The sequence below is a fragment of the Acomys minous genome (genome assembly GCF_964271855.1).
Source record: "Acomys minous genome assembly, chromosome: 13".
In the NCBI taxonomy this organism is placed as follows: domain Eukaryota; kingdom Metazoa; phylum Chordata; class Mammalia; order Rodentia; family Muridae; genus Acomys; species Acomys minous.
Genome location: NC_140495.1, coordinates 1,753,955 through 1,897,710, shown reverse-complemented (window position 1 = coordinate 1,897,710; position 143,756 = coordinate 1,753,955). Strand labels below are relative to the sequence as shown.

The 143,756-nt window shown below is 50.4% G+C and overlaps 1 long non-coding RNA gene across 5 annotated transcripts; it reads left to right on the top strand.

Moving 5' to 3' along the window:
* Window positions 1-33,898: 33,898 nt before the first annotated feature.
* LOC311582073 lies at window positions 33,899-133,663 on the top strand. 5 transcript variants are annotated; one of them, XR_014773998.1, is made up of 6 exons: window positions 33,899-34,140; window positions 124,117-124,172; window positions 124,792-124,860; window positions 128,856-128,913; window positions 132,391-132,504; window positions 132,931-133,663. It is a non-coding gene; the product is annotated as an uncharacterized lncRNA (long non-coding RNA). The 5 variants fall into 5 exon arrangements; XR_014774000.1 differs by adding an exon at window positions 38,388-38,437 and having other exon boundaries at window positions 132,391-133,663; XR_014773999.1 differs by having other exon boundaries at window positions 132,391-133,663.
* The last annotated feature ends 10,093 nt before the right edge of the window (window positions 133,664-143,756 follow it).

Sequence of the window (143,756 nt, the reverse complement as noted above, 5' to 3'; positions counted from 1 at the left end):
GGCTCTTATGTTTATTGCCTGGAAACTTCAAAAAGTGAAAGTTGTGAGAGAGCGAGAGAGCCAGGGGGAGGAGGGGTGCTCCTGTAGGAAATGGAGCACCATCAACCACCAGGATGCTAATATTCCTGAGGGCTCCATCAAAGACTTGTAGCAGGAAGTAGGCGAAGCACAGGAAGAGCGGTAGCTGGTGCCTCATCCAACCTGCTCTCAGTGTCTGTCACACAGTCCCAGTCTGAAGAGAGTTCCCACTCCTCAATGTGCAGCCTCTAAGCCAGATCAGAAAGCCAGAGGAGGGCTGGACACCAGCCTGGGACAGAAGGGAGGACGGAAGAGGGAAATTGCAGGTCACAAAAAGCTGTAAGATTAGCAAAGCCTCCCACACACAGGGCAAGAATTAAGCAATTACAGGGGTGGGGGTTGGGCTGGAGCCTCAGGTTCATGTCTTCAATCTGCGCTCAGCATCCTAGCTGGGGTGAAGAGACGGGCAGCCATTTGTCTGCCCCACAATGAGAACACAGGCGCATATTTTAGAAGAAAGTACTTTGTCAACGAATAGCAGTCTTGAAATTGTTGACCTGGTTTCTGAATCAAGTCCTTCCCCATAAAGCGTGAGTAGAGTAGATTAAATCATAATAAAGATTCTGCCTACCGAAGATAATAACCAGGAATGTTTGTTAATGAGTGAGTGGGCCCTGTATTGCTTCCTGCCCTAACGATTCTGAGAAAGGCTGTCTGATTTGGTTTGTTTGTTTATTTGTTTCTACTGGAACAGACTTGTGCTCAGAGGGCAAAAGCCCCACTAATAACGTAAGAAACTTCATAAAATATAAGAAAACACCAGGGCAGAGAGAGACATTGTTGGGAACTTCCAAGGTTATCTTCGGCCTCAGGGTCACCCAGCAGCTGACTTTTGGCCAAGAGCTGTCATCCAGGTGCTGTCAAGGAAACCACAGAAAAGCATGAGCCAGCAATGCAGAACTCGACAGAGGTGGGTGGGAACGGAATGGCAGACAAGCAGGTGAGAGTGCAGCCTGCCTCTCCCTGCCTCTCCCTGCCTCTCCCTGCCTCTCCCTGCCTCTCCCTGCCTCTCCCTGCCTCTCCTTGCCCCTGCTAAACTAGCTCTCCCACCTTGCACCCCTCACCCTGACCTGACTGCTCCCTTCATGTTTGATGCCTTCAAGCTGAACAGCAGCAAGCTTTCAATAAGCGTGGTGACTGACAGTATCAACTGCTCCCAATCTTTTTTTTTTCTTGAGTGTTTTGGGGATAATTGCCTTACTGTTGGTATCTGTTCAACTTTTGGTAACAGCCCCCATTCGACAGATGCAAACACAGGGCCTCAGCAAGCTCAGGTAACTTGACTGAGGCAGCAGACTTAGCAATCCCAGCTGACCCACACGGGAGACCATCTGATGTCCCACTTCCTCCTGGCTGGAGTCACAGGTCACCTGCTGCCACACCAGAACCTGTGCGTAGTAGCCCTGACTTGAGCACGGGGCATTCCATGCCTACTCCCTTACTGTCTGCGCCACTTGCATGAAGCCACGCTGAAACTGTCTGCTGAGGTGCAACGGTTCTGACAACCTGGCCGACTGATCAGGCTGGAGCTGGATGAGGTAAGAATGAGGCCTCCCCCCCTTACCCCCCCCCGCCCTCTCCCCCATCCTCCCCACTCCGCTTGTCCGCTTGCTCTTTGCCTCGTCCTGCTACTTGCTGTTCCCTGGGTACACTGAGCAAGGTGGGGGAGGGGACTAAGATTCAAATTTGCCAGATTCTCCCTCATGCAGGCAGCTGGCATGCTTCTCAAGTGGGGAGAGACAACAGTCCCAGCTCGGAGCACCCCCTGAACAGTGAACTGGAGATGAGGAAACTAAGAAAGAAAGAAAGAAAGAAAGAAAGAAAGAAAGAAAGAAAGAAAGAAAGAAAGAGAAAAGAAAAAAAGAAAGAGAGAGAAAGGGGGAAGAGTTGCACAGTGATCTGGAATTCACTTCTTCTGGTGACTGGATCCTTGCACTTTATCCACAGCAATGGGGTGATTAAGTGCTGCTGGTACCAGAGGCTTTCGGAATGAGTCTGGCTGGAGATGGAAGCAGGAAAGTGGTGCATCTTAGCAAGCCGGAGTGATGGAGACTGGGCCTACTGAGCAGAGCTGCCAGCGCCAGGTCCAGAAGGCTGACTTCCGACTTCCGCCTCTGAGTTCCAAAGACATCTAAGCGCATCTCTGAGCTCTCTGCTGCATCTGTCATGAATCTTCTGGCTCCCACATCCTTTTTAAGGGGGGCGGGCAGGCGGGTGGGAGTAGAAAATGCCACATCTTGACTGCTCCTTAATAACGTGGACAGCTCTGTGAGTGTGTGTGAATAGGAAGGGCCTGCAGAGAGGGCTGGAGCCAGGGTTTTCCTAATGCTATTAGAAGGCCCGTGGACAGAGGGCTGTCTGCTGGCTGAGCCCAGAAGGCGGACACTGCGGCTAATGAGCAGGTGATGAATAGGAGCCCTTGGGAGTCAGTGGAGTTGCAGCTCCTGAGGTACCCATGGCTGAGGAGGCACTTGTCCTTCAGGAGCTTCCTGGACCACAAGGCAAGGCTGCCCAAATAAAGGGACCTTTATTTCCCTATAGCAAAACTAAGGGTGGCGTGTCTCAGAGTGATACACAGGCCTTATATGTCCAGGGCCCAGTGTACAAGCACCTTGTCAAGGCTCTGTTTGTGGCACATCGGTGAGCATCTCATCGATTGCGCGTTCTAGGAGTGGAGAAATGCAGGGTGCCTCTCTCTTGATGAGAAGGGGTGGGGCTTGGGAAGCAGCTTATTCAGTTAAAATGTCTGCCTGGCTAGCTGAAGAGTGTGTGTTTGGTACCCGGTAACCTACACGCAAAGCCAGGCACCGTGGTGTGTGCTTGTAATCCAGTGTTGGCAAGATGGCATGGGACGGAATGCCAGATCATGCTGACAAGCACGCCTAGCTTACTGGTGAAGTTCCAGGCCAACGAAAGAGATTTTATCTCTCCAACAAAAGATGGAAGGTACATCTAAGCAACCCAGAGTGATGGGAGGGGGGCGGGGCAGGCAGGCAGGTGAGGACCAATATCCAAAGTTGCCCTCTGACCTCCATAGTCACACACACGCGCGTGCGCGCGCACACACACACACACGAGCACACACACACACACACACACACACACACACGAGCACACAGAGGAAGTGGAAAGGGGTGCAGTGAGGGGAAGGGAAGAATTCTTTGAGCCATTTTGCAAACAGCATGCGGTATACCGGCTCTCGCCCGCCCACTCAACTTTGAAGAACTCCAAGTTTATTTTTATCTCACTTTAGCTCATGGGCTTTGGTTCAGATTTGTATTTTAAAAGGTCACGAGGTCACGCTAACAGAAATGAATGGCAGGATGCTGTAGGGCCGGCCAATTGAGAGATTTTACTCTCTGCATCTGTGTTGGCCGCACCCTCAGTGCAGACAGCAACGCTCTGAAGTGTCCAGGGAGGAGCTTGCGTCTGTAGATGTACAGGTGTTTTCCTTGTTCCCTCCCAATACAGGACGACTGTGTGTGATATTAGCCGGTTGCGATCTTAGATTTTTAAAAAATATTTTATTAATTTATTCATATTAACATCTCAATTGTTATCCCATCCCTTGTATCCTCCCATTCTTCCCTTTCTCCTGCTTTCCCCGTACTCCCTTCCCCTATGACTGTGATTGAGGAGGACCTCTTCCTCCTGTATATGCTCACAGGGTATCAAGTCTCTTCTTGGTAGCCTGTTATCCTTCCTCTGAGTGCCAACAGGCCTCTCCATCCAGGAGACGTGGTCAAAACATGAGGCACCAGAGTTTGTGTGAGAGTCAGTCCCCCTCTGTAGAGAAGAGCTAAAGCTTGGGGGAGGATGCACGCTGCATATGCAAATTTGTAGGAGGGACTTGACCAACCTTGGGATTTGGCATCCAGGGGTGGGACCAACCCCAGAAGAATCCAAATAATGGTGTAATCTTGCTCCCACACTGCCCCCTTCCTGGAGTGGCACAGCACTGTTTTAAAGCCATCTTGGACTCACTGTGAACACATATTGTAAAGGGCAGAGAGGTGGCTCAGCGAGTGAAGGTAACTTCCACCAAGCCTGAGGACCTAAGTGCTGTCCCAGGATATGGTAGAAGCAAAGAACCAACTTCTGCCAAGTTGTCCTCTGACTGCCACACTCCTGACAAGGTGTACATGCACAAAACACATGCATGCTCTCATATGCAAGTGAATAAATGTAATACTTTATTACAATAAAAAATAAGTATAATTACCATGCCAAGAGCTGAGACGGAATCACATAAAGTACCTAGGAGGAGCAGGCATGGTATCCACCCAGCAGCCCTCTGCAACTTGGCCTGCAGACCTTCAACAATATGCAGCCTTCTCTATCCTAGCATTGTCTACCATATGGTAAAGACCTGGCTTCCCTGAACTGAGAGATTCCTGAGGGGAGGAGGAAAACTTTAGTCCTGTGTACATTCTAGGCTGTCTCTCCCCAGCTTAGTACAGTAGCTAAGAAATAGTAAGTGTCATCACTGGATGGATGGATGGATGGATGGACAGAAAGACAAGTGGATGGATGGATAGATGGATGGATGGATGGATGGATGGATGGATGGATGGGTGTTGTTTTACTTGGATCCCCTCAAATATAACCAATATAAAGACTTGGGTGCAGGACATTTTTCTGGGAAATGATCTCAGGAAGAAATTTAAGTGGGGAGAGAGAAGGAAGAAAAACAAGAAGGGCATGTGGATTTCCTTAAGGAAATGAACGGGTTCGATCCCTCTGCCTGAGAAGAAATGGTGTTGAACATGCCTCTGAGGGGTCTCAGCACAAATGAAGGTGCTGGGACAGTTGTGTACCTCACCGCATCTCTCTCTTGTTGGTATAACTGCCTACTTTCCTCCATGCCCAGGCTCTTCCTGCTTCTAGCCCAGCAACTTCCTTTGTGTGGGAGAAAGCCTCGGGCCTGGTGTCAACAGCATCTGCTACCAGTGTGCATGTGCCGGGCGCCTGGGCATCAGAAACGGTTTGCTTAGGAGTGAACAGCTCCTCCAGCTCATCCCAACCCGGATTGGTGCTTTCTTTGCAGATGGTCTGTTGGCTTACTTTTTGAAACCTATTTTATTGGGGCATAAGAAATTATGCCTCTACCTCCCTTCTCCACCCCAACCCCTTCCAACACTCCAACGCCAAGAGGGAAGGAAAGGAGGTTAGCAGGGAGAGGGGACATGGTTTTCCTTAGCTACTTCCTGCTGTTCAGGGCAGTTGGGTTCCTAGGGGCAAGTCCAACCTTTGTTTCAGGATATCTCCAACTTCTTGTCAAACGACATCAACAGCAACGGGGCCCCGCCCCCCGACCCTGGCTCTGGCATTTATTCCCTCTCGGAGTCCCCTGAATTTAACTATGTGCAGCTGGCAAAGATCACACCCCTCTGCCTGATGCTGTGGGGTGAGACAAATTGCCTGCTGCTGTGGACAGTTTGAAACAGCCTCATATCCCACACCTGGGATTAACACTAAAGCATGTTTACATATCATAACTGAGTTTTAAAACAAACAAACAAAAAACCAAATGCCCATCATTCAATTATTTGCTTTCTAAAGTGACATATGTTGCCCATGTAACAGTCTAACAGGTGAGTCACTTCCCTGTCCCCAGAGACAAGCCTAAGCTGCTATCATCCATGCTCATGTGTTTATTTACTTTTACTTTTGCTTGTTTTTTGTTTGTTTGGCTGGTTGGTTTTTTGTTGTTGTTGTTGTTGTTCTATTGCTCAGGCAGAATGCAGGATTTGCACAGGCAAGCGCCCTACCCTTGAGCTACATTCCCCCTGAGTTAGTCCAGGGCTCTGGAGTACTGGGCATCAAGGGCCTCCTTGCCGAGGTGAACCACCTAGGAACAGCCTGGGTTACTGCTGTTCTATCCAACAAGGAGCAGAGAGCTGGAGCCTGGAGGCGGCAGAAGGATGCGCCGCCCCATTTTAACAAAGCTCTGTGGGTTTGCTGATGCGTCTCCAAGCTTCCATGGCCTTTCCAGCTGTGAGCAACACACTTGAGGAGAGAAAGAACAATTCTCAATTCTCGGTTCGGAGCAGGCAGAGAGGAAGTGCTGTCCACAGCTGATGATAGGATGGCTGGGCTGAATGTTTTTCATCGCTCTGCTTTTTCTCTGCATTATAGGAAACAATAGAGGGAGCTGGGATTCTTGCCGGAGAGCAAATTCTTTTCCGCTGTGAAAAGTGATCGGTGTCTTCCAACTTTCTGAAGATCTCCTCAGGAGCGAGACACCTGTACTCACCTGCGGGTGTCTGAGCTGCAAAGGTGGCCTGGAAGGGGCTCGTAGGCACCAGTCTCAGGGAACAGGGCCAGCAGAGCTAAGTCACACACACACCCCTGATCACTGGGCCCAGATACTAGGATAAGAGCCCCGCAGAGCGCGTTTGGACCAAACCTGAGTCCTTTGGAAGGTAGTGGCACATTCAGGTCAACCCAGGAGAAAGAAATGTCTGAGATGGATAGATGGGTTGCACCAGAAGCCCGTGGGAACTAGTAAGAGTGGGCATGGACTGGGGACCATTCTCAGCCCATCCCCGAAAACTCAGGAATTACACCAGATGCTTGTCCTGCAGTCTGATACAGTTCAATCCTTGGCTGGGGGGGTGGGGGTACGGTCGGGGGGATTTATGAGGGTGGGGGGGGCAGCGAGGCCAGTGTGAGCCCAGCAGCCAACACTCCTGACAGTGTCAGACACATCCACTTTTCCACAAACCCCGTTCTACAGAACCACCATCATTCACGCTGCCGCCTGTATCAGTGAACACCCGTCTCACGCAGTTTGCCGCGGAAGATCGGTCCCCAGCGGCTTGTTGAAGCTCCTGTGAGCAAATCAAAGTTCCTCTGGTCACTTCTTCTCCTCTCTTAACTTCTGGTGTGTCGATTGGCTTGGGGAGTGACCATGCTGTGTGGCTTCAGTGAACCTTGTCGTGTCGAAATGTGAGTGACTTTTGCTTCTCTGGCCTGGTAGAGGAGCAAATCGGGCGCAATGCGAGTTTGTTCATTCAAATGGGGTTATCTGGACTGGAAGCCATCTCTACTCTTGAAACTACAGAGCAAAGAGAAGACTGAGCCTACACATAACTCTCAGAAATGAGAGCGGTGTTTGGTGCCGTTTCATTTGCTTTGCGACTCTCACGGGACATTTGTTTCGGGGAAGCAGATGACTGTGTCCCGCGGACTTGCTCCTCTGCGGTCTCTCTCAGAGTCTTCCCGGTAGTCTTCCCGGTTTGCCCTTGGCGCTGCCCTTGGCGCTGACCCAGGGAGGGAGCAGAGGCCACCCCAGAACAGGTGGGAGGTGAAGAAAGGACAAGGAGGTCAGCAGGAGGAAAAGAGGCTCGCTCTGCAGCAAGCTCGCCTGGTCGCCAGCAGCTTATTATGTCCCTTCCTGCCTTTCTGTCTTTGTACAAAATGCGCCTGGCTTTGCTGTGCATGTGTAAAGTGTTTGTTTATGTGTGTTTGTGCACCTGTATGCATATGTGTGTACATGTATAGTGTGCTTGTGTATGTGTGTTAGTACACTTACATAGATACGTGAGCATGCATGCATGCACATGTGTAGGCTTGTGTATATGTGCGTATATATGTATACATGTGTGTTTATGCATGTGTGTATATCTGTATGTAGAAATGTGTATGTGTATATTTATATGCATGCATATATGTATATGTGTGGAGGTATGTTTATTGTTTGTGTGTGTATATGTGTGTATGCATATGTACATACACGTGTGTGTGCTTGCACAAACATGCAGCAGTCAAAGGTTGATGTTGGGAGTCTTGCTCAATCTCTCTCCACGGTATTTTTGCCACAGTCTCTCACTAACCCTGTAGTTCACGGATTGGTGGGGATCTGTTTGTCTCTAGATGCCAGAGCTGTGATTACAGGTGCAGGTCTCCATGCCTGGGCTGCGGGATCTTAGCTCAGGACCTCGTGCCTGCGCAGCGAACACTTTCCTGACTCAGCCATCTCCCCAAACCCCGATTCCTACTTTCTCACCACCGCTCTTTCTTTTGCTCCTGTGAGCCAATCACACTGAAGGCAGCTTTGGCACTGGCAGCCTGTTACGCTCCAGGTGTAGGCTCTCGAGACGGCAGAGGAAGCCTCTGTGCTGGGCCTGGTGCAGCTTCAGCGTCCTGTGCCTGCTCCCAGGCAGCAGACAGGGACACTGGGTCCCACCCCAGGCTGCACCAAGACTGAGCTGGCAATCGGTGTCTGCCGGGCTAGGAAGGGCCACGGAGCCTGCTGCTCACTTGGGGTTCTGGCAGCATCCCATTGATTATTTCATAGAGAAGAGCTCCCCCCTCTTTCTCTTTGAATATTTGCTTACATACACATTCTCACTTTTCTTTCCATCTTCCCACCCTTCCCACGTACACACACTAAAATAACTCTGTTCTGCAGCACAGTCGGGGAGGGGCTGCAGGAGCCTGCGGTCGCTTCCTGTAGCTGGCAAGCTGCCAAGGAAGGAGGGGGGGGTTCTGGCCCCAAACCAAGGACACAATTATCAACACGCTTAGCACCCAATGTCTCCTCTCCTTCAAGGGCCCTGCTAATGAGATAATCTGCCTGCCGGTCTTTGCCATGTCCATTTGGGGGTGAGGGGAGGAGCTCGTCTCAGGACTCCCTTAGAGCATTGGAAAATGTGGACTCCCCTACACAGCCTGATGTTTGCTTTCATTAAAAAGCAAACAAGCAAGCAGACAAAAAGACACTTCAGGGTGTTATATACCACTGAGCCATCTTGCTTGCCCCAGCCTGATGCTTCTGAGTCTATTTCTGAATCCAGACTGGCTGAAGTGCCTGCACACAGAGCACATGTCAGTCAGTGTCACCAAAACACTCTCTGTGTTCAAAGGAGATGAAGTGCTCCTACTCTGAAGTTAATCCATCAGTTGGCTCTAAAGCTCTAGACAGAAACCTGCGCTCAGTGACGAGGCCTGTGATAAATGACATCTGAGGTCATGCCTTCCTCAGCCTTCTAGGCAACTTCTTTCTGGTTGTGCTGTGAAGAGCAAGGCTCATGCACATGTGGCATGCCTGGCAGTGTGGTAGGCATGCACATGCGACATGCCTGGCCGTGTGGTAGGCATGCACTGGGCACACCCACTGTGTCTACTGCAGCAGCAGGAACAGAGCCAGCACACACGCCCATGCTCAGAAGACCCAGGCTGCAGCAGTGCCACCGGCAGGGACAAGGAGCAGAGTGGATGGACAGGTGGAGCCAGGCAAGGTACGTACCTGCTAAGCCCTGTGGGTAAGCTGAATTGCACATGGTCACGTGGCTAGGGGCTGCTGACAGCTGACACGCTTCTCCCAGAAAAGCCAAGTACCCAAAATATGGCATGAAACCTATGGTTTTCAATTTGTGTTTAAACATTTGTGAGTGGCACACAGGCGCCAACATTGACCGGTCCTGAGCTGGGTCTTCCCTGTGGCCCTGGAGACGGTTGTCAAGCATGAGTCCAAGCTTCCTGGGGGAGTGCGCTGGTATCTGCAGAGACCTTCCTGCCCACATGTTTAGGGGAGAGGCTGGAGAGTGGACCCACATTCTCCAACAATAGCTCTTGACTCACGGCGGCTGAGAAACCTGCAGTGGGAGACTGACTCTGTGCCAGCCTGCAATGACACAGCAGCCAGGCACAGCCGAGCCAAAGATGCTTGCTCACTCAGACCCACGGGAAGGCAGCCCCCACAATGTAGGTTACCCCCAGGAATTTGGGCCATGGAATCTCAGTCAGTGGATACTGGATAGAAGCCCAGTATCAGGAAGATAAATGCTAGGCTGTTCCGGCCCAGGCATTACAGGTGGGCAATACCTGTAATCCTAGCCCTCAGGAGGGCCAGGCAGAAAGACTGCAAACCCAAGGCCACCTACATAGTAAGACCCTGTCTCAAAAAACAAAATGACTTTCTCCATTGAGGGGGGGGAGACAGAGAGACAGAGAGACAGAGAGAGAGAGACAGAGAGACAGAGAGACAGAGAGACAGAGAGCACATGAAGAGAAGTACCAACATATTCCTCTGCTCGCCGAGCCCACCCCGGATCCCGACACCATCACCGGTAGGTAGAGGGCTGTGCTATGCAGACTCTGCCCACAGCCTTCCCTGCCTGTCTTGGTGCCTTTTCGAGGCCAGCTTTCCCCTTTGCTCCTCAGGGCAGCTCCTATGTACTTGCCTTAACCAGTTGGTGCACATTTTAGGAGTCCACTGAAGACAGTGGCATGCTCATAGTGTGCAGCATGCACCTCCCTCAGCCCTCCAGGTAACCCCTCCTGGTACCGTGAGCAGAAAAATTAATCCACGGCCACAAGGCGTGCATGTGGCATGGCAGGCATTGCCGTGTCTGTGTCCCCCTCCGAGCCTTGCCTGCTCTCTGCAGCTCCTCATTTGAAGTCCACACTCAGAGCTGTTTCATGGTCCCCACGGACTGGCCCAGGACCCCAAGTCAAAACTCCCTGCACTTGACACCCATGTCCTGCTGTCTGTGCTGAATTTCTCAGTTAACTTTAGATAGGGAGCTCCCTTCTTTCTTTGAATTGGATCCTGTCAGTTCTGCAGTTGGCACTTGACGTCTTTCCTAAATCCACACCGTGCTCTGGGGGAAAGCGGCTGAGAACACCCACATCTCCCTGGGTCCCAGCTCCTTCCCTCATAGACTCAGTCTCACAGCAGAATTGCCTGGCTAGTTCTCACTACAGTAGAGAGCGACACGGCCAGGCACAGAGCAGGAGTGGACATTCCCTAGTCCTCTGACCCCTGAGGGTAGGACAGAAAGGAGCTAGGATGGGGAAGGCATGGATGGGTACCTGGACCACATGCAAGGTCTCCTCTCCCCTCAGAGACTCCCTATTCATAATAAAATGTTATTTACTGAAAACACATCACACACCAGGCACTTTTTGCTCTCTGAAGCTTGTCCTGACAGCATGTAACGCCTCCATTTTATAAAGGGGAAACTGAGTCTGATAGTCAAAGGTGCTGGCCATGTGTCACCTCTGCCCGTGGCCATGCTAAAGTCCTCCATGGCCACAACCTGGACTCGAATGCCCTGCCTTGGGCTGGACCTTCAGCCTGTGAGGTAGACACTGCTACAGCCCCTGGGACTGCATCAGAGTGAGACTCGGGGCCAGACTCTGCTGTGGCTCTGGGTCCTGATGTCAGAGCTTGATGCTTTACAGTCTATTGTGTTGGCAAAAGAAGGTGAACGCGGAGAGAGGACGGAGGCTGTGTTAACAGAAGGGACGCCTACATTTGTATTCCGAGAGGCGAACCAGCAGCGCCCAGCAGCGACGGGAGCAGAGGCAGAGAGTGGCATATTAAATTACCCCCGTCTCGGGCTGTCAGTTTAAAACACCTTCCCTGCATTCTTTTCCTTGACCAAGTCCATGTGCATTTCACACACAGTGTAAAGGCAGCACATGCTAACCCGAAACATCGGTCCCTCCCCCAGGAGCAAAGGGTTCTGACTTCAACAGAAGAACTGCTTGTATCAGGAGCATTTGTGTGTGTGTGTGTGTGTGTGTGTGTGTGTGTGTGGATATAGGTCACTATGAAAGTGTGTGTGTGTGTGTGTGTGTATGTGTGTGTGTGTATAGGTCACTATGAAAGTGTGTGTGTGTGTGTGTGTGTATAGGTCACTATGAAAGTGTGTGTGTGTGTGTGTGTGTGTGTGTGTGGATATAGGTCACTATGAAAGTGTGTGTGTGTGTGTGTGTGTGTGTGTGTGTGTATAGGTCACTATGAAAGTGTGTGTGTGTGTGTGTGTGTGTGGATATAGGTCACTACGAAAGTGTGTGTGTGTGTGTGTGTGTGTGTGTGTGGATATAGGTCACTATGAAAGTGTGTGTGTGTGTGTGTAGGTCACTACAAAAGTGTATGTGTGTGTGTGTGTATATAGGTCACTACGAAAGTGTGTGTTTGTGTGTGTGTGTGTGTGTGGATATAGGTCACTATGAAAATGTGTGTGTGTGTGTGTGTGTGTGTGTGTAGGTCACTACGAAAGTGTGTGTGTGTGTGTGTGTGTGTATATATAGGTCACTACGAAAGTGTGTGTGTGTGTGTGTGTGTGTGTGTGTGTGTGTGTGGATATAGGTCACTACGAAAGTGTGTGTGTGTGTGTGTGCGCGCGCGCGTGTGCGTGTGTAATTTAGTTACAATTAAAAAAATAAAGACTGCAGTGGCTTGAATCATAATGATTTGCAACTAAAAATCCATTAGCCCTGTCTATGGGAGACACTAAATATACCCAGTGTCAGGATGTGGTGAACTGGAAGGCGGCCTTAAAATAGTTCCTTTGAAAATAGCCCCTCTGCATAGCTTTTCTCCACAGATCCATCTCCTTGACATACATTCCTGGGGAAATAAAGCAAAGGAACCGGGTGCAGGGCGATTGCTACAGCAGGAATGACGAACTAGCCTGTTCCCTGGCACAGAAGCCAGGAATGGCAGGCCAGGCGTCCCTCACTGGTCAGGTATCGCTTGCCCCCCATCTCCCGGACTCGGACATCTGGACTGAGGTGACGCTTGGCTTGCCTCATTGTCAGCTCTGTTAGCACAGAGCTTGACATGCGGGCCCCGGTCAGGGGAGAATACACAGGTCTCTGAGGGGCAATTGTCTGAGGGGCCCTCTGGCAAGGAGCTGCTTGCGTTGACTGTGAAATGGGGCCTAACTCCCAAAAGGCTGTTTCTCCTGCTGTCACCTGGATGCCTGTGCAGTGGGCCTCAAGGGTCGGGGAATTCACTACCCGAGGATCAGCCCCAACACAACTAAGTAGCTGCATCAACATCTCAGCTCTCCTGCCTCCGTGTGAACAGACTTTGCTACTCCATGGTTAAAGGAGTGGGCCTGATCTCCCAGAGGCAGCTGCTTTCCTCCAAGCTTTCGTTGGCCACTTCCCCGTTCCAGTCTCGGTTCACCCCACACCCCTCACAGTGTTTCCTGGGGATCCCCATCCAACGTACTGCACACGCCTGAGTCCTTCTCATGAGCGGCTTCCAGAAAGGCCCAAACTAGAACCAGCCTGTGACTTCCATGGCTGCCGTTCAGAGCCCTTCCCTGTTTTTCCAGGATGCAGATGAACGCTGTGGAAGTGCGCCAACCTGAATTCTTAATGTGCTGTAATTGTGTGAGCGGACCAACCGGTGGAGGCAGGAATCAAGATTGATGGGAAGCAAGGAACTCTGGGGTCACGCAGAACGGCGCCTGCCTCTGAGCAGTTCGGGCATGCTTCCTGTGGGTCTTTAGAGTCACCTTGGGTACGTGTGTAAGTCAAACCAGGACACCTGAGATCCTTCCAGAAGATATTCTTCTGCCAGCATTTGGGAGAATGAAGAAGATCGTATTGCTTGATGGAGAACCTAAGCTGTGCTTTGGAAGGGCTGGGGCTAGCTCATGGCAGCTCCTTCCTCAGAGTAGGGCTAGAGTTGCACACTCGCTACTAACTAGGGGCCCTTTGCTACCTGAGTCCTGAGGCATCAGCATCACCTAGGGACACATTAACAAGGTTGGGCTGACCCCACCCATGAACCCTTCTAGAGACAGACCCAGGGGCTGGCCCCATCCATGAACCCTTCTAGAGACTGAGGGGCTGACAGCATCCATGAACCCTTCCAGAGACAGACCCAGGGGCTGGCTCCATCTGTGAACCCTTCCAGAGACAGACCGAGGGGCTGGCCCCATCCATGAACACTTTCAGTCAACCCTGGGGACCACTCCAGCGCACCTGGCATTCACAAGTTGTTACCTCTGGCAAGGGTTACAGTGGGAGCTAAGTGCATAAATGCACAACTTTGATTTTAAAATATGACTATTACAACCAAGAAAGAAAACAGATGCCTTTAATGTTATTTAGAATTATAGATATAAAATCTTAAAGATACATAATTTCTGTAAGGGCAGATGGGTAAAATTCCTTAGCCAATTGCCGTGTTTTGTAGAAAGGAGCCCAAATATATGTGTATTGGCTAATTATCACTGTCAACTGGCCTGGGTTTGAGACTCCTAAGAGACATGCCTCGGGATGTGCCTGTAAGCATGTCCCCGAGGAGGCTTACTAAGACGAGAAAACCCACTCTGAATGTGAGCTGGGTCAGCAGGCTGCATAAAAGGAGGGAACGGGACAGAAAAGACAGTGAGGCAACAGTGTTCATCTGTCTCTGCACACAACGTGACCGGCGACCTCGAGTTCTGCCTCCGTGCCTTCCCCACGATGGGGCACTGTGGCATCAAATTGTGAGCCACAGCAAACTTTTCCCTCCCTAAGGTGCTTTTGTTGGGTAATTTGTCACAAGCAAAAGAAAAACAACTAACATAATGAGGTAAGGAACAGAGAAACCATCAGTGTATTCAGGAGCCAAATCCTCTTCAAGGTCCTAGCTCCAGGAAGCAGCAACAGCGGAGAAGTCGTGGGCAGGGGGGCAAAAATCGCTTTCATCTTTATTCTTTGTTTTAATTTTTGGCTGACGCAAACACACAGGAGTGCATTCATTCCTTTTATTCATGAAGTTGACTTTTGACAAAGAAAGAACATGCCTGGAATAAGATGAACAGACTAAAGGCCAAGGAATTGTTAGAACACATAAGACTTGCTCCATCTATAAACAAAGAAAATAATGGGAAACAGAAATAAAGACAAAGAAAAGAAGCGGTAACTAAATCCTGGTCCTTCACCATAGCTTTTGGGCCTTTGCTCAGTTTTCCAAGAACCCTGACAGGGTGAGAGAAGTCTGTACTTTCAGAGTCTCAAAACCAACAACACGGTTTGTCTCTTAAAATCCTCTCCTCCCCTTAAAGCGACGTCACCCCACCCTGTCCTCAAAGGTTGCCACTGTTACCATTTGGGCATGTTTCTTTTGTATAAGTTAGCTAATGCCGCATAACAAAAAACCCAGTGCCACACAATAAGCACTTACTTACCTGCCTGTCGAGGCCAGCACCGCAGCATTGGGTGCCAATTATAATGGGACTTTCTTGGACTGCCAGCTCCACTGAATTAACAACCTTATGAAAGAAATTACTAATTAAATATTAGTAATAACTTTACAAGCACCAGCACAGCACAGCAGTCCCGTTCATTTTCACTTGGTTTGACAGCCACTCTGAGCTGGCCTTGACCAAGACAACTGAAGAGAGCTTCACTGTCCTCCAGTAGCCAGCCACGGCACCGTCAGGAGCAGCAGCAGAGGCACTAACCTAGCCAAGCCCTGTTGCAATTTGTGCCTTCCGTACCAAATCGACTCAAATCACACAGGACAGCAAAGGCTACACAGAGAAACCCTAGCCAATGATGTGGCTAGTCCCAGAGTTCGTAAGAGAAGGCAAAACAAAAGTCTGTAGCAATGGACACAGAGACAAGAAGGCATGGAGAATCAGGGCAGCTGTCAATCATATTGCTTGACAGGAGCATGGCAAGCACAGACCACAAGTGACAACAGCCACTCGATGGCTTCATGAATCAAGTTTTATTGGAACACAGCCACATTCTGCGTTGTTTACAGCTTTGTTCACACCACAATATCAGAAACCTGCAAAACCTAGGATGTTTACTACCAGACTCTGAACAGAAAAACGGGCAGGGGCCTGGAGAGCTGGCCCAGTGGTTTAGTGCACTGACTGCTCTTGCAAAGGACCAGAATTCAGTCCCCAGCACCCATGTCAGGTGGCTCACAACTAGTGCGACTCCAGCTCTTGGTGATCTGACGCCCTCTTCTGGCTTCTACAAGTACCTGCTTTCAGGTATGCATACCAACACACAGATGCACACTTACATGCATAGTTAAAAATAAATCTCAAAAATTATTTCTAATTGTTTGTTCCTGATGTGTAAAAAATACAGTTTATTTTGTTGTATTGGCCTAGAATCTTTTGACATTATTAAATTTATTTCTCAGTTCAATAGATAATTTATGGATTCTGTGAAGTGTCCTAGGGAAGATTATGTAATTTACAAATATAAACAAACAGCCTTACCATTTTTCTTTCTGATATTTATACCCCTTATTTCTTCTTTTGCTTTACAGAAATGGCTGACATACCTAGTACAAAGCCGAGCAAATGTCCGGCTACTCTGGCTTCTCTCTTCAAATAATGAACCTTTACCCTAATTAACTTATACAGTTCTTTGCTCGTTTTTATTATATTAATTTCTTTTCTAGTTTTGAAACACACTGCCAGACAGACTCCATGGAAAGCTGCCAGGCAGCTCTCCCCGTCAACAGAACATGACTGTACGGTGCCATCTCTCTGTCTTCCGCTCCTGTGGCATTTCATCAAAAAGCCCGGGGACCTGTTTCCCCATCAAGGCTTTCGATGCAGGCTCCGGAGGGGGGGGGGTCAGACCCAGGTCCTCATGTTGTATGGGGGCACTTTACTGGCTGAGCCATGATTTTCATATTCTTAACCACTACTGGCATCAGAGATTACGCTACATGCTTGTTGGCCATTGGTCTGTGAACTATCTATTCATAATTCTCTCACTTACTGTTTCTTTCTTAATTTGGAGACAGAGTTTCATGGTGTTGTCCAAGATGGCCTATAACTAGTGCCCGGTACTATAGGTGTGTGCCATCAGGCCCAGTTTTCCCTAATTTTAAACAGACTATGTTAGTTTTTTTTTATTGGGCTGGTAGATTTTTGTTGTTGTTGTTGTTTTAGTTTGGTTTGGGTTTTGTGGTTTTTTGTTGTTGTTTTGTTTTGTTTTGTTTTTGTTTTTGGGGTTTTTTTTGTTTGTTTGGTTTGGTTTGGTTTTTTGAGACAGGGTTTCTCTGTGTAGCCTTTGCTGTCCTGGACTCACTTTGTAGACCCAGGCTGGCCTCGAACTCACAGCGATCTGCCTGCCTCTGCCTCCCGAGTGCTGGGAGTAAAGTTGTGCACCACCACGCCCGGCTGGACTGGCAGATTTTTATATTGTCTACCATGTCTTTGTGTGCCGCAGACATTTCGGGACACAGCACACACAGTATTTTTTCTATCATGCTGTAGGTTTTTAACTGCACACAGCTTTCCAGTGTTTTACAGTTTTGCATCTTCATGATTCTAAACCTACTCTCAGCACTGCAAGTGTTCGCGTCCACAGCTTCTTCATTTATCTCATGCCTTCTCCTCTGTCCCGGAACAAATTATTTATGACAAGAGATAAAAGTCTAAGGGGAATTATCCTAACCAGCTCTCTCCTTGAGATGAAGGTCCTGTCTTTCTCTCCCACAAGGTGGGAGCGCACAGCTGGTCAGCTTTCTGTTAACCCCTTTATTCCTGGGCCCAATGCCATACTCCGTCTCTGTAACTTTTGCTGTGGTTTGGGCATAGTTTGTCCCTCCAAATACTGTGGTGAAAGCTGTTCCCGAGCCTAAGCGTCAGCAGGTGCTGGGACCCTGGAGAGGTGTTTGAGTCAGCTCTTTCCTCATTCGCTCACTTAGGTGTGCACCGGTTATCGTGAGGACTGGTTGCTAACGATACGCCACCCCGCATGTTCCACTGTGGCTCCTACACACTCCAGCCCTTCCTCACTGCTGCCACCACGTCACAGTGCAGGCCAGGGCACAGCATATGATGGGGGTCCTGTTACCAGAACCAGTAGCCAAAATAAATCGCTTTCTCTGTAAATTACCCACTGTCAGGTGCTCTAACAGCGCACCTAAAAACAACTAAGGCCTCAGCGTGCTCTGCAGTCAGAAGAGCTTGGCTGTTTTTCTCTTTTAAACACATGACTTTGCTGTTCTCATTACTTCTCCACTGGGGTAATTTTAGCAAATCCTCCTGGAGCTTGGCCAGTGGTCACTCGGTCTCCTAATTATCGTTAATTATCGCAGCTTTGGCCGGGGACGGAAGACAGCTTGTGCCTTGTGCAGTCTTGAGTTTGCCACCATCTTGCTGTTTGCTGATGCTGTAGGTTGTGCTCATCCCTTCGCTCTCCACCTCACCAGGTCATTTTGATCCTAGGTGTGCTTCTTATGAACAGCGCGCAGGTGATTTAAGCCACTCACACTCGCTTTATTGCTAATGCGCTCAAGTTTGTTTTGCCTAACTTTATGTTTTCTCTTTGCTGTGCGTCCTCTTCTTCTTTTTGCTTGTTTCTTGTTAACTTTTATTTCTGTACTCACTTCCTGTTTGTCACAACCTTTTCCCCCCTAGTTGTCTAATAAAAACATGAACTCAATCTTTGTAGCTAATATCCTTAAATTATACAAGGGCACATATTTAAATTTGTCTACTCACCTTACGGTGCACAACTCGCCTTAAGGACACAACAGCTTCCCTGCCTGTACTTACTCTCACGCCTTGACATTGATTTATCTGGACCCACATTATAGTGCTAGCACTCCCACTGTTAATGGTGATGCTACTTTCACGACTTAAGCCAGAAACATAATTCTCTGTTTCTTTTTTTATACTGATTCTTCTTCTTAGATATTTTTTGTTTGTTTGATTCATCATTCAATGGCACCATTTTCAGTATTTCACAGGGTACAGGAGGCTGGTCAGCTTGAGAACTTAGGAATCTGTACTTAGACCCCTGCACGCCACGCTGCCTCACGCTGGCCATCTGAAGTAGCTACCTTTATTGGGCACGAATCTTCCCAGTTACGGATGCTGGAGAGAGTGGCTGGTCTTGTCACTGTGCTGTCGCTCCGGCCTCCACATGGCCACTGGTCCTTGTGATAGCCACTGAGGAAGTTCAGGTGGAACACAGTGCGGCGAGGAGGACGGCGACTCGTCACAAGCAAAGTGGGGCTCGTTGAAGGGGTTATGGTGGACACTGACCCAAAAGGAGAATGCTGCTCTGATTTACAATTTAGGAAGGTTTTATACTGTTTTTAAGTCTCTAGAGCAGTCAGTTTCCTAAGGAGCACTTTTCTGCGTGATTGACAGTCCTGTTTGGATGGGCTCTTACAGAGTGGCCATGGCATGCTGCTGTTCTCTGTCACAATGCCTCCTGTTGACCAGATAATTCTGGTGCCTGAAACTGCAGGTTTTTCTTCTAGAAGAGACTGACTATAAAGGCGGGGTCCATCCTTGATGTCCTTCGATACCTAACTGCTGATAGCTGACTAGACAGCTAAGAGTATCGGTGCTGGTCCTTTGAGGACTCTGCCCTGTTGCTCTCCTTTGCTTGAGGACACACTTGTTGTTTAACTAGGCAACGTGTGTGTGAGGAGCCTTGCAGAGAACGCCGACCCCCTCCCCCCTCTCCCTGCCGTCCCTTCCACCTGCACGTGCTCAGGGTTCAAGAGCAAGAAGGGAAGCCGCAGGCTCCTGTTCGCGCAGCCGGTGAAGCCAGCTTTGGCTTCAGTTTTCAAATCAAGCAAGTTATAAGTTATTTCTTCTACAAAAGAAGCCGATACAGATTTCCTTTTTAATGTCCAATTCTCTGAGAGTGCCTCAGCTATGACCTTATTTGCAGTCATCAGCTGATTCCCCCCTCCCCACCCCCCACCCCCGTTTTAAATGAGCACATCAGTTGTGTAAAGGCTGTGGAAGATACCCAACTAACGCCATTTTGGGGAGGGGAATTAATCTTGGCTCATGCTTGAGGGTATATTTAGTGCATCATGGATGGGGGGCTCGGTAGCAGGAGAACGGGGTGCCTGGTCTTATTGTGTCTGCTTCTCTTAGGAAGCAGAGAGGGCAAGGCCTGGGCTCACGTCATTCCCTTTTTACAGGGACCCCACCCTATGGTGGCACCACCCACATTTGGGGGAATCTTCCATCCTCAGTTAAACCTCCCTAGAAACACACTCAAGGATGGACGTGCTCAGAGAGGTGGCTCCTGGGTGGTTCCGAATCCAGGCACGCGCACGTGAGGGTGAACCATCACGGCCTGTAGAACACATTTGTCAGGGAGTCTCACTCATCAACTTTATGTACATGAAGCCCAAGAGTGAGATTGCATGATTCACACAAGATTTTGGAGGACTTGGCTATGATTTCTGGGGTATGGACACTGTCACCACGTTATTGAGATGGAAGAAGAAGAAGAAATAAGAAAGAAGAAGGAGGAGGTGGAGGAGGAGGAGGAGAAAGAGGAGGAGGAGAAGAAGAAGAAGAAAAGAAAAGAAACGAAACTCAAAAGCTCCCTTGAGTTTACATTTACTGTGGATTTTGGAAACATTTTTTAAACAGATTATGGCCACTAAAGTTTTGCAGAGCCACAACTAGTGATCCATTTAGAGCCTTCTTCCTAAAGGCTCTTATGTTACCAGTACTCTTTTTGCCATCTACCAACCCGGAGAAGCAAGGTCTCAGACTGACAGACGGTCCGGAGTGACAGCCATCCAGCCAGGGCGGAACACTCAGTCCCGAGCCTGGCACTCAGCTGGGGCTTGGTGAACATTTGTCATATGAAGACTCTGAATCCAATTCCATCTGCTTTTCTCAACGACATCGTGCTTCCTTGTGCAACTCTCCGGGTCACTGGGGACTGCTCATTAGCGCACTGTTCCCCAGAGACACCAGCGACATGGCAGATTGGAAGGTCAGCCTCTCGTTTGTGGTATTTGTGCATAAAATACCGTTACAGATAACTGTTCAACACGTGTGAGTCATCACTCCACTGACTGGTTTTCCCAGGTGTGACATTAAAAGTGACCTTACATAGAGTGACAGATAAGGCCTCCTTGAGCGTGGCCAGGACAACAGTACTCAAAGGAGCTCAGCACTTAACGTTCTGCCTCCTTCATTTAAAAATTCTGTTTTCCTTTTTTTGTTCTTGAGACAGGGTCTGACTATGTAGCCCTTGCTGCCCTGGAATTTGGAATATAGATCAGACTGGCTTGTAATGCACAGAGATCTGCCTGCCTCTGCCTCTGCCTCTTGAGTATTCGGATCAAAGGTGGGCGCCACCACACCTGCCTTAAAATAGTCTTAATAAATTTTAAACAAGAAACTCTTAATTTCATTGGGGACATGTAAGTGAGGTTGTTGGCCCTATGGGCACAGAACAATCTCAGAAAATAAAAACTGATATACCGTTATTGGTATATACAGTGGTTTGGAGGAGGTGTCTGAGTATTCTGGTATTTGAATACTTGGTCACCAGCTGGTGGGCTGTTTAAGTCGGATAAGGAGATGGCGCCTTGCCAGAAGAAGTCTGAAGCTTCAGGTGCTGCAAAGTCATTCCCAGTTTGCTGTCTCTGTTTGCAGTTAAGATGTGAGCTGCCAGCTGTCCTGGATGGCGTCCCTGCCTCCTGCCACACCTCCCAGCCATGATGGTGAGAGACTATTCTAACCTCACTGGAACCATAAGCTCCAAACTCACCCTTCCCTGTCGGAGTCACCTCGGTCGTGGTGTTACGTCACAGCAGCAGCAAATATGAATAACCGAGTAAGTGTGGTTCCCAAACGTCATGTAGCAGATGTGGTCGGTGGGCTCTGCGACACGGGCTGGGTTGAGGAACTTTACCTGGAGTGCCCAGGACTTACATGTCTCAGACGTCTGGTTTTGGAATATTTTTCCCTCTACACGGGGAGATGATTTGGAGGCTACAACATGAAATCCATTTTTTTATGCACATGTCATTTGCCTAGCCTGATAGCAACAGGGCTTTGGTGCACCCGTCATGTGACTGGGGGTCTTCACAGGCCACTCATGGAGTTTCCCACTCACCATCAAAGCACTTGAGGTTTTGGATTTGGGTGTTATTGATGCTCAGCCTGTGTGTCCTTGGTGGCAGGTGACCTCACACTCGCTTAGCAAAGCAGTGGCAGCATGGCAGTTTGAGTGGGAAGTGGCCCCGTAGGCTGATGTGTCTGAACACTCGGTCCTGGTTGATGCTTGCTGTTTGGGAAGGCTGTGGAACCTCTAAGGGGTGGAGCTTTGAGAGTTTATAACCTGGCCTTACTTTCCGCTCACTCTCCACTCGGTTTTCTGGTTGAGGATATGATCCCTCAGCCTCCTGCCCCAGCCACCTGCTGCCATGCCTCCTCCGACACTTGCAGACTCTCCTTCTGGAACCCCAAGCCCAAATAAACGCTTTCTTCTAGGAGTTGCTTCTGGTGGTGGGTGCTTTCTCACAGCAGCAGAAACAATAACTGACATAGGTAGCTTCCCCGACTGGGGCCCTGAGACCTCCCCAGAGACCTCCCCAGACACAGCTCTCCGCCCTGCTAACAGTACCAGTTTGCCGTCTGTGGGGCAGGCTTTAGACCCAACTGGGGAGGAATCGGTTGCACCTATGCCGGTCGTGGTGCTATTACAGTGAGCACACGGTGTTGGATGTGGGTCTTGCAGTTTGCAGGGTCCATAGCTGGACAGCACCCTGGAAACAGTTCTCCCGCACCAGCCTGGTAGCACCTTATGGTGCTAGGACAATCACTCTGCTGGGAACCAACGTGTGGCAGTGTCCTCAGCAACGGAGACTTACAGTCTAGCTTTGGCATACAGCTAATAGCAATAGCAACAGCCTTTATGACTTGTGGGGTATTAGGGCTCTTCCCGGCCAACAACTCACGGGGAAGCTCCACACCCTGCAAACTGGAACTTGTGCCAGTAACCCTGTAATGCCGAGAGATGCCCTTCCTCTCCACAGAGGCTGTCTTCTGCATATTTTTTTTTTTTACATTTCGTATTGTATGTTTTACATATATCATCTGTGTTTGTGCACGTGGGTGCACACATGCCATGGCTCGCACGCAGAGGTCAGAGGAAAAACTTTGAGGTTTTTGATTCTCTCTGATTCTCCACTAGGTGGGTCCTGCTCATGGTATGGGGTCACGCTCACGGTACGGCTTATCAGCAGGCACCTTCCCCGCCACTGACCCGTCTTGCTGGCTCTTCCCTTATAAAGAAGACCCACTTCTTCACCTGCGCTTCGCTGTCATCCACTCCTCTTTCACACCTCTGGTGAGCTGCTGCTCGGGCTTTAGAGACTTCTAGAAGCCCACTCACACAATGTCTGGCTTCCTGTCAGCTTTTTCCCTAAGAATTTCATCTGAAAACAAACCTCGCCACTATTGCTTTCGAGGGACCCGACAGGCTCCCTCGCTCCCTCCTGTCCTCCCCTCTTTGATCTGCCCTAATTTGCTTTACGAACCTGGCTCACATGCCAGCTTCAATCACTCAGACACACCAGAGCCTCTCACTTGTTGTAAAGATCATGTGCCACCGTGGGGCTCAGCAAAGCCACTAAATCCCAGCAACAACCCAGAAGCCTCTGACAAATTCTTTCTTCTCCGTGGAGCACAGGCATGCCAGGCCTGGAGAACCGAACGTCAGACAGGGCTTCTCTCATGCCCAGATCACGCAGTAACACGCATCCTTGCTCTGTTGTCTTCTGGTCCCTAAGATGTGAGAGTTGTGTGTCCTAGTGGCTCGTGTGAGCCCAGAGGAGACGGCCTTCACTTCTCTTGCCTCTGGTTGTACAGCTTGTGGTCCAAGGGAGGATGAGCAGTCACATCCTTGCTTTCTCTGTTTCCATGTCACTCAGAAATCCCATCCATCCCACGCCCCATAGTCTGTGAGGGCTGCTTGATTTCTTGTTTGAAAATCTTTCCTAATCCAAGAAGGTCAGAGGCAGGACGCTGTCTCACGGGTTTCCGTGTCAATGCACTTGTCTGTGGATTCAGTCTGGGCTTTCCTTTCCTCAGTGACAAAGGTTGTTCCGGCAGGGCATTTTCTTTCCTCTGCCTCTCTCTTCCCTTCCTCTTTGTCCAATCCGTCCCAATCGTTCGATGTTTTTGGACCCTGGGAAGGGCTCTTGAGTCCAGGTAGAACTTTCCTCCAATGAAAGCACGTTCTGAGCAGACAGCTGAACCGCAGTTATAGGTCTTTTCACCTACAGCAAAGGGCGTGCAACTGCTGCTGCGGCAGCTCATGACCCCGCCGCACGCATTCTGCTTTCAGCAACCATACTGCTTTCCCTAGTTATCAGCCGCTGGCGGGGGTGAGGGGGTATGGGGGGTGGGGCACTCACCTGACAGATCTCACTCATGTAGGAGGCATGCCACCCCATACCAAGTAGAAAATGGCTATTTTTGGGACTGCCCTTAAGCACATTTGCCCCTTGGGCAGCTAAGTCTTGGGAACACATCTTCCCACCCGTAGGAGGGAATGAATAGTTCCCACTGCACCAAGGAGGCACACGCTCCCAACCGCACAGGGAAGGCAGCCATATCGGAATTGCCCTCAGATCAGATCCAGCTCCGAGATTATCACCCAAGTCAGGGTCGCTCTGCTCCTCCTCCCAGACTCCTCCTCTATTCTGTTGGCTCCTGTGTGACAGCAGCTTGTATGACTCGTGAACACATGTCTGTTCCCCTGCATAGGGCACTGACAACAGGCTCAGGAAATGATTCTACCCAGGCCTGGCTTGGCGAGCCAGGTGAGCTGAGGTTGTTCGCTGGAGCTGAGCGAGGGGCTATTTACAGTCACCTGAAATGTCATGCAGGGAAGGCGCACCTGGCAGAGTGCCAGAAAGAGTCTTGCCTTCCCAGCAACCTTTTACTGTGTGTATAACCTTGATGGTGGACACACACACACACACACACACACACACACACACACACACACACACACACCACACCACACACACACATACCACACACACCACACACACCACACCACACCACACACACAACACACACAACACACACACACAACACACAACACATAACACATACAATACAATACAACACACACCTGTGAATCTTTTAACTTTCTTTTGAACACCCAGGAACACTCTTCACTCAACAACAGTGATGTGTGTCTGTGTGTATTTCCCTCCAGAGCCAAAGGAACCTATCTTGCCTTATAGGAAAAACCTCTAGAAACTTAAAATAATTGAATTTTATCTGTATTCTCTGACTATAATAGAATCAAACTAGAAATCAATAGCAAAGGTGACAGGAAAAAAATCTTCAAATACTTGGAACTTAAACAACACGTTAATAAATAAGTTGTAGGTCAAAGAGGAATTCTGAGAAGGATGTTTAAATGAATGTGAGGTGAACAGTAATGAAATACCTATCAAAAATATGAAGATACAGTCAAAGCCGTGCCAGAAGGGAAATTTACAGCCCCGGAAGATCGTGGCAGGAGGGGAGTGTGCAAGCCAGTGATGCAGGCTCCTCCCTCAGAATGCTAGAAAAGCACGGCCAGGTGCGCCCAAAGCAACACACGGAGGAAATAATACAAGCTAAAATGAGAGGCTGGCGGAACACCTCAGTCAGCAAAGAAAGCATTTGCTTTCAAGCTTGAGAACCCTGAAAATGCAACCGTGACAACACACACCACACTCCCAGCCCTGGGGAGGCGGAGACCCCAGCACGCTGGAGATGGCTGGCTGGACAGCCTGCGTGGTGAGCTGCAGGCCTGGGAAGGACCCTGTCCGGAAGATGACATGGGGCATTGTTCTCTTACCTCCACATGCACAAACACACATGTGCACGTGCATCCACACACAAGTGCACAAACATGCATTTAAAAAAAAAGAAAACTAGATTGAAAATGAGAACACAACACAAAAACATGAAGCGAAAAGCTGGTTCCTTAATGAAATCACTAAAACTGATACATCTGTAGCAAAACTAGCAAAAGCTAAGAGTAGAAAACAAAACCACCAGTGTCCGAAATGAAACTCATGACATCATCACAGTCCCGCCGTCATTGACCGGCAGGAAATGTTACTCTGATCTCTGTGCCTTGTTCATTTAAAAAAGCAGGGGTTTTTTTGAAGAATTTGTTTTTATTATTTCAAATTGTATGTGTGTGTTTGGGTGTGTCCAGGTGCCCAAGGAGGCCAGAGGCATTGGACCCCCTAGCACTGGAGTTTCAGAGAGTTCTGAGCCTCCATGTGGGTGCAGTGCTGGAAACTGAACGCTGGGCCTCTGGAAGAGCAGCAAGTGCTTGTAACTACTGAGCAATCTATCCAGGCCCAGATGAAACTTCAAAACTTAGAAAGTAACCTAACCGTCCTCAAAATAAAAACTAACCAAATTCAACCAACATTAAATATGTAACCACTCCTATAAACACCTAAAAAAATTTAAATTTACAACCTAAAAGTTTATTTTTAAAACTTAACCACTGCCAAATGATTTTAGAAGGTAATTCTACCAGCATTTAAAGACTTAGCAATAAGTTTGCATAATGTGGTCCATCAAACAGAAAAGGATAAATAACTTCCCAGTCAGCTTCCTCAGGCTCTAACCATAGAACTAGATTGTAAACAAAGAAATAAGGAGATGTAACACTCCTGTCAATGTCCTTCATGAACTTAGGTGTGAAAATCCACACCAGAACTGAACGTAAATATGTTTAAAATTATTATTAATATACATTTGGCCAATTGGGGACTACACAGATAAATTGGTTTGATTCCATATTTGAGAATCAACCAATAATGACAACATGCCCGCTGTAAAATCATGGAAAAGATGAAAAACACCTACAGACCCTGTAGCTGAAATTCTTCGTGGGGAGAGAGTTTCCAAAGACCGGGAGTGAGGTGAGTCCTTTATGTCAGCATTCCTGGCCAGCTACAAGCTGGAAGTTGCAGCCACTGAAATAAGACAGGGGAGAGGGGTGGGGGGCGTGCAGATAGACAGGGGAGAGGGGTGGGGGCGTGCATATAGACAGGGGAGAGGGGTGGGGGGCGTGCAGATAGACAGGGGAGAGGGGTGGGGGGCGTGCATATAGACAGGGGAGAGGGGTGGGGGGCGTGCAGACAGACAGGGGAGAGGGGTGGGGGCGTGCAGATAGACAGGGGAGAGGGGTGGGGGGCGTGCAGATAGACAGGGGAGAGGGGTGGGGGGCGTGCAGACAGACAGGGGAGAGGGGTGGGGGGCGTGCAGATAGACAGGGGAGAGGGGTGGGGGCGTGCATATAGACAGGGGAGAGGGGTGGGGGGCGTGCAGATAGACAGGGGAGAGGGGTGGGGGGCGTGCAGATAGACAGGGGAGAGGAGTGGGGGGTGTGCAGATAGACAGGGGAGAGGGGTGGGGGGGCGTGCAGATAGACAGGGGAGAGGGGTGGGGGGCGTGCAGATAGACAGGGGAGAGGGGTGGGGGCGTGCAGACAGACAGGGGAGAGGGGTGGGGGGCGTGCAGATAGACAGGGGAGAGGGGTGGGGGGGCGTGCAGATAGACAGGGGAGAGGGGTGGGGGGCGTGCAGATAGACAGGGGAGAGGGGTGGGGGGTGTGCAGATAGACAGGGGAGAGGGGTGGGGGGCGTGCAGAGAGACAGGGGAGAGGGTGGGGGCGTGCAGACAGACAGGGGAGAGGGGTGGGGGGGCGTGCAGATAGACAGGGGAGAGGGGTGGGGGCGTGCAGATAGACAGGGGAGAGGGGTGGGGGGGCGTGCAGACAGACAGGGGAGAGGGGTGGGGGGCGTGCAGATAGACAGGGGAGAGGGGTGGGGGCGTGCAGATAGACAGGGGAGAGGGGTGGGGGGCGTGCAGATAGACAGGGGAGAGGGGTGGGGGGCGTGCAGACAGACAGGGGAGAGGGGTGGGGGGCGTGCAGATAGACAGGGGAGAGGGGTGGGGGGCGTGCAGACAGACAGGGGAGAGGGGTGGGGGCGTGCAGATAGACAGGGGAGAGGGGTGGGGGGCGTGCAGACAGACAGGGGAGAGGGGTGGGGGGCGTGCAGATAGACAGGGGAGAGGGGTGGGGGGCGTGCAGACAGACAGGGGAGAGGGGTGGGGGCGTGCAGATAGACAGGGGAGAGGGGTGGGGGGCGTGCAGATAGACAGGGGAGAGGGGTGGGGGGCGTGCAGACAGACAGGGGAGAGGGGTGGGGGCGTGCAGATAGAAAGGAAGAAATTAAAGGCTCCTCGTCTCCTAGGTGTGACAAGGTCTGAATGGTCACAAGGCTTAAGGGAAACTTGTAATTTTCATAGGATATATTTCAAAATTGTGTCTGTGTGGGGATCTGTGCACCTGTGCATGGCACCAACAAGAGCCGGAGAGCATGCCAGATCCCTTGAAGCTAGGGTCACAGGCACTTCCAAGCTACCAGGCTTAGGTTTTGGGGACTGAACCCCACTCCTCCAGAAGAGAAAGAGTGCTTTTAACAACTGAGCCATTTCTCTGGCCCAAACATGTACGTTTTAATTGTGTTTCCATACATCTAAAAATGATCATATGGAAGCCAACATTTTTAATGAGATAACATTTACAGCTATTTCAAAAAAGAAAGAGAAAGGAAATCCTTACGTACAAATCTAAGCCAATTCTAAAATAACAATTAAAAGTAAATGAAGGCATAAATAACTTAAAAGTCATGTACATCATCCAAAGAGAAGCAATGTAAAAAAAAAAAAGTTTTCCCAAAATTGATCTATAGATGATTCAAATTCTAACAAAATCCTAACAAGTTTGTAGGTAGATAGATAGATAGATAGATAGATAGATAGATAGATAGATAGATAATAGATAGATTTAGAAAAAAACCTATTCTATACTGTATGGGATGGCTAAAGCAATTCTTAGGAGAAGGAGAATTAAGTGAGAATAACTCACCTGGTTTAAAAGCTCACAGCTGAGCTGTGAGACAGCACTGCACTGTGACGTGTGGGCAGGGTGCAGAGACGGATGCAGAGACGGATGCAGGACACAGAAACAGAGCCATGCAGTATTCCACCTGGGTTTTTATCATTGTTACTGTAACCAATGTACACACATACACATACTAAATAAATAAACAACCAAATTTACTCTTAAACTTAGGGGAAATTGTCAATATTTAGGATTGGACAAGAGTTCTCAAGCTTGATAAAAAAAAAAATGAAAGATTGGTAAACCGCATATATCTTATCTAGTTTGGAATTTTTTTGTCCTGCAAGTGCCCCCAAAAAGAGGATCAACAGACAAGCCTGAGACTCAGAAAAAACACGTGCAAACATCTCACAAAGGACCCGTTCTAAAATACACTCTTCAGAGGGTGCTTGCCTGGCATGCGTGAGGCACTGGCTTCAACCCTAAGAGCTGAAACAAAACACAGGAACAGATAAACCGGACACCATGCACGTGCGATGCTGGCGAAAGACTTGAACAGACATTTTGTTTTTTTCAAGGTGTACAGAAAACAATTAAATCAATATTTTTTTAAAAAAAGATGTTTACTATCATTAGACCTCAGGGAAGTGTACGTTTTCTTGAGATATTACTACACCTGGCAGAATGGCTAAAGTACAAAATCCGACAGTACTAAGTGCTGGTAAGAGTGAGGAAACCTGAGTCGACACAAGCTGCTGCTGTGCCTGTGGAGTGGTGTGGGTGTTCCCGAAGACATTCCTCCACAGCGTCGTGTAAACATATGCTTGTGCTAGCACACGCCCCAGCAATCCCTCTGGTGAGCATGTATCCCCAAGAAATTCTCACATAAACTTGCACACTGATGGGCCCCGGGGGCTATAGCTCTGTTAATAGAGTTCTTGCCTAGCTCCCAGGAAGCCCTGGCTTCGATCCCCAGCGCCATGTAAACAGGAGTGATAGTGCAAGCCTGTAATCCTTGCTCTCTGATGCAGGCAGGAGGGTCAGAAGTTCAAGGACATCCTAGAGGACCTGTTAAATTGGAGGCCAACTTGGGCGACATGAGACCCCGGCTCAAAAAATGTAACAGCACCAAAAAAGCCTGCGTTCTTTCTTCCACACGTCTCTCAAAGCACCCTGGTCTCTGATTTTGTAACTATGTGAATGCTACCGGACTGTATATATTCCTAACCACGCTGCACGCCTTAAAACATGCAAAGACAAGAGACAGGTGACTATTTCCTAAATTTGGGGACACTACCTCGCTCTTAAGTGCCACCCTCTCACGTTGCTGTCAGCGACTGCGGGAGTGTTGGCTCTGAGAGTGGGCGAGGAGAATTCAGGGCCTGGCCTCGCTGTGATCAGGTGTGTGTAGAGGTGGGCGTTGATGTGAGCGAGAGGCAAAGCCCAGAAAGAATGCGCCAGGGCTAAGCACCCCTTCCTGTCAAAGAAGGTGACAGGCAAAGAAGGTATCAAGCAGAATGCCAGTTGGCAAAGGGTCTCAGGAGGGTGCTGGAGCCTTGGGAACGCCCTCCTCTGCACCTTTCTGAGACAGTGGGCGGCGAACGAACCTCCCGGGAGCAGTAATAGAACCTCCGCCGCGCATAGAAGCAGGTGAGCACGGGGCCCGGCGCCGCCGCAGACGCGAGGCCTCCCAGCAACCGCCCGCAAGCAAGCGTGCGGGGCAGTGCAGTTCGCAGAGGCGGCGCCGGGTCTCAGAAGCTGCGGTGGAGACGCCAAGAAGGCTGAGAGCGCGGGGGGTGGGGGGTGGAGGGGGGGAGTGTTGCGGAGATCCAGCCGGCGCCAGCAGAGCAGCAGCAGCGGCTGGCTGAAGGCGCGCTCACCCAGGCACGTGGGTGTGGAGTCACCGGCGCCGCCCGGCTTGCGCTCTGCAGTACCGCGGCGCGGGTGCAGGCGCGGGAGCCACGGCGCTGGGCAGGGCCAGGACGCAGCCCGCACCGCATTCTGGCCAGACGCCTGGAGGCGCTCTCCACTCGCGTCCCTTTTCTGTTGCCCGGACCTCCTTGAGTCTTCGGTGTGGGAAGCCGGAAAGCTTTGTCCAGGGATGGTTGGGAACACAGGATGTGCCAAACCTTTCGCTCACATCCCTGACTAGGGGTGGCTAGGCTAAGACAGATGGACATCGAACTGCCTGTGGAGCACCTTGGGGTTTCCGCGGGAACTCTACCCCGCAACTGACCCCGGGGACCCTGGCGGTGCCGGCAGGTTTCAAATGGGTGGACCCCAGCTTGAGCAGTCACGGATCACCGCCATAGGTGTTCCGCAACCGCTGCCCCCAGCCCTAAGCAGGTTGGGGTGCAGCCAGAGTGCGCTGGGGAAAGAAGGCGGTGGGCGGGCGGGGCGAGAGGTGAGCAGCCAACAAGAAGGGGGCCGGAAGGCACTTGAAGGCAGCGGTTGGACTGTCGCAGTAACCCTGCGGAGGGCGCGGGGCGGGGTGGGTGGGTGGGGGAGAGACAGAGTCCGTAGGGCGCCTGCAAGGCGCACAGGCCTTGATCTGCTTCTAGTGGGAGACTCATACTGGTATGTGCAGGGATTTGGCCATAGGGACTCGGAGGAGGGGAGGGGAGGGGGACAGCGTCTGCGCTATAGAAGGGTGTGGTGGCATTTAGCGCAGCTCTCGAGGGTATGCACACAGACAGGGACCACACACCTGACATTTGTCCCATTCCACCACGCCCTCTTCGTAGCTTTCCAAGACAAACCTATCGACACTACCAGTCCCTTTTAGATTAAAAACCAGGACAAATTTTGTACTTTATTAACCTGCCCCACCCCTGTTACCATAAATCAGCTTCTCACAGCCCTAAGGTGTGGTCACTCCAAAAGCACAGTTCCGCAGACCTCTGACAGCGCAGCAGGAGGGCGCTGAAGGCAAACGCCATGCAGCGCCCTGGCCTGTTCAAAGTCACCCCCTTCGACCCAGCTGTTTTGCTCTTTCTCAACAGGGCTTGACCCTGTAGACAGACCAGCTGGGACTAAGTCAGGGACCTGCTCGCACCCAGTCAGTGTCACGAACATCCCTACCCTTCGCTACAAGGCGTGTCCGTCCCCACCTCCCCTCGTCAGCCTCACCTGGCGGGTCCCGCTCCCAATAATAGGCAAAGGCAGGACGCCTGAAGGTCCAGAGTCAGACACCACGCACCTCCAACCGGGCGGGACCCAGCGTGGTGCATTTAACTGCACACTCATTCCCAGGCGTGCAAGGTAAAGCACTAAAAGAGAGGGTGCCGGGGGCGGGGGGCTGGGGGGGACACGGTCTACCGGTCAAGTTCAAAAGCACAACCTTGGGGCTTCCCTCCAGCCTAGACTTCGGGATATCGCGTCTTTGAATACACGCAAGACCCTCGGAAGCTACAGGTGACCAGTATTCTTCCAGCTTCCCGGATCCCAAGTCCTTGTGGAAGTAGGCGACAGAGAGGGTTAGGAGAGGAAGTTTGTGCATTATGACTTGTGTCTCCTGGTTTTCCGATCATAACCAACTTTCTGTTATAAAATGGTGGTTAATATCAAAATTAACACCTGGGAAAACAAAACTGGCCCAGCTTCCTTACTCAAAGTGTGTGTGTGTGTGTGTGTGTGAAATGGATTATTCCCCTCCCTGTATATATAGTGTAATTTGGAGAAGGAGATTCTCCTTGCTTTGACAGGCCTGTTTCTTTTTACATTGCCCCCTCTCCCACTTTTCAGCGTCCTCCAAAGTTCTGTCTAACGTTGGTGCCCAATGCTTTTTAGTTAAACTTCCTTGCTAAACAAAACCGGGGGACCTTTGCCCTGTGTCCAGCGAAGATAGACACGCATGTCTCTTGAAAGAGTTGGGAAAAGGCCTTCAGGGTCTAGGGAGGTGTCGCTTCGCCAGGGGAGGCTGGGAGTGAAGTCGGAACGCAATGGGACCAGGCCCAGAGTCCCGCCTTCTGCCCCATCTGTGTTTTGAACTATGCGGTGGCCACCATGGCCAGAAACCGCATCGACGTCCAAATCCAGTACAAAGCTCCCTTCGACAGAAGTTAGAAAGAAGCTGGTGGAGAGAGAGAGAGAGAGAGAGAGAGAGAGAGAGAGAGAGAGAGAGAATTTGCTTCTAATAATCGCATAAAAGTATACACACAGTATGGCCCAAGTGGCGAGCAGACCGGATTCACGGTCCGCCTTGTGCTGCTGGGGTTGGCGCAGACGCGTCCGCCGGCATCGCGGCGGACGTGACACCGCATTTTCTCCGAATTCCTGCCATCCTGGATGGTGCAACCAAAGGAGGGGGGTCATAGGGAGGCGGAGTGCGAGGCTGCGGAATCAGGTCTCGCTGCAGAGAGCCGGAGCTTGGAACAGCGTGAAACTCCGAAGGCGTTCACATTCAAGAGAAAAGCAACGCCCGGTGGTGGGTGGTTAATAGCCGGCTTCCCACAGCCATGAGGCATGTCCCTGGCGGCGCCACTACCTTATGTTTTAATGTGACCTTTATCGGGTCTTTGCTCGCCTAGGCTGCGGACTGGACTTGCACTCAGATGACCACTGCCCTCTCTGGGGAGGGTAGACCTTCAACTGCGGCTCCCTTCTCCCAAGGGAGTTACTAACCTCCTAGACCTGCGAGTTATCAGGCATCCCCGGGCGTGGTCCAGTGGTGGGTGGGGGGCTTTCTAGCCTTGGAGCTGGGCGGCGTCTGCAAAGCATCGCCTTAAGCTGCTCTTGGGCACTCTACACTGGTGCTCAGAAGAGGAGAGAGAGAGAGGGGAGGGGTCACTCTCGACCGTGAAGTGACAGTGGTCTACGCAGAGTGTCAGTGCCTGAGAGTGTGTGAGTGTGTAAGTGTGTGTGTGTGTAAGTGTGTGTGTGTGTGTGTGTGTGTGTGTGTGTGTGTGTGTGTGGTGTTGCAACCGAGGAGGGAGGGGTCTACTGCCAAGGGCAGGGCGGAGGACAGTGAAGGCCGGCTAGTAGTCTGAGAGCCCTTCTTCCCAGGTTCAGCTGCGGTGATCACCCGGCACTGCAGCTAAAGGCGCTGGTTGCACCTTGCGTGCTTCCCCCCGCCTTCTCTGTGTTCCCCGGCTTTTCCAAGAGCGAAGATGGGGTGCCCAAAGCGGGTGGGGCGCGCCGGGCTGCCCAGTCCAGCGGTCACGTGTCCCCCTCCCCCTCCTACTGCTGCGGGATTTCCAATCAGAGCGCGCCAGGGGGCTCCTCCCGGGCAGGAACCACCCGGCTCGGCGGCGCGGGGTGGGCCGCCGTCACCTGACCGACCGCCCCCGCCCCCCGCGAGTAAGGGGCGGTGGTAGCGTCTGCTCGGTTACAAATGGCCCCTCCCGCCCCGCTCGCCCGCTCGCTCGAGCTCGGCGCGGACCCGCCCGGGAGCGCTCCTTGCAGCGGCAGCCTGGGTTCCACCGCCCTACCCGGCGCCGGCGATCAGGCCACCTCCGAGGGCACGCTCAGACACCCAGAAGTCCCGCCACCTCTGTGGGCACACCGGGCACCCTGTGATCCGGCCACCCGGCGAGGCGCGCTGCCTACCCGGGTGGGCGTGCTGGGCTTCTCTGCGGCGGAAGTCTGGACCACAGAATGTGACTTCTCCTCCAGCAGTAGGTGAGTGCCCAGCTGGAGCGCGAGCACAGGATGCTCTCCTACTGTGTGGGACCCCGGGGTCCTCGGGAGGACTGGTCTAATGACTGACTAAGTCATGCTTGCAGAACAAGTCTGAAGCCCCTAGCCATCTGGGCCTCCTTATCGAGTTTTCCCATTCCCTGGTTTGGAAAAGAGCGTTGATTTGAGAAATTCTTGTCTTGAGATACTTGACAAAGGTTGAAAAGACACTCAGATAGGAGCCGGTGGCTGCAGCTAGCTGGCGCAGGTTGGGTACAGCCCGAGAGTCTGAATGTGGGGGGTGGGGGGCCCACTTAGGGCTAGGGCTGAAACCTCTGCAGCCCGTCACTCTGTCCCCAAAAGCCACTTGAAATGCCTAGGAGAGAAAGGAACAGAACGGGTAGAGTTGTTTCAGGGCTAACCAGCCCAGTCACCTTTTCTGCCAAGAGGTCCGGGACTTGAAGGCACCTAGGAAATATCGGTTTTACTTTATGACGTTTTTTTGGGGGGGGGGCAGAAAATATGCGTCAAAGTGTTGAGTTATGAGGAAAGATGTGAAAAATAATTTAGTCCGTGTTTTTTTGTAGTTTTTGTTTTAAATGCAAGGTAGTACTGGTGTGGGTATATTTTGCAACTATAGATTTGTCTTTAGAGGGTTGCTTTTCTTCATAGAGAGTTGCACCCATATATTTCTTATAACCCTCTCCCCTTCAAACAAAACCCTAGAAAATAGATACCAAGGTGAGAGAGAGTGGGGGGAGGGGGCGGGAGAAAAGCCGTTCTGGGAAATAGAAGGAAGCCTCCTTTGATGAATACAGTGATGGCCAATTTAATTTGTCATATGCCAGTGAAGGGATTGTCAGGCCAATAGCATTCAGACTGGAGAGAAAATGATGTAAGAGTTGCTGGTGGAGGAAGAAACACACCCCAGTCCAATTGCACCAAGGAAAGAACTGAAAGCTAGCCCTCCCACATTGAAGCCCAAGCTAGCCCTCCCACATTGAAGCCCATGCTAGCCCTTCCACACTGGAGCCGAGTCTTTCTTGGTGGAAGTGTAAGGGTGCAGTTTGGGTGCAGGTTTTGAGTTCAGACACCAAGCAGCATAACGCTGATATTGAGAGAGAGAGAGAGAGAGAGAGAGAGAGAGAGAGAGAGAGAGAAGAAGAAGAAGAAGAAGAAGAAGAAGAAGAAGAAGAAGAGGAGGAGGAGGAGGAGGAGGAGGAGGAGGAGGAGGAGGAAGAGGAGGAGGAGGAGGAGAGGATAAGAGAAGAGAGAGGGAGGGAGGGAGGGAGGGAGAGAGAGAGAGAGAGAGAGAGAGAGAGAGAGAGAGAGAGAGAACTGGGGAAATGGGTGTGTCCCAAGACAGCTCTTGCTCATTTACTCTGGCTGCACTGGCTGAAGAAGTCTGCTGACTCATAAGGAATCCAGCAGGGCTTAGCACACTTAGGTTTTACTTTGTAATATACATTAAGCCTTCTCAGAGAACTCCTCACATCTCTTCTCTGGAAGATTTCTTCCTGGGCTTTTTGGTTCACCCCTTCATTTTGATACCCACCATCCATGCTGGTGCACACATCTGATTTGGCTTGACACAAAGGTTTCCGTCTCTTTTGTAACGTTTAAGGACAGTGACAGCTGTAAGCGCAGAATTGTGTTTAAGGGATTTAGTGGAGAGTTTTTGGAAAGCTGGAATGTACACAGTTCAGTCTTCTGAACAGCAGAGGTTCTCTTTGCCACTGCGTTGCAAGGCCAGGGAGCCCCACCCTTCTTCTGCGCGTCTGCGTGAAGCCGGTAAGAACGGCCCTGCATTTGCAACAGTGCAGGGCAAGGCAGCGCCTGCACTTACATCCACTAATATCCTGGGGGGGATGTAGACGTCAACCCATGTGCCGACTCCAAAGCCTCATATTATACTCCATTTCTCCTGTCAGCTTTGCAAAGCATTATTTGTAATAACTCTGAGGTTCTGGTTTCGGTAGAAAGGATACCAAGTGAGAAAGAGCTGCCCCCAAACTTTAAGGTCTGGGAGGCTGAAAGACACGATGAGAACAAAGCAAAAGCTCTGGGTCAAAATAACAACAACAACAACAACAATAATAAATAACAACAACAACAACAATAATAATAATAATAATAAAGAGTTTGGGCATGTTAGTGTTTTGTTTTCTTTGGTGAGGTTCTCAGATCACATGTGGAATAAACCAGCTTGTGTGATGGCCAAGCATCTTCATGAGAGCAGGAAGAAGAAATAAGTGGATGAATTAATCTTTTATTGCAAGGTCCATCAATTGAGCAGAGTCAAGGCATGACACCTGCTGTTAGAGGAAGGCCACCTCTGCAAGACAGAATTTCCATCTGTAGGGAAGAAAGGGTTATGAGCCCTTTGAAGAAAGAGGCATTGTGGATTCATAATTCCCAACTCTCATTCATGGCCTCTCTTCTTTCTGCACATCGCCTCCTGCAGACGGCAGGGCTGACCAAGAGGAAGAGAAGTCTAAAGCTTTTTCTCTTAAAAAAAAAAAACACTTTTTTTTAAAAGAAAGATGCCTACTTGGTTACCCTCCATCCGTTCTAAAGGTAAATAAATTATTTTAAGAGAAGAAAAAGATACTTCTCCCCGATTGCTAGAATGATCTAGCACGTTTCCAGATCTGGCTGGGCCTGTTTGCACTTATCTCAGCCGTCGCCCTGAGCGATAATTGCATGTGTCTTTTTTAAAGTGATAATTCAAGTTCAAACCAATGAAGCGCCTTCTGTTCCCCCCAACACACACCTTTGCCCCCTTACATTCTCCCCCCCACCTCTTAAATCCACAAAACATACCTACAAATCCCAGCACCTTGAAGGCTTTGGGGCACCGGAACAATTGAGTAAATTGCCTGTGATTGCAGGTCATTCTAAAATCAAAATGGATTTCAGTAGCTTTGAGACTCAGATTGGCAGGGTGGCTCTAGCGCTCTGCTTGGATGCTAGTGCCTGTGCAGCCCTGCCTCACAGGGTCTGTTCCTAAGACACCCAGTGATTATCTGAGGAAGCTGGCACTGCCTACTTGCGTGCTGTTGATTGCAGCGTGAGAAGGTTCCAGAATATTACTGCCTTGAGTTCCCACGGTGAATACACATACTGCGTTGTGTGAGGAACATTCCAGAACATCCCAATGTAGCTAGTGATCTGGCTGAATTTACACCTGCACTGCTAAAGCACACCAAAAAATCTCATTGTTTTGCCCCAAGAGAGATGTTATTAATGAGCACAGCCTTTTCAGGACACTGGAGAGGCTTAAAGGGAAAAGGGTGCGGGGTCTGATGTCTGACCTGCAGTCGGCCTCTGAGAATCTCTTCTTCATTGGAGCATTCACGTCGTACCTGAGATTTATAAGTAATTTGATGAAAACCCAGTTTGAAAATTGACTTATTTCAGGGGATTTTAGATTTGTAATATTATTAGTTTTTCTGTGTTTGAAAAGTGGTACTTTTTATTCTCTGTCTCTGTCTCTGTCTCTGTCTCTGTCTCTGTCTCTCTCTCTCTCTCTCTCTCTCTGTGTGTGTGTGTGTGTGTGTGTGTGTGTGTGTGTGTGACAGTTAAAAAGCTGGAAACTGGGTGTGGTGCTAGGCGCCTGTGGCTCCAGCACTCTTCGAAGCTTCAAAGGCGGAGGAATGAGGATCCATGTTCAAGGCCAGACCTTGTCTCAAAACAAGCAAGCAAGCAAACAAACAAACAAAACACTGAAGCCCCGAGCTGCCCTCCCCACCCGGACATTTTGAATTGCAGCCCCTTTCATTTTAAGTGGCATTAAACACTTACACAGACATTTCTGCAGGATTCCAGAATGCACTTTGTGTGCACATTCTGCGGCATGCACGTGCATCCTACACAGACTGAATTTGCTGCTCATGATGATTTGACTTTCATTAGGAGGAGACTGTGGGTGTTGCCGGGGGCATTTGTATTTGTGCCTTTCCCATGCATATAAGGTTCTGATTCTATTCAGCTGGGCTATCTCTGGACCATCAAGACAAGCAATGAATGAATATTGCTATTTCTATAAGCAAGGAGGGTGCTCTTCTTCCCAATTTTTTTTTCAGTGTCTCAATATGACATTTTTTTTAGGTTGCTAATTTAAAAGCAATCCAGTTCTAGGTGCTTGGAGTCCAAACACTGAGTAGCTTTGCAGCTCAGAATACATCTGCCTTGGACTCTTCTTTGCTGACTTGCTGACTGCTGATGCTCTGGCTGTTTTGGTCTTGCAGGTGTTGGCATCTGGCTGCCGCCGCCCTTCTGCCTGAGAGTAGTTCAAACTGTAAGTTCAGCAAACCAAATAATTAAATATCGATAGTTTTAGAGATCTATACTGATTTTCCAGTCTGTCTACTCAAGATTCCGGCTTCCTAGGAGGGGAGATGGGGTGGAGACCATCGCCCAGGGGGATCTGCCACACAGGGACATTTATTTACCGCCCAGTAATGTGACTTTCTATGAAGAGTTAGGCCATGGCAGCCTCTGTCTCGCTGGCTTCCTTCTGCGCTTTTCTTTGCTACATCGTAGCTGGATGCGAAGCTCTGGCAGCTGGGTAAAGCTGTGTTGACACTGCCCAGATGTCTGTGTTCTCTCTGGGTGGCCCTGTGTGTTCTAATGTCTCAGATAGATGGCTCCTAAGCCTTCGATGCCTCCACGTTCAGGAGCTGAATTCTTTGGGGTCAGATGAAGTTCCGTGGTTAACAGTTTAACACTAACCAAAACCAGAGCTCCCAGCTGGAGGAGGCTGTGCCTTTAGGGTACCATACTAGTAAGCTGTAAAATGGGATTCATTAAAGTACCCAACCAAGAGGCTGCTCTCTGCAAGAATTCACAGATTTCCCGGGGCTGGATCTGCCTTCTCCACCTTATGGGCATCAAGTCCTTCCATATGTGACTCTAAGCAACGAGGACTGTCTGCAGTCTGAAGGGGTCGGTGCTGGGAAACACACTCTCCTGCTTCATAGACCTCGACATGTAATTTAAGATATTTTAATTTTTTCAGGCACTTAATGTATTCTATCAGTGGATGGCCTCTGAAAAGCTAGTTTTTTTTTAAATAGAAAAAGACATTTATCTTATCTTTTCACTTGTTTTTCTGCCATCCTGTGTCTGCCTTCTTGTCTAAAACACAAATTTTTATATCGCTCAGTTCACTTAATACCACTCCATTTTTATTTCTCTGCAGCTTATTGCTAGGGCTGCTAATAGGCCTTCAACACAAACGATGTATTGATCACCGAAATCTCTTTCGAGCTTGACTGAATATACATAATGGGGTGTCAATCGGAGAAAAATCTCATAATAAATGGCAGGCGACTTATATTCATGAGAAATATCACGTCTACTGTAGCGTGACAGGCGAACCTCAGCGGTCTCCCGGTCTCTGCTGCGTTCATGGCGGCCGTTTTCTAGCAGAGGCGGGGTTAGAATGCCAAGCTCCCGAGCCTTTCCTGTCTTTGTTTGTGTGAGACGCATTTTGTACACTCCACAGAGTATAAACATCTTCTAGAAGCACCGCCAGCTAGAGAGATCTTTTATACCTGAGGAATTCGTAAATTGCAAACAAATCTGTTTTAGTTGATGTATATTTAAAATCAGCTACTGATTTATGCAGTCCATATTTTTAAATTTTTTTTTTACCATGTGTGTACCAGGGCACACACACACTGTATGCAAATATTTTCGATGCATGTATGGGAACACACAGTATATTTCAAGAGAAGCCTGCTTTACATAAATTATTTTTAAGAGCAACCAAACAGAGGAATGGCCATGCATTAGGAAAGCCACGTCTCGGTTCCTCCCACCCCCTTTACGCCTGCTGTTGGGTGATATGTGGAGAAATCGCATTTTTATAATTTTATACGAAACTCTTTAAACTTACTTTTCCTGCCAGAAGTCTTGGATTATTTCTGCAAACCCAATCCTGGAGAGGCTGAGGCAGGAGGATATCTGTGAGTTCAAGACCAGCCTGGGCTACAGTGTGAGGCCCCCCCATGTCTAAACAGTTGAGCTGCCAGGCTTGGTGGACCTCACCTTTATCCCCAGCATGGGGGAAGCAGAAGCAGGCAGGTCTTGGTGAGTTCCCGGCCAACCAGACCTGGTGAAACTGAATCTCAGACAAAACAAATCAAAATGATCAATCAATCAATAAAAAAGATATAGCTGGCTGGATTCCTGGAGCTTGCTATCCAGCACAAGCCAAGGAAAAACCAGTCTCAAAAACAAGGTCAATAGTGCCTGAGGAACAACATCCGGAGTTGACCTCCACACTCACATGCACACACACCCCACACACACACACACATACACATCATACACATGCGTATGCACCCACACACATGCACACTAGTAATAATAGGTATCTCTTTTCCTGACACAGCAGTTGTAGTGATGCTAAATGTTCCCTGTGAGAAGGGACAATCAGGGTGGTACAGCCCAGATGATGGTACAGCCTGGGGTGGGGGGTGGGGGGTGGTACAGCCTGGGGTGGTGGTACAGCCCAGCGGGTGGTACAGCCCGGGGGTGGGGGTACACCCCGGGTGATGGTAGGCATTTCTGGCTCAGCTCCTTTATACATGTCTTGGCAGCAGACTCTGTTGCTACTCTTTGTCCCTTGGCTGAGGAATCATGGGATGTCATGGCATAGGCTGACACATTGCTTCATCCCATGGCAGTCTGGAGTGTGGCGTTTCCCCCAGGCCATTGGGCGAGGTACAGCCCATCTGCCGTCAGGTACGCCACCGCCATTGCCAAAAATCAAATTTTGGTGGAGATGCCATAGTGTGCCATGGAAGTCAGAGGACAAGTTGTGGGAGTCAGCTTCCCCTTCCGCCAGATGCGTTCCAGGAGTGAAACTCGTGCCTGTGGCAGTGAGCTCTGGTGTGCTGTGTATGAGGTCGGGTGGGGCACTTGATGCGTAACCACCAGGTCCTGAATTCAGGTTCTGACACCAGATAAAAAAGCTAGATGCGGCCGTGCGTGCTCTTGTACGTTCAGCACTCTGTGTGGACAGAGACAGGAGACTCACTGAGGCTCACGGGCTGCCAGTCTATCTCCAGGTTCCATGAGAGATCCTCAAGAGATCAGGACACCTGGCATCCTTCTGCGCTCGCCTCCTTGTACACACACACTCACACACACACACACACACACACACACACACACACACACACACCACAGTATCATCACCTGGTGGACAAATGTCTCTTCCTGCTCCCTGCAGCATTCGAGATGGGTTAAAGTGTGGTGATGTGTTCATGGTTTCCACCTCAGGAGACAGTCCTGCTGCTCCGTGTGCCAGTCAGGGAAGTGAGATGCTGAGAGAGAGGAAGATTTGACACTGAGCGCCAACCTTCCCTTTCCATAGCAGGAACTTGCACCTTTTCCCCCCTCTGCTATGGTAATGAAATGTTTTTTAGTTTTTTTAAAAAGAAGTTTGTGGTTAGCAAATGGACAGGGCACAAAGTTTATTGAGAAAATGGATTAGCAGAAAGCTGGAATTGAGAGGTCCAGGGATGTGTTTCGAGGGCAGGCTGCCATTACCAGTGAATGACAGCTACAGCACATGCCTGATAAATAATCTATACAACTGCACCATATGCCTGATAAATAATCTATACACATTCTTATGTGTGTCGACAGCTTGGTTCCAATTAAAAACTATATAGGGTGTATGTGGCTTTTCAGAGTCAGTCAGCTACGAACCTTATGCTTGGAGACTGTGCTGGTGAGGTTTTAACGAAAGGTAAGTTTAAATTCATCTGTAGGAACAAGCCTCATGAATTTTAACCTACAGCACATATGCAAAAGTTGGAAGAAAACTGGGACTTCTTGGCTGTCAGTGATGAAAGAGAAAAATTAAATCCTAGAGAAAAGAAACTTGGAAAGAAAAAAATATTCCTAAAGAATTTGAGTAGGAGACCTTACTTGTCTTGAGTGTTGGGTGGTGCGCTGGTAGATCTCACTAAACATTTGAGACTCTTTAGTGATGAGAAAAGACTTATATGCTTTTGCCTTGAGCCTGTTGGCACGGACTCTACTGCTGGACCCCTGTGGCACATTTCTCACATGACCCATTTTCTCACTGAAAGAGCATTAAAGTGTCTCTTGGCTACATACTACCCAGTTTGATAATATAAATAAATACGCTGCCTAAATAGATGGCTTTCTTGCCAGTTTTTAACCTATACTTAGAATGAGACTACTTAAAGATAAACAGAGCAAATCTGGTAAAAATTAAAAACAGCTTCAATATATACACCAAATTTTTGGTAAAACTTTCACCTCACTTAATATATTCTAGGACCAGGGAGATAGCTCAGTCAATAAACTTAAATATAACATTTAAGTTATAAAAAGAAAAACTTGGGAATGAGGTGGGGACAGGTGTGACAACATACACTTGTAACCCCAGCATGAAGGCGCAGAGAGTGAAACGTCATGGCTGCTTACTGGCCAGTCAGCCCAGCTGAAGAGGGGAGCTCCAGGCCAGTGAGAGAGAGCCTGTCTCAAAAACTGAGGTGGACAGTGACTGAGCAACACACCCAGGTTGTGTTCTGGCCTCACACGTATGTGTATGAGCTTAGGATCATCATGCACGCACACACGCACACGCTCACACACACGCGCGCGTGTGCACACACACACACACACACACATACAAACACACACAGCATTCAACATCAGTGCTAAAAGGCAGCCAGAGGTATAGCTGTTTCACAAGCATGGTGTCGCCACCTTAGAGTTTGCTGCAGCGCAGTTAAGTGAGATCTAGAAAAGTGTATGTTTTTATTTCGTCCTAGCTGTGTTTTCAGCAGCCTAAGTGCAGCTCGCGCAGGGTTACAGCCGCCAACTGGAAGGGCAGAAGCTCTCACGGTCATGCAAATGAGACCAAGGAAAGTGAGGTAGAGGAAGACGGTAACTTGCTTTGTAAAAACTTGTGAGCTTGGTTTTTATTCCACTTTTAAGAAAACACATTTGGATAAAGAAAATTTTCAGTGAATATAGTAATGCAGTTATCATCAGGGTAGTTGGGTATAAGCGACTTTTCATAATTCAGCTTTCCATTTAATAAGAAAGTCTTTTCTGTTAATATATTTACAGTTCATCAAAAGATATGGAAAACCCAAATAAATTACTTTTGAAAGCAGTTTATTTTTTAAAAAGTTTGTTTTTAGGTTTAATTGCTTACTAGGGGGAATTGAGAGGGATTTGCTTGGAGTGTAGAAATGAGTGTCGTGCAAGTTGGTTTTACAGAGGAAATATTGTAACGGAATCTTCTTCATGTTTCTCTCAGACTTGTAGGTCATCATGAAAGCAGTGACAATGTCAGCAGGAGTGCATAACATTCTGATTAATATATGTACATTGTATAAGTAGAGAGCATACTGTAATTGGTCATTAAGTGAGCTGATGCTTAAATAAAGTACACGACATTTCAAATGAGCCAAAACCTGTTTAACCGAAAGCCTGACACTTAGACGTGCCTAGATGTTGTATAAAATTAAAGACGGGCTTGTTGGTTTCCGCCACTTAGTTTTGTGTGAGGCACATTCTATATTACGCTATTTTCTTGGGGACTGGGGAATGGCTCAGTGGGGAGAGCACTTTCAGAGCAAGTGTGACAGTTAGAGGTCTGGTCCCCAGCACCCGTGTCAAGACGGATGCAATAGCGCACATCTGTCATTGCAGTGCCACACATCTGTCATTGCAGTGCCACACATCTGTCATTGCAGTGCCACACATCTGTCATTGCAGTGCCGCACATCTGTCATTAAAGTGCCACACATCTGTCATTGCAGTGCTGTACATCCGTCATTGCAGTGCTGCACATCTGTCATTGCAGTCCCGCACATCCGTCATTGCAGTCCCGCACATCCGTCATTGCAATGCTGCACATCTGTCATTGCAGTGCCGCACGTCTGTCATTAAAGTGCCACATATCTGTCATTGCAATGCCGCACATCCATCATTGTAGTGCTGTACATCTGTCATTGCAGTCCCACACATCCATCATTGCAGTGCTGCACATATGTCATTGCAGTCCCACACATCCATCATTGCAGTGCTGCACATCTGTCATTGCAGTGCCGCACATCCATCATTGCAGTGCCGCACATCTGTCATTGCAGTGCCGCACATCCATCATTGTAGTGCCGCACATCCGTCATTGCAGTCCCACACATTTGTCATTGCAATGCTGCACATCTGTCATTAGAGCACTGCACATCTGTCATTGCAGTGCTGCACATCTGTCATTGCAGTGCTGCACATCTGTCATTGCAGCACTGCACATCCTGCTACACATCCGGCATTGCAGTGCCGCACATCTGTCATTGCAGTACTGCACATCCATCATCACAGTGCAGCACATCCATCATTGCAGTGCTCTCATTGTGAGATGGGACGTGGAGATGGGAGAATCCCCAGACACTGGCATACCTGTGTGCAATGAAGCCCTGCCTCACACAAGGTGCATGAGCACCGAGGTTGTCCTTAGACCTCACCTGTACACCATGGCCTGTGTGAGCCTATGGCCGCACACACCCAAAGAATTTGGTTTTTAAGTTTCTTTCTTGTGACTAGGCACTGAATGGCTATTTGCTTGTTTGCTTGTTTGATGGAGGCAAGCAAACTTAAAGGAGCAAGATTCTTTTCTTTTTTAAAAAATCAAAAATCTGTGAAACCAACAAATCCTACTTTGAGCTTTGGTTTCCTCTCATTTTGCTGTGGCTCTGGTCCCTTCAGACAGTGTTCTGGCCACAACGGTTGACAGTTAGACATGCGAACCCAGTGAGGGAGGAACTGGATTGTGACTTGTCCGAGTAGAGGGTTGCCTTGCCAGTGAATTCTGTCCCCAGGGATCTGAACATCTTGTGTCAGAGCAAGTGTGATCCTCACACAAGGCAGCTGCTCACTCTTTACGCCCTTTGTCTTGTCGGTGGATTTCCCCACTGGTGCTTGGGGTGAGGCCCAAGCCCTGTTCATGCTACCGTTGAGATCTGATAAGATTTTAAAATGTGAGGCCTGCATAGACCCACATGATCAGGTTCTTGCATTCAAATACAATCCTTGGGCATCATTTTGGGGAGAGGACAAAAATGTAATCCTCCATGAGGCTCTACCTGCATCACGAAGTGCTAGCTTCTGCGGATGCTCTCAGCAGATACTCCTCAGCCTGCTGTGTACAGAGCTAGGATGTCTTAAAGCAGGCAAGCAGGCAAGCAGACAACCTCTAAGGCTAGGATTTAAATTGACAGATAAATAAAAAACAAAACAATGCATGGTAAAGATTTATAGCGGTGACTGCCAGTGCTTCTGGGGAGAGGTTACTAAATGCAAGGAAACCAGACAAATGCCAGCATTTTCTTCTTTTCCTTTGTAGTACCCAACAGATACACAAACAGTGGCTGGGTGGCTGAGCTCTCAGTTTCACTAGCTCTGAACACGAGCTTCTTTGGTTCTGTAGAGAGCCAGCCTCTTCACTGTCCAATGCCGCAGAACTCTGCAGAGTTGGACACGCTCTCTGTAAGTACAGCTGCTTGGTGCTTTAAAAAGTGTCCAGTGTGGCTAAGAAACTGGATGTGCCACCTTACTTAAAATGTTTTAAATGTCACATGTGGCTACATACTGGCTCATCCAGCTTTGGCAACTGATGGGCAAGTGGTGGCCTGTGCTTAAGTCCTTACTGCTCTGGAAGTTGGAGGCTGGTGGTGCCAACCATGGTGTGCCCTAAGCATGGTGGCGGCACAACACAGCCTGGAGGCTCAGGCCTGGTCTAGGAGGATCAAGTGATGCCGGTGCTGCTCCAAGGCTGTGCGCAGCTGCATGTCCTGGGCTAGCTCCTGACCTCTGTAGGTCTAGGCTGATCTGCCTGGCTTTAGTGAGAACTTCTGAAATGTTCACATAGAGTTCTGGATTTGAGAAGAGAGCTTTGCCCTTCCAAACTTTCCCCCACCCTCTTGGTCTCATTATTCGACTTACACTCAGCCCCTAGCACATGAAAGAATATTTCTTGAATCACCTTAGTTCAGGCAAGACCAAGCAAGGGTCTGAGATAGTTGATTTGCACATACACACACCCCTAAGCAGAACCACGGACTCCTTTCCTTGCCCATGAGTGTCATGACTTTCAGTTGACCGTGAAGGGTCCAGAGCCTACAGAGATACAAGCACCTTCAGGCAAGTGGGCTTTTTTTTTTTCTGGTGGATCCTGGTTTTGTCTGCAGACTGACCTGAGGGAGGGACAGTGGATAGAGGAGTCATATGGCTGTCCTGCCCAGATGACGCTGTGCAACCCAGAATATACAGAGTACTTAGGTCTGTGCAAGTGCAGAGAATAGAACTGCATTAGGCAGGCCACTGTCCTTAGAAATGTCACACCCAAACCAACACACACACACACACACACACACACACACACACACACCACACACACACACACCACCACCACCACCACCACCACCACCACCACCACCACCATCACCACCATCATCATCATTGTCCAGGAAGACATTTAGAAAAAATAATTGCTCCTAAGCAAATTCCCATCCCCATGTCTTGTTTGTAGAAATAGAGCCTCGCTGCCAGTTCTGTCTTCAGAGAAGCTATCAGCTGCAGACAGAATCAGAATCTTAGGAAGGAAGGGGGATGCTAGCTGATCAGAAGTCCCTTCCCCTACGTCGTCTGTGCAGCCCGAGTTTTAGGGTGCTCTGTAGCTAGATGTATCACTTGTCAACATTTCTTAGGAACCTGTGTCACCCTGACACTGTGTGAGCGTCCCTGGCCGGGTCCTCACTCATATCCCATTTAGTGTCCGCTCAGCCCACTGGGCAGTTCCCCTGGGCGTGTGTCTCCCCAAACAAACCAGTGTATTCAGTACAGCACACAGGCACCAGCCCCGTCCCATGCCAACCCCGGGCATCTGGACACAGGCCTCTGGTGATCCTCGGAAGCTGTCGCCGTGTGCTTCTCTGCCTCGGGCTGGCACTGCTGTTTGTACTGTTCCAGCTTGCAGCCTCCTTATGGCCTCATGTCTCAGGCTGGCCTTCCCCAGCCGCTACAGTACCCCTCCAAAAGACCAAAGGGGGCTTCTTACTGAGTAAAGGGTGTCTGTCCAACCTTCACTGTGGCCTGCCACACCGTGCCTGGCAGCCACTAACCCACCCTCCCTTATCTACCCACTGAGCTCACTGTCAGGCCTGGCTAGCAGGTCACCCCAGAAACTTCCTTAGATGGCTCTGCCCTGAGGCCCCGCACCTTCTTCCTGGGGCCTTTTGCTCAGTTATCTTGTGGAAGCCTAGAGCTCTGGGACCATCCCAGCCAGCTCCCAACTGCACCTCTCCATCCCCCAGGACAGGATACGCTTAGTGTCTGCAGACACACGCTTGCCCTCACACTCTGCTACCAACGCGAATGGGGTGTGACTTTTATGTACTCTTGACTAGGTATTCTTGGCAGTTGGGGGAGGCCTTTGGCTTTCCCTTGGGTGTGAGTGTGCATCTGCAACTCCTTGTGGGTGCTCTCTCTTTTGGGTGTGAGTGTGCATTTGAAACTCCTTGTGGGTGCTCTCTCTCTCTCTCCCTCTCCCTCCCCCCATCACCTCCTGTTCTGCCACTGTCACCTCCTCCCTTTGTTGCCCTAGCTGCTCACTGTCCCTGCATCTGCAAAGTGTTATCCTATGCCATGATAGCACTTTTAGAAAACAGTCTTCTGTCACAAAATAAGACCCTTAAGACATTTCTGGCAAGGGCAGCCATAAAGAACCAAGGTCAGGCGATCTCCCCACTTTCCTGACTCCAGAATGGCCAGATTGGAGCTAGCCCAGTGGCTGCCTCTTCATCCTTCCTGGCCGAGCCTGAACGGCTCCTATTTCAAGAATTCCTGGTCCTTTGAAGGTGGCCTTGGATGTCTGAGCCATGCGTTCCAAGTCACCCGCCTCCATCCCAGGGAGGCCCTTGGGGAATCTTTTCTGGACAGGGGCATGGAGATGCAAACACTGACCCTGCTTTTGAGTTCTCTTAGGTGAAGAGAGTGGGAGCTGTGGTGCTGAGGACTTCATCCTGCCAGTCAGGTGGGAGTCAGTCCTGGAGGAGGAGAAGGAGGCAGAGGGGGCGACTGAGGCGTTAGCAGCTGAGATGTGCCTATCAGTGGAATCTGAGGGAGGTGGAAGGCAGGGCTCACCAAACACTGCAAGTATGCCAAGTGTAGGGTAGAGATTGCGGGAGACAGCCAGCTTAGCCAGGAGTGTCTGTCTCCAGGGCACCACAGCCCTGATGGACCTCCAGCTGCCTCAGCCTCCCCCCACCCCCACTGAAGACCCCTAGAGCCAGGCATACCATGGACTGCGGCCCTGCCACCTTCCTACTACCCTCCTAGCCCATGTCCCGCAGCAGCAGCCCCACAAGCTGAAGCTTGAGGAGAAGGCAGACAGCTCCGGGAGGCCCCCACGCACAGGCCTCCTCACCAACAAGGCCTGAGCCTTCAGGGAAAATGCCCCTCTCCTCTTTGCTGTCAGGCTCAGGGCTCACAATTAAGCCACTGAAAAAAAGAACAATTCACAACAGGCCCACACAGAGAAGTCTTTTCATGCCACAAATGGCCGAACTGTCCCCATTGGCGCCATTTATGTCTTGTGTATAGGAGGGACTGTACTTGAAAACGGTCAAGAAGCCTTACTCAGAAAAGGGGGTGTTTGGCCATTCTATGGAAAGCATCCTGAGAGAGTTCATTGTTTCCAGCTGTGAGGTGGCCCTGGACCAAGAGCCTTGAGTTTGCTCAGTGGGGGATGGTAGGGGGGGTGTTGACATAGTGACCGGCACTGTGGCTGGCAAAGCCTTGGTCATTGAGACTGTGAGGTGGGGAGGCCGCTTCATGGTTGCAGTCGGGTGGCAGGCCCTGCCCAGCCCCAGAATTGTCCAAGATAGGACACAGTGGCCAGTGCGTGTGCAAGACCTTGGAATCCAATGTTGGCTTGGGCTTAGTGGTGACTTGATGGCATGGAAAAGCCAATGTTTGCTGGCCTGGAGTGTTCTATCCACTCACAGAGACAGCTCGTAGACACCCTGTGAACTTCCTACACGGACATGCTGATCTGAAGCTGTCTTCAAGGGACATGGTGTGATTTTTAAGGACGCTCGGCTCATGTGCTCCCCACCCGGATGGTCACACCAGGTCGCGTCTCCCTTGCAGCTCTGTCCTGCCCTAATCGACTGGTGGAGAAGCAGGGCTGTCTGGACTGTGGTCCCTATGCAGGTTAGGGCCATACCTAGCCACTGGGCCAGAGTCAGGACATCAATATGAACAGGGAATGTCCAGGGCTGTGCTCTGTGTCCCTTGGCCAGGTGGCCCTCTGCTCCTTGAGCAGCAGCATTATTATAACTGCGGTGTTAACTCTGCAACATTGTCTGGGCTTGGAGCCTGACTGGCTGTTAGCTCCATAACCACCCATCCGGCCCACAGCGGGCCGGCTGGTGGCTCAGGGTGACATGCCCACAGCGGGCCGGCTGGTGGCTCAGGGTGACATGCCCACAGCGGGCCGGCCGGTGGCTCAGGGTGACATGCCCACAGCGGGCCGGCCGGTGGCTCAGGGTGACATGCCCACAGTGGGCCGGCTGGTGGCTCAGGGTGACATGCCCACAGCGGGCCGGCTGGTGGCTCAGGGTGACATGCCCACAGCGGGCCGGCCGGTGGCTCAGGGTGACATGCCCACAGCGGGCCGGCTGGTGGCTCAGGGTGAGATGCCTCTTTGCCATCCTGCTTTCTGAGGCCTCCACACGGTCTCAGCCCAGGCCCTCCACACCACCCACTCCAGGTGCTTCTGAGTCATGAGCTGTGAAGAAGAAAAGGAAAGATGGAACCAGAGGCTTGGTGTAGTCAAAACCCTCATTCCACATAGCTGCCTCCTCCCAGCTGGGCTCCCAGGTCTCTGTAACCATCCACGCAGCCTCCGGGCCCCACTCAACTCTGTCTGACGTGTAATGACTCATTTCCTCAACTTTTCCTTTTTCCTTACTTATTAGAATGAACATCCTGAAAAGACATATATATCTGCCTCAATTAAATGTCCCAGAGACTATCAGAATTAATTTTTTTTCATATTATTAGAACCTTGCGTCAGCAAAATCCATAGCCATGTGCTCTGAGCCCTAGGGATGGGATTTGGGGTGAGGGGTGGGTGGGTAGTCGCTCTCAGATGCTGTGTCTTAGGACAGTGTTAGCCAAAAGAGGTCAGAGAGAACCGTGTCCTATTTCTTGTTTCCAAATATCCTACAGAGGCAGCGTGAAGGTTGCTCTGGCCTGTGAGGGTTGCTCTGGCCTGTGAGGCCGCTGCTCGCAATGTCTGTCTGACACATTGACGGACCCTGGCTCAGCACACGTCCTCGTAACGCAGTCTGGGAGCCCAGCCCTTGGAGTGGCACTGTCAGCATCTATGTGGGTCTTCCCATGTCAGTTAACCTAGCCTAGATAATTACTCGCAGACATGTCCAGGGGCCGTCAGTGACTCCAGGCCCAGACAAGCCGACAATCGATATTAGCCACTGCAGTTGAAGAGCAGGCCAGTGCTTTGGGGTACACAGTGTCTGTCATCCCTGGTGCCTCATAGCCATGTGAACAGAAGGAGAATGCAAGGCAGATGGGCACAAGTTTGGGGGTGTGAAGGGCACTGACTAAAGCCTCCATGCAGGGCTTAGCAAGTCATGAGCGCAAAGGAGCTGATGCCTGGATTCAGATGCCTGGGGGAGACATCCTGGCTCTACCAACCGCCTCACTGTCCTGAGCCTCTCAAAGACTCAGATCTTGACTCTGTGAAAGAGTTTCGTCACCCTGAGCAGCGCATCTAGCTTCTAGGAAGGGCTGTTCAGAGCACATGACTAGGAGAGCTTTCCACCCAAGTCTCAGCAGCAATCCCTATGTTATGTAGACAGCGGCAGCCAGCCACGTCTCAGGATTCTGGGAGAATACGTGTCTTAAGGTTTAGTTCATCTCTTTCATCCGTGTTGAGGTCCACAGAGAGTCTGCTCTGTCTTCTGCTTGGTTTTTTCCTCAGCTGTTTTTTGATAAATGAGCCTAAGGCATCGGTTCAGCTCAGGAGCCTGGAGTGTTTGCACACCTTTGACTGGACTTTCCTCCTTTGATTACCTGTACCTGCACCTAGTATCCTTTTGATAGACACCTGTCCCTTTTCAGGAAGATCCTCTTAGACGCAGGCTATGCTACACCCAGGGGTCCATCCTGTGCTGCAGCTGGGCTGGTTCTGGTCTGTCACAGCCTCTATGCCATATCTAATGTCCATAAAGCAGGCGTCAGATGGCACAGGGCCTTGAGCTGCCTGTACTAAGCAAGGAGTGTCACTGAGGAACTCGACCAGCCCTCTCACCCCTCTGCTCCCTAGTGGGACATTCCTAGGCTCGTGCTGTAGGCAGGATGTGAGCATGCTTGGCAGGGGCGGGGGTGCGGACACCAGGACAAGAAGTACCCCCCTGTAGTTGCCAGGCACCAAGAACACGGCCAGCCAACTGTGTAAGCTGCTGTCGTCCTGGCATCTTCATCTCCCTCACACCCACACGCTCCATCCAGAGTCGCCGAAGCCCAAGCCCTTCCTGCTTCTGTGAACCCAGGCTTCCCAGATCCCTATGTGTCAGGGTCTCTTCCAGCCTTGCTTCTGCCCCCCACCCACCCCCTGCCCCCGCTCCAGCCGCTCAGTATCCATGGGCATCTTGCCCACAAGAATGGGTGTTGCTTCCTTCCTCTTCTCCTCGACTGGGCAGCTTCTCCATGTCTTGCAGTTTTAGCTGGGTGCTTGGGAACCACTTTGCTTCTGGCCTCCACTAGGTGTAAGGTTCACCAAGGCTGCGCTGTGTCTGTTATTCTCTGTGCCTCATCCCTAAGCTGCCCTGACCGTCATGGCTCAGAAAGAGAGAAACAAACCCAAGAAGACATACAGACTAAGAAATGTCTGTGGGGGGGGGGGGGCACATGTGCTCAGATGAGAGGGGCCCGTTGGAGGGAACTGGAAGGGTGCAAGCCCACCAGCCTGTCTTGCTTCTGAGAACTCCCAGGAAGCACTCAGGCTAGGCAGCACAAGTCCTTCTGGGAGCATGAAGGGACGAGGCCTTTCCTTTACCCTGAAGGGTGTTGAACTCGCACTGTGCTGGGTAGGTCACAAGAGCCCAACATGGCTCCTTAAGGACTTTCATCATGGGTACAGCACATCTTCAGTTCACCCTCACTCACGCCTGCGGAGCTGGTTGTCCTTGGTGACCTCTCACCTGAGGAGAAAATGGAGGCTGAGAGAAGCTGATTCAGCCTCCCCCCTCCCTGCTCTCCCCTCCCCTCCCCTTCCCTAGCCTCAAGGACCTGCACTGAGCAGTCCTCCCCAGGAGGAAGCAAGGGCTCTCTAGCCTCACCGTGATCCACATAGCCATCTCCAGGTTATGGATAAGATGGGGACTGACTCACACGAGGACAATTCAGAGATGGTGACGGTTTGTAAGGCAGTGTGGAGCTTCTAGCCGCAAATGCCCCACCGAGGGGGTCGCATGTGTAAACTCAACCAAGCAGGCTGGAGGTCTCCCCCACCCCGGGACTGAACGTTGCCGATACCTGAGTGAAGTAGGGGAGAGATGGATGGCAACACAGTGGGGACCAGAAGCAGGCTCCAGCCTCCCCTCTGGGTGTGGCCCCATTTGCATCTATATTAGCATCTGAGGGCTGTGAGATAGGGCAGACACATAGCAAGAAGAGCTTTCAGGAAGGTGCGGCTATGGCAGGCGGGATCGTGAAATGGGAGTGGGAAGTGAGACTCTTAAGAGGAAAATGACCCAAGACTAGAACTCAGACGGTGGCCACTAGAACTCAGGTGGCGCCGGGCGTGGCCATGAGCACTCATGGGAGCCTGAGGATGGAGAGGTCAAGGATGGCCTCGGTTTCGCAGAGACCTGAAGCTGGAGCTCCGTGAAGCTCAGCCTGAAAAATAACCAGAAAAATACTGGATGCGAGACTGTGCGTACTGGTGTCTGTTGCCGGGATTTCCGCCATGACTGACCCTGTGCCTGGGAGAGCCTGCACAGCGGGAGTGGGGCCCTGAGAGTGCACTGGCTGCTGGCTGTGTTCTTTCAAAGGCCCAACTATTAGCGGTCTGCTTCAGTCTGCCCACTTGTGATGTCATTGCTTACCTGCCATGGGGGAGTGACCCTGCCCAGGGCCATATAAAAGGGCAGACCCTCCACATGGTCTCTCTCCCTCTCTCTCTCTCTCTCTCTCTCTCTCTCTCTCTCTCTCTCTCTCTCTCTCTCTCTCTCCCTTTCCCCTTCCCCCCCCTCTCTCTCCCTCTCTCCCTCTCCCCCCCTCTTACTTTCTCTTCCTCTCTCTTCTTCCCTCTCCCTGGGGTACCCCTCCCCCCTTTCCTTTCTCCCCCATATGCTCATTTAATAAACTCCATATGACATAATATCTGGTACCTTGCCTCTCTCATTACCTAATTATTAAATATAAAACCAACCACCTCCTGCAGCCTGTCCCAGCACCCTTGCCCATGTGTCTCTGGCCTGGGAAGCTCAGTACAATCCCCAGGCGGTGCTGGCAGGGCTCGCCAAGGTGCATGGAAGAGTACACGGGTCAGGGTCAGTGTTTCTCCAGCCCAGCCCTCCTCCTATCTCTTCTTCCGCTCTGCTGTCTCCCACCTCACCTCCCTGATTGTTCTCTGCCAGGCTCTCAAGGCCGTGACGTCCTTCCTTCCCAGCAGAGCCCTGCAGAAGGAGCACTGTTTGTCCCACACCTCCTGAGGACAGTCAGGAAGGCAACCCGCTGCCCCCCCCCCCTGCATCAGTCCTGACTTCTTCAGACCACAGCCCTTCATCACGGTCTCCCCGCAGTCAGCAGCGTTGGGTTCCTACTCTAGGAGGCACATTGGCTGGGAAGATGGAGAGAAACCACTTAAACCCAGCACAGGCAACACAGTAAGGCCAAGTCTCTGAAGGAAAATGGACAGACTGGTGGGGAGGAGGGAGGGAAGGATGAGATTGCGTCTCTGGTCCCTCGTGCCAAACCCCCCGAGCTATAGGAGCATGGGGCAGGAAGCTGCCTCTTCCTTCCAGTCGATCGATGGAGGTTACTGCTCTTGCTTCTGAGAAGGCTCAACAGTGGCACCTACGGTGTAGGACAGGCGGGGAGGGGTCTGCACAGCCAGGCTCGCTTTAATCCACTCTTGGGGTGATGGGGTAATGCCGCCTCCTGCGTACAGCCCAAGCGCACGTAGGGAGCAGTGATGGCTGAGACGATGCTGGTCTGGGTCCAAAGACCCCTCACGGTCTCCAGCTTTGCTTTCCTGTGGAATAGCAGACAACCCATCCTGGTCTGGACTGGGGTGTTCCAAGACTCCAGCATCCTGAAACCAGTGGACGCAATAATCCTGGGGACCCCAGCCGTGGAGCTACCGCCAGCCTTGCTGTCTTTTTTTTTCCCCTCTTCTCCAAGGCAGAACTGTCACTACCAAAGCGTGCTGTGGTGTTCAAAGTGTCAAATCTGTATAAATACAGCCACATTTGGGTCTGCTGTGTTTTCCCTTTCAAACACTGATTCTTTAATGGCCTCAACCACTCCAACCCTATCACTACGTGGGATGGCATCAGTTTTGTAATCATGTTGTTGCCTCCCTTCGTGAACTACTCAGACGGCACTCTCAGGCCATGTGCTGCTGTCTTGTCAGCGTGACGACTGACGCCGCAGCTAGGCAGGGGCCTCTCAGGGAAGAAAGGAGCAGAAGGCCAAAGCACTGAGCAGGCAGACAAGACCCATGAGGTCTCTCTACCCCAGGACACTCCCAGTCAGCAGTCGGAAATCCTGAGCTGATTCGCCTTGCTGACTGGAATGCCTCAACCAAATTAGTGACAAAGAAGGCCCCCAGCCTCTTTCCACCCTTGTCTGTGTGCTAGGGCTGCGGCTCAGGCTCTAGGGACTGTGCATCTTGCACTGTTGTGGAAAATAAGGCTTGCAAGCCCAGCCTAGAGCTTGTAGACAGGCCACATGACAGGAAATGGAACTTGGCCGGCACTGAGGGGAACAGGACAGGAGTTTGGGTCTGCGCAAAGGCAGGTGTGGTTGAGACAAAAAGATGGAACTGTTTGAGCAGCTGCAAGTCCTCCACAGCGGAAATGCCCTCAATGCCACAAGATGTCCGCTGTAATTGCCACAATAAACATTTTCCTATAGCGGATGCAAATTCTAAATTTGAGCAAGGTTATCATCTTCAGTGCTGTGGGGATGGTAGAGGTTTTGTCTTACCTTAAAAATAAGTAATTTCTCACACCCTACTTAAATCACCAATGGAAAAAGTTTATAATTAATATTTGTTCTCCCAATGAATTTAGTGTCATACAGAGCGCTCCAATTCCCCCTATCAAATGCTTGAACGGGAGACATTGCGAAGGTTTGCGTTTGTTCTTCTAGGATGAGCTTTATCTCTAATGGGGTCACAGACAACTGGGTGGTGGCTTTAATAACTGAAGGAGAGATGGCCCCGCAGCCCCACACAGTTGAATATACACCCCTTTCAAAATGCAAAATTCTGTTGATTCTTTCTTATGTTAACACCGCGTTTCATGAAAAACGTGATGCCGCTTCTCTGGCGTCTGACAAACATCTGGGCAGAGTTTTCCAGAAGCCCCACACTACTTACATCTTTATCCAGTCTCTTCCTTAGCGCCATAATTCTGAGGCCAGTGCTTCATGAGAGAAACTGGGCAACAAGTACAAACCTCGGCGGTGCTGAAAGATGTTCAGTTAGACACTGGACACAGGAGTTCCACGCCAGCCTTGAATTAGAATGTCAATTGTCACAGAAGGGTTTTTTTTAAAAAAGGAAGTGTGTGTGTGTGTGTGTGTGTGTGCATGTGTGTACATGTGCATTTGTGCCTGTGTATGTGTGCGTGATACTTAATTAGCAAGCTAATTATCTACCACAGATTTGGAGAGTCCCAGCCCTTCCTGGGAAGTGGGACATGTTCATGTGTGCTATTAAGAAGTGTCTGTATATTCAGAGAATACAGATTGGTTTTAATGTTAGAATAAGCACAACCTAGTTGGAAATAACAACCAGTGTGTGGTGTGTGGTGTGTGTGTGTGTGTGTGTGTGTGTGTGTGTGTGTGTGTGTGTGTGTCTCCCCAAGCCTGTGGGTGGCCCTCGTCGTTGTACAGTGGTGACATTGGTGCCTCACGGGGTACCCTCCTCACATCCCTGCAGGCTGCCATGTCTGCCTCGTTCCTCAGGAAGCAGTGAAAAAGATAGAAATCCGAAGGTGGCTTTTCCTACCTTGGACCTGAGAAATTACAATTTTGCATATGTGCGACAGTAGCTTTTCAGTCCTAGAAGGCAGAAAGCCTGTAGACAAAATGCCCCTTCTACTGAGGTCCTCCAAAATAGACGGATACAAATGATATTGATCTCCATTGATTTTTTTTTTCCTAGGGTTTTTATTCTGTGGAGTCAGAGGAGTAAGTGAGCTGACAGGGCTGCTGGCTTTCTGTTTTTATAAGAACTCCATCAAATTCTAACATAAATGTTTCCTGAACATTCCATTTTTTTTTTCAGGAAACCTGCATGAGAGAACAGCACCCATCCGTGGGAACAATGAAGCGTTCTGCTTTGTCTGCCCATAGGAACTGTGAGCTGTGCTCCAGCTATGAAATGCCAGCCACCTCAGCACACGCTCTTTCTGCATTTCACAACATTAATTTTAAGAACAGTGGCTTCTTTTCCTGGGGGGGGGGGCAGGGGGCGGGGCTAGGCTCTGTATGTCCTCTGTACCTTAGCTATTCTCTTCCTAGGTTTTCTCAGATGGGCGGGTGTTTGCCGAAGGATGAATGAGGAAAATGGTGTGGTCCTGGTATTTATTTCATGACACTGCCCACAGGGGCTCACTGGCCTGCAGGCGAGATGCCAGCTACCAGCCCGCGATTTCTCTGTGAAAAGAACCTTTCAGCTCTGTCACCTCCTGCAGAGAGCTGATTTTTCCAGCAGTCAGGCTTGATCGGGGTAAATAATTAGAGAGCTGGAGAGCGAGCGAAGACATCACCCTAGTGTTGTGTGTGATGCCGCTAATGTAGCCACAGCCTCGGTGACTCCAGGCTGATACAGTCTCACAGCATCTTTCTCCAGAGCTGGGAGGGGGAAAAGGGGGGGAGGGGGAGGCAGCAGCAAAGCCTTGCTTTGCATTGCCTTGAAAAACCAAAGAAAACAGGTCCTTATTTGGAGTAGGGTGAACCTCAGTCAGCCTGCACTCTCCAGAGGCTTCTATTCTGGCATCATCCTGCCCAGGGCCGTTACCTGGGTCTACTGACTTATTGGGCTGTTGGAATGGGCCGGACTCTGGGTGGTGTGGGCCCGCCACCTTCTTACCCAGCCGACCCTGAGGGGATAATAGCTAGCCGCGGGAACTTTTACAGGTATTCGTTCTTTTTTAAAGTACATTAGCCATGCGTATGTATAGCCCTAGAAATATCTGCCATTCTGAAACTTGCTGGGTTTTATCCCTTCCTGTGTGGTTTTCATGAAAACTTTCCAAGGCAGTGGTTCTCAGCCTTCCCAACGCTGCGACCCTTTAGTAAAGTTCCTCATGCTGTGGTGAACCCCCCAATCATAAAATTATTTTTGTTGCTACATCATAACTGTAAATTTGCTACCATTGTGAACTGTAATGTAAACATCTTTGTTTTCTAGTAGTCTTAGGCAACCCCTATGAAAGAGTCATTTGACCCACCAAAGCCCCCTGGTTGAGAACCACTGGCCAAAGGCTTAGTGAAAGGCTCAGATTTTTCTCTGCGCATGCTTTTACTGACGAGGAGTGGTGTTAAGCAGGCCAAACCAATTGCTGAGAAAAAGTAGTGGGACTGATGGTATCTTGCTACTTACGAGAAAGATACAGTTACTCATGAAATAGAATATAACATAAATAATTAAAATTCATAATCACTACGTGGCTGTATATACAAAGTCTCCTTAATAAACAGGACCAGAGATGGATGGTGTGTGAAAGATAGGCCATAGCTTTGGGGGCCTGCCTAAGCTGAATGGAAGACACACACACACCTGCCCCCAGCATCGAGACAGGTAGCAGCCAGCTGGTCCCCTACCAAGGCTAGGCTCTGACTTACTCACCTCAGTCACTGCCGTCTTCCATGAGGCTGCATCAGTAGGTCACCAACTCAGCAGGCCCTGCTGGGACCTGGGTTTGTGACAAACCCACCTAGAGAGCATAGTCACAGGCCAGTGTCTTTTCATGCTAAAGTGTATTCAGACCACAGCACCTACTCCCTGCCTCTCTCTCTCCCTCCCTCCCTCTCTCTCTCTCTCTCTCTCTCTCTCTCTCTCTCTCTCTCTCTCATGTCCACTAATTCACTAAGAAGGCAGTTTGTCTTGGAACTAAGAGGATCAATACTTAGTTGGTGTTAACCACTTACCTCACAAGCCTAGAACCTTCCTCCCCTCCCCTTCCTCCTTTACTCCTCCATCCATCTGTCCTTCCATTCTCCCCCCTACCCCCGCGCGCTCTCTCCTTCGTCCCCCTTTCCCTCCTTCCTCCCTTCCTCTCTTCCCTCCTTCCTTTCTTCCTCCCTCCCTTGCTCTCTCCTTCATCCCCCTTTCCTCCTTCGTCCCCCTACCCTCCCTTCCTTCCCCCTCCCTTCCTCCCTTCCTTCCTCTCTTCTCCCTTCCTTTCTTCCTCTTCCCTCTTACTTCCTTCCTTCTCTTCCTTCTTCCCTCCCCAAACCCTAGGGCCTTTGACGGCTGCTCTGAGGCTGAGGAGGTGTCAGAGGACTGGTCAGAGTGGCTCCTGGCAGGAAGGTACGCACACAGGACAGGGCGTGGAATGTGGGAGAGACCACGACACTCTGTGCTTGGGTAGGGTAGAGGACAGTCGTCTGGAGAAGCCAGGAATGCTTGTCTCACTGTTCTGGGACAGCGTCCAGACTCTGTCCTGGTGTCACCAGAGAAACCTCTGAGGGAAGCAGTATGCAGGGACCCTTGCCCCCTGTGCGCCAGCAGGTCGGACCCCAGCGGCGGGCAACGTCTTTGTCTGCCTGCGCCCCCGTGCTGCGTTATCCGTTGATTTTTTTTTTTTTTTTTTTTTTTGTTGTTGTTGTTGTTGCGCCGCTGAGTTGAGGGCCTGGCGAGCACGGGTTCCCATGAAGTGAGCCTGCCGCAGCTGCGAGGTCCCTCTAACTTCGAATTTCCTTATCACACGCACACTGAAAGAGGTTCCTCCGGCTCGGTGGAGCGAGCCCTTCCATCTGCTAGTGACGCGGGACCGGTAAGTAGGAGCCGGTGCTCCAGTGGTGGGGCTTGGGGCGGTGCACTTCAGTCACCGCAGGGGACTCAGCAGGTGCAGGTGCTCCTCCACTTTGCGAGGTGAGCTCCCTTCTCCTGCGACCTCTGGGGCGTTTCTTCCTGGGGTAAACTATGAGTTCCTGCTCCCCAAGCATCGCAGGCACCTCCTCGGAGCTACCCTGGTGCCCAGCCCTAGGCAGAAGCTGGGCTGGGACGCTGTAGCGCTGCCTGCCCATCTCACCCAGAGTCTGTTGCTGGCTAGACATGGCAGGCTGAGTTACTGATTGACAGACACAACGCGTTTTATTTTAGGTATTAGGCAGTCTGAATGCACGGGAGTCCTCTGCACTTTGCAGGCATGTTCATGACTAGAAAAGAAGGACAAAGGTGCCACCCAGCTTTCCATGGCTAGCCTGGTGACCAGACGTCTGTTGCTCTATGAAGAGCTAATTAGAAACACACACACAGAGTGTGAGTGTATGTATCTGTGTGTGTACGTATGTATATATTTTTATATGTTGTGCATATGTATGTTGTATACATTTAGATATCCTCTGAGATTCCCTGGATTTTTGTATATCTAAAATGCCTGCATCTCAGCTACCCCGCCCCCGCCCTCCCTGCAACATTTGACAAGTAACCGCTTCTGTCCTGGAATGTAACGATTGCACAGGGCACTGCGTGGTTTCCATTTGGGGGTGAGTCTGAGGTTGGGGTGGGCATTCTGCATAGTTTAATAAGGTAGGCAAATAAATATTGGGCTTCTTTGCAAAAGATGCTCCCCACAGTGACAGGAAGATGGAGCTTGAATTGTTTGCTCCCCCCTTATTGTAGCTTTAACTTGGTTTTCATCTTGCCTTGCCTTCAGCCTTCTGCTCCTCTATCCAGAACTATATCATTTAAAGAAAAAGGATTTCAGCCTCTTTTGTCATTCCCAAGAGCTCTGCTCTGTGTGTAAACTTGGCCTGGATTCTGGAACTCATTTTTGTGGTATCTTCGCAGGAAATCGCAGCCTGGGTCAATATGCACACATGCCATGCCCCCACCCCAGCCAAATCATCTGAATTGTTTTAAGAGATTATTTTTAGACCAGCGAACACTTAGCAGAAAATATCTTTACAAGATTCTGATATATCTATTTTTGGCTTCAGCACTATAAGAGCTTGCTCAAAGCAGCCAGTCCCAATTGATCTTTCTAACTAAATATATTTATATTGTTAACGATTAAAGCATTGTACATGCTCTATATAGAATAGCCCATCCGATAAAATAGACATTTCACTGTGTAAACTACCTGTCCGATTTTAAACACTCTGAGTGCATTTGTCATATTTGGGGAGGAGGTTCTGTGGGAGACTGAATCAGGCTCCGGCACCGTTTGTTCTGGCTTTGCATTCTCTGTAAACTCACTCTGTATCCTATACAACCTGTGCCTGTCACTTCTTACAATGATCTGCTGACGCGTGTTCGGTTTACATTGTTTTAAGATAAATGATGCCTATGTACATGTGTGATTTACTCTGTGGGTAGAGATGACAGTTATCCAGGTGGCCATAAGGAAGTGGCCACCTTTATGAGAAGGAGTGTCACCCTGGAGCCATAGTTTGAGTCAGCAGCGTGATGCGGCACCAAAGGGTCTCCTTTGCGGTAGCTCTCCCGCCGGCTCTCCTGGTGGCTGTCGATTCACCGTGGAGCCCAGAGGCAAAGACACAAAAGCAGAACATTTACTGAGCAATAATCTGCTGTTTTCCTTTTGCTTACTTAACTACGAAATGGTCGCAATGCCCTGGCGGCAAGCAAGAAGCTCCCCCTTGGTTAACCTGTGATGGAGTGTGAGAATGGCTTCTGAGTTGGGGCTGACTGCTGTGCTTGTGAGGAAGCCGGGCACAGGCGACACCGAGCGAGTGTGGCGCCTTTGTGCCTCATGTGTGGAAAGCCCGTTACCTGTGTTGCACCACCATGCTGGTGTACTGTACATGGAAGAAATGTATAGAGTTCACACAGCAGTAATGTGGGTTTTTTGTTTGTTTGGTTGGTTTTTTGGTTTGGTTTGGTTGGGTTTTTTTGTGGTGAGCCGTGCAAACGTCTTTCTGAGATCTTGAGAACAGAACCTTAGAGCAGACTCCAGGACAGACAGAGGGAAGGGAAGAGTGATGGAGGGGAGTTAAAGTGGGGCCAAGATGACTCCCTCCTGTGCAGCAATGCTGTGACCTAAGTGTGGATGTGCGCTCCACAGGAGCAGTGGTGCGCTCTCTCTGTGGCCTTTGTTTACTGTGGTGCAGTTGGCACTCAGTCCCTGGGGAGGCTTATATGGTCTATAAAAATCTCTTACTGATCGCCTGAGTTCTATTGTGTTCTACAAAATGCATACACTCAAACACACATTCACTGAACAATACCCTGGACACTAAACCTTCATATAGCCCTCTCTACATTGAAAGGGGAAAAAAAGAAAACATTCAGTCCTAACCATTCAAATGAAGTGTCTCTCAGTCTCAGAAATATTTGCGGCAAATATTCCGGCCTTGCCTGATGTTAACCCGCCGTTTCAGATATTCACTGGAAGTAAAAAGCGCTCCCTCGTTTTGATGAATAATTAAAAGGGACGGGTTAATATGGAAGCCTGCGTGTTGTTCCGTTGTCGCCGCCTTGGAGGCCCGGGGAATCGATCCCACTCTGAAAATCCTGTGTATCTCTCATTTATTAGGTGTGGTGTAGGGTTGGGGCAGGACCTCTGGACCGTTAGAAATTATTCCGTAGATATTTTACGGTGTGTTTTTACGATGTGTATGACACATGTGCTTTTGACATTAGCTGAAAGTAAGATAGAATACTTTGGGGGAGGTTGGTGCTGTCCTCATACCTGCCAGGGGCCTGTGTGGCAGGAAGATCAGAGCTCAAACCATAGAACCCAAGTGAAGAATCCGGAGCTGGTGACACACCTGTGATCCCAGCACCGGGGGTCCAGCCTGCGGGCTGAGTCCCAGGCCCAAGCCAAGGTGGATGGTGTTTCTGAGGATGACACACAAGGTTGGCTTCTGGTCTCCCCCCACAACCCTCTCCCACACAGAGAGTGAGAGAAAGGGGAGGGAGAGAGAGAGAGAGAGAGAGAGAGAGAGAGAGAGAGAGGGAGAGAGAGGGATTGAACAAGGTTTGAGTATAGTTTTGTAGAATTCAGCTCTCAAAAACAGTGAGATGCCTTAGTGGTCCCTTTGCCATATAAATTGTGGGTCAGTGGCTTATCTGTCGACTTGAGATGGTTGACTAATCTTAACAGTTTAACCTGTCTTGGGAAAATACAAACTAGGAAGCACTTCCCAGAAACCCCAAAGGCCCTGAGCAACTAGTTCTTAGTGGACTCGCAATGGCCAGTTGTTAGGTTCTTTGACTTTTCTCCCTTTGACCACTGGGTGATTGATCAGTGATCATGGCTTGTCTGGGATCTGGTGTGGGATGAAGTTTCCTGTCTTTCCTCAGATTTCTGTACCAGTCTCTTGGTCAGACATGCTGTCCCTATGCTCCAAGGATAACCACAAGGTCAAAGTGCGCAGTGTGGTCAAAGAGCACAACCTCACTGAGACATCTTTGAGTGGTCAGACAGTGGAAGATTCTAGAAATTGAGTGTAGCAATAGTCCCCTGGTATCTAAGAAAGCTTGCCAAACATAGCACCCTAGACGAGGTTCCACAGCCTGAAGAGAAACTTGTGACATATTCTTACACTTATTTAAAGCATAACCTTCACACCAATGCAGAGCTACCAGCGACAGCTAAGCAAAGTGTGGCAAGGAGGGAGAGAGCCATGAGCAGAGCTGGTCTGAGTACTGAGGTAGGCGCGGAACCAACCAGGGGGAGTCTCAACGAACCCCCCCAAGTCCTTAAAGGCAGGAGCCAACCACACCCCCGCCAGTGGGAGCTCGTAAACAGACCTCTGAATTTTCTGTCTCCCAAGAGAGAGGAACAGAAATAGGGCGAGAGAGGAAAGTGACCCTGCCAAGCCCCTTTCCCCTACTGTGTGCTATCAGCGGCAAAGCCGGTGATCTGTGTCTCCATGGTATGGAGGGGCGGCAGGAGCAGGGTGTTGGCAGAGCGGGGGACTCCGACAAACAGTGGAAGGGAGGCTGGTAGACAGGCGTTGCCATGTGCTTCTGGGTGGCAGGGCATGGCAGGGGCCTCACCACAGCACCCCCACCACCAGCTCTTTCAAGGTTAACTCCTCCCTGAAGACAGTCCCCACAACAGCCTTCGTGCTGAGCTGCGCCTGCCCAGGTCCAACCTATAAAAGCAACACATCCTGTTTCTTGTTTCTAATCCCGGCCCGTTTCTTCACAAAGCAACCAGACCGTGTAATAATCCCTTTGCCCCAGTGTGTTCTGCTGGCTTCTCCATTCACTCTCGGAACAAACTCCGGGATCTCCTCTGATGCCTTCTCCTTCTAAGAGCTGGCCCTGCCTCTCGTGGTTCTCTCGGGATCTCCTTCTTCCTCCTAACTGGTCCCTGCACCTCACCAGCCATTTCGTGCCTCAAGGCCTTTGCACTGGCCCCTGTATTCCACGGCTGGCTCCTTTGTGTAATTCAGGCCTCAACTCAAATTTCACCTCTTCAGAGAGGCCGGTCCTTACATCTAGGTGATGTAAGGATGTGTAGCCTTGTCACCTCGTTTTATCGTCTTCACACTACTTTAGCCTGGCATAAGACTTTTATTTGCCTGTTTCCCAATTGTAATTTCCTTCACGGCCATGGAGAAAGGTGGCCGTGTTGTGTGCTGTGCCTCCCCACTCAGAACCAAGCAGGGAGTTAGTATTTGCTAGTGGATTACATGACGGGCTTTGTGCTCACTGTGAGCCCTCACAGCCTGCAGTCTTGCAGAGCCTAGCGATGGCATCCGGCAGCTTCCTGCAGGTGCACACAAGAATGTTCTGCCTCTCACTTACTGGCCCCGTGGTAGCCAGGCACTTTAGTCAGACCCCTTCAACTGGGGGCGGAAGGCCCTCTGGAGAGCTGCTCCATCTTCTCACTGTGCACGGCCCTTGTAAGACTCAGCCCTGTCACTCACAGCGCACAGATCCTATGCTTTCTTGACCTATTTTCCTGTCCCCACTCGAGTTGAGTCGTTAGCTGGAGAGCCCTGGTTCCGGACACTGTCCGCTCGCAGAACTCTGGCTAACGAGTGAGATGACCTCTTAAAGTGGCATAGGAGGCCGGGACCTGGTGCTGGCCGTTCCTTCTGCCCTGTTAACTCCAAATGTGCAGGGATGGTTAGGAGCCCATGCCGTGCTGACCCCAGCATTTTCGCCAGCTGGACGGCTGTTTCATCAGAATGCCCGGCACATGGTGGGGAGGGGGGAGCTCCCTATTGCAGGGAGGGCTTGGATGTGGGGGTGATGGGACAGACTTTGCTGACCAGCACTATCACCTCCTCCCCAGATGTCGCAGATTGTGGCCTCAGCGGCCACACTGGGAACTAAGTGAGGGGTGACATGGGCCAGCTAGTCTCCATTCTTTCTGCTTTTAAGCTGGAATGGATGCTGCCAGTGTCTTTATTTCCCTGGATGCCTGAACCCTCACTGCCCTGCCGCCTGCCTGGATGGAGTTGATCATGTGTGTAAGTGCGTCCGTCATTCCTTGTTTGCAGGGGGTGACATGTTGTCTGCACACATGTTGATCACATGATGATTTGGTACCGGAGTTCTGAGTGGAGCTTCGTGGGAACATTTGTTAAGTTGTCCGTCCGTTTGCTTGCTCACTGGGTGTTTTGAGACAGAGTCCTCGTCGCCCGGACTAGCCTCAGGCTTACTGTGTAGCTGAGATGACTTTGGGCTCCTCATCCTCCTACACGCTGGAGTGACCAGCATGGACCGCCACGTTTGGGGATACTTTGCACACAGATGTATACCAGAAGCTAGAGGGTGTGTCTGAGCTTCCAGAAGGACCAAGTGACCAGTGTGTTCAGAGACTGTCACGTCAAGGACTTCTCATTTCAGCATTCGTTTCTGGGCACTGCCGGTTCCCTTTACTGCACAGGACTCTTGACATGACAGATAATAATTTATCCATCCAGACGCGGGGCTCCACTGCATCATACAGCTTTAAATTACATGCCATTCCCTTTACAAAACCACGGAGTAACCAACCAGCAAAATGACTGATGTGGAAAATAAAGTATCTTTCCTTTGGAAAAGATAGGGCTGAAGAGAGAGAGAGATGGCTCAGCAGGTAAAAATGCTCGCTGCTCTGCCAGGGGCCCGAGTTTAGTCTCCACATCCAGGCAGCTCACCATTGCTTGTAACTCCAGATTCAGGGTGTCTGAAGCCATTTTATGGCCTTTTTAGGCTCCTACGCACATGTAGCACACATCACACACACGCGCGCGCGCGCGCGCGCACACACACACACACACACACACACACACACGCTAAAAAAAAGGAAAAAGAAAGAAAACGTAGAGCTTTGCGGAGGCAGCAGGTAAAGTGTCTTGGGGTCTCTTTAAGCTTTTATTCACACATATTAATTGCCGAAGTAATGAGCTTCGTGGTGGTCCTCTCACGCGTAAGCATGGCCGCCGCTGAGCATTTCATTCGTATGCGCCGGCATCTCCTCCCCGTCTCCTCCTCTCCCCGTTTCCTCTTCCCTAATAGTCCCCTTCCAATCTATGGGAGTAGGAGAAAGCATAAGATCGCCATTCCTCCTCCTCTTCCCCCTCCTCCTCCTTCTCCTCTCCCTCCTCCTCCTTCTCCTCTCCCTCCTCCTCCTCTTCCTCCTCCTTCTCCTCTTCCTCCTCCTCTTCCTCCTCCTTCTCTTCTCCCTCCTCCTCCTCTTCCTCCTCCTTCTCTTCCTCCTCCTCTTCCTCTTCCTCCTTCTCTTCTTCCTCCTCCTCCTTCTCCTCTCCCTCCTCCTCCTCTTCTTCTTCTTCCTCCTCCTCCTCATTTCACTTAACACGATCATCTTCAGTCCTGTTTTCGTACTTACAATGAGATGGCGTGTCTTAGTTGTATTTCTATTGTAAAACAAAGTCACACTTTGAGAAACTTACTCTCCAAATTTGTTCCACGGCTCTCATGGAAGTCTCCCAGGCTCCATGGGACATATGTAGACGTACCAGGCATGTCTCTTCCTTTGGCCTTTTACCATCATGCACAGAAGACATTGCCCTAAAACACGCTGGAGCCATTGAAATCCCACAGCTAAGAGACTCCTTGCCCAGTGTGATGCTTAACTCATGGACAAGAGGCCCCACCCACCACCCACTGTGCCTGGCGCCGTTCCCTACGCTGGGGTCCTCTAGGAAAAGGAGAAGGTGAGCTGAGTGCATCCGTCACGCTCTCCCCACCTCCCCTGAAGCCCTTGCGGCCTTGACTCCCCACATCATGAGCTGTACACTCTTCCTCTCTTACACTGCTTTTGTCATAGTATTTTATCACAGCAACATCAAAAGTGGGCAAGGCACCTCATATTGCTTTCTCGAGCTTGCTTTTAGAACACTGTCTGGAAGCCTCCCTCATGCCTCCATGTTCCCCTGACTCGTCAGCACCCTGAGTCAGTCCTTTAGAAGCAAAGCTGCGCTCTCTCTCTCTCTCTCTCTCTCTCTCTCTCTCTCTCTCTCTCTCTCTCTCTCTCTCTCTCTCTTCCTGCTGCAGGATGCCTTTGTCACTGCGTCTCTTCCCACAGACAGTGGGCAAAGCCACCAACATCTTCTGAGCAAAACCCCGCATGGACTTTCAAGTTGCTGTAGCCCAGGCCAACTCCTTATCTTCTCTAGACCTCATGGTTGTGACTTATTTCACCCTCTGTCTTATTTTAAGAAGTGTGTCCGTGTTTTCGAGTGCTGTAGGAGAACTAGGTCAAGTGCTTTAAGTTTGTTTTTTGTTTTAATTCAACCAGTTTTTTCGTGTTTTTAAAAACCTCAAAATGAAACCATTGGCGGGTCGTCAGGACACAAACTCACCACTAGCTGAACGTGCAAGAGCAGCTGTCCATCATGAGCTATTCACGTGCTCCCCATCGCTCTTCCCACTCACTCACAGGAGAAGCTCCCGTGCAGTCGAGGGGCATCTTGTGTGCACAAACTGCCTTGCCCCGCCTGCATTTGATTATTTGTTTGTGCACAGGACCATTTAAAGGCTCCTCTTGGTTGTCATTTTAAAGTCTTATCGCTATCAACATAACATGAGTGAAATGCTTCCCAAAGCTGCGTTGTGACCAGAAGAAACAAGGTGGGGTTGGCTCCAGTAAAGCCCTCACCTACTGAGCGAGAGCCCTCGGTGGCTCTGTTCCCAGGCTGGTGGCTAAATCTGGCCCTGCTGGAGCTCCCAAATGAGAGACATCCACAATCAACCGAGATGGTAGGGTTGCTGCAGAGATGTGGATGAGCAGCTCCCAGCACCGGGATAACCCAGGGACCCGGGGCTCCCTTGGTGGAGATGCATTTGAAACTACCCAGGGGTGAAAAATGTAAATTGGAACTCCAGCCCACTGTTCCCCAAATCTGAGTTCCTGATTCATCTGAAGGCAGGGTTCGCGGAGCCTGCGTTTTAAGCCTTCTGATGCCTGTGACTGACAGTCTCGCTTGGTTTCTTAGCTTCAGTTCTCACATCCCTAAAAAGAGGGTAATAGCTTCTATTTCACAGGGTTGTTGGCAGGAACTGAGAGAACGTGTGGGCAAGGGCCATGGGAACGGTGAAGTGAGGCAGGGGAAGGCTTGCTGCCTTCGTGGGTGTGGCTCTCGGCTGCCTTCTGGAGTTCCTGCCCTCCACCCCCGGCTGAGGTCAGCCTGCCTTGGGTAGACAGATGATGGGGATTATTTTATTCCAAGATAAGATTCCCAGGACTCCGTCCTCCATCTTCATGCCCTCCCGTCAGAGTGCTGGGCCCCAGCTTCTCCCTGTGTGCCTCCCCTTCCGCCCTCTTTTCTTCTCCCCTCCCCCCCCAGCTCCCATAGTTCTAAGTGTTTGAGAAACAATGGAAACTGTTTTCTCTGTCATTTGTTTCTGACCCAGATAGGGAAAGCACCTTGGTTTAGTTGGGAGAAAGGGATGTCAGTCAGATTGCAACCATTCTCTGCATAGCCCTCAAGATAACTTTGGCCACACAGATCTTCAGTTTGTCCTGGCTGCACCCTAAAGCCAAGGAGAGTATTGCCTCTCCGAAGCTCTTGACTGTCCAGCCTTCCAGAACTCTCCAGAACCATCCAGCGACCTTTTAGTCAGCAGGTCACAAAGGCATGCTCTCCCTGGTCACGCCTCACTGTTCCTGCCTATTCTGGCTTCTGTGTGGTCCCAGCCTGAAGCTAGATTCTTACTGTTGACCTCCCACAAGCACATGCAGAATTGAGACACCCTCACAAATGGCTCTACTGGGGTTCCAGAAGCCCGATTACCAGTTGGCACCCTGAATTATCGTGACTTAGTAGACATCTGGACCGTGTTGTGATGACAAGACCATGAATTAAAGGCAGGCTTTTGTGACAGAAGGTGGACATGACACTCTATCTCAAATGGTGTGGGACATCTTTCTGCCAGTACTGATGGATGGTAACTCTCTGGAAAGAGACTCAGTGCACAGTCAGGCTGCTTCTGTGAGAGACCACAGGCACAAGGGTCAGTGCACACAGTCAGGCTGCTTCTGTGAGAGACCACAGGCATAGGGGTCAGTGCACAGTCAGGCTGCTTCTGTGAGAGACCTCAGGCACAGGGGTCAGTGCACAGTCAGGCTGCTTCTGTGAGAGACCACAGGCATAGGGAAAGTCCTGGAAGTAAGCAAGGAGGGGACCGAGACCCAGAAGTTAAAAGGCTTGCCCAGGGTCATCCAGTGAGTTAGCAGCACTGCACATCCCACAGCAGATGTTCCAGCTCAAGCATTTGTCAGCCGCTGGTTCTCTCTGCCTCCCCTAGCACAGATGGTGGTGTGTCCTTAGTATGCTCAGCCTCAGGCCCCTGAATGAGGGAGCTAACTAAAACAACAGCCTGACTCAGGCTGTAGTATCTGGCTTTTCCAAAGGATGAAGGTGGGAACCATCTCTCAAGGGAGAGCGGGGGAACCACTGGCTAAGGCTCTCATCCCCTGTGAAGGGAAGATGCGCCTCCTTCTGCTGCCCCCTGGACTGAGCCCCACTGCCAGTCGCTCTCAGGACACTGTAGTCTTTCACTCCCTCAGATGATCCACATCGCCCCTCGACATAAGGTTCTTGCCTTGAAATCCAATCCTTTTCTCTATTTGTGGTCTTCAGATCCCAGCTCAAAAGATGATTCTTCAAAAGTGCTTCCTTTATGCTATTTAAAGAGAGAGAGCATGCCCTGAGGTCCAGAGATTGGTCCTCTGCTCCTCCAAGGCCTGACCCGTGGCCCTTCACACACAAGTATGTGCTGTGTACTGCATATTGGAAGGACAGGAGAGAGCTCTAAAAGGGGCTGGAGTTTTGTGATTTGTCAGTCGTCCCAGGTAATGGACACAGGAGTCTGGCTGGCCTTTCCCCCATGTGATTCCCACCAAAGCATTTGCTGTCCTAGTGTTGAACTTCCTCTTCTCCCTGGTCCACTCCTTCATGTCTCAGGACCGCTCAGCCAGGCACCAGGCTGCCTAAGCCTCATCCATAACATCATCCCCTCCCTCAGGATTTGCCTTTTACTCTTTCTCCAACGTCTCCCCTCAAAGGCCGCTCCCACAGCTTTATCCAAGGTCAGCCCTGGCTGCCGCATTCCGGATCTCAGCTTCCTGCTTGCAACAGGTCAGACAACCCCTACCTCAAGAGTCCTAATACAGTTATCACGGGTAGACTTTGTAAAGGGGCCAGGTTGTTTAATTTTGTATTACGGTTCTCTTTGTTTACTTTGCATACAGGCACATGGCGCACGTGTGTGATATGAACATGCCATGGCGTGTGGACGGAGATCCGAGAAGGTCTCTCCGAAGCCAATCCTCTCTTTCCACTGCTGGCCCTAGGTATTCAACTCAGGTCATCTGGCTTGGTGGCAGGCACCTTTTCCCACTGAGACATCCTGCCCATCTAGAAGCAAAATTCTTAGCATTGTTGTTTTTCATTCAGAGCTTAGGGGGAGGAGAAGCAGATCTCAGCTGGAAGCTTGTGCAACACACACACACACACACACACACACACACACACACACACCATCAGCTGGATGCTTGTGCAACACACACACCCCATCAGCTGGATGCTTGTGCAACACACACACCCCATCAGCTGGAGGCTTGTGCAACACACACACACACATACACACACACACACACACACACACACACACACACACACACACACGCACGCACGCACGCACGCACGCACCACAAGGCACAACCCTGCTTAGGCCTTTGTTACCCATAGGAGGTATGAATTAAAACAGCCACGCCATACTGTGTGAACAGCGTTCCCTTGTCCCACTGCTTGCCCTTTTAAGAAGGAAGGGGAACACTGCACAACCTCTACAGGATCCCAGCAGACCTCAACTGCACCCTTAGGGGTACGTCCCACTGCCCACCGTTGTCTCCCTTACTCAACTCTGACCTCAAGTCTAAGAAATAGTAAATCCTGCTGTACGCTTTTAGCACCCAGTACAGTGAGTGGTAACTAAAGATGGATGGATGGATGGGTGGATGGATGGATGGATGATGGATGGATGGATGGATGGATGATGGATGGATGATGGATAGATGGGTGGATGGATGGATGGATGGATGGGTAGATGGATGGATGGATGGATGGATGGATGGATGGATGATGGATGGATGATGGATAGATGGGTGGATGGGTGATGGATGGATGGATGGATGGATGGGTAGATGGATGGATGGATGGGTGGATGGATGGATGGATGGATAGATGGGTGGATGGATAGATGGGTGGATGGATGGATGATGGATGGATGGGTGGATGGATGATGGATAGATGGGTGGATGGATGGATGGGTGGATGGATGGGTGGATGGATGGGTGGATGGATGGGTGGATGGATGGGTGGATGGATGGGTGGATGGATGGGTGATGGATGGATGGATAAATAGATACAGATAGATGGATGGTTGGGCGAGTGACTGGATATATGGATAAATGGATGAAGGGACAGATGGGTGGATGGTGGATGATGCATGACTAAACAGAGGAAGGGACAGATGGGTGGATAGGTGAATGAGTGAGGGATGGATGGGTGGGTGGGTGGGAGGCTTCCTGGCTTAATCAGCATAAGATGAAAAATGAAACCATTTGCCGTCCTCATGGAAGGCAGGCCAGGAATGGCCATCCTGAAGAACTCCTTATAAATGATGCTGTCACTACCAGTCTTCCTAACTGGGACAAGATCGCCAGCCTTTGGCAGAAACCCGCGTGTCGCACCATTCTTGTCTGCAGGGAGTCGGCACCTAGATCTGCCTGTGGACGGCAGCTTCTCTCGCGCGCTCTCCCTGGAGTTTCAGGGTGGCCCATTTGCCTCATTACTACTCTCCATAGTGACTTCATAGGACTTTGAACCCACAGTGCCTCTCGGGTCCTGCCGGCACTCAGTTTACCCTGCTGTGGAAGCAAGGACTAGCCAGCACAGGGCCCACCGTGGTGGAGAAACAGAGCAGACACAGGTGGATTAAGGACGCTGTGGAGCATGGCAGCCCCCTCCCTGGCAGAAGTCCACGTACTGCACCTCTCCCCAGGGCCTTGGTGAAGTTGCTGGGATGGGAGAATCCACTTTTTTGGGGGTCTTCTTTAACGTCGTCCCTGAAGACATTTTGATAGGAAAACTAAAAATCAAAGATGAAACTCTACTTCAGATCCTTTTGAAAAGCAGAAGGTTATAAATGGAAAAAATTCCACCCAGTGTTAAGTGCACATTGCTAGAGGGATTTTATACTCTTTCCATTTGGGATTAAACTGCATTTCCTATCATTTAAGTTGAAACAGCTAAAGCCATCTTATTTCAGAAAAGGTTAATTTACTGTTTGTGTATGTACGTGTGTGTGTGTGTGTGAGAGAGAGAGAGAGAGAGAGAGAGAGAGAGAGAGAGAGACAGACAGACAGACAGACAGACAGACAGACAGACAGACAACATGCCCTCAGAAGCCAGAAGGGGGTCTTGGATCTGGAGTTACAGTCAGGTAGGTGCTAGAAACCAGCGGGTCTCCTGGACGAGCCCTGGTCACTTGTAACTCCTGCCCGTCCCTCGCAGCCCCACCCGGCTCTAACATGGATTCTGGGCTTGAACTCGGGTCCCCAGGCTTTTACCAGGCAAACATTTTGCTAACTGAGCTGTCCCCTAGCCCATGGTCTCCAAATAATATTCATTACGACAATAATAACAAGGCAATCCCTGAATAGTCTCTCTGTCACATAAAACAACTGTTTCGTTGAGAGGTGACCTTGCGACCTTTTCTGCCCTCCTGGTTTCCCACTTCCCAGTTAGACGGCTCAGAGAAGGCCAGGCCGTGTGTCTGTGAGTCCGTTGCTCTCAGGAGCCCATTTCCCAGTTTCTCCATCTTGGGGCTGGAGGCCCGAGCCTCTGTTTTCTGTGGTGATGAGCAGTGAGCAGGTTTTCTATCTCGCACCCACCCACACCCACGCCCTTTTAGGAGTACAGTACCGCGGAGTGTGCCTCATTTCCATAATAGCTCCCAAGTGTTGTATGGCACACACATTTATTTTTTACTATTCATTTTTTCTCTCTCTCTGATTCTAAAAGTAAGATGTGTTCATTTTAGACAATTTGGAAAGTACAGCAGAGCACATGGGGGGAAAAATAAATACCACCCACGGCGATATCCTAGGACAACAAGAGGCCACCTCCGATCCAGCCCCATTGCTTTGGTCTCTGCTAACACCGGGTCGGAGCTCTTCCTGCTCTGCGTCCTCTGTTGAATGTGCTAACGTCATCGCTCAAGAGTGGGTATCAGCTGTATGTGTTTAGTTGTTCCTGACTAACACATGTTTCCTTTACGATTTTTTTTTTTGAGAACAGCCACTGTTCACTGTTAGTCAACCTACAGGCCTGTCTCCAGCCCTGCACTCTAAAAAAAGGGGTCTGCTGTCTGTACAGTGTGGCACACAGGGCGTCGACTTGCGCTCTGCACATGAGTTCACCACAGCAGCTCAACGTTTAAGGCTCCGTTTTTTCGTTTCTCTAGGAATCAAATTTGTGCTCAGTCATTTGCTACCGACTCCCAGGGACTTTCCACATATATATAATTCTGCCCAACGCTCAAGGAAAAACACCCTGCGATGGGGATACTGACCATCCAGGTTTGAAGCTGAGAAAATTGAGTTCAAGTCCCCTGGAACAGCGAGGCTGAGATCATGGCGCAAGGATCAGTAAAGTTAGAACCAGACCCCCTTTCACCTGCACCCAGAGCTTTAGTGCCTCATGATGCCGTCTCTGAGAAAATGAGCAACGAAAGTACTAGTGCCCCTGGTAGGACAGGAAAGCACTGGGTTTCATTTTGCGTGGGTCCCCACCAACATAGTAAAAGTACCCTTTAAAGGGGGCTTTCTGGGGAGATAGTTCAATTGGTAAAGTACTTTCTAGGCAAGCAAGACGAACCATGTTCAACTCCGGAATCTACATTTAAAAAACAACAAAAACAGGTTGCACCTTTGTAATCCCAGCCCTGGCCAGCCAGCCTAGCTCCAGGTCCCAGCGAAATAACCTGTCTGAAAATAAAGGAGGTGTGTCTTCTGGCCTCTGTGTGTGTGTGTGTGTGTGTGTGTGTGTGTGTGTGTGTGTGTGTGTGTGTCGCGCGCTATCTGTGGACTTGCACGTGAGCAGCACTGACAGAGGCCAGGAGGTGCCCAGCATGGCCGTCCTGGCCTGGTGGAGGGCCGACCCTGCCGCTTCAGGTCTGGGTGATGTTCTGTGGTTTGGGGTGGTGCTTTGCACATTGTGCTCAGGGCTGGGAGGCACTGTAGACTGCAGCCCTGCCTCACCCACACGCAGCCCTCCCACACGCAGGCTTTCCCAGTTCTGTCACAGAACCTGGTGACAACCAGTTAACAAGTTGTCTTGGGCTTGGTTGCCAAGGCACCAGGGAAGAGCCGGTCTCCGTTCAGGTGCAATGTAGACTGTGGCCGGGTGCGGGACTCTGGGGTTGTCTTATGGAGCCTGTGCAGGTCACACGACGCTGTCTGCCTGGGGAGGACACTGGACAGGAAGTCATCTGCCTGGGGCATCTCACCAGGCCTGCGGATGCTGGCCTTGAGAAAAGGAAAAGCCTACCAGCCTACCTCACGGCTTCCTGAGGAGACAGCTGGATGAAGGGCAGCCATATTAGTGTCCCTCATGGACCCCCGACTGCTGGGACACTTCTCAACATGGGAAAATTGACCAGAACACCTCTGTGTGTGTCACGGGGAAGAATTCTAAAATAATCATTTGGGATGAAATGGGGTGAAGACACCCCCACAACTCCTCAAAGAACAGGCTAGGTTAACGGTAAGCTCTCTGTGAGCAGCTGTCCACGGTACACGAGGATGGCTGCCCTGGCTTTGCAGCGTGAGACGGTCCAGACCCAGCAAATTTACTCAGATGCCAGCCTCAAATTCTGCCTGTACATCCATGGGAGGTGTCCTTCCTGTAGGTCACCCAAGGCCATTCCCTTAGGGTGCCTCTGGGGTGGCTACCCTTTCTGAGAGGTTAGTGGGGACGATGACAGTGCCACTCAGGAAGGGAGCAAGAATCAAATTAATTCATAGATGCCTAGTATTTATGATGGTGCCACAGTCATGGCGATTACCAAGTGCTGGGTTTATCTCCCATTAGCAGCAGACCAGTAGGCCACAGCTCTGTGAAATTCACATGGCATTACTTTATTTCAGAATCAGTCTCCTCCATCTTGGTGGGTGTGTGTGTGTGTGTGTGTGTGTGTGTGTGAGAGAGAGAGAGAGAGAGAGAGAGAGAGAGAGAGAGAGAGAGAGAGAGAGAGAGAGAGAGAGACTCTGTATTCTCTCTTCTGAGGCTAGAAACCTTGGTTGAAATGGTGGGATGTCTCAGGAGGAAGGAGCTGCTGGATTCTAGGCTCGGCGGTGACACTGCACAGAGCGAGGTCACAGGGTCTATGGCTGTCCGTGGTGATATGCCAAGACTCTTTCCCCACCATCAGCACCACATCCCTGACTCCAGAGGCCACTAGCTTCTCTTCCCAGATTCTTTTACTTACGATGCCCTTTCTGTAGGTTGAGTGACTTCTCTCTGCTGCTCTCTCTGTGTCTCCTATGTCCCTTTGGTGTCCAGGCAAGGAGTGGAAGGTGCCAGGAGCAAGCCATGCATGTGCATGGACGATGTCTGTCTTTTATTTCCTGGCTGGGGCTTGGAGGAGGCAAGAAACCAGTGGGGGATTTTGTTTCTCTGTGATCTGTGTGGCTCCTCTGAGGAGTAGATAGACAAACTTCTTATCTATCAATAAAGTATAAGATAAGGGACCAGGAGGCTATGAGCCCCGGGTGAGCCTGGCCCTCCTGAGCTCCCACAAGCTCAAACCAGGTCACCTGTTGGCCCTGCCAGGGTGAGCAGGCCACCTGGGAAGTGACTTCGCTTCACCAGCCTGCACTGGATTTCAGCATTCATTGATGGGAGGTTCTAAGACATAACGGAACCTTCAAACAAAATCAAATAGCTACACGATGCCAGGTTATCTTTGTAAAACACTGCCATGAAAATAACTCTTAAACTTTTTGTCTTGTAACTAAAAAACTTCTGAAAATGCTTGGCTCCGTTTGCATGCGCTACACACACACACACACACACACACACACACACACACACACACACCTGCTCTAAGACAGAAGTGACAGTAGAGTTCTAAACTGCCCACAAGTCAGCTGGATGCAGAAACCTTTAGTAAGGCCCATGGATGCCCAGGAAACACGTGTGCACACTAAAACCTAGTGTAAACCGTTTGACCTCAGTCACACGCTAAGGTATTCAAGTGTTTCAGTGAATGAATAAAACAGCCTTTTGACAAAAATTTACATTCATTCTCAGTTTAAAAAAATTACCAACCAACATGAATAGAACCAAAAGTTAGAGTAAACACCTTGACCGGTGAGTAGTGTGTTACACACAAGAAATGCAGTGAGGGCACAGACGCCTGGATCCCCGAGGGCTAGGGCTGTAGCTTAATGAAGAAATAGATGGAAGAGAGTGGAAAAGGAGAGAAATTTGGGGCTTTTTGGAACCCATATGACAGTCTACCTAGAAAACCCCAGCTAATCTATATAATTAGAAGCGTTCCGTGCATCTGGGAATTTTGACGGAAGCATCCTTGCGCGCTCTCGACTTCTAAGTAGAAAATGAAGTTTGAAGGACTCCATTAGCTGGAAAGTGAGAAACAGAAATAAATCTAATCTAAAGGGAATGAGAGTGCAGGGCGCTGTTAAGTTTTCATCGAAAGAAAGAACATTTAAATAAAAACAAGCTAATACTGTAAAGGGAGGCAGCAATTTCCCCCAAATTAGCTTATTATTTCAATACAGTTTCAATAAGGGTGTTCACAAACTTGACCCAGAAGTGCATGTCCTGTGCTGAAAGGCAAAGACAGAATATCAAAGTCAAGCAGGGCATGGTGGCACAGGCTTTGCAGAGAGAGGCTGAGCCTGGACTACACAGCAAGACCCTGTCTTGCAAGAACAAAAGTCACCCAAACAAACAAATGCCAACCAAAGGAACAGGGAGAGTAAAGGGCAGTGGCTCAGGTGTACAGTGCTTGCCTAGCCTGCAGCGAGCCTAGGTCAGCATAAATGGTGTGGTGTGCCCACCTGTAGCCTCAGCATGGACAAGGTGGAGGCAGGGGGATCACCAGGAGCTCAAATGGCTATTTAAGACCCGGCCAAAAGCCGGGCATGGTGGCACGCTCCTTTAATCCCAGCACTCGGGAGGTAGAGGCAGGTGGATTGCTGTGAGTTCAAGGCCAGCCTGGTGTACAAAGTGAGTCTAGGACAGCCAAGGCTACACAGAGAAACCCTGTCTCGAAAAAACAAAAAAAAAAAAAAAGAAAGAAAAGAAAAGAAAAAGAAAGAAAGAAGAAAAGACAAAAAACCCCAAGTCACATAGCATTTGCAGAGAGGAAGCTGTGAGATGCTTGGGTTCTGTCCCTGAAGCCTGCGGGGTGTTCCGGTTCATCTTCAGGGGTGGCACTGTTAGTCAGTAAGAGAAGGGAGCCAGCTCGAAATGCCCTACTGGGATGTTGCCTTTCTTTCTTTCTTTCTTTCTTTCTTTCTTTCTTTTTTCTTTCTTTCTTTTTCCCTTCCTTCCTTTTCATATAGGAAACTATAAATTTAGATAGCTTTCTCAAATGTGACATAAAAATAAATTTTCCAGATGGATCGAAGACTGAAATGTAAGACAAGGGTTTAAAATGCTTAGGAGGGAAACGCACGTGTCTTTGTGACCTCGGGGAAGGAGGGGTGTCTGCCGTAACAGAGGACCCGAAAAGCACGGGGATCTAAGGAAAAGTCTGATGGGTGCAGTGGGAACTAAGGGGGGTGGGAGAAGGTGCCCCCATCATGCGGCAAAGAACTGATTGAGAACCTCCTAAGGGATCCTAAAAGTCATCTCGCTGAGAGGCTGAGACATCAACCCTGGGCGGCTGTTCCACTAAAACCTTAGACGTGCCAGCCAACACCTTAGCTCTGAGACCCAGCCCACCGCAGGCTGGAGCAGCACTGTATGCCTTCCTGGCCAGGGCAGCCGTAGCCCACCTCCTTCCCAGCCTCTCACTCTGGGCTCTTCTCTTATCCATTAGCTGAGAGTGAGCAAAGCTCTGCCCATCTATCTCCGCCTTTCTTCTGTGTCCCATCTGCTCCGTGGGAGTTCAGCTGGGACAGTGCGGCCCTACAGGTAGACTGTCACGTCTCTTTAAAGCATTTGTACAAAGCTTAGCTCGCAGGAGTTTCTGACATCTGGGCGGCAAGTTAAGATCATGGTGAGAGGACAGGAGTGGTGCATCTGGAGGGGCGGCGAGCCGGCCGCAGGTGCCGTGGGAACGTGTGAGGACAGGGTGGGCCTGCCTCCCGAGCTCCCAGAAGGGGGCAGTGCAGAGCAGAGCAGAGCAGGCCCGAGGCTGTGTGCCCAGCACAGCAAGTGGCCAGTAGCCTGCTTCACCACTTTCCACTTCCTTTTCTTCCTTCTTCCTCTTCCTCCTCTTATCTCCTTTCTTCCTTTCTTCCTTTCTTTCTTTCTTTCTTTCTTTCTTTCTTTCTTTCTTTCTTTCTTTTTCGAGATTGGGAGCCCAGGTTGGTCTCGAATTCAAGTTTCTCCCTTTTCAACCTTCCGAGCCCTTGGATTACAGGCATGCACCTCCACATCTCTTGTCTCCCCAGGATCCTGGCACACTACCCTCCCCTTGGTAAAGTGACCTCTAACCGGAGCCCTTCCTTAGCACAGAAACCTCATTTCTCAACATTCCTGTCACCTTCCTGTTGACTGTGCCGGGAGCACCCAGTCTGTGACCTTCACCTGCGCTGCAGCCAGCACAGGAAATTCCTTTGCTAACTTCAGAGTTCCATCCTGAACGGCAGTCTGCGGTTCATCCCAGCGTGGCTGCAGTCTGCACGCTAGTTGTCCTCAGGGCAACTTGCTGGTTTACTTGGTGTCCTGATGTGCGTGTTCCTGTTTCTCTCCAGGATAGCACAGGACGTTTCCAAAGCGCCCTTCTTAAGGAGCCTAAGCGTGCTTTGAGTACAGCCTTCCATGAGGACTCTCCCGCACACATTTCTGAGCAGCCTGGCTTGCTTTCTCCAGGTGAATTTCAGTCATGACATCTGTAAGACTTGGGGCATCTGGTCACTGTAACAGCCGCCCACAGGACATCGCCAGCACCCAGACATCTGTGCTCAGCACTGGGAGATCAATGAACTCGCCCTGGCACATTGCTAATGACTTAGAATTTGAGGCCTTAATACAGAAGAACAGAAGTAATATTTACCCAGGCATGGTGGCTCACGCCTGTAATCCCAGCACAAGGTTGAGGTTGGGGCAGGGGGACTTCCGTAAACTTAAGGGTGACTTGCCCTACGTAGGGAGTTCCAGGCCAGCCAGGGCTGTAATAGCAGGAGCTTGTCTCAAAACAACAACAACGACAAAGCGACATTTTAGCCTATCTTAGTAGGTAAACTATTTGGATATCTCAACTTCTAACACTGAGCTAGTTATTTTATTTTATTTCATTTTATTTTTGCTTCCAAGCCCAGTCATATTTTCAAAAAGTACAGAAGGAGAGGTCTGTGTCCTACTTAAAGGCAACTTTTGTTAACTCGCTGTCTGCTGGGTAGCCCAGGAGGCACATCCCCCGAGAGCCGGCCTTCTGCAGGACTTATCAGTGTGCAGGTCTCGCTCGCGCTCTGTCCACCCCACATGCACAGGCTGACCTGCTGGTCACCCAGCACAGCCCGACTCCCCGTGGAGCCTCTGCGGCTTTCAGGCCTGCGGGGAACAGCCTGAAGGGACATCCTTGATGGTGCTGTGAGGTCAGGGGTGACAACGACCCCTGACATCAGTGGTGGCCACTCACTCCTTCATCCTGCGATGCGTGTTAGATCTGAGCCAGGGACCTCAGACATTTTTTAGAGCCCCCACGTGATGCACATGGAAATAAACCTAGGGAGCATTTTTGTAAGACTTTGTGTCGGGCTTGCATTAATTTGAGGTTAACTTTATATTAATTTTTGAAAGATTTTATTTTATTTTTTAATGTATACAGTGCTCTGCCTGCATGAACACCTGCAGGCCAGAAGAGGGCATCAGATCACATTATAGATGGTTGTGAGCCACCGTGTGGTTGCTGGGAATTGAACTCAGGACTTCCTGGAAGAGCAGTCAGTGCTCTTAACCTCTGAGTCATCTCTCCAGCCCAACTTTATATTAATTTTACTCTTGATTTTTCTTAAGATATGAATTTGAAGGGGCTCTCTATGCCACTCAGAAACTTTCTGAATGAAACAGAAAACTATACAGACTTTGCAAACTTCTCACTAACTGTTTGCAAGTTGAGTTACGCTGAGATATGTTGACTCCTCTGATGTCCTGACTGATACCAGGTTTTCACTGAAATACTGACACTCTTCTATTCACAGTTGTGTGTTTCTAACAGAAAATGAACCTTGAGTAAAGCCTGTCTGTCATCCCTTGGTCCCCAGCCCAATGCCCCTGAGTCCTGTGGGACAGACCTTTAACCCAAGGTAGAATGCAGTCCTGTTGGTGATTTATCACTCTACCCATCCAGCTGGGGGTTTCCATGGTGACCGCTGATAAATTCTTCATGCCGGTGGAAGAAGTGAGCATTTGTGGCCCCCTAGAAACTTCTCAGGTAGCAAGTTAGCATCAACCATGATGTGTTGAACACCTTCCTCTCTTAGCTGTTTAAACAGAAGATAACCCACAGTGGGAAAGCTCAGATAACTGATAATCAGCCTACTCTGTTAGCATGTTGGTGTATGTGCCTGGTAGAGCACGCACAGGTCTGGGGTGGGGGTAACAGCTCTTTGTTTTGTTTTGTTTTTAACTGCTGGGATAATGTTCTTTAAAAAGAAAAACAACAACAGCAACAAAAACCAGACAACTACTTCATTAGCCAGACATTATTAATCTGAAGAAGCTGACCAGACAAAAACGCTAGGCGGCCTCAGCTGGATACATGAACATGGTAATTTTCCTCTAAGCCTTGTGTGCTACATAATGCAGACTCAAACTCCTTCCTGCAGAAGTCCAGGGTGGGAGATGTCATATTTGATGTCTGTTGTTAGCACTGTATGAGAGACTGAGGAACCTTCTAAAGAGACACGGTGTCACCAACATTATTGTGTCTGAGAAAAAGACCAAGCACACAAGTGATAAAAAGCCCCATTATTAATATTTTGTTTCCTGCTCCAAATACTTTTCCTTACCTGGATACACTTTTGACTTATCAAGTTTTTGTGCTAAGCGGTATGTGTGTATGCAGCATGCTGCATACATTTATGTATATGTGCACATGGGTGGGTGATACGTGCACATATGTGTGTGCACATGTGCAGAGCCTGGTGGTCAATGTTGGATGTCCTTTTCAGCCTCTTCCCACCTTACTTTCCTGAGACAGGGTCCCTCAGTGGTCCTGGAGCTCATGGGTTCAGTGAGATTCGCCCAAGGGGTGGTCCTGTCTCTACATCCTCGGCACCGCCAGTGTGGCCTCCTACCATGTGCAGCTCTTTACAGGGACTGCGGATCCAGCTCAGGCCCTTCCTCACACGGGCAAGCGCCTCCTGAATGGTGTTTTATAGCCCTGACTTTTCTGTGTTCTCCTTATGTGTGTATTTCCTTGTCTGGAGCTGAGAAAAAGACAGTATGAAGAGGTTGTTTGTAAAGGCAGAAACTTCTTAGCTCTTAAGTAAGACTGGAGCCTTCCCCCCACCCATGACACACACACACACACACACACACACACACACACACACACACACACTTTTTTTGTACATCCATTTTGTACATCAAAATGCCCAGCAACCTTCAGTAAGAAAAGTAGCTCCCATACTTGCTACAGTTCTGATGGACCCTGTTGAATCCTCTGGTCCCAGTATCAGAAGCCACACTGAGGTAAGGTTTCGCAAGGTCACAGACTTGATCTTAACCCAAAGTCATCCCAGCCACACAGGACCTTGGGCTCCCTGGCTGAGCTGTCACCAGTTGCTTCCAAGTATTGACCTACTTCTTCTAGCTCCAAGTTCTCCATCAAAGGCGTTCTGATCGCTTCAGAAACTCCCGTTCCTCCGCCCCCGCCCCAGACACAGGCGTTAGGTAACACTGGCATGTGAGGTACGGTGCCATGAGCACCCTTGGATTCCAGTAAAACCAGAACAAAACTGTGCCCTGCTGGGGAGTGAGGCACAGCAGTCCTTAGCGCTCCACCTCCACCTCCACCTTGGCAGGGCAGGGTCAGTGGTTAGGGGCAGACAAAGCAGGGTGGCAGGTGTGAGCGGCTCCATGGGAGCCGCTGACGGTCACCCGGCCCGTTCTCTCCCACTGCAGCAGGCTCATCAGAATTAAAGGGATACGATTGTGTGGACAGGCCTGACAATCACTGTTTTTAAAAGTCAATCAGTTCAACACCTTGTTCACTCTTACTGGTCTCAAGTTATTGCGTGATACAGCACCTCAAAAGCCCGAGTGTGGCTTACCACCTTCTGATTATTTGCTGATCTCTTAGCAACAGAACCCATTCCGGGGCCGGGAGATGGAAAACCCTTGCTGGTGATGCAGGCATGAGGGCTGGAGTTCAGACCCTCCCCCCAGAAAACCAAGTAAATACTAGGTGGCTACGGTGGTGTAAAAAACATTCTGAGACCTCGCAGGTGACAGTGTCTATCGCTGTGATAAAACACCAACACCCACAATGGGCTGTGCCATCCCCCACCAACCATTAGTCAAGAATGCCCCCACAGGCTTGTCTATGAGCTGATCTTATAGAGGCGTTTTCTTAATTACCGGTCCCTCCTTTCGGGGGGACTCTAGCTTGTGTCAAGTTGACAAAATTAGCCCCCTGAGCAAGCTGTCTGGATTTGGTAGGGAGGTCCAGCTTCAAAATATAAGGTGGCAGAGTTGACAAGGATGATACTGACATCAGCCTTGGCTCTCCACATGCAGGCAGGCACGCACACACACACACACACACACACACACACACACACACACACACACGAGAGAGAAATGACGGGCGGAGGAGGGCACTTTATCCACACAGGGGAAGGACCAAGGACCTAGAGGAGCCTTGAATTCATCCAGCCACACAAACTTATCATTAGCACCCACATTCCTTACAGGTCATTCATGTTTGTAGCATCCACAGGTTTGTGGAGAGGCAAGGGTCTCAGTCCTTCCTGGCCTCAAGGCTCTAGTGTGGGAGTGCAGAGGCTCCCAGTAGTCCGCAGAGTTGGCACAGTAACCAACAGGGCTCGGGATGGAGGAGAAGCAAGGGGCCGGCCAACAAAGTAGTTTTCCCGGCTTGTATGACTGCCGGCCTTATCTTGGGACTGCACTGGGACGGGAGCGTTCTGGCTTTCTGGCTCGTTGCAACTCCGTCTTCTCTGGTGCCTAAACATTCCATCAGCAGCCGATTCACAGCCCAGCGGGTCTCTGGTGAGCGGTCATTGCGTCTCTTTGTAAATGCTTCTGAATGGGACTGTTCTCTGGGGAAAGCCCAGAGATGAACAACGGCCCAGTGTGCCAGGCTTTGTTGGTATCCCCACCAAGTTCTTTGAGCCCGCTTTCTTCAAACAGTCCGTCCATGCAGCTCTGAGCATGACAGATGACTGACATCTGATAGCCCTAGGTACAAAGTTTTCACAATCCGTTTCTCTAGCAGGGATACTGGGCTTGGCACCTGCTCGCTATGAATAAGGACATTCCTCTCTGGTTTTTAATGAGGAGGCGTTCTTGTCCCAGCTGGGGTGGTGGGTGGGTCCTGAGGTGTGTGGAAGTGAGCTGCTACTTGCGATAGATGTTGGGAGATATGAGGTTGTTTCCTCTGATTCATGCTGTCCCTGGGGCCAACGAGGCAGTGGCAGCCTGCCCTCTCAGGACCGACCTTCCTGTATAAGGTCCTGCTCCGCTGCCAAGCAGTGGTGGGGCTCACAGTGCATTGCTGAAGGGCTAACCAGGTCGCCAAGAGTCACCTCTGAGTGCTGAGCAGTGTCTGGTCAAAGCGTTTGTTTCCTGAGCGAAGGGTTACCCTCCCAGCGCCTCGTCTCCTGTTTCAGTAGCACGAGAGCCATGTGGTTCTGTGAAGAGGATCCCATGCCTCTCCGCAGGCAGAGCTGCCAGATGTGGCCAGATGTGGCCAGATGTGGCCAGAGCGACTTCCTCAGGAGAGAGGAACCCCTATACAGACTGAGCTCCACAGCCTACTCTTCAGGAGCTCTCTGGGACCAGGACAGTGTGGGGTGGGGCTCAGGGATCTTAGGGGGAGACCTTGTGATTGTTTCCATAAGTGGCTGATTTGGGGGTTAAATTTCATTTATGACTTTGGATCACTTTAAGATACCAGAACTAGGGAGGCAGAGGCAGGTGGATCTCCATGAGTTCGAGGCCAGCCAGGTCTACAGAGTGAGCTACATGACAGCCAGTGCTTGCAGAGAAACCCTCTCTGGAAAAAAAAGAAACCAAAAACCAAAACAACACAACAACAACAACAAAAACTAAATCCAAAAACATCCTTTAGAGCCCGAGTAAGTGAGTAGCTATATCAGGAAAATATTCTCCTCCTCCTCCTAAAGCAATTTTATCTACAAATTCATTAGAGAACTTTTGGTCTTCACATTTTAAGGATAGCTTAATTTTCAAGATTTGAAGTGCTTCGCCTCACTTGAAAAGTAGGCTCCGGTTCTAGGCAGATGTTGACGTGTTGTTGAGCCGCTGAGACCCACAGATACAAATACAGGGAGGGAGCAATGGCCTGGGAGCACCTGTCCCCTAAGTGTCACTTTCCTTGTTGTTGGGACAGCTGACTGATAAGAACACCTAGGGAAGCCATTATTTTGGCTCACAGTTTGAGGTTACAACCCACTGTGCTAAGAAGACTGGTCATGCTTCACCCAGAGTCAACAGAGAGAGACAAAGGCTGGCGCTCGGCTTGCCGTCAGGAACCCCAGGCTGTGGCACGGCACCGCCCACAGTCGGAGTGGGTCTCCCTTTCTCAGAGGAAACACCCTCACAGGCGCTCAGAGGTGTGTTTCCATGGTGATTCTAAATCTAGTCAAGTTGAAGACTAAGCAGCCACGTGGTGTGATGCGCGCGGGGCACAGAGTGTAAAAAGGAGAGCATTGGCAGGCACCCCGACACCCCTAAGCATCTGTACACTTCTGTGGCATCCAGGCTGCTGCCTGTCAGTGCTGGCTGCCACAGAGCCGTGTGCTGAGCAGAGAGCAGCATGTGTCCGTTTGTTCAAAGGGCACTGAGCTGCTGCTCCGGAGTGAGTGGCCTGCCCTGTGAAGGCGGTGATATGTGAGGTCCCCACTGTCCAATCTGTGCAGTGCCAGGGTCTCGCTGACTGAGACACACTTGTACTACAGCCCTCCCACAACTGCTCGCTCTCTCTGTCTCTCTCTGTCTCTGTCTCTGTCTCTCTGTCTCTCTCTGTCTGTCTCTCTCTCTTTCACTCTGTCTCTCTGTCTCTCTGCCTCTGTCTCTGTCTCTGTCTCTGTCTCTCTCTCTCTCTCTCTCTCTCTCTCTCTCACACACACACACACACACACACACACACACACACACACACACACACACAGCTGGCCTCTTCCCAAGCTGAGCACAGTGCTGGCCCTGGGATCTCAATAAGTTTTTGTTGAATTGAAACAGGCCCTTCTTCCCTGGGCCTTATGTCCAGAACACAAGACCATCATAACTGGCTTCCCATTGAGCCATTGAGCCATGGTGGCACTGAATCTGACAGTGAAAGGCTTCCCAGGCTGCACAGCCGCCCTGTTGCTGACACAAAGCACAGAGTCTGGTATAGTTCTCTCCAACATGCCCTCGCTGTCATGGGCAGCTGTCAGAGCAGCAAGCCCCACACCTGCCACTCGGGAGCTGAATTTGGTCTCAAACTTGGGTCTGTCTTCTGTTTCTACCCAGTCTCTGAAGCAACAAGGGCATGGGATCAGCTTTGTAGCACATCACACAGAGGTCCTTGGACAGCAGGGCTTCCTGCCGCACTGGCCACTGGTTATAGAACTGACCTCAGTGCCAAACATCAGAGGGGTGAGGTTTTATTTTTTTAAAAAAAGCATATGTACATAACAGTGTTTTCCAAGCATTAAGAACAATGAAGTTATTTTGTTTGCAGGACAGTGAATACAGATAAAGATCATTGTATTGAGTGGGTTAAGCTAGTTTCAGAAAAACAAATACTATGTTTTCTTTTCTTCGTGGTTCCCAGATATGTGCATAAAGTTGTGTGTGTTGGATGGAGGCAGAAGTGAGGCTGCTGGGAGGAGTGAAGGGAGCTAGTGGGAGAGGTGGGGCGGGACAACGGACGATAGGCAGGAAGGGGGCAGGCTCCACGTGCTGCGTGGCTGTCATTATGTAATTCAAGGACATGTGCAATGGAAAGTGGTGTGCGCGTGCATGTGTGCCAGCACGTGTGTGTGTGTGTGTGTGTGTGTGTGCTAGTGTGTGTGCATGTGTAATGTGTTCATCTATACACGTGTGTGGGCGTGTGCACGTGTGTGTGTGTGTGTGTGTGTGTGTGTGTGTGTGTGTGTGTGTGTGAGTTCTTTTTGGATCCTTTCTTCCCCCAAAGGAATAAGAGAACACTGTGGCAGAGGGCACGGCATGGGCCAAGGAGCCCACTGGGTCTCAGCCCAGATACAGGATGAGGCACTGGTGTTGAAGGGAGGAAGGCAAAGGCTGTGAAGGGTCTCCAGGGGAGTAGCCTTGCATCCCCTGCCCTGGGACCCAGCTCTGAGTGTCACAGGAGAGTCCCTGGGGTTAACACATCAGGGCGTTCTAATTTCTCCCACCCCAGAGGTCACTGAACACCCACCAAGAGAGGAACTGAAGGCCTCTGTTGGCCTAATTGTGACTGAATGCTTGCAAGGTGGCCGTATTCCATGAAAGCATCCCAGCTAGAGTGGGCCCCAGATGCTCTGGAGACAGGCAATCCCGAGTGCTAGGATCCCTACTGGTTCTCTGCGTCGCCCCAGCCCCCCTCCCCCCACATGACTGGGAGTCCCTGCTATCCCCAGCTCAGCACCCTGCAGGCCCAGGACCTGGCTGGGCACCGTCCCCAGGTCCCAGGCCTCATCACAGTGGGAGCAGCCTGGCTTTCTGGTTGAAGAGCCACTGTGAGAAAATGAGAGGCAGGGAACAGGAACCAAGCAGAGATGCCAGACACGGGGTCTGACTCCACAGGCGCCTCCGTCCTCACGGAGGAGTCAAACATGGAGGCTGCTCGCCTGCTCTCCTCTCCCACCTAGACAGATGACCGGCCTTGAACTGTGGCTCCCCGACCCAAAGGCTACCTTGCAGTCCTTATACTCTACACCCAGTGTACTCGCTCCAAGAAGCACCCCACTTCTTACAAGACGCACTCTGTCCTCCTTGCCTCAGCAGGACAGTGTCGTCACCCATGTAAAGAACTTTTGATACCAACCTCACGGGTCATCATTCCCCAGTATCTGTCTCTCCTTTAAAGATGACTCAGTCAGTGTTCAGCTGATGGAAGAAAGGCTTGTTGAAGAAAAAATAAACATGTTTTTTGTTTAGATCACAAGTGGGGGATGAGAAAAAGACTTGTGGGAGAGCAGGTGATGTTTATCCCCTTAGAAGTCCAACCACCAGGCTGGAGAGTTGGCTTAGAGGTTAAGAGCACTGACTGTTCTTCCAGAGGTCTTGAGTTCAATTCCTAGCAACCACATGGTAGCTCACAATCATCTATAATGTGATCTGATGCCCTGTTCTGTCCTGCAGGTGTATATGCATGCAGAGCACTGTATATGTAATAATAAATAAATAATCTTAAAAAAAACAAGTCGAACCACGGTGTGAGGGAGATTGGTTGTTAACCAGCTGAAAAACATCCTTGAGCAAATGCTGAGAGAAAGTATAAATGTGAGCCAAAAACAAGAGGCGGGGCTTTTTGGAGACTTGGGATAGTTTTGGCTGTTCATCACTCCACTTCAAGATGCTCCTAGAGAGAACCGCTCAAGGGAAGGCTTTGGGGCTTTGGGCTCCAGCTGAGGTTCCGGGTTCTGGTTGCTCCAGGTTCCAGCAGAAGAAATCCTGCTGACTATGCCAAGAGAATCGTTCCTCAGAACTGATATCCTTATGGTTTTGTTATTGTATTCTTTAATCCTCTTTTCCTATTGTTTAGGTTAGTCGGGTTATAAGTGAGGTACTCTCGGTTAATAAGTTCATAATAAAATATATTTGTTAAGAAAATTGAGCTACATCTTTTCTTAGGAGGAAACATTGACAGTGTCAGGGAAGGCAGGGCAGAGTCCACAGAGGCTGGGATGTGCAGCTGGGACCCTTCACATCTGAGGGCACAGGAAGCAGAGCAGGAGCCTTCCCCCTTCTTACTCAGCCCAGGGCCGCAGCCCATCGAAAGGCGCCACCCCCATTCAGGTCGTAAAGTCAGGACTGAGCCCCAGGAACTAGTTCTCTCTAGGAGACCGTCTGTGTTTAGGCTGATGTGCTTTAAGCTAAGAACACGGCCCTGGTTTTCCCCCCTGTTGGTCGCACCGTGGAGCCCCTCGGAAACACAGAGAAGACATGGGGCTGTTTGCCAAAACGTGACCCCGAAAGCCAAGCACGGTGAGCTTGAAGCCCCCCTCTCTCTCTCACTCCAGGTCTTCCTGGCTGTGAAGCCTTTCTAGCCATTTTCTTCTCTGTAAAAGTGACCCCCACGCTTCCTCCGAGGGACTGTGGCACTCAGAGAAGGATCTGGAATTCACGGGCAGCCTGGGCTGTAAATCCTGACTTGCAAAACAACAACAACAACAACAACAAAAAACCCCTTAGCTGTTCTTCAGCTTGCCTCCCCACCTGCCCCCCCCCCCAGCCCTGGGAGACAGGGATGAGGAGAGGCCGTGTCCTGCCTTAACTGTCCTCCAGCTGGGTAGACTGGGTGGCTCTTTTGGCTTGGGGGAGTCGGGGCTTGCCTTCTGTGCTCTGTGATGTTTGAGGGACGGGAAGAGCAAGGGCGTGTTTTCTTTCCTTCTATGGCTTCATCGGACCTCTATGGAGAGGCCTCGGGAGCTGACTGAGGTCTACATGCCTGTGTCCCCTGCTGATTGGATCCATGTAAGAACACAGTGGCCCAGCGAAGCCTCACGTACCCGGGAGACACAAACAGCTGACAGCTGAGTGGGAGCAATTTTTGACGTGACAGGGCCATGGGTCTACTTGGGAAGCGAGTCCTGTGCCCCGATGCCCTGAAAAGGCAGGTTTGCCTGTGCCCCCACCTCCATCCCTGATAAGCTGGGTTTACTAGTGCTGAGCAGGGAAAAAAAGATATTTATTCAATAGGACTGACTGGCTATAAGGTTAGGTTCTGACTCTAACGCCAAGAACACCTTGGCGCCACAACCCCCACAGTTAGGGAAGGGAGACCTGACGGATCATAAGGCGCAAACCTGAGCTTCCGCGGGTTGGAGCTGTAAGCGTAAGAACCGCCATGTCTCTCTCCCAGTGCCCAGCTCTGCAGCTGGAGGTCTGCCAGCTGTGGGAGCTGCCGGGTTTCCATATAATCTAGATCTAAAAGACGAAGCCAAGTGGATCCCTCTATAGCTGCTGGGACTGTTTGAGCTTGGCGTCTGAGATCTAATCAACACTCAGCAAGGGTCCTGTAATTGATTATTAATGTCTGCCAAGGGCGTAAGAAGGAGAAATCCAGACACCATGCATCTGCCATTTTCATTTCTTTTTCAAAACCTCCTCTCTCTTTGTTCTACCCCGCAAAAGATGTCCCATTAAAGTGAAAGGGGCCAGTATAGTTGGCCCTTCTAAAGTCGCAGTAAACTAACCTGGACATGCACTAATTGTCCGTTCTGAAAGTCATTGTTTTGGGGCTGGAGAGATGGCTGGAGGGTTGGTGGACTCCTGCTCCGCTACAGGACCAGGGTCTAGTTTCCAGCATGACCATCAGTAACTCCAGCTCCTGGGAACCCAGCTCCCCCTTGTGGCCTCCACAGACACTGCACCCACATGCTCATAACCCCCCCACAACCTCCCACACACACACAGACACAGGCACACAAAGATACATACACACAGAGAGAAACACACACCCACAGAGATACACACAAACACACACACACAGATATATACACATGCAGAGACACATGCACAGAGATACACACACGCAGAGACACACACAAAGATACATACAGAGTTACACACAGAGAAACACACACCCACAGAGATACACACACACCCTTTTTAAAATTTTTTAAACATAAATAAAAGCTAGTGTTTGTGGACTTTACAGAGTCCCGGCTGAGTGTGCTGGACAATAGTGGCCGCTTCAAATACGTCATGTTGGCCACTGAAACCCAACATGAGATGTGGAAGGTCCTTGGTCAGCACACAGTGCTGCGTACAGTAGAATTAGCAGGGGGGAGTTTCTTGGCCTCGGGCTCATTTGTTGTTTGCCTTGGTTGGTTGGTTGGTTTGTAAAGTTTTGAAAGACATTAGACTCCCCCTCAAATGGCATAAGAAGGGAGTCCAGCACTGCCGTGGCTCTCGCCCATGATGGAAGGAGGTCAGGAGTTCAAGGTCACCCTGAGCTGCACAAGACCCTGTGTCAGAAAAGAAAAAAAGGACGAAAACATTTGGGGACCTCAAAGAGTCAAGAAATGACGCTAAATGACAATAGACCTGTGACAGAGGTGGCAAGTAGCCGCTAGCATCTTTGCTTTTCTCTTTAAATCCGCGTTTCAATCTCATTTTTGCCCCACCAAGTTGTTTTTATCCTGAAATGACTGGGTTGTTTGGGGACATGGGTGCTCTGTGAGCTGGAGCTCTGAGGACAGAACCCTCACATTCTTCAGTTACTCATTTCATATCTCCAAACACCGTGCAGAGCTGGGCTTATGCCAGCAATCCTGGGGCTCGCAATGCTGAGGCGGGAGGAATTCCAGGCCAGCCTGAAGTGCAAAGTAAGACTCAGCACATGCGCGCTCAGGCTCGCGGGGGCACGCACACACACACACACACACACACACACACACCGGGACCTACACAGTATCCATGCCGTTGCACCAACCTCACAGCGGAGGGGTGGGGGAGGGGAACTGAGCCTCCACTCAGAGGCATCTGTTTACTCAAGGAGACCAGTTTATTTTGTGAACTGAAATTGTGGTCTTTTGTCACTTTTGCTCTGTCAAAAAGAGGAGGGAAGGCTGAGGCGGCCGAGGACCTGGCCAGAGCCAGGAAGACCATGTTTGACGTGCTCCTGGCATGCCTCTCCTGTGCAAGTGTGGTCTGTCCTGAGAGGCTGAGAACTGTGTGAGGTCCGCTCAGGGCGGTGGCTGAACACTGCGCCCTCATGGAGCTCGCCGCCAGGCTGTGGGAAGCCTTCTGCGATTTTGTTCTTCTGATTTGATTTTTTTTTTGAGACAGTCTCACTGTGCAGTCCTGTGAGGGTGGCTTGTAACCCATGCCAGTCTTCCCTGTCTCAGATTCCCCAGTGGTAGGATCTGTCCCAGAGTGGGGAACAGACCCACTGTGGGAGGGAGAAGAGAGACATAAGCCTGAAAATGGGAGCAGAGATTGAGCGCACCTGATTTCTGTTAGCCGCCTTTCTTGCCAGAAATCCGGTGTTATTAAAAAGCCTCAGCATATTAACCTAAAAATAAAGCCTATAAGGTGTTTGGTACTCCCTCAAGACAAACCCTATTTCCTCCATCCTTCCTGTATCTTCCAGCGAGCTAGAGCAGTCCAGGAGATCTTCCTGACCCTGCCTGAAGACTCCCGGGCCAGCCTTCCTGTCAGTGTCAGAGTCCAGGCCTCTGAAACAGGCTGCCAACAGGCCTCAGCCCCCCTTTGCCTTAAAACTTGTTCCCTACTTTGGAAACTGTGTCCTCAGCGCTCTTCCCTGTTCACGTCTGACCCCATGTGTATCCTCGGCCAAGCTCTTGTGGTCTGTGGTTTTAAGTCCACAGTGTTCAAGTGACGCTCTGTCATAGATCGCTGACCTCTGGCAGCAAAGCCGAGCCTCATCTTAATGCCACCGCAGATGTGTAAAAGGCCCAGGCAAGAAGCCGGCTTCCCTGCTGACAGGGGCCCTGCGATGGTGACAGTCTGCACAAGCTGCCCATTTCTGCTCTTTTGCTGACTGCTTCCACCTCTGCCCCACCATGGCGGGTCTGGCGGATTCACCACCAGCATGCCCCTCGTCAGCTTCTCGCTGCCCCTCAGACACATTCCCAGCTCACCATGCGACGTCTGCTTCCTTGCCAAATCTCTCTCAACAGTGCCTGTTCTTTTTTCATACTTCATCCTCCCTCTGGTCCCTCGCTCTCCGCACCAACAGCCTCCCTTGCAGACCCTCACCTCACATTGAGCCTTGTCATCTACTGCCCTATGTACCCCCCGGCCCCCAAGAAGCACCTGCTGGCCACCACCCCAGGCAGCAGCTGGTGGTTCTGAGCTGTGCCACATGCCCGCCACTCACGGGGCCACCCTTAACCTTCCAGACCTCTGACATCCTAGCGGCTCCCTCACTGCTCTGTAAGGACCAGGCCCGGCCCTTCTTTTCTGGGGCCCACCATACTTGTGAGGTGTCTCTGGTTCTTCCTGCTTCTCTGCTGGGAATGTCACACAGGGGGACATCTCTGGCTTGCGTACACCCAGCCCTCTGCTATCTTTTGGGGAAGGAAGTCCTTTCCCACTTAAGGGGAATGAAATGGGAGCTTGGATGTCACCAGAAGCCTTTCAATTCCCTGAGTACCCTGAGCCAAGCAGGTGTGTTGTTTTTATTGTTTTTTCAAGTGAGACAACTGTGCCGTTCAAAGGATGCTGTGTGAGCGCGCTTACACCCCTGAGCCCGCTCTAACATCTAACACATCCCAGCTGCCTGACAAGATCGTTTGTGGAAGATAAAAGACATTTAAAAAGTCCTAAGAGCAAAGCTGGATGAGTCGCAGCAGACAGAATGCGCCTGCCGGAGCGACTCTGTCCTCTTCAGCACGCCAGGCAGAGGTTCCCTGGTGGGGCCTCCTGCCACCTGCACACCTCCCGGCACAGGCAAGCTGCCTGGTCCTCTGCATAATCTGCTGGGCTCACCTGGCTCCTCAGAGTTTGCTCTCCAGCCTCAAAGGAGGATGTGGTGTGACACTCAGTAATAGTCATCCCAGTATGCAGAGCCCCTGCTGAGCGGGGGAAGTGCCTGTGAGGGTTTTCTGAGAGCGGCTCCTACTCCCGGTCGTCTCCCTGTGCAGCCCCTCTGGTCGCTGGCACCAGACAGTCACCTCATCCAGCATCGAGTGAGGAGAGCCTGAGCTGTGGTCTGTGCGTGGGAGGGAGAAGGAGCAAGGCAGTGGGACCGCGGCCGAGCCTGCTGTGCTGGTAGCTGGCTTTAGAGATGCGAGTCCCACCATGTGGGAAGTCATGAGAGAGGGTGACTTGACAGGGAAGTGGGGACCTTGGATTACTACCAGCCAAGCCCTTGTCTGTGTAACTCCTCTACTTGTCATCTGAGAGTGCTCGGGGAAGGCAGTTCTAAGGCCAGGCTTGCCTTTCTCCATCGTCTGGTGAGAACCCATGACCCACAGCTTCGTAGACACCGGGACAGAAACGTCATAGCCCTCAAGGGCTGTCAGGTGTGTGCCGCTCTTAGCTACGGCAGGCAGGTGACAGGGCCTGCCGAGGTCTTGACCAGACGCTGGGATGCGTCCTGCCTGTCTCAGAGCACCTTCAGTTGGGTCGGCCACAGCTTCACTCCGTGGACTGTCTAACTAGTATTCTCAGATCAAAGTCCCTTAGATGTCTTTTTCCACTTTTCTTTTCTTTTTAAATTTTATCAACTACATTTGGTCCTACTACATTTATTTCTCCTCATGCCTTCTTGGCTAAACTAATCAAGTTCATAATTAGGTTCTTTTTCCCTCTCTGGTAATTTAAAATTTTTATCCCATGTATATTTGGCTCATAGTTGGCTTGCTTTTAAAGATTGCCACTTGATAATTTCATGCGTGCATATAATGTACTTGTCTCATACTCACCCCCAACTCCTCTCTTCTCCCCGTCCAGTGCCTGCTGAGCCCTTTCTTCTCAGTAGTTGCTGTCCTACTTTCATGGCCTCTGGGAGTCGGGGTTCTGACCGCTGAGTTCAGTTAGCATCGCTCTCGCAGCATGCGTAAGGTGACTGCAATATGGGCAGCTAGCCAGGAGCTATAGCACCAACCCAGACCCAGTGGCCACTACTAGTCAACAGGTGCTCAGGGAGGCGTGGACCCCTCGCAAGGCCCTCCCCACGGTCACAGTTGACAGGCCCAGTCTTGTACAAGTGTCACAGCCTGTGCAGGAGACCACATTTTACAGCACCCCTCCCATCTCAATGTAGGCCAGGCTGGCCTCGGATTTATGTGTAGCTGAGGCTGACCTTGAAACGGAATTATAGGTGTGGCCACCACACCTCCGATATTTGTGCTCCAAGCCTGGGAAGCATGTGTCAGCCGACTGAGCCACATCTCCAGCCCACACTAGGGTTCTAGGGAACACTCGGTCACAGGTCAGGTTTGGAAGAGCCCGGACGGAAGTCCCAGGATGCTGAACTCGGCCTACGTACATCTCGAGGCAGGCTTTGTCATTTATGCTTTAAGTCACAGTCTCACAGTGTGCCCCAGGCTAACTCCAAGCTCACAATCCTCCTGCCTCAGCCTCCCAAGTCCTGAGGTGACAAGTTGTGCATCATGATGCCAGGCTCAGACTTCAAAATCCATTAGACGTGCTCAGCAGGTAACTTTAGCCCTCCAAGACACCACATTGACTACTGGAAAGAAATATGCCAATCAAGATGCATTTTCATGTTTACAAAGACCTTAGGAAAAGGCAAATTCTAAACTTCATATTAATCAAAGCTTTAAAAAAGAAAAAGCCGGGCATGGTGGTGCACGCCTTTAATCCCAGCACTTGGGAGGCAGAGGCAGGCAGATGGCTGTCAGTTCGAGGCCAGCCTGGTCTACAGAGTGAGTCCAGGACAGCCAAGGCCACACAGAGAAACCCTGTCTCAAAAAACCAAAAAACACAAACAACAACAACAAAAAAAGGTGAAGATGTGACCAATCCTGACCCCCTCCTCTTGTTTCTAGGCAAGTCTGTTTTTCCTAATTACAAGGCTCAGTGACAGAAGGCAGTGTGCACAGACCACAGTGGCCCCCTGGAAATTCAGAAATGAAACTTCTGTTATTAGGGAGGATGAAACAAGGTGTCAAAAAAAAAAAGAGGAAGAAAAAGAAAGGCAAAGAAATCAGCCACAGATGTGTCTCAGCCCACAGCCAAGGGCGTGTGCAGCCCTGCCTGCAGTGTGTGAGCACGTCCCTGGAGCCACCTGGCTGCTCACGTGACAGAAGCCTAGGGAACGGCACCACAGAGGTCATGTTCAAGAATGGCTTTTCTTTGCAAACGCGTTTCTCAGGTGTGTTCTCTTACCACCACCTTGTGATTTACCCAAGAAGTTAATTGCTCGGGTTCTTTCCCCTTGACCTTGAGAGGTTTTTTTTTTTATATCTGAGAGAAGTGACATTTTAGTCTCTCTAATCTAGCAGCACAGAGGGCGTCGGGACGGCTGCTGAAGGAGACGGGCTCACACTTGGTGCAAAAGTGCTGCCCTTAAATTACAGGCTCTTGGACCTGGGGGTAAGGAAAGCATCATCCGGGCCTATGCTACAAACGTGGTTGGTAGAACAACAGGGGCAGCACCCATGCGGCTCTGTGTGCACGGCTTCTGTGTGCGCACCCTGGACAAGTGGAGCCAGTGAAGGATCTGGGCTCACTCACCAGGGTAGAGTCACTCCACCTCCCTGCCACTGGGGTTGCAGGCGTCTGCCATCATGCCCCGCCTGTCCCACGGGAGCTGCAGGCTCAGCCTCAGGTCCCCAGGCTTGTGTAGCACACACTTTGCCAACTGAAGCGTCTCTCCAGCCCCCCGTGCTGGTTCGGTCTCACCTGTGACTGGAGCAGGGTGGGTCTAGCCGTAACCCTCTCCCCAGCTGGTCTCAAGGAGACAGCATCAGATACATTTCAGAGATGCCTGATCCCTCAGCGGGAAGAATCACAGTTCCGGTTCAACAGACAAAGAAAGCCACATTTAAAACGCAACCATTTAGAGGCACTAGACGTCACAGGTGAAACATAGCTGGCAGATTCTCCTTCACTAGGAAGCATGTAATGTCTTAGTTCCCTCGTGAGGAATAAAATAAGAGGTTGGCGGGACATTTCCTGAGGGTTGCACAGTCCCTGTACGCCCCTCGAATGATTTAGGGGCTTATGCACCAATCTGAAAGACAGAACACACTTGGGAATAATTTATGTTCTTCGCATCACTATCAGACTAACTCTTTGTTTGCCTTGTGCTTTTGAAATAAAAAATGAGAACAGTTAATTAACCCTGCTGGAAAAAAATTTAATGTATTTTTAAAGTGCTTAAAAAAATAAAAGGCACTGTGAGGCGCACCATAAATTACTATAGGTTGTCTCTTAGATTTTAACTTACCTTGTAGTCATTAAAACAAAAGCATAGCCAATATTAATTTGACTGCTAGAAATTGGATTCATTGTCTTAGCGTTCACCCACTCACTGTTGTCAGCACTCTTCTGTCTTTGCCTGCCTGGTGCTCGCTCATTCACTGTGGTGGGGAGAACAAGACGTGTGAGAATTCTGTCCCCTCCCCGTCTGCCAGGCCTGTCCGCAGAAGCACTTTGGGTCCTTCATGTTGGCCTTCGCTTTAATCCTTTCAAACCTCTGCTTCCTGCACGGCCAGCTCTTTAGGGTGTGCCCATCAGAACACACTGGCTGTGTCCCTGGAAACCGAGCCAAGTATCAGAAACTGTCCGAGGGCTCAGCCCGTGCTAGCACCAGCTCATCACTGTCCCGGTCCCCAACCCTGGTCTGTTATTAGAATCTATGCGAGGGTCTATAGCAGGAAGGTGGGAGGCAGGGAATCAACGGTACAGCCGTAGGGACTGAAAAGATGGCTCAGTGGCTAAGAGCACCAGCTTCCTGTAACTCCAGTTTCTGGGGATTTGACACTGTGTTCTGGCCAAGGCACCTGGACACATGTGGCAAGCATCTAGACAAGCACACACACACACACACACACACACACACACACACACACACACACACACACACACAGACACAGACACGTGCATGCACGTTGTGAGCAGCGGGGACAGAGTTGAAACTTGTGGGAAACAAGAGGCAACAGCCAGATGGATGGCTAGCAGGACCGTGCTGTTTCTCAGAGATGCCCAGACTAAATGTGGAGTAAACAGAAGTGGGGGTGCCGACACATGAAGTGGGGTACTGACACATGCTACTGCAGAGACCTGGCACGGCTGGCAGATGCACCCACGCTGGAGACAGTGGGCTTTAAGGACTCAGTGAGGAGAGGCCGATGGGGTATAACACTCAGGATTGGACGTCAGTGCTGCCCTTAGCTGGCCATCCATTGGTCAAACCTCCTCCTCCTCCTCCTTCTCCTCCTCCTCCTCCTTCTAAACCACTTTCTTCTTCTTCTTCTTCTTCTTCTTCTTCTTCTTCTTCTTCTTCTTCTTCTTCTTCTTCTTCTTCTTCTTCTTCTGTTTATTTGGTTTTTTGGTTTGGTTTTTTTTTTTTGCTTTTTGTTTTTTGTTGTTGTTTTGGTTTTTGAGACAAGGTTTCTCTGTGTAGCCTTGGCTGTCCTAGACTTGCTTTGTAGACCAGGCTGGCCTCAAACTCACAGCGATCCTCCTGCCTCTGCCTTCCGAGTGCTGGGATTAAAGGTGTGCGCCACCACATCTGGCTTCAAACCTGCTTCTTTAGTTGGCCAGGGCAACGCCTCACACCCACCCAGTGCCAAGCCATGGCCAGCTTCTCTGTGGCCCCGCCATCTTCTGCTTTTTCTCACCTAAACTGATGCCCAGCAAACTCCAGTGACCCTCCCGTCCCCATCACCCCCACAGGGATTAGGGCCTGTGTCAGGAGACAGAGGCAGGGTCCAAGGTTCAGGGGCCACCTCTGCAGCACATCGAGTCTGAGGTCAGCCTGGGCTCCCGGGGGAGAACGGTCTGTAGGTTCCCCCAGTTATTCCAATGGACAACAGAAGAGGCGAGGGCTGGGCAGAGGGGAACGGAGCAGGAGTCCCCGGCAGCCCAGTGGCCACCACCTGAGAGTAGCCCTTAAAGAACCGCAACCGAGCATCCTCAGTGGAGGCAGTGAGTGTTTCGGGGCACTCCTCTAGCTTTATTTTAACAAGGATAAAATGTTAACTTGACATTAAAATTAATTTTAAAATTCAGAGAATAAATGAAGTCGTTGGCTTACTTCCTGGCTTGCTCTAGTTCTCAGAGCTTTCGAGTTTTGAGAATTGAGACGATAATTTTCTGAAACCAAACAAAACAAAACAAAGAAATCTACCCCCATCCTGTGCTGCAGGGAGAAGGAAGTTGGAACCTGCCTTTCTCCTCCTGCCTGAGAAGCCCTGGTCTTTTTGTTTTGTTTTGTTTTTGTGTTTGTTTGTTTGTTTGTTTTCCGTTTGGTTTTTTGTTTTGGGGTTTTTTGTTTGTTTGTTTTGTGTTTTGGCTCATTGATGATCAATTGATAAAGGACACTCCTGCCCCCCAGTGACTTTGCAGAATAGCTCAAGTGTCCTGCGTGTGGCTGGATGGCAGCCCCGGTGGCCCTGGCTGGCTCGGGGCAGCATTGGTAAGTATGTTTTTCTCTTTCCTGGCACCAAGATCATTTTCTTGGAGAGTCTCTGTGGACGTTGGCAAATAGTCTTGGCCTCCTTCCAACAGATTGGGTTTATACCAGCCTAAATGAGGCAGGCATTTAATCAGTCACCCAGGGAACAGGCTGGAGGCCCTCTGGTATCTTCTTTATAATTAATTTTTAACATTTGTTTTCAGTATAAAATTTGGGCCTTTATCCTCTTTGAAATAAAAACATAGCATGCATATTAGACTGTATTGGCAGTGAACTTCACACACTATTCTTTTATTCCTCTCCAACTATTAACTCCTATTACACAAGACAGAGGGATAATCAGATCCCCCTATGCTCCCCCGGCTGCCTGGCGTGTGCGTGTCTCATCCTCCCTAATTGCCGTCGCTGGCCAAGCTCTTTCCTATCATTAGTGTGCCATCAGAGGCCACTTGGCAGGGACCAGGCCACCTCCCAAGCTGTTCCCTCAGCCCAACATCCCTTCCAGGCTCTGCCCTTTTCCCTGGCCCAACTACTGGGAGGTTTGACTTACGGAGGCGAGGTGAGGCGGTTGTTAACACGACGCACAGGATCCGGCTGAGCTTTAACCCTAGAATTTAAACATAAACTGCTAGAGGTGACATGTGTGTGTGTATGTATGTATGTGTGTGTGTATGTATGTATGTATGTATGTATGTATGTATGTATGTATGGCCTGTTAGGTTGGCCAGCTGTTGGCTTCTGAGAATCTAAGCCTAGATACATCAAGGAGACCAGAAACAACAGAATTTCTCAATCCCAGTTGTGGCTTGATGTGCTGATGAGGACATTCCAAGACCTGTGGAGTGTAGTGGGGCATGTCTAGAATTCAAGCCCTTTGGGAAACAGAGGCGGCAGGGTCAAGGGCCAGCGGGAACCTCTAGTGAGTTCAAGGCCAGCTTGAGTGAGATATTGTCTCAGAAAACAATGGAAAACAGCCAAGGAGGCAGAGGGAGATTAAGTACTTGCACATAGATCTGAGTGCCAGGCCCAGAACCTGCGTAAGAGAATTGAAAAGGAAAAAGCCAGAGCTGGAGAGACGGCTCAGTGGTTAAGAGCACTGTCTGTACTTCCAGAGGTCCTGAGTTCAAGTCCCAGCAACCACATGGTACCTCATAAACGTCTATAATGAGATCTGGTGTCCTCTTCTGGTGTGCAAGTGCACATGTAGGCAGAACACTGTATACATAATAATAAATAAATCTTGGGGGGGGGGGAGAAACAAGCAGATGTGCTAATGCGCACTTGCAAACTCAGCACTGGGGAGATGGACTGAGGAGATTCCTGGGGCTCACGGACCAGCTAGGCATCCTGCTTGGCAAGTTCCGTGCCAGGCGACTCAAAAACCAAGGTGAAGAGGTTTTGAGAAACAATATTTAAGGTTGACCTCTGCACAAGTGTTCTCTCTCTCTCTCTCTCTCTCTCTCTCTCTCTCTCTCTCTCTCCCTCCCCCCCCCACACATACGCTCTCACACACAAAGACATACAAACATATGCACACAGTCTCACACACAGAGATACACACACACACACACACACACACCTGATCACACAAAGAAAAGGCTAGGAATGAGTTTAGTGGCAGAGAGCTCGCTGGGCGTAAGCAAAGTCTCCAGCCCAGCCTCTCCCTCCACACACCTTATACTCTTCGGGGCAAAGGCTAAACCTGTTGTTGTTGTTGTTGTTGTTGTTGTTGTTGTTGTTGTTGTTTTTAGTCCATCTTTTTCATTTCTTTCTTTTCAAGCCACTGAGAAAAGGGATATCCATCACTTTGCCTGAAAAAGGTTTCAGCTCAAGCATATGCCCAGGCTCACTGCCCTGGCACTCTGCTGCAAAGCCTTGTGTCGGTTAGACACGGGTGTGCACAGCCCCCACAGCCTTGTATAGGTTAGACACAGGTGTGCACAGCCCCCACGGCCTTGTGTAGGTTAGACACAGGTGTGCACAGCCCCCACGGCCTTGTGTAGGTTAGACACAGGTGTGCACATCCCCCACGGCCTTGTGTAGGTTAGACACAGGTGTGCACAGCCCCCACGGCCTTGTGTAGGTTAGACACAGGTGTGCACAGCCCCCACGGCCTTGTGTAGGTTAGACACAGGTGTGCACAGCGCCCACGGCCTTGTGTAGGTTAGACACAGGTGTGCACAGCCCCCACGGCCTTGTGTAGGTTAGACTCAGGTGTGCACATCCCCCACGGCCTTGTGTAGGTTAGATGTGGGTGTGCACATCCCCCACAGCCTTGTGTAGGTTAGACACAGGTGTGCACAGCCCCCACGGCCTTGTGCAGGTTAGACACAGGTGTGCACAGCCCCCACGGCCTTGTGTAGGTTAGACACAGGTGTGCACAGCCCCCACGGCCTTGTGTAGGTTAGATGTGGGTGTGCACATCCCCCACAGCCTTGTGTAGGTTAGACACAGGTGTGCACAGCCCCCACGGCCTTGTGTAGGTTAGACACAGGTGTGCACAGCCCCCACGGCCTTGTGTAGGTTAGATGTGGGTGTGCACAGCCCCCACAGCCTTGTGTAGGTTAGACACAGGTGTGCACATCCCCCACAGCCTTGTGTAGGTTAGACACAGGTGTGCACAGCACCCACTGCCTCGAGCGGCCAACCTGTTAACTTTGTGCTCCTAAACCGCATGCCTACCCTTGTGTAGCATTGCTAGTTTCTACCACAGTGCCCCCTAAGGGTTCCCATGCATTAAAGAATTGTGAGTGGCACCGTGCGGGTGGCAGAGTCTTGAGGGATGGCATCTAGTGGGAGACCTGGGGTAGTGTCCTTGAAGGGGACCATGGGCTCCAAGATCATTTCTCTTTCTCTTCCTTGCCATAAGGTGAGCAGTTCTGTGCTATCACACACTCTCACCTTAATGTATCACCACAGGCTCAAAACAACCAGGCCCAACCAATTATGGGCATAAACCCTCTAAACGCGTGAGCAAAAACAAACTGTTTCTCTTGAACATAGCAACAGGAAGCTAATATAAGTGTCTCTGTGTGTAAGCATCAGGTTGGGCTTTTCTTAGTGCTCTTACATCAGCAGCACACTTTATGCTTTTACGCTGAGGAATGAGAGGCGCAGAAAATTAGATTTTCCGAAGGTAAGACAGTCAGAAAGACCTCAGCCAGACTTGGGGTGAGCAGCTAAGCTGGTGGGGAGTCGTTTAATTAGCGAGGCCATGAGTACTTTCCTGTCTTTCCCTACCAGAAAATTGTTAGCTTAAGAGGCTGTGAGAGATCCCACAGGGCAGGAGTGAGCTGTAGGCCTCCAGATGATGGATGAGGAAGTGCTCAGAAGACACCAGGAGACCCGAGGAAAGGCACGTGGCATGGCCAAGTGTTAGTGACTGCAAGCTGATTATTAGCAAAAGTGCCCATCTCTCCAGCCAATGGGCAGGACAAATGAAAAGCCTCATTTCTCTTTGCGCATGGTGTAGAAATGCCAGCAAAGCGCCAGAGCGAAGACAATGGGATAGCTAAATTAGAGTCATTAGTGACCCCTCACTCAAGTTGTCATAGCCCCTCTGTTACTAGCTCAGCGTCTGCCCTCTGGGATAGGCAGCTGTCTGGAGCCAAGCCCTGACTTGGCACCCTGAGAGGGGCTGGTGCCAGTTGCCACTGTACCACATATCAATGGATGAGTTAAGACCCACGTCAGGACTCAGTGGCTCCCAGGCCCCCGGGACTGCTGCAGCTCGGCTTGTCTGAGCTGACTCTGTTGGGCCCCAGTGCTCAGGGAGTCTCAGCTGTGTCTGTGCTCCCTGCTCCCCACATCTGGGGTTGGGTGAGTAGCTCTACTCACCTGGCTCTTCTTTTCACGGACCAGCAGGTTGTCTGTCAGGTTAGCTCTGCTTACAGGAACAGCAGAGTTGGAGCAAGCTAACACATCTGAGTTTTCTTAAGACATGGAGTCAGGGACAGCACACATCCACCGGCCTCATTCTGTTGGCCAAAGCAACCTAAAGTCAAGGGCTAGACACTTCCCGCCCTGTGGGGGGACGGAGGGCAGGTTCTCCAGCCCGGGGGAGGAGTTGGGATAAGAATGGGGGTTCGTAGTGCCCGGTTCAGTCCCTTATCCCTGAAGACTCACGTGGTGAAGCCTCCTTCCTCTGCCTTCCCCTCAGGGCAGGGGAAGTTACTGAGCCCCTCCTCATGGCTGGGTTTTTCTCAGTGGCTCAGGATTCACTGGGCAAGCAGCTCACACTCTCAGGGGAAATCTGTCCTACATCAAATGTTTAGTTAGTTCCAAGCAACAGCTGAAAAGGCATCTTTTACAACAACCCCCTCTGCTCTTTGAGATGAAAACCCAGTTTCGATCCCTTCATCATGTTCAGCGCGTTCTGAAATATCTAGATTATCTTTCCCGTAGTGAAAGTGGCTCTTGGCCCTCATCTTTAGTGACGTTGGTCCTTCTCAGACAGAGCCACAGGATGGAAGACCCCTGACCCTTTCATTTCCTGCTCTGTCATCTCAGGAAATGGGTCCCCTCACCTCTGCACATGACACAGGCCACACACACCCCAGGCTAAAAGCAGCTGAAGGGAGTCCTCCCGCCTGGTGGGTCCTGAGCTTGGTTGGGCATTGAAATGAGCTGAGCTTAACACAGATTCAGGGTTCTGGGCCCGGGTAGGCGGTTCTTTATCACAGAGCACATGTTACTGTGCTGTTAATTAAGGCCTAGGACAGCGTGGCCAGAAGTACGGGTTTTGCTTACTGTGGTTCTGTGAGCCAGGCTCGGGGTGGAGCTGAAGGAAGAGCTTCCCTCAGAAACTGCCAGGTCACTATAGCGGCTGGACCATCCCCTCTGTGTGCAGCACGCTGTTCAAGAGGCTGGCGCCTGCTCCCCTTTCCAACACGATTGGCATGAGAGCCATCCTGCACAGGCTCCTGTGGTTTGGAAAGGTTGTGAAACCTCTAGGAGATTTAGCCTAGCTGGAGGAGCCAGGAGTCAGGGAGGTGGGCTGTGCGGTTCACAGGGTACAACTTCCTGTCGCGTGTCTGAGTGTGAGCCAGCACCCTACACTTCCACAGCCAGAGCTGCTTCCGACGCCGCCAGGCCTTCCTTGCTTGCCACAGTGAACTGTGCCCCTTCAACTGCGAGCCAAGAGAGCTCTCTCTTCCCTTCAGCTGCTTCAGGAGAGTATTTTATCCCAGAAATAAGACAAGCAACCAGCATTCTGGGTCAGTAAGACTTGGCGGTGTTGCAGAGTGTTATGCAAATGTCTTGTTAAAGTGAAGTTCTCCTCCCAGCAGAATCTGGGTCCCATGTGTCCCTGGCAGTAAGTCACTGTCACTCATTTGCTGTGGCCCTGAGAGTCCCCTGTTTTAAGAGTCCCAGTTTTTTGTTTTAAATCAATTCCTCTTCAGGCATTGAGTTCTTTGTATTGCTTACGAGGCTGCAGAGCAGAGCAGCATCTACAAGCGACATCCCACCTAAAGCTGACTGTGAGCCGCGCCCTTCCCCCATCATCTGTGTCCATTTTAATGATTCTCGTGAAAAGGTCTGTGGACAGGAGTTACAGGCCTTGTTCCTGTTTCTTACACCGGCCAGCCTTTCCGCTTCACCCTCAGCTTATAAAACCAGGTGGTTCGGTTAGGTCATCTGGAGTCTTGGGGCTCAAAGCAAGGTTGCTGGAGCTTGTTAGGTCAGAGTCTGGGGCTCCCCCCGGGTGTACCTCACTGAACACACAGGTGATGTGTGAGCACACTGGGCTGGCTGTAAGAGGCATTCTTCTGTAAGGTGACTTCCAGGGACCTTTGAGTCTATGCTTTTGTGGCCACGGTGCCCCGCCCCACCCCCTTTGTTTCCTGTACTCCTGTCCTGCCTTTCTGACACTAAAAAGTAACCAGGACAGATGGGTCCATGAGGCCACTCGGTGAGGGACTGAGGGCGGGAGGGCCCAGCAGGGCAGCCTGGAAGAACCGTAGATGTTGAGGTGGGGAATGCCCTAATAAACTCTGCTCAGTCCTTCTTACTGTCACAGGGACGGTGGGTTTGACCCCATGGCAGAAGGGAGAGGCAGGTTGTTTAAAATGACAGTGACCTCTAAGGTAGGATGTAGTGAGGCACCTTGCACCTTAGGGCAGAGGCAGGGTGACTGTTTCACAGCCAAGTGTCACATGAGGGTCAAGACACAGAATCACTTTGGTGTCTTTTGGGGGAGGGGGGAGAAAGCTGTGCATCACAACCCATATTCAAGTAGAAGTTGCAGTGTATTTAGTCAGCTATAATGAGGCCAGGTGAAGATGAAAAGTAGGAGCCAAGTGAGGTTGGACAGTTGGGAGGACCGCGGAGGCTGGAGGGCCCCTCAGTGCGCCTTCTTTGGTCCACAGGGGTTGTGAGACTCAAAAAGACTTTTTACCAGCTTCTATCTATAAATGTCGCATCATAAACGGGGGAGCGGGAGAAAGGGGGACCAAGATGACTGTGCACTTCTTTGGTTTGTAGTCTACCCTGTTGGATCCTGGATGCCGACAAATTTGGAGAAGTGCTCAGGTGAAGAAGCCACACCTCTGGGGAATTCAGGTGTGGCTGGGGCTATCAGACCTAGGCTGCTAAAGAGTTAACCGTGTGTCTCTGAGGGTTGTTCAAGCGGCCAGAAATAGGACGTGATTAATTGTTTAATGGTAAGTGGGACAGAAAGTTAGAGGCTGTGGGAAATGAGAGAAAAGCAGAGCCCTTTGGGGTTTCCCCAAGCAGTCTAGACGCTAACAGATGAGGAGGAGTGGGACAGATCCTCTGCCGGGCCGTGGCAGGGCAGAGAGTGCTGTGGCTGTGCCCTAGCTAGGGAGATGGTGGCCCACGTGGACTGAATGCCAGGTCACAGAACCCTGGGGACCCAAGCAGGATCTAAGGTGGGCTGACATGTTCCAGAGTGTCTCTGTCACAGCAGTCGGTGGATTGGAGTAGATAGTGGGAGCAGGGAGGCCATTGGGAACTTGAGATGGGATGTGGAGAGTCTGTGTGTCCCCACCATCCACACCAGCTGGGGAGCTCGGGAGACTACTCCCCAGGCTGGAGTTAGACCAAGACTTCTGAGGCTCCTCCCCACGTGACTCCTGTGCTGCCGTCCAGCGTAGGGTGATGGCAGCTGAAAAACCTGGGCAGAGCAAGTGGCAACAGCTGGCCAGCTAGCAGTAACAGGGTGACCTACATATGCGAGGCCGTGAGGGGAACTGTCTATTGGGTGTGACTAGAAGAGAATAAAGGAGGAAGAAATGACCAGTGGGACTTCCAGGAATATGTGCAGAGCAGCCTAGAGTGTCCCTGGTCAGGGTCCCAGGAGGCAACAGCTGACACATTGGGGTTGCAGTAAGAAGAGTTTGATAAAGGGATCATTAGCCAAAGCGAAGGAACCTGCACAGGTGAGGCCATGTCTGGGAACCATAGAGCTGCGAGCGGATCTGAGCTGATGGGTCTGTGTGGAGAAGGAGCCTGAGTCCTCCTGGCTTGGCTGTGCTTGCTGCCGGAAGGGAGGAAGCCATTGTTAAAGCCCCTTGCTGTCAGCCTCACAAAGCCACAGCAGCACGACAGAGGGAAAAGAAGGGATGCAGAGGATGGATTAGAAGGTGGCAGAAAGTAGGGGGACCCTGAGCGGTCCAGACGACGCAGTGGCAAGCGAGTCCTAGGCAATCCAGCCATGATGGGTGGAAGCTGGGAGCCAGCCGTGACCCTTGGACGACACGGAAGAGAAGTCAGGGCTCGTGACCAGAGGACAGCCAAGACGGAAAGGGGTGGGTGTGAGTCCTGGAGTCAAGGAAAGCATGGTCAGAGTGATAACAGTAATGCTAAGTAGAAGACATGAGCCTGCAGAACCTGTAGCTGAGGTCCAGCAGGCCCCGTGCAGCCCGGGAGCCTTTCCACCCCGGGCTGTGCTTCTTGTGGGATTAGTGAGAATGAGGGCTGGGGGTGCAGCTCGGCTGGTAGAGCGCTCACCTAACACACGGGAAGCCCTGGCTAGAGTCTCAGCCCTTGGGGAAAGGTAGGAGAATAAGAAGGTCAGAGTCATCCATGGCTACACGGTGAGTTCAAAGCCAGCCTGGACTACATAAAACGCAGTCTCAGTGAAAGAGGGGAGGATGGAAGGGGAGGAAGGGAGAGAGGAGATTCAAAAGAACCCGCAGTACCCAGACTCCCCCAACCTCCTTGGTCCCCTCTCCCTGAAGATCTGATCCAGTTAGCACTGTAGACTAATTTACCTAAACCACCTGACAGGAGGCTGCCCTGTGCTCAGCCCGTCAGAGCCCACAGGCTTGCTGCCACCGCTGCTCCATTGGGAGCACAAGAGGATCTCGTGAAAAAAGCCTTCTCCCCCAGCAGGGCAAGGATGGCTACTCAGATCTCCCAGGGAGGTGGTGTTGTTGGTCTCTAGAACCACGTGAGAAACCAGGCCCCAGGAGATTTTGTTTCCTGATGATTAGAATTTAAGAGAAAAAAAAAAAAAAAACAAAAATCAAACATTAGGTGAGGCGATCACAGGATGGAAACCAGATTGAAGATCTATCTACCTGAGGAAACAGGCCCTTTGCTGCCCTTCAGAACAAGCAGCTCTGTAGCTCCAGGAGCTAGGCTCCACTGGGACAGAGAGGCTAGGCTGCATGAAAGCCAATGCCGGCAGCAGGCTCGCCTGCTCCTGGTAAATTGCCTGTGAATAGCAGGGGCATGGTAAACAGCTTGGCCTGTGGGCTGCTGGCTTCACTCTTGAGATGGTGCTCCCCTTCACAGCCAGGCATTTCCCCTCGCTGCCCTCTCCCGCTGCCTGCTGCACACGTGGAAAGTGCTCTGCTTGCCCCACTCACTATGCCCACCTCAGTGCTCTCACTTGTGAGGTGTCCTAGGGAACTGCACCAGCCACTTTCTGGGTGATCTGAGCTGCGCCTTCTGAGACTGGTGCCACAAATGTACCACCTCCAGCCCGTGCGCGCCACCCAGAGCCCTGCAGCCCTGCAGCCCTGCAGCCCTGCAGCCCTGCAGCCCTGCAGCCGTGCATAGAGAATCCCAGTTCCTTCCAAGTAGCTCAGGGTGATTGGAGACTGCATGGAGCAAGTTAAAACAATTGAAGTCACAGCACGTGTGCCTCTCTGAAGTGAGTCGTAAATATATAAATCCTCAGGCCTGCCATTCGGATCCCAGCTAATAGGTCTGTAGGCCCTAGAAAGTAGCTGTGAAGAGCACGGTGACAAACTGGATTGTAAAAGTGCAGGGCAGGAAAATGGTTGCAGCGGTTTTTTTGTTTTGTTTTGTTTTGTTTTGTTTTTTACAATTACCTGGTTCCCCTCTGTCTGTGGAGGGTAAATGAGCTCTCTCACACACACTCTGTGTACGAAGTAAAAAAAAAAAAATGACCTGGTTACGTCTGTGTGGTCATTATAACATCACAGCCTAGCTTGTACTGATGGCTTGATACCTCAGGGCATGCAGCCTAGCATTTTACCCTCTTCTCTCTCTCTCTCTCTCTCTCTCTCTCTCTCTCTCTCTCTCTCTCTCTCTCTCTCTCTCTCTCTCTCTCTCTTTCTCCCAGCCCTCTGGATTCTAATTCAGGTTTCAAAGCTGGGGACCCAGCCCTGGCAGCGGCCTCCCTGCTCTCCCAAGAATGCAAGGGTTGCTTCGTTTCACTTCACGGGGAAGAAATTAGGTCAGTTTTTAGCTTGCAAATTGTATTTTCTGACCATACCCAAGGAATTCCAACAGTCTCTAAACACCCAAAACTCACGGCCTGGTCCCCTCCAACCGGAGCATCCCGGCTCTCGTGCTGGGACCCAGTGGTCCACTGCCTTCTATTCCAGCGTGCAGCTGTTGTCACTGTCCCTGACTGTCCACTGCCCAAGTCATTAAGAGTTCATCAGGGAACTGTGCTCCATTGTACCCGAGACAAGCCACTTTCTATTTTCTGCTTTTCTACTTAAGTTTTCAGAGAATCTAAAATAGCACTTGCCAATTTTTAACTGCCTCCTCTTCTGAAATATTTAATTCTTCCTTGGGCGGCTTAGCATTTTTGTCAGCCCAGGATTAACTGCCATTTTCGAAGACAGTCTATTAGCCCAGAAAGGCAGGCCTTTGACCAAGTGATAAGCCAAGCTGTATGCATTTGTTAAATGCATACTGGTTTTTTAAAAAGCAAAATTCCCAAGCAGAGACCAATTTTAAAAGGATTAATGCTGCGTGAGTAAGTATCGGGAAGGATGCAACACTTACTTGGCAGAGGGAGGGGCCACCGTGGCAGGTACACAGGGTGTGGCTCTGGCTTCCAAGTCCCCTGAGAGTAACCTAACCGAGACAGGCTGTGATCTCAGCTGTCCTCTTGCTGTTTGTCTTCTCTGTTTCTAAAGACCTATGGGAGAAAACACGAGGGTAAAAGCATTTGAGACATGAAGGCTTTGGTAATTTCTGCCTTTTTATTCGATGGTCTTAATCAAAAGCCTCGGTTTTCTATCTTAAGTAATTAAGTCAGCCCTACAGCAGCCGACTGGAGGCCCTTGTCTGTGCACCCCAGCCTCCCTTCCTACTCACCCCCTGCCCCACCCCCCACCCCCCCTGCTCCCCCTCCCCCGGGGGTCGGCCTCCCAGATGCGCCTTAGCTAAGCAACCTTTACTGCCTTGCTCACACTGTGTTTCTTTTCTTGTGTTTTATGCTCGCTCACCTCAGCAACCTGATCCCTTGATCTGAAGGAGCTTTGCTTCTTGGACCGGGTGTGTCAGAGCTCACCTGCAGTAGTTATAGGAGGAGGAGATGTTTTCTTCTTTAATTGCAACTCACACTGTTTTTAAGAGATCCCTAGGAAAGTGTTTGCTACCAACGCGTGAGAGGTCCCAAGTTCAGTCCCCAGCACCCATGTAACAGCTGGTGTAGTGCAGCAAGTTTGGGATCCCGGCACTGGTGAAGTTGAGGCGAGCAGAGCCATGGAGCTTGAAGGCCAGGTGTCTAGGGCTCAGGATGCTCCAACCTCACTGCCTTTTCAGACTGAAGAAGTACCCGGGTGAGGCCCAACTCTCACCCAGAAGCTTTCTCTAGCCAGGTGTGGTGGTAACTGTGGTCCCAGCTACTGCAGAGGCTGAGGCAGGAGGATTGCTTGAACCCAAGATTTCAGAGCCAATGGGTATAGCTCAGCAGTATGCACACCAACCATACACGAGGTAAATTAACCCTGGGAAAAAGTGACACAGACCGATAATCCCAGTACCTGGGAGGTAGGGATAGGAAGATCAGGAGTTCAAGGCCAGCCTGTACTACATAGTGAGATGGAGGCCAGCCTAGGCTAAATGAGACCCTGTCTGACACTCCCCTCAAACAATAGTCAAAGTAGGAGGGAAAGGGAAAAGAAAAGAGGCCCCCCTTGAAGGCTTGCCCTAAACTGAGTAGGTAGGTCTTGGGAAAGGACAGGGTCACACAGCTCCTGGGCATCTGTCTGCAACCGTCAGAGAGTTACTGCTCTAAGATGGAACGCAGTCCTGGGCACGCAGGCCTGACCCTGTAGTGAACATCGGCTTAAGGGGCACTAAGGAATTTATGTTTCTAAAACACAGGCTGAGGTTAGATGCATGGCCCATCACCAACCATGTCCTCTTAATGGTTGCTAGAGAAGCCTCCCTCATGGTCCGCGCCTTCCTGGGTCTCTCACCCACGCAGTCCCCTTCCTGAGCAGGCTCTCCTCATCACTGTTTTCCTTACTGTCCCCCAGTGCTATCTATTTGATTGTATTTGTGTCACGTGGCATCCATCAGCTGTGTTCTCCCCCAGAAGAAGGTGTTTAAAGCTTAGGCATTGGGTGAGCTTACGATCTGTCCGACTTAGTAAGTTGGCCTCTTAACAACAGCAGTAGAGACTTCCCAGGCCCACTGGAGTTTCTTTGTTTTGCTTAAGAGATTTTCTTTCTAAATGTATTTTAAGGGCTGGAGACATGGTTCAGCCATTAAGAGCACTTACTGCTTTTCTAGACCATAGTTCAATTCCCAAGACCCACATTGGGCACAACCAACCACCTGTAACTCTAGCTCCTGAGGAACCAGTGCCTCTGTCCTCTATGGGTGCGGTGTGTTCACACACACACACACACACACACACACACACACACACACACACATACACACACGCACGCACACACACACAATTTCAAGACAGATTCACTAGGTAATACAGACTGGCTTCAGATTAGTGACCCTCCTGCCTTTGCCTCATGGTATGTGGCCACTCATGGTTTGTGCCTAGGCCTGTGTGTGTGTGTGTGTGTGTGTGTGTGTGTGTGTGTGTGTGTTCATCACTTTTAAGTTAAAGACTTCATTATCCTGGGTTGCTTTTTCCCCATTAAGTGTTTCTTTAGAAAAAGTCAGGCCCTGCCACAGTGGAAATGCTGGGTCCTTAAACCATTCATTAGTTACAGTGAATCCTTAAGAAATATCTACCAACTTTTAAACCTTTTATGTTTGAGCGGAACAGGCATAAAGTTGAAACCAGTGTGTCAGAAAGCATAAGGCAGGGCGGCTGCGGCTGCCACTGGCCGCTCCTGACTTGCAGACAGTAACAGGAGAATAAGGAGCCCAGTGGTTTCTGAGGCACCCGCTGACTGGGAAATGTTAGGTCCAGTAATTAACCTTTGCGACCACTTCAGTTCTGCCTACCCCTCCCAGGGTTACAGGCGCCTCCAAAGGGTTTGTGGGTGAAGGATCCGAGCCAGCACAACGAGGCGTGCCCTCATGTGAAAGGCCCTCCACGGAGGCTTGCCCAGCTTGTCCACTTTGCACATGGATGGTCACAGGCTGCCCTCATCTGAGACACAATCTCACAGGAGCACAGAGGTTAAGAAGGAAAGTAGTAACATCAACAGCAGCACCATTTCCCAGGAGCAAAAAGCAATTTACATCCTGGCCCACAGAAAACAACTGATTGGCTGAAACCACACTGTCGTCCAGGATGGCTCTGAAAGTGTGTTTGCTGTCTCGGAACACTCAGGCAAGGGGCGTTAGCAAGAGGAGCCGCTCACTTTCAGCTAGGTAGAGCCGGCTGGTATCTCATCGTAGCCACCTGACTGTCCCTGGCATGTCACTTAGTTATAAAGTGTCCTCACCCACTCCCAGCCGCATGCCTCCCACACTGCCTAGCCATTCTTCACGCTGTGGTGAATACAGGCATTCCCATAAGATCCCACCTCGTGATGGCACCTCCCTCTTCCTTTGTGGACACGTACTCTATAATGTTCACATAACAAAACGGCCCAGGGAGGCTTTCCCGGCATACCCTCGTTGTTCAGTGACACGCAATGACTCTTCTTTTCCTATATTTACATCACGGCTCAGCCTCTGGCCGGGACCACAGGAAGAATAGGAGCCGAGAGGATGCGTGTCTGTCTGTCTCCCGCTTTTCCCCTCTCAGGGGGTGACGGGTTGTTTTGTCTGTGCCTGTTGGAATGAATGGACGTGGTCTGAGGTCTTTACTGAATCAAGGTGACTGTGTGATTTCGCTCTTTCATCTGTCGCTGATCGGTGGTAGGTTTCTAGTACTTATCACCCTGTTACTCCTGGGATACTCAGGAACCCTCCGTCTGCCTTGTGCTGCTCTTGTTTAAAAAAAAAAAAGTCTTAATTTGGGTTGAGGAAACTGTACTGGGGTGGGGGTTGTTTGGTTGGTTGGTTTGGTTGCTTGGCTGGTTTTGCTTATGTTCCCTGCTGTGGCCAAAGTGCCAACCTCTTTCAGGTGGGCATCAGGTTCCGCCAGCCTCGAGCGGCAAATGGGAAAGCTGTTCATAACCTCGTGTGTCTCCAGGCCCACACAGAAGCAAACTTCAGAGACTGTCAAGGAGAAAGACAGTCCTACGTCCTAGCCCATCTGCCTGTGGGACTTGGCACCTGCAGCTTTGGTTCCCAGTTCTCTCTGAAGGTTCATTTTAGTAATTTGTATGTTCTTGCAGTATTATTCGCATTTCTTCACTTACTTTTTCAAATGCATTAGTACTTGCACACATGCTGCATGCTGTAAATTTGAAATCAAATCTATGCCTGTAATACCCTGTTTGTTTTATACCTTGCATTGTTCGACCTTTTTACATTTTTAGTTTTCTGCTTAGTTTTTTTGTTTGTTTTGTTTTGGACTTGCCTTTTTTCTTTTTTTTTTTTTTTAATTGTGACATCTTCAGAGTCTAACGATCAAACCAACTTATCTCTCTTTCATCATCTTTTTTTCTTTATTGAATCCCTTCCACTTTTTACCTTTTTTTTTTTCTTGAGATAACAGTGATTTCCGCTCTTCACTGCTTGCATTTCAAGCTGGAGTCTCTTTGATGCCTCCCGCAGCCTCGCTGAGAACTCGCTCGGTTGCCATTCATCACAGCACTGCCTCTAATTTCACCTTTGATTTCCTCCCATAAATTACTCTTGAGTTAGAGTTCCAGGGAGCCCGTGACATTTCTCTTTGCAAGTTAAGTTTTATTGAGATGTTATTTGTGACCTAATACCGGTGAGATTTTTTTTTTAAGTGTACCGTAGAAATTTAACCTCCAGTGTTTTGTGCTGTTTGAGAACAGAGTTTGAGTCTGGAAAACATCCAGGTCAGTGTCCGAGTGTTCAAACCACTCTCCTTCCGTGCGCCCGATTATGAGTTTCTCAGCCTGGATGTTCCCGCCCCTGATCTTGGGTTTCCCAGCCCCACCCCCACCCCCCCCACGCCCCAGTTGTGTTGTTTTCTTCTGTTTTGTTGGTTTTTGTTTTCTGTTTTCTGAGACAGAGATCTCTGCGTAGCCCTGGCTGTCCTGGACTCGCTTTACGGACCAGGCTAGCCTCACGAAGATCTGCCTGCCTCCGCCTCTGCCTCCACCTCTGCCTCCCAAGTGCCTTTGTGTTATTAAATCCAACCCACAACGTGTGGTTCTTCAACCCACATAGCATGCTCGGTTTTCCCCTGGATTCTGCTCTGGTCTCATTATACCAAAGCTTGCGTGCTCACTTTTCTTCTTTCCAGTTACGCTATGCCATAACTTTTTAAGTCCCTTTCAAGGTATCATATAGGTAATTATATACATTTCCCATCTGAAAGTCTTACTTTTAATAGGAAAATTTTGAGTCCTTTGTATCATACATACTATTGGCATGTTTGGGCTTGTGATCATCCCCTTGCCTACCTTTTCTGTTTCCCTATATTCAGTGGGGTTCGGTTGTTTGAAGTAAGCGCGTGAATGTGTGCGTGTGCGTGTGCGTGTGCGCGTGTGCGTGTGTGTGTGTGTGTGTGTGTGTGTGTGTGTGTGTGTGTGTGTGTACATGTTGAGAAAAGGCAATTTAGAATTTCTACTCTACTTTTGTTACCTAAGGCAGGGTGTTTTATCCTTGCCACTAATCGGAGAATATAATCTTATTCAGAATTTGTAATTTGCCTTCCCCTCAAGACAAAAGCCTGGGCACATTTTCACATATTTCTAATTTCTGATGACTCTTCTTGCTCTTGGGCTGCTCTTTTCACAATGGCCTATTTGTTTTTCCAACACAGCGTATTCCTAAAATTCTTATTTCTTTCCCTTAGGAAGGGAAAATTAAAGCATATGTGCTTGCTCTGCCATCTTGAACCAGAAGTCTGAAAGATGGTTCTGAGTCCTGCACACAAGGATCTCTTAGCGTGGGGACGGCAGAGCCTGAAGCCTCTCTACCATAAACACTTTCACAAGAAATGGGAGGTACCTCATAGGCCCACGTCAGATTCGCAGGCCGGAAGGACGGGCTGTGCTGGGGTTCAGCGAAGACTGAGCAGAGGCCGGGTGGGGGGCTGTGTTTGTGCTGGCGTCCACATGTACAGTCCCACATGCTTAGCTGCCACTATGCTCACGGAGCTATTAGCAAATGAAATTAAATACTTCAGTTGCCTAGTAACTAACCCAGTCTAAGAAAGAAGCAGAAATAGAATACATAAATTTAGAACTTTTAGGCCACATGCCAAGCAAAATATTCTTGCTTATTTCCTTTTGATTATCTGTGACTTGAATGGAAGAAAATGTATTTATTTTAGTGTCCAATAGTGCGTGTGTGTGTGTGTGTGTGTGTGTGTGTGTGTGTGTGTGTGTGTGTTGATATTCTTCCTGTGAGTTCTCCTCAGTGGCTGAACACTCGTGGGACATGGTCTGGTGCCCAAGGCAGAAGCCACACTGGCCCGCAGAAGCCCAAGTAGAAGATACTGCTGACCCTGGAACTTATTTTTCTGACATAATTTAAGAAAACCTAGGGGCATTGTGTGATTCCAGCCCTCTTATACTAGGGGAAGAAAAACAGAAACCATCTGTTTTACTTAATTTTTTTTATATAAAATGAAAATCAGTTCCCTTCACAAGCAGTTTTCCCACAAGACACCAAAAATGAGGGAACAGTTAAGTTTTTATGTGACACGGAAAGCAGTCACTGCGGTCATGTAATACTGGCATCTACAGAAATACCACAATAAGTAAATATTACAGTAATGCTGGTTACTTCCCATGTGACTCTTGCCCCCTTGGAGAGCAGCGTGTTTTTATGGCTGACATGTTCCAGAACAAAATAGGGAAACCAGGGTGTTGGAAAGATGGCTCAGTGGTCAAGAGCACGGCTCTCCCAGAGGATCCAGGCTCAGTTTCCAGCACCTACATGGTGTCTTTCAACTGTCTGTAACTCCAGCTCCAGGGGATCCAACACCTCACATATATGCGAGCAAAACACCAATATACATAAAATAAAATACATCTCTGAAAAGGCTTAAGCCCTTTGGTATTTCATATATCTTTTAGGATTTCGGCATATATTTACTGAGGACACAACAGTCCTCAGTTGTGGGAGAGTGTGGCGATGAGGATGTGCTGTGTTGGCTGAGCTGTTTGTTGTGTTGTGCTGTCTGAGCTGGTAAAGCTTCTGGCTCTATCTTCTGATTCCCCTCCCTAACCTAATGATGTTATTTACAGAAATCTCTCTTTTTACTTGACCCCAGGCGGTAGCACAGGCTGCGTTTGCTCAGCAGGTGTCTGCTGCTGAGCCCCAAGCTCCCACCTCTATGCTGACATTTTTTGTAAGAACTGAGACTGTTGCAGGGTGTAGTGGTGCACGCCTTTAATTCCTGCACTCGGGAGGCAGAGGCAGGTGGATTGCTGTGAATTCGAGGCCAGCTTGGTCTGCAAAGTGAGTCCAGAACAGCCAAGGCTACACAGAGAGAGACCCTGTGTTGAAAACCCCCCCAAAAAAACCAAAAAACAAAAAACTGAGACTGTCCCTCTATTTGGATTCTTCTGCTATCCCCTTGTAGTTAAATCAAAGGCACACTTTTTCTTTTTTATATTTTTTTAAAAATTTATTTTTAGTGTGCGTGTGTGTGTGTGTGTGTGTGTGTGTGTGTGTGTGTGTGTGTGTGTGTTACATACCTATATGCCCCATTTGTGTGCTGCATACCCAAGAAAGCAGAAGAGAGCTTCCTATCCTCTGGAACTGGAGGTAGCAGCAGTTGCGAGGTGCTGGGAGCTGAGCCTGCACCCTCTGAAAAGTGGAGGTCCTCGTAACCTCTGAGCGGTTGTTAATCCCACAGGAGGAAAAAGGCCCAACTCACTGTGGCCAAGTTAATTAAAACAAGCTTTTTTATTCATGTACATGGGCTGCCTCTTTTGAAAGGTGGGGTTCAAGGCATGGAGGAGATAGGCTTTTTATGGTTTAGGAGTAGGGAGTTTCCAAATGGGGGATTTGGCAGGCAAACAGGCGGGGTTACAGGACCAGAACATAAGAAATAACAAGTTGGTCATAACAACCTCTTACAACAAAGACATGTTTGCAAGGTCACCCTAACAACCTTCTGGAACGAAGGCAGCTTGACAGGACAGAGCCACTTGTAGGTGCAGGTGGAGTGTAGCCCAATCCTTGAGAAACAGAGAATTAATCATAAGAAGGAGTGAACCCAGTTTGGTTTTTACTACAAGATGTCTTTCAAGCCTAAGATGGAGGTAGGCTGGTTTGTCACCGTCTCTCCAGCCCCGGAAGGCACATTTTAAATCATGTTCCTTGGTGTAATCGTCATTACGTGTTGTGGTTAAAATAACAGTATGTATAGCCTAATAATGTTTATTATCAGGCCTGTAATTATTATTACAGCAGCATTTTCTGACCCGCTAGCAATCAATAACGACACAGACACCTATTATATTTTAAAATAGCTTTAGTTAACCTGGGGCAGGGCAGATATTAATCCTCTAAACTACTTCCCATAGTGGGCCAGGTATCCTATACCTGCCCCATCCCATGCAATCTGGTTCTAATAACTTCTGTCAAGCTACCTCCCATCCATAATTCCAAATACTTGCTAATGTTCTTCATCTGGACCAAATCTCCATCCACGCTGGCCATGTGCTTCTCCTCCACCTAACCCATGATGGTGCAGCCTTCTTCTCCCCTCTCTCCTCCAGTCTTCCTTCCCAAGATTCTCTCTGTCTCTCTCCCCAACCCTGGGAACCTTAGCCACGCCTATCTCATTTGCCCTGCCCAGGTGTGATGGCCTTTTATTGGTCAAACAGGTCAGGCTCTTAGGCAAGTTACAGGTGGGTCACAGAGACAGCAAGCAGTAATTAGCATCAAAATACATCAAACCAACCTCCAACAATTCCCCTTTTCTGTCTAAATAAAAAGGCCATTATTTTTGTATACAGTAAAAACAATTATGAAAAATTATAAAAACCAATAGGTAAGACATGATGTCTAATTAAAAGGTATTTGGCAACCTTGAAGAAAATATTATCTATTCTATCTTGGTGAGTCTAAAATTCCGAATGTAAATCAATCTCTATTGGGCGCCAACTTGTTGTGGTTAAAATACCAGTATGGCCTAATAATGTTGATTTATCAGGCCTATAATTATTATTACGGCAGTATTTTCTAGCCCGTAGCAATCAATCAAGACACAGACACCTGTTACATTTTTAAATGGCTAGCAAAGATGAGTCCTGTCACTCTACCATGTGGCTAGGTTAGGCATGGCTCTTGGTTGAGTTCCAAGCCACCCTGCCAGCCAGGGCTCCTGGGCTCAGGTTCCGGACTCAGCTCTCTCAGGTGTTACTACTCGGCAGCCGGCAGTGGACGGTCCCCAACACGCACGCCAAGGACTTACTTCCACACAGAGAAGCAGTCAGCCGGCTGAGCGTGAAGCCAGCTTTGTTGTTGTTTTGTTTTGTTTTGTTTTTTTAACTCCTGTGTGGAGCTGTAAAGCTCAGAGAAGAAGCAGTCATTTTCATTTGCAATGAATCTGACCACTTAACAGTTCTTCTGTGTGCAGCTTTAGTTTTTATCAGAATCTTAACCATTTACAGGGCTAAGAATTAAAAGGTCATTAGTGAGGCCAGGAAATTAGTAAGAAGCGGCAGGAAGAGAGGCCCATGTGTGCTGGGGTCCAGCTCAGTGGTAGAAAGCTTACCCAGTCGGGGAGGAGGAGGAGGAGCATGCGGATTTACATTCAAGCCAGCTAAATAAATACATAATCTGCCAGTCTTAAATGGAGGTTCCATCATACACGTGGATTCAGGTTAAGAAAGGGTTTTGTAGATGCTGTGTGTGCATGCGTGCGCGCGCGCACACAAATTTATGTTTTCCCAAGAATGGATTTGAAAGAAGTGTTCAAAGGACCCTTCCTCCTTAGAACTGGAGGTTGGCACATCTGAGCCTTCTAAGCCATGAGTCTCCGCTGGCCTTCGGTCATCCTCACCACAGACAGAGGCACAGGCATGTGGTGACTTCTAGATACTGCTAAGGAGATCCTGTGCTTAGCTTCCAGCTTACCTTTGACTTGCTTCTGAAGTGGATTCTTATTGGCTTGTTGCCCCCCACTTACCGAGAGCAGAGAGGGCAGCTCTGAGGAGGAGGAGGAGGAGTGAGGTACCGCCCCATTTTTATTCATCCCTTCACCCACCCGCCAAGCTGGTTCAGCATACAGTGCTGGATGCTGTAGCTGGCTCTGGAGCTCCAGAGCTGAACACAGCAGAAAAGTTCCCAGCACGCGAACCATCAATCCTCTACCCAGAACAAACCCCTTCTTCCCGAGATTGGCTTGTGGTACATTTTGTCACAGCAATGAAAAATAATAACCAATTATGTCTTTTTAAAAATCACCTGCACAGCATGGGTGTGGGTACCAATGAGGGGACAGCTGTACCCATCAGGGCTTAACTAGAAATAATCTTCCAAGTCATTGAAACTAATTCTTTCAGCACCAACCTGGGATGTTTGAATTATTAATTTAGCTGTGAGCCATTTTAAAGCCAGTGTCTCCACAACTTGATCTGCGGCACTTGCCTGGCAGTGGGATAGCAATGCAGCCCCACCCCCCACCCCTGCCCCACCCCCACACCCCTGCCCCACCCCTACACCCCCACCCCGTGTCACTGTATCCAGCCAGGTTCCCAGCCTCACCAGGGCTGGGCTTCTCCACAGTCTGAGGCACACCCCACCAGTCCCTCCCACACAAAGATCAAGATTCCCTGTAACCTTTTCCAAGGACTAGAGGTTCCCGTGACACATGGTTGGCCCACCCACTCCTGCCCAGCGCTGGTAAGGGTGGGGGGGCAGCTGATGCTCACCTTCCCAGGAAGGTACCGCCCCATTTTTATTCATCCCTTCACCTACCCTCCCTCTGTGCTCATCTCCTGATTCAAAATCCTGGAAGTGGCAAATCTGCTCGTCAGGGCTGGGCAAAATAACTCTTGTTCCCTGTAAGGTGGACCTGAGGACAGGAGATGTCCCTGGAGAGGCTACAGCCCACAGACCGTCACTAAAGTCAGTAAATCAAGGCCAGAGGGCCGAACGTCCCACCCTCCTGGCCGCGTCATCATGAAATAGAGAGTCCTGGGAGTCGGGGCCCTGAATGGCATATGATTTCATCACAGTAAAACACAAGGCAAGGCCAGGGATTCCCCAGAGAACACCCAGACTGTGTGGCTTATGACCTCATAACCAAGGAAGGAAAGAGGGAAAGAAGAAAAGAAACTGGTAATTTTCTGGATGAAATCCTGGGCATTCACATTCCTGTGACTTTCTTAGCTCCTCCTCCGCTGTCTGCCTTCACTGTCCTGGATCTCTAGCTAAGCCTGACAGAAAACAAGGCCCCTTCACAAAGCACCTATCTGCTCATCAGAGGGGACAGGACAAAGGGAGAAACCCTAAACTAAAATTTAATAAACGATCATCACTGCGAGTGAGGAGCCCCTCTAGTTTTTACCGAAATAACCTGAAACACAAAAGTGAAAGGTTGGGAAGAGCCTGTGGTGCCGGCATCACACAGACATGGGAGTCCTGGCTGCTGCCGCTGGTTCAGGAGGGAGCTTCATTCAGCACAGCTGGGGGCCTCTGTGGGATGCACGCAGAGCTCCCCTCCTCAGCACAGGGCCTTTGTAGCCGCAGTGAGATGAACACAACGTGGTCCCCTGGGAAATGCCACTCATCGTGCCATATTAAAAGCAGTACGTCGAGGCTCATTGTTTCGTGTTTTTTCATCTCAGACACCAGTGCAGAAGCCCAAGATGTGTGTTATAATTCTGCACATGCTGCCAACAAAAGCTTTACTCATGAAGGAGAAATTAAATGTTAAGTCTCGGTAGATAATAGGGGAGGGTGAGCCATGGAGGCTGGGATCGAAGTGTCGTTTCCTTTAGGAGAGAAAAATAGAGGCGAGCCATAAACACAGCCTCATTTTCAGGCTGGCAATTCTTACAGTAATGTGTTTTGTCAGGCAAGTCCTCAATAGAGATTAGCGTGAGCCGGCAGCGGAGGAGCGGGTCCCACCTCTTGGCCGCTGGTGTCTGGGACCGAGCAAGTTTTGATGAATGTCAGTTGATGACACTCTCACTCTTGAATCCAACCCCGGCAGCCAGGATGGAGGGCTGGGGGAGGGGAAGGCAGTGCAGACAGCAGGCAGGGAAGGCTGGCCCACAATCCCTAGTAGCCCAGATTGGAAGTGGATCAGAAGGAAAATCAGGATGCTGAGATGGTGACGGGTCCAGGGTAACCAGGCCCAAAGCATATAACACAGTTTGCAGGAGGCCTGGTCCGGTCCCAGCAGGAGGTGCTGTGTGGCAAGAGCCTCCACACGTGGGCTCATCTCAGTGGAGGGGGAGAGCAGCTTCTGGGGCACCAGGACCTTAGCTACACTTCTGACTCCGACCTGACAAAAACCAGACTTGGAAGCCTCCTCCGCCTGCCCCATCCCTCATCACACACACACACACACACACACACACACACACCCCACATACACACACCACACACATACCACACACACACCACACACATACTCACACACACACCACTCACTCACATACACACCACACACACACACACACACCCCACATACACACACCACACACATACCACACACACACCACACACATACTCACACACACACCACACACTCACATACACACCACACACACACACACACACACCCCACATACACACACCACACACATACACACACACCGCTCACTCTCATACACAACACACACACACACACCCCACATACACACACACACACCCCACATACACACACCACACACATACACACACCGCTCACTCACATACACAACACACACACACACACACACACACACACACACCACATACACACACCACACACATACCACACACACACCACACACATACTCACACACACACCACTCACTCACATACACACCACACACACATATACACACACACACACCACACACACACATATACACACACACCACACACACACACACACACACACACACACACACACACACACACACATGGTCTTTGTGATCTCTGCATTCAGAATCTCCAGACCCCGATAATCCTGAGGAATTCAGTAAAAGCTGAGGCTGCAGCAGCAGTCTCACGCAAAGACTTAGCCCCTCCTTCCCGCTGACTGGCAGGCGGCCCTCGGCTTCCTCAGGTCCCACTCCTCAGCTTGACTGGAAGGACTTAGTGCTGGATTATTCTCTTACTGCTCAGAAGAAGAGCTGTCACTGGAAATTGCTGACTAATTTTCTGACTGTGTGGCTGACAGTTAATGCTTGGGTCCGGTAATCCTCATGAACAAAGCCTGACAGGCTGGCCACCTTGGTGTCCTGCTCACAGTGGCAGTGGCCACCCTCCTGGCTTAGCTCTGCTACTTAGGTGCTTTTTATTGGTCTGTTCTTTGAATAACTGCTTACCAAATTCTGCAGAATCAAGCTCAGCTTCTTAGATGTTGGGTCATAAAGGAATTCTCACAGGAAATCACAGGCCAGGTGGAAAATTTTCTTTTTGTGATCAGAACAGAGGTCCTAAAGTAAGAATTAAAAATAAAACACATTGGCTCCCCTGTTCTCATCTGTGCCCGGTGATGGTTCGTCCTCCCCCCATCATCTGGAGCGATCTGCCCTGCTGCTCTCCAAGGGACACTGTCCCCAATCTAGCTAAGAAGAAGCTGAGATGCACACAGAGCGGGGGCTACAGAGCCAGGAAGCAACGTCCCAATGCTCTCTGGGAAGCTTATTTTTCAGAAGGGTTATGACTATCAGCTAGGGATCCGTGGCCCACACCTGAATCCCATGGCCCACACCTGAATCCCGTGGCACACACCTGAATCTGCCCTACAGCTGGATCTGATGGAGGCAATTCCTCAATTGAGGTTCCCTCTTTTCAGAAAACCCTAGCTGTGTCAAGTTGACATAAAAATGAGCCAGCACACTAGATGGCTACAGGGCTCGAACAGAGGTGTGTGGGATGAGGCAGTGGGGCGACGTGGCAGTTTCCAGAGCCTGCGAGCCCCGCCCGCCACGTGTCCCTGACCCTCCTCGGAGGCCCTGAACTAGGTTACTGCTGACTTTCCTTTTTTAGGCTGAGTCTCTGGTGTCTGGAACAGGAAGGTGCTACGGAGGTGAGCGTCCTCTCTTAGGGCCCCAGCTGATGAAAACTAATTCAGAAAATCAGCTGGGCTGGGCCAGCGAGCACCGCAGACTCCCGGCCCTGGTCAGAGAGCATCCTGGTGGGCTGCCACAGGTCCCTGGGTCCTATGACAGAACTGAGCCTGCTTCCGGCTCCTTCCTCCCCAGTCCCTGGAAGGGTCGGAAGGATTCTTCGGTTCCGAGATCAAGATTGCACCTCTGGGAAAAACTAACATAGAAGCTGCTGTCTTTTGGAGCATTTCAGTTCCTGAGCACTGTCGTCTCTGGCACAGATGTCAGAGGTCCCCGGAAAGGAGGACTCAGTTCTGAGGGGCCTTGCCTCAGGCCAGGCATCTGCCCCTACAACACAGGGGCAGGTTGGATGGCTGAAGAGGTACTCCAGGCTGTACTTCCAGACTTTATTGGCATAATGTACATGGAATGTTCTGGAAATCCATGCAGAGTAGTGCATTTACCATAAACGGCCTACATGTCCACTCCCTCAGCCTGTCTCCACAGCAAGCCTGGGGTCCCAGGTAATGTGTGACTGAGGAGAGCAACAGACCCCAAAAGCAGTGCGTGGCGGCTAGGCACTGGGTCTGCCTCTAAGGAATGACAGATCCCAGTGCGGCAGAGGCTACAGGCCAGCTCTGGTGGTTTTGGTGGCTACTGGGCTCCAAAATGTGTCCTCTGTGTTGGCAGCCTTGGTTGTATAACACTGCCCAGTGCTTTTACTCTGAGAATCTTAGTCTGTGCACCTCCAAACTTGAGGCCATCTTCCTGATGGTGCTTCCTGGGCCTCAGCCCTGGGGTGGGGTAGGAGGCAGGCAGAAAGGAATGCCCTTCCTTGGCTAGGCTGTGTCAGTGCTCCATCCACAGAGTATGGCTCCACTCTTCTTCTTCTTCTTCTTCTTCTTCTTCTTCTTCTTCTTCTTCTTCTTCTTCTTCTTCTTTTTTTTTCAAAGTGTAAGGGGGGCTGGAGGTGGGGAGGCTGGAAACGTCAACTTCAGAATCAAACAATCAGAAAGAACTCCATCTCTGCATCAGGAGCTCCAATGCTCTCTCCTCCTGTGCTTGGAAGGCCCACAAAAGCCAGGAACTGGAGGCATTGAATCACACGGAGTTGAGGGGTGCTCAGTCACGGAGGGGACTGTGCCCTATCTCTTTGTAGGAAAACTTGCTTGCGCTGGGACGAGCTCTGTGTGGAGTACCATGGCTGACAGAGCTCCCCCATCCTCCACCCAACCCTCAGTTTTGCAGCGTCCAGTCTGGCCAGCAGTATCAGGAACTCCTCCATTGGCCATGAAACTCACCTGTGTTCCAAAGTTGCTTCGGCTGAGTTGACAGGATGACAGATGACTAATTTCTGGAAATTTCTTTCAGAATGAAGAATGAGGATATTTCGGGGTGACAACAGAGAAGCCCTCCTGTACCCACAGGTGAGTGGGTTTATTCTGGGACAGCTAGTGAGGTCTGAATTGATAACAGCTTTACCCTCAGATCAGGCACCTAGTGTTTGATTTTGAGACTCAAAGGAGCCAGGCATGGTGGTGCACGCCTTTAATCCCAGCAGTCAGGAGGCAGAGGCAGGCGGATCACTGTGAGTTCGAGGCCAGCCTGGTCTACAAAGCGAGTCCAGGGCAGTCAAGGCTACATGGAGAGACCCTGTCTCGAAAAACCGGGAGGGAGGGAAGGAGGGAGGGAGGGAGAGAGAGAGAGAGAGAGAGAGAGACTCAAAGGTGCTGCTAATCCCGTTTTAGCAATTGGGAAACCGAGGCACAGGTGGAGCATTGGCCAGCATAGGATGTAGCATTTCCAAATAAGACATCATCTCTGGAATGTGCAGATGTATCGTGATGTCTTTGCTGTCCTCTGTGACAAAAAAGGGCTTTACTTTGAGCAAAGTCTCAGGGATTTTTGTCTAAGCATTCGCTTCTCAGTGATGTTAGCATTTAATTATGCGGTGGTTTGTCTTTGGTCGGGTTATCAGGGAAGCCCTGTTGTTCCCTTAACTCATCTTGTGTTTCTCATCCTCCTGTTCCTCCCATGACTGCTCAGGCCTGGAGCACCTCTGCGTGCGGAATCTGCCTTCTGTTCCCAGAGCTCAGAAGCACGTGTGCATATCAGGTACCGTATTTTGGGGGGGAACAGGTGTCTCACTGAACCTGGAACTTGCCGACTGAGCTAGAGTTGCTGGTGAGAAAACCCTGGGGATCCTCTTGTCTTCCGCCCCTCAACCTGAGAACCACCCCTGGAGATCTAACTGGCGGGTCAAGAACTTGAACTCAGGTCCTTCTGGCCTTGCACCATCTTCCCAGCCCCTGAAACTCTGTTGAGGTGAGGTAGATAGTCCAGAACTGCAGTACCTCAGAAGTGCCAGCTGCAGTGAGTCCTCAGCTGCTGCTGCAGCAATAGCATCCCATAAAGAGCAGTCACAGTCTGCAAGGCCCACGGCTGCTGTGCCAAGGCGGTAGTCAATCTGCCTGGAGCAGTTTGCACTTGTGACTTAGCCTTTGCTTTTGTGTTTGCTGGCCACTTTTTTACACAGTGGCTGGGCAGCATGCCCAGAGCTCTGAAAGGGATGCACGCGACATTGCAGGAGTGAGTCTGTGTTTCCCTTGTCTTCCCAGCTCAGGGCCGCAAGTGTGAGAGGTGCAGCCTCCCTTGTTCATTCCCAGAAGCCGACCCTGAGCACTGGCTGGGCTATCCGTAAGGTGTTCTATCCTGGAGCAGGATTTCCCTTGCTGGTCTATGGATGCTCCTTCCGTTAAAGATGTGTCATCCTCCGTCACTACAGTGATGGCTGCCTTAAGTACAAATAATTTCCTGGAAAAAATACTAGAAAGATTCTGTCATGGCAGAAGTCATGGGACCTTTCGAGAGAAGCATCACAGGGCCCCACAGATGGACTGTGGGAAGGAAGTGGGTCTCCTGAAGACAGGCGCAGCAGGCCAGGCAGTTCGGGTCTTGACACCGATTCAGGCCCCCCCACCCCTCACCCCCACCACTCCCCAGTACCAAAACTTCTTTTCTTCCGTGAGAAGAGCTTCTCCTTCCAGCTTTGTATTTGTTTATTTCACCTGACAAGGGAGCAGTTAGTGCTGTGGAAGTGGAATTGCCAAGAGCCCCCACAGGAAGGGACAACAGCTCATCTGCTCTGAGCTGGAACCTTCCAGAAGACCTAGGATTTCCCTGGAAGCGCTGAGGGGACAGGCAGGGAAGGGAGCCGGTGGATGATGGCCTCGTGGCCAGCGTGGTGGAGAGGGATTGTCTCAGCTGCAGACTGTTGGTGTTTGTGCTGTGTCGGCTCTCCTCCCTGGGCTGGTGAGGGGATGCAGATATCTAGAAATATGTGCAGGAAGCAACTCTCTTTACCCAGGGCCATGTCCCTGTCCCCCAAAATGGCTTAAGGTGGCTTTCAGCAGAGCCCTCCTAGAGCTCCAGAGGGAGAGGCTTCGTGTGTGTGTGTGTGTGTGTGTGTGTGTGTGTGTGTGTGTGTGTGTGTGTAGAGGCATCTGGAAACATGACTGTGGGAGGCAAGGAGCCCACACCCCTTTAGGGAGGGAGCCCTTTACCCCATAGCTCCCCAGGGACCATCCATTCTTGATGGCTTTCGCTTCCTGTTAGCCAGGACGGAGATGCCCACAGTGCCGGGGAGAGAGGGCAGGGGCCAGATGCAGATGCAGAAAGGCAGCTTCAGCAGCAAAGGAAAAGGAAGGCAGGGCGCCTGGAAATGGCCACACTTGGATTATTTAAGTAGAGGACACCAAGGATTCTATCCTCACTCAGCCTCCAACATCCCAAGACACGAAGCACGGACAACATTGGCTAAAAAGAGAATGGGACATGCATGTGCGCGCGCGCGCGCGCACACACACACACACACACACACACACACTCGCACACATGTGCATATGTATACACACACGGATGCACGAACATGCACACACATGAGACACCAAAGCTGAGGTGTGGAAAAGAAGGAATCATAAACTGACACTTCGGTATCACGAATGCATAAATCAAATGGCCGCATGACACAGACCATCGGTCTCCTAACGCCCTACTTACCACTCTGCTCTGCTCCCCCCACCACAGCTGCACTCAGATCCCCAGATCCATCACGGAGGAGCTGTGCCTCCACCTCCCAAGATGAGCTATGAGCTGGGCCATGTGTCTGGCTTGGAGCATGACTGATCTTTCTGGAGGAAATGTGCAGAGATGCTAATGGGAGGCTAATGGCGTACGTCTCTCATCCGGTGAACAAAGTTCAGAGATGTTTGCAGTCGGCTAGGTAGGCGAGGTTTGCTCCAGCCCATGATGGAGAAACTGTCTTCTCAACAGACTCGTGACAAGGCAATGCAAAGGCTGGCTTCAGTGGGCCTCCCCTGGGCCACTGAGGCCAGACAGTCAGTCTGCTAATTTTGCAAATCGCCTGATTCCATCATGTTTTAATTAGCATGGCATTGCAGACTGATTCCGTTCAACAGATTTGCAACTGAAAACTGGGTTAAGATGTATGAGAGAGAGAGAGAGAGACAGACAGACAGACAGACAGAGACAGAGACAGAAAGACAGAAACAGAGAGAGAAAGAGAGAGAGAGAGAGAGAGGATCGCATTCCAATCATTATGGTATGTTAGGTGCTGGGATTGTCTAATTTTAAGTCCCTCCCCGCCACTGTAAGATTCTTTTTTTTTTACATATACTCTCATCCTACGCCCCCACCAAAAGTCCAAATGCAATATTTCAACAAAACAATAAAAGGAGACCGGGGACGTAGCTCAGTTGGTAGAGTCCTTGCCTAGCAAGCACAGAGCCCTGGGTCCGACCCCAGCACTGCAAATACACAGCATTCTGATGGACACTTATAATCCCAGGGTTGGAGGCAGAAGGACCAGGCATTTAAGAACATCATCCTCAGCTATATAAGAAGTTGGAAGCTAGCCTGGGCTACGTAAGACCCTGTCTTAAAAATACACAATAAAAAGAAAGGGAACGTGAGGTTAGAATTCACAGGAGACCTAGCTGTGGCTAAGCTCATTACAGTGCCTGTCTTCTTGGTAAAACAGTAATGTCTCACTCTAGTTGAAACTAAAAAAATTACTTGGGGGGCCAAAGTGACGGCTCAGCAATTAACAGTACTTTCTGCAGAACCCATATGGTGGATGCAGAGAGCCATGTCCCACAAGTTATCCCCTAACCTCCACATGATCTCCCTCCTCACCCTACACGCAAGTAAATAAATAAAGACAATGGATTTGGTGTGAGATCTGATGTCAAGGACATGGTGTGGGCTCAGCTCACGGTAGGACTTCGGCTCTGAAGAGCTCTGTCAGGATCCAGGGGAGGAAGGAGAAGGGTGGGAAGTGGCTGGGTTGCTGAAGGCAGCCTACTGAACCTCCCTGTAGCGAACTAACCCTGTCTTCATGGCAAAGGAAAAAAAAAACCCTGTCCTGACATACCTGACACCAGATAGGGTTAACGATGTACACTCAAGCTCATCGGAAAGATGTCAGCTATGTCACACTCGGCAGTTTCAAATCTATTCGTGAATGCCATGATTTAAAAGCACTCCCCATATGCTTGACTCACATGGACAGGCTTTTTGGGGCTTAGGATGTTCAGACACAGACACTGCTGTCCACAGCGGGACAACAGTGAGGCCACCTCACCTCCTGAGTCTGAGTGAGAAACCTTGTGCTGTACTGGTGGATTTCCCTCCTCACCCCATGCAAAGGCCTCTCCGCGAATGCTGTGGAGAGACTAGAAGGCAGGTGGATGAGGATTTGAAAGCAAAGCCCCAGTGCCTTGCAGGGGACCCCATAGCCACAGAACCACAGTAGCCATTACTTGAGTGTTTACTATGGTTTCAGAAGTGTGCCAGGCACCTCTTGTCTTGAAGCTGTCATTTTGGGTTATTTTATTTTATTCTTTGGTGTGTTTGGGGCGGGGGTGGTGGTTATTGTTTTGTTTGTTTACTTTGGGACAGGGTCTTGCTATGTAGCCCAGGCTAACATGGACCTTAAGATCCTCCTGCCTCAGGTGAGTGAGTCGCAGCAGCTGGTGAAGGGCCGGGACTGGGTAGGATCACAGCAGCTCCTGTGCTTACTCTCCTTGCAGACGCACCGAAGTCGGCCAGGGTAGCGCAGAAGACGCGCCAGAGTAAGAAGTGAGATAGGTAGGTCTTCTCATTGCTGTATTTCTGTAACTAATCAGACAAGAAAGTAGAGTTCCCCCTCTGAAGGCCCTGTGGGGCGCGCCACCGTGTACTCAGTGTAGGTATGACCAGTTTCCGGATCCACGCAAGTGTGAGTGAACCTTCACCTGATGCTCGCTGAGCACACCCCAGCAGCACCCTGCAAGGCTAACATGCCTCTGCAGCCAAATCCCTGGAGCTGTAATATGCAGGGGGTCTATGGTGCGGCCATCTCATAACAAGCCAAGAGAAGGCTGGAGAGGGAGACAGCATGCTCCAAGTTAGGCAGAAGGCAGCTTCCCCGGGACTTGTAGTGTTTGTTTCTCTGTGAGACAGGGCCTCATGACACCCAAGCTGACTCCAGACTCAGCTGTGTAGCTGAAGACAGCCTTGAACTTGATTTCTTAGTGCCTGTACTTCCTGGCCCCGCCACCCCCCAGCTCGGGAGTTACTAGGGATGGAACCCAGGGTTTCCGTCTACTGAGCTACACCCCCAGACCCTCCTCTGTGGATAAGCCCAGTTCAAATCCAAGGCCTTAACAACACTGGGCTGTGGACTGGAGGAACGGCACACTATGGGACCTGGGCGTGTTCCTACCCTGCCTGGCGATAGCAGATGCCATCTTTTTACAGCCCATGTTAATGAGTCTGCCATCAGCCTACAATGGCCCTAGGATAGCTGAACTTCCCATTTTCAGCCTCCTCGGCATGTTTAACTGATGGTTGTGTGGGGCTGCTAGAGAAAGGCTGGAGATCACTGAGAGCTCTGACATTCCTGTCCACAAAACAATTGGCCTTGGCAGATGCCCAACACTATGGTTGACCTTAGGTCAATTCAATGAAAACCATATTAAATCAAAAAGAAACAAAGAAAAAGGACAAGTCAGGGAGGCACCAGGGCAGTGGAAAGATCTTGACAAAAGTCCTGTGTACCCTCTTCTTCCACCATCGCCTTGACCAGACAGAGCCTCAAAGCTGGTACGACAGGATTAGCACAATCGCTTTGTCACACACGAGCACAGCGTGACGCAAACTCCAGAAAAGGCATTTGGCAGGATTATAACCTGCTGAGGATAAAGATGTCGCAGACGGGGCCTGAATTAATGGACTGCTATAGCCAAAGAGGAGAAATCTATTTGCATGTGATGTTAACTGTACTAACAAACCCCAGGCTGGGCTCCAAGGCCGAGCAGACTCTTTGAACCGGGAGCTCAATGGGGTTCTTGCACAACCCCACCTAGGTGGCACCTGCCAAGATGTGTGAGCGCACGCTGGCTACCTTCAGTTTGCTTTTCTACTGCCTTCAAGTAAGCGCCGTGTCTCGGTGCGCCTGCCACAGCCCATGCGTTTATGCCTCCAAACTCAGGCGCCAAGAGGCGCCACTTACAGGGTTATCCACCCATCACCTATGAAAACCAATGAAGAAATGTGGGCTCCGCACAGGTAGAAAATATCTACCTGGGGCTGGAAAGGTGGCTCAGGAATTAAGAGCCCTGGCTGTTCTTCCAGAGGACTCAGGTTCAATTTGCAGCATCCACTTGGCAGTTAGAAGTCATCTATCTACAGTTTGGGGGCACCTGAGGCCCTCGTCTGGCGTCGGCAGGCACTGTGCATACGGAGTGTACACACACACGTGCAGGAAAAACACATAAAACAGAAAGATATAAAACTTAAGAAGAAAATCCCTACCCAGCCCATGCTGTTGGCCCGCCTTGTGTGTTCTGAGTCCTTGAATGTCTGCATGGGACTAGGGTGGAAAGCAAGAGTCCTGGGATGTGGCATTTCAGGAGGTACCGTGGGATGGCTCGTTCTCAGAACAAGGTGAGCACTGAGCTTTCAGGCATCGGCCCCTCAGACTGCCCTGCTGCAGGTTACCATAGGAACGGTGTAACCTATGCCATTCAAAATCAATACACTTCCTACAGACAGATGAATGCTGGGGGGTGTCCCCAGGAATGGGGAAGTAGAGGAGAAGAATGTAGGGGGGCTAGTGCGTAACGACCTCTGAGGGGTATAAAACACATCTCAGATCGTTCCTGCCAAAGAGCAAGAGAGCCTTGGTATTTACCTACCAGTCCCCTACCATACCCGGCTGGTAGCTGTCCAGAGAGGGCAACTCCCTGCCATGCAGACTAGACATACGCCGCCAAAGAAGCCGCTAACCCTGAGTAACAACAGCCCGTGTACAAGAATGCCAAGCCATGGTGAGTGTAGAGGGTGCGCGTGCGTGCGTGCGTGCATGCGTGTGTGTGTGTGCGCGTGCGTGCGTGCGTGCGTAGGCCCAGGGTTGACATAGGGAATCTTCCTAAGATGCTCCCCACCTCTCTCTTTGAGGCAGACCCTCTCACCAATGTGGACTGGTCTAGCTAGCCAGGTTATTCTGAGGATTGATTCCCTGCATCAGTTCAGAACGCTGACACTGCAGTGCGGCTGCCATGCAAGCCCTGAGGTAGGAACAGAGTCTTAAAGCACACAGGCCTAGTTGGTGAGGTGCTTGCCACACACACACGAAAATCTTGAGTGGTGGTGCGCACACCTATAATCCCAGCACTGGGCAGGTGGAGCTGGTACAGTCCCTCAGACTTCGTGGCCAGCCTAGACTATTTGGCCAGTCCTTGGGCCGGCAATTGGCCTTGTTCTAAGAACAAAAACAAGGTAGATAGCTTCTGAGGAAGGAAACCCTAGGTTGACCTCTGACCTCCCATGTGCACAACACAACCACACAAAGGAGCTAGAGCAGTTATGGCGGTGACAGGATGAGGCCAGCCAGGGCTTTATCTTTGCAAAAATTACATGACAGTCAGTTGGTGTGTTGAGATAATCATTTCCTTCCTCTTCGGCCTGTTGGGCTCTGGTAGGTTCTAGATGAAGCTACGGAGTAGATTTGGCTACAGATACGTCTGCTTGTAGCCCTAGTCTCTCTCGTTCCCAGGTACAAAGTTGGGATGGTGGCAACACGGATGGTTCGGGAGTCTTACTCTCTTGGAGTGTGCTCAAGTGTCATCTAGTAGCTATATGATCGTCCTGTGTGAATCCTAACCGAAGGTGTGCATCACCTGTGCAGAAGATAACTGCTCCCCGGTGTTCTCACTGTGTTTTACGAGGAGCTGGTCCTTGTCTGACACTTGCTTATCCTCAGAGTGAGTGGTATTGCTCCCCAAGCCAGTCCACAGAAAATCACATCCAGGTCATCACTTACCCAGTCCTCAGCGAGCCAGCCACATCAACGTGGCCAGCACCAATAACCATCATCAAAATGTGCCCCCTTGCTGGGTGGGGTGGCACACACCTTTAATCCCAGCACTCAGGAGGCAGAGGCAGGCGGATCGCTGTGAGTTCGAGGCCAGCCTGGTCTACAAAGCGAGTCTAGGACAGCGAAGGCTACACAGAGAAACCCTGTCTCGGAAAAAAAAATGCCCCCTTACCAAGTGTTTGCTTGAGCCAGGTTTCTGATCTCAGTTCATTGGCTGGCAGATCCTGAAACTAAGATCCAGAAAGGTTCATAAATTGCTCCCGGTACTCAGGAAGGAAAAGGAAGCCGTGGAAAGCTGCCCAGACACACTCGCCTCCAGGGTATGTACCATCCTGCTGCTGTACTAGGGCACTGCGCAGCCCGGTGCTTGTCCGTCTTGGGTGTCCTGAGAGTAGACTAGGAAGGACGGAGAGCTGAGAGGCCACTCACTTCAGGACAGATGAGCAATTTCACTGTGGCAAGGAGCCAAGCGGCTGCTGCAGCCTTTCCACCCTCTCCACCCAAGACCCAAGACCCTTCATGACTCTGGCCGCCTCGGCTTTTAATCCCCGCAGTAGGGCATACAGCGTGATTTTAACAGGGTATGACGTGCCTAGCCCCACTCCTGGCCCAATGACAGCATATTCTTCTGTCCCTGCTCACAGTTAGCCTCACATTTAATTCTGAGTCCTTGCTGGGAATCTGGGATGCCAACCACACTGGGCAGAAATCCTGCAGTACGGCAGCCTCTGCTTTGTGACCCACAGTGCCCCAGCGGGAAAGCGAGGCTCTTCTGAACTCCAAGGCTCAGGTGGTCCCCGTGGCATAACGATGGGATACTATGGGTGACTTATTCAGAGTGCCTCCCAGCCCTGGCAGGGGTGCGGGGAGAACCTCGGCGCTGCAGCCGGGAACTTGCTAGATCTACATCCTTAAAGCAGATTCTACAAGAGGCGGCAGGGAGTGGAGAATGTGGCTTTTCCTGGCTGGATGGCTAAGAACCACGGAGCAGGCAGGAGCCACTGGGGCCAAAGAGCTGTTCATGTAAAGCGTGTGCTGATGTCTGGAGATGGGAATTAAACCTCTAATGCTCTTTCCATTGCAGTTGGTACCTAATAATTTCATAAAAGTAATAAAACCCAGGCAGATACTGAAAGGAAAAATTTCCAAGGTCACATACTGACAGAGAGGCCAGGTGCTCTGATGTCTCACTGGGGTGTGTGTGTGTGTGTGTGTGTGTGTGTGTGTGTGTACGTGTATGAATGTGTATTTGTGTATGTGTATGAGTGTATGTGTGAGTGTATGTGTGTACATGTGAATATATGGTATGTGTACATTGTATGTGTGTGTACATGTGTGTGAGTGAGTGTATGTATGTGTGTGTACATGTGAGTATATGTGGGGTGTGTGTGTGTGTGTGTACATGTGAGTATATGTGGGGTGTGTGTTTGTGTGTGTACATGTGTGTGAGTGTGTATATGTGTGAGTGAGTGTATGTGTGTGTGTACATGTGAGTATATGTGGGGTGTGTGTTTGTGTGTGTACATGTGTGTGAGTGTGTATATGTGTGAGTGAGTGTATGTGTGTGTGTACATGTGAGTATATGTGGGGTGTGTGTTTGTGTGTACATGTGTGTGAGTGTGTATATGTGTGAGTGAGTGTATGTGTGTGTACATGTGAGTATATGTGGGGTGTGTGTGTGTACATGTGTGTGAGTGTGTATATGTGTGTGAGTGTATGTGTGTGAGTGAGTGTATGTATGTGTGTGTACATGTGAGTATATGTGGGGTGTATGTGTGTGTGTGTACATGTGAGTATATGTGGGGTGTGTGTTTGTGTGTGTACATGTGTGTGAGTGTGTATATGTGTGAGTGAGTGTATGTGTGTGTGTACATGTGAGTATATGTGGGGTGTGTGTTTGTGTGTGTACATGTGTGTGAGTGTGTATATGTGTGAGTGAGTGTATGTGTGTGTGTACATGTGAGTATATGTGGGGTGTGTGTTTGTGTGTACATGTGTGTGAGTGTATATGTGTGTGAGTGTATGTATGTGTGTGTACATGTGAGTATATGTGGGGTGTGTGTGTGTACATGTGTGTGAGTGTGTATATGTGTGTGTGAGTGTATGTATGTGTGTGTACATGTGAGTATATGTGGGGGGGGTGTACATGTGTGTGAGTGTGTATATGTGTGTGTGAGTGTGTGTACATGTGAGTATATGTGGGGGGTGTGTGTGTGTGTGTGTGTGTGTGTGTGTGTGTAGTTCAGAAGTCAACCCTGAGTGTTGGTTCTCAGGACACTCGTCTCCTTGGTTTTTAAAGAAGGGACTCTGATTGGCTTGAACTCACCAAGTAGGCTGGGCTAGGCTGACTGGCACAAAAGGCTTAGGAGTCCACATGTCCCGCCTTCCCAGTGTTGGCATTACAAACGTGCACACCATGTGTGCCTTTTATGTGGGTTCCAGCCCTCTAAGTCAGGTCCCTACAGTAGACACATTTTCCACAGACAGCTCCCCGGCCCCTGGGCCACATGACTATCTCAGGTTTTGTTGGTTTGTCCGATGGTCTGAGTCCTCAGCAGTTTCCTTGGCACGTGTGGATGGCTCCTGAGGAGCAACACAAAGATTGACCTTGCGTACATGCACACCCACGCACACAAAGGGCAAATCTGTGGTAGAGGAGATGAGAAAAAGGAATCTGCTAGCATCCTGTCCTCTGTCACTCTTTGCTGTCATCCTGTCTCCTCCTCCCAGCAGGATCCCTGCAGAGGAACCTCAGATCATCGACCGTCTGCTGTCCCCAGGACTCCCCAGAAGAGGCACAGTCACTGCAGAGGCGATCTCTTCTCCATCAGCCACCTCAGAGCCCCCTGACATGGTGTGGTGGGACAGCTGGTGTTGTGAATCAGGCCGTTGCCAATCAGAAAACGGCTACTTCACAACACCAGGGTCGCACTGCACTACAGGCAGCGAGCAGCGAGCATCCAGACACGTGAGCACCAGGACACCCCCAAGGGCAGCACCCACCCACGGGGCAACCTCTCCACCCTCAGGTCCTCACAGGACTCCTCCAGCTGGCTCCAGGCCACAGGTGGCAACTCTCCAGCTCCGGCCCCGATGGTGCCCTGTAGCTGAGGCCGCTGTTTGTTGCAACGTAAATAGCTCCGCTTCAGAAGGGAACACCAGCTCCAGGCAGCACTAGCTTCCTACAAAGGCAACAGCGCAAACAGGTTGCCCAGCATGAAGGAAGAAGATCTCTTGAGCCCTCAGAAGTGCTGAGTGCCCTCAGGAGAATGTCTCCTTGAGGGGCCTTGAAGCTCGTGGAGACTGCAGAGCCAAACCTTTCTTTCCCCCTTTTGTTTCCTTTCCTTTTATTTTTCTGTTACTCGATTTCTAAATTGTGTATATATGTGTATGTGAATGTGTGTGTGTGAATGTGTGCATATGTGTGTGGTGTGTGTGTATGTGTGTGTGTGTGTGTGTGTGTGTGTGTGTGTGTGTGTGTGTGTAAGCTGGAGATCTCTTCCTCAATTGCTCTCTTTTTTAAAATGTTTAAACTTTATTGTTTATTTATGTGTCTGTGCCAGCGTGTGAGTCTATGTGCACCACGTGTGCAGGCGCCTGAGGAATCCAGAAGATGGTGTCAAACCTCCTGACACTAGAGTAAGGGAGGTTGTGTGCAGCTAGGAGAGTTCTGGGAGCTGAACCTCTGCAAAAGCAGCAGCAGCCCTGACCTCAGAACCGGCTCCTTGGCCCCATTTTCATTTATTTGTTTATTTATTTATTGTGTGTGTGTGTGTGTGTGTGTGTGTGTGCGCACATGTGCATATTGGTGCTATAACATGCATGTAGAACAGCAGTTCTCAGCCTTTGGGGGTTGAATGAGCCTTTCCCAGGGCTCACCTAAGACCATCAGAAAACAGACATTTATATTACAAATTCTTAACAATAGTAAAACCACAGTTATGAAATAGCAATGAAAATAATTTTATGGTTGGGGGTCACCACAACATGAACTGTGTTAAAGGCTCTCAGCATTAGGAAGGTTGAGAGCCGCTGATGTAGAGGGCAGAGAACGATTTCCAAGAGTTGGCCCTGCCTGTCTAGCTTGTGGGCCCCAGGCTTGGCGGCAAGAGCCTTTGCCTGCTGAGCTATCAGCGTCTTACTGAGCCTGAAGCTCATGGGTTCAGCTAGACTGACCGGGGATCCTCTTGCTCTGCCTCCCCAGCAATGTATTTACTGGGGTGTGCCCCCATGTCTGGCCTATGTGTGGGTGCTAGGGGTCTAATTCAGATCCTTGTGGCAGCCTTCTCCCCAGCCCTCTGTGTTGATATTAGCAATGGTGTCTTTGACTTGAGCAGTAGTGGGAGGGAGACCCCGGTTATAGGGTGATGGTCTTAGAGGGTGACGCCAATGTGACCTTCAAAGGGCCTCCCTTGCAGGGGCAGCCTGTGTTTTCATCCCAAATGGCTCCAGATTCTCTAAGCAGCCGACTTATCCTTTAAGACTACGATCTCCACACCCCTCCACTGGTCACATGCACGCATACCTGTGACAAAGACTGACAAGAGCCAAGCACTAGGTGTCACTGGGGCACTTGAGATGTCAGAGGCCCCTGCAGGATCACACATGCTAGCCCTTGTACTGGCAAGTGGCTTCCTCACGCCGGGTCCTAAGGTCTCCTGAACTTGAGTGGTTTTGTGCCTAACACATCTTACTTGTGGCCCTATTCTTCAGGGCCGAGTCAGACTCTCAAAGGCCGTATAGCATCCTAACTGACATACTAAGGGGAAAAATAAGGATCTCCCTCTCTGCCTGTGTAGGATAAAGAGCCAAGACACCCTGAACCCTGTGCTGCAAGCTGTTTGCACAAGGCTTGTGGTGGGGTCCCATCGGTAACAGAACTGGGCAAGACCAAGCCCTTTGCAAACAACTGCCCAGCATGAAGGTCACCCAGACAGACAGATCCTGGGCTAACCAGAGCCTCTTGCATCCTACAATCTCCTGTCCCTCGCCCTGTTCCTCAGTCCCTAAGGGCAGATGTGGCCTTTGTACTAAACTGTTTACCTTCAGAGTAAAAGGAGCTGGGCTGGCAGCACAGTCTTCCTAGCATCTCCTTAGCGCACACACGCTGGGCTCGCAGCACAGTCTTCCTAGCATCTCCTTAGCGCACACACCGTAAGCCCTCCCTGAGAGCCCATCCATTCCTGACTCAGTGTGGGGCGCACACAGAATCCTTAGCCCTGTGGCCCCTGCTGCACTGGACTCTCCAGCAGGGACAAGTGGGGCCAGGCAGTAACTGTGGCCACCGTCTGTCCGGGTTCCTTCACTACTTGTCCCTGTGGGGCCCCCTGCGTCGGACTCCCCGGCATCCGTTCCAGCCCCATATTTTCTGCACACTCATAATCATCTTCCGAGATACACATTCAGACCCTGTGAGCCGTCCACAGGGCTGAGCTACCTGCAAGGACTGGCCTCACCCTCCCTGGAGAAGGACTGACAATGGGTACAGATTCTAACTTCCCCCTCCTGCCCTCTCCCATGCCTATAGAATACCCCCTCCCCACCCCTACCCCCACCCCCATCCCCAATTGGTGCCTGGTTGATGGCTTCATGAATATTTCAGAGAGATCTAACCCCCCCATACTCCCCAGCCCACCACCCCGGTTGAGAGGGACAGGTAGCTGCCAGCCCCTCACCCCCGTTGAGAGGGACAGGTAGCTGGCAGCCCATGGACATTCCTACCCTAAGCCATTGCTCTTCTGCGTTCCACTGCAGGACATGTCTCTGCCTAGAGGGCAGGGCGTCTGCTCACTGACTGTGACAGCCTTGGCCGGGCTCACTGACACTGAGAGCCGAGAATAGTAACGCCTGCTAAGTGCATGGGTGAGTGTGCCCAGGCCACGAGCATCTCTTGCTCTTTGTTGAGTCCTGCATCTTTTATCTCCTTTTGGCAGTGTCATATCAACAGCTACTCAGAGAATAGGTCTCCTGTCAGGCGCTGCCCTGAGCACTTTCAGCCTAACAGAAAGTGCCGAGGAGATGACATCCATGATGGTTGGTCACCAGCAGCCCCGAATTCTGCCCCCTGAGCCACTCTGCCATGATGCTGAGGAGCTGATCACTCCCAGGGACCCAGATAAGCCCTCTTTATTCTCAGAATCTTTCACTGTGGTGTCTTTTAACTAGCACCACCACCCCCCCACTGCCCCAACACACACACACACACCAACACACAGTCAGTCCTTTAAAGTAAGTGCTTTTAACTTTGTTTGAAGGGCTTCATAACGGGACATGATTAAAACCTTGTAAAATATGAAATGGAGTCACATCCAGGGAAGATGAGGGCATCTTTCAAGACCTAGAAAAAGGTCAACTTGAATTTGGCATGAGACCAGTAAGTTCTTCTGAGGTTTATGTGTGACCTTCAAAGGCCAAAGCTGCGAATTCAGATGAGGGTCCACTTAGCGCTCGGTGTTTGGGGGAGGGCAACTGTGGGCCCCCTTCTCAGCTCACAACCCCCCCAAGCCACACATGTCTGCCTACAGTGTGGCTTTTATTCCAAAGGGCACCCTGTCTCCCTGAGAACACCAGCCCAAGCCCCAGAACATCCCAGACCCTCCACTTAGCTGGACTTGATGACACCTACCAGAAGGAAACAAGACTGCACGGCCTGTTCTCTTTAGCCCAGCAGCCCATGCCATCGTAGGTGGTGAGTCTAGACTCTCTGCATCGTAACTTCTGTGAGACCTTACATGTATACCAAGCCACATTCCAAAAAACAGAGTTTCTGAAGTGGCCCAATGCAGACCACAGAAAGCTGTGGTCTTCACACACACACACACACACACACACACACACACACACACACACACCCTTTGACACCCAGTTTCTTGTCCTTTGAAGCTGGCTATCATCTGCTGGCTTTGGCCAGTACTTTTGGGGAAAGCTGGATTCAGAAAGGAAGTTTCCTTTTAATACCGAATACCAAATACCAAAGATAATAGTGTTTTTCAAATTTGATTCTGGGACCCACAGCCTCATCAGCACCCCAGGGAACAACTGGGCATGCAGTTGGCCAGCCTTACCCAAGTTGCGCTGAGTGTTGGCAAGGACCCCATGGAGTTCCAGACCACAGTGATGGAAAGAAAAAGAAAGCCTGAGACATGATAACCTGTAACACACACACACACATGCACACACACACACACACACACACACACACACACACACACACACACACACACATGCCGTACAGCAAGACCCTGCTGGGAAGGAGTGAGGAAGGAAAATGGCATCAGCACAAGCTACAGTGAAGCTTTCCAAACCACTGTCCACAGCCCTGTGAGACGCTTGTGGCTTTCACTGAGTACGGAATAACAGTGTTATTGGTTGTTTTTTTGTTTTGGTTTGGTTTGGTTTGGTTTTTTATCCCATTTTCCCCCAAATCTTCACAGTGAATCTCAAAGTGCCCTGGGCTACGGAGTCCTGCCCTCTCCTATGTTCTGAACAGATATGCCCCGGGCATGTTTGACCCCTGCCACAGGGAGGCCGCCAGTCCCTAGGCAGAGCCTCGGCTTCACACACACACACACACACACACACACACACACACACACACACACACACGGCACACTGCAGAGGCTTCCTGTTTTCTAGGCTGAGCTCTCAGCAGCCTCGTTTTAAGAAGAGGGTCTTGAGACTGAGAGGTCTGCTAACCACCCCAGCAGGGGTCAACGTGGCTGATTACCTCTGCAGTCCTGAACTGCCTCCTGTCTTTGATTTTACCCCCTCTCTCATGAACAAATACAAAAACAGAGAAGCCAGCGTGTCCAGCACGGAGTGCCTGTGCCCGTGGGATCACAGGAAAGCCACTTATGATCAGCCGCTGGCCTGAAGACTAAACAGTAGGCGGTGACTGCGGTCAAGTGTGAACCTTCTGTGCTGCTTTGACCTCAAAGTGAGCTTCTCCCGCCGCCATCCTTGCTACCTCGGTGGTAGCTGTTGACATGGCAGCCTTTACCTTGTGGATAACCTCGTTCATTCCAGAGGTAAACCAGAGGCGAGGACCTTTCCTGCCCTAAGCCACAGCCTCTTAGTAGGTGCTGGCCTATGCGAGTATTTTTTCCCCCTAAGAAAACCACACTAATTTAGACCCAGAGTTCTGAGCTTTTTCATCATGTGCCTGGAGACCAGGAGGAAGAAGCCATGCCCCACTTCCCGTCATGACCTGGGAGACACACTGCTAATGACGAGGGCAGAGCACGTGGGCCTGAAGACAGAGCGCAAGTCCGAGGTCTAGACCATAATTCTGATTTTCAGAGGAAAATAAAAAAAGTAAAAAATCTCACCTGCTGTTTCCTCCATCCCCTAAACAAAAACTCTTAAAAGGCGTGTCTCAGAGTTTGAAACGCTACTTTTAAAGACATTAGCATGAAAGGGCTGGGAGAGACTCCGTTGGTCAGGTGCTTGCTATGAATTGGGGTGGGGTTTGAGCCCCAGTGTCCAGAATAGAAGCAGGAAAGGAGCGGTGGGAGCAGCCTTGGCTTGCAGTCCCGGCAGTTGAGAGGCAGAGGCTGGCTAAACTCCGGAGCCAGGAGTTGGATCAGGAAGGCTGAGGACCCTGCCCTGGGCCACACAGCCTAGCCTTTTGCTTCCAGAACCAGGGCTTTTCATGAGGCAGGACCCTGACAGTATTTACCATGTGCTAAGCACTTGTGCCACCTCGGAGCCCAGGGCACCCTAGGAAGGGAAGCAGCATTCCCGTGTCTGTGAGGGCCAGACTCAGAACAACAGAAACGCATGCTGGGGGTCATAGCTGGGCAGCAGATTATCATGCCCTGAGGAGCTGTGCTGCTCCCCAGCCAAAAGGGCACTGTGTGACCAGCTCCTATCACCTGCCCCCAGGCTATGCAGAAGTAACTGATTTCAGAGGTTCCTAACTGTCTCCAATTTGAAATCTGGAGTGTGGGGACGGCATGATGGAAGTGAGAAAAATAAAATAAAAAATAAAACAGCCATTAATCATGCCTTCTTAGAGTAGAGGTTATGCCGGCTCACAGCAGTCACCTGTGATTTGTGCGACTATGAGTCCCCGAGGGCAGGCAGGATTCACTCACTGTCTCCGTTGTTGCATGGGTGCACCCAAGAGTAACACAGGAGGGCTTAGTACAGAGCTGGTGTGCAGTGCAAGACTGTGCTATGGATAAATTTGGGGTCCTCTGCTGTGGACTCTGGAATGCTGAAAGGCCAGCCTGCCGAAACTGTACTGTTCTCACGGGAGATTCACAGGCTGTCTTCATCTTAGCTCAGCTCACCAGAACAGGAAAGGTCTCTGGGCCCAGAACCCCCAAACCACTAATCTGGGCACGGAAGCCTTTAGTGGAGGCCTCTGGCAGCGACCCTGTGGCTGTCACAGACAAGCTTTGTAATTAGTTGCATCTTGCTGAGCTCATTAAAGTCAGGAAACAGCTCCTCTGCTACCTTTCAGGAGCCCCAAAGCCACCCAGGCTCCTCTGTCATATTCACACAGCACCGAGTCCTTCGTCAGGGTGCACAGCCATCATGGTGCAAGAGATGAACCTCTGTAGCGCAGAGCGTGGGCCCCTTTGGTCCCCCCCCCCCCATCACCTGGCACTGTGCCTGCTACATGAAGCATTTGCTTGCAAGACCTCTCTGACTCGCCATTTCATACAGCGTCCCGCGGGGTTTAGCATGAAGGATGCTCATGCTCCTCAGTACATAAAACATGGGCAGTGCTCACAGCCAAGTGGATGGCACTGCCAACTTGGGGAAAGTGCTTCCACAAGAACACTTGTGTCTCTTTGTAGGCATTGTGAAAAGTGAAATGTGCGAGCTGGGGCTTAGAAGGGAGGGCTCAACGTCGTCCCCTGCAGCCAAAGCTTAAATAGCCGCTAACCCAGCTATCCCGCCTGCACTGTCAGCCTGGACTAGAAACCAGGAGGCAAAAAAGTTGACGCAAAAATTCAGCGATATTGTCAAAAGCTTTGTAGCCTTGCCCCTCCTGTGCGCCTAGCCTCCTGTGATCACAGGAAGGATGCTGGCCTTCTAGTCAGCTCCTCCGGGTTCCAGGAGGAAGAAAAGGGAGCCGGAGGGGCCAGTACCATCCCCTCCTTCACCAAGAGGTGCCACCTTCCCAGGAACATTCACGCCAACCTCGCAGAGCTGGAAATCCTGGGCAGAACTCCATCCCTGGGCCCAGAACTAGGAACACTGGGGATAGCTGAGGTGTCACAATAGAAAAGGGGAAAAAAAGGTAAAGGAGCAAGAGAGACAGTCTCTGAGTGCCCTCATCGTTGCCAACCAGCCGCACCTGACAGGACCGGGAGCTAGTCAACATAGCTACCGTTCTGTGAAGCTTTATATTACACAATGTGTATAACCAGTGTGTGTTGTCATTTAAAAACATAAAAATGTAAGAGGCTGGGGAGACAGTGCGGTGCTTCCAATTCTTAGCACTCAGGTGGCATCTTCAAACCATCTTAACTGGTTCTGGGGGATACGACGCCCTCTTCTGGCTTCCGTGGGTGCTGCATGCACGTGGTACCTATATAGTCATGCAAGCAAACACTCATATGCACAAAATAACTGTGAGTGTTTAACTGCCGGGCACTCTCCAGGCTCCATCACAACTAGCCCTGGTCTCTCCCGGCATACTCGCCTGACTCTGCATACTCAACACGGATGGAAACACGCGGCAGGTGCTCTGATAGTAGACTTTTCTGATGGCGTGAAACAGAAAGTCAAGATCATCAAATGTCCTTTGCAGAACTGTGTTTTGTAGCTGCATACACATGCCCTGTCCCTTGGTATTAAGTGTTCGGATGGATGCTAATAAAGATAAAATGGGAGAATTTGACCCAAGGCCTCCTCTCACAGTGAAATCTCAGATCCGGTAGCTCCCTTCTGAGAACAGGGTGAAGAGGAGGCTTGGGAACTTACTTCCGGGAGCTTCTGAAATCCCAGCTGAGCTGCCTTGCTTGTGGAAGGTTCCCCCAGTACAGAGACAAGTGCCCATCCCCTGGAACTTTTCACCAACATGAGAAATAGGTGACGGAGGAAGCAGGCCCAAATGTCGGCAGTCTAGCCTTGCTCCACGGTTGCCCAGCAGGAGTGTGTTGGTCTGCAAGTAAGGATCAAGGCCCTGGGAGGAATCAAACTCTCAAACGCTCTACTCTGGACTCCCAAACTAAGAAGTGCCTAAGAAACACCTGCTGCTTTAACTAACCTAAAGTGGGTTGTGTTAGGAAAGTCTTGAGCAATAAGATGCCCATGGCTGGTACTTCTCCCAAAACCTGAGTCACACACAGTACCACATACCATGAAGCTGAAGTCAGATTCTTTCATAATCTCTCTCTCTCTCTCTCTCTCTCTCTCTCTCTCTCTCTCTCTCTCTCTCTCTCTCTCACACACACACACACACACACACACACACACACACACACGGCAGATGCCCTGCCATCATCCCATCCACCTCTGAGTTCCTCAGTATCATCACAGCCTCCCTGAGCAGCGCCTGTATCCCAGAGCCAGCACCACCTGGGAGGTAATGTGTCCCCTCCTGCGACCCCAGCTG